The sequence below is a fragment of the Cucumis sativus genome, chromosome 2, assembly GCF_000004075.3.
Source record: "Cucumis sativus cultivar 9930 chromosome 2, Cucumber_9930_V3, whole genome shotgun sequence".
NCBI lineage: Eukaryota > Viridiplantae > Streptophyta > Magnoliopsida > Cucurbitales > Cucurbitaceae > Cucumis > Cucumis sativus.
The window spans coordinates 9,861,169-9,991,092 of NC_026656.2; the positions used below are offsets into that span (position 1 = coordinate 9,861,169).

Sequence of the window (129,924 nt, forward strand, 5' to 3'; positions counted from 1 at the left end):
TCAAAAAAATGAATGCGGATTTATGATCGAGAGGTCAAAGTTAGTCAAGTCGAACAAATGGTAAAAAGTCAAAGTTTGACTTTGACTAAAAGTGTGAAAAGACAATTTTTTCCTTTTAACTAAAGTAAGTGAAAAAGTTAACATTTTGTTTAATAATCTCACTAACTTGTAGTGAGATATGTGATTGCATGTAACGTGGACACCAAGCCCACTAAAGGTTAGTGAACTATTGGTTAGTGGACTATGAGGTGTTGATTTCAATGAATCAACTATATGCAAACTTGCATGTAATTTATTTGTGAAAAAGAGAAAATTTCAAAGTTATAAAAACTTTTGGCTTTTGACAATTTTCACTTTTCCAAAAAATATTCACTACTATTATTAATCCCAAACCTCGGATAATTCCTTCCATTTTCCTACATACCTCTCTCTCAAATCCTCACTTATTTGAATCACTTATCAGGTCCCACTACTCGATTCTTAGTTCGAAGAATAACAAGTCAACTCTAGTGGTAGTTCGATTCGAGATCATGAGAGATATTTTGCTGCATATGTCTACTGCTTTTCATCGGTTAAATGAAATAATTAAACTTACTTTCATCTAATAACTTAAACTTTTGACTAAAAAAACTGAACGATCTGAAATCAATTTAAAAATCAAGTTTTCTTTCACAATGCCCATTAAAAGCTTAAGTTGTTTTTTCTTTTCTTTTCCTTCCCAGTCCCACCCAACTCACCTTAAACAAGTAATATTGGCTCATCCACATAAATTACTATAAAGAAGTCAATAAATCTATCATATATTATATATCGCATCCTGTCCCCAAGCGGTATTATGTTGAGAGAAAAGTAACAGGGTATTTTGGGTTAAAAAGGAAAAAATTGCTGTGAAGATAACAAATTTATCAAGAAACTATCCTGGTTGGGTTCACTACCAAAATCTTCCCTCAAACAAAATCCAAACAATAATTACCCATCAAAATTCACTCATCTAATTTCTTAAAGATATCGTTGTTCAATGCCGTTCATACCGAGAATTTCATTTCCACTTTGCCATGAGACTCTGGTTTCTTGTTAACGAGTTCCTCTGAAGCAGACGAACTGCAGCAGCAGAGGAAGATGGGAACTTGCACAACTGAAGTATAAGATCATGAGGAAGACATTTTTATCTGAATTTGTCGGTGTACATGAACAAGAAACTCGATGTATGAAGGGCCAGTAGAACTTTTATCTTCTATCATATTCGAAAAGAATAGCATCCCTGGAGAGGTGAAGACCAAAAGAATAAAGTCACCTCAAACATCTAAATATACACAATGAATCCAAACAAAACTAGCACCATATACTTTTTAAGTTCGAAAAAAATTACGAAATAGCCATTCATAAAAAAAATGAAAAATAATTGGGTGTCTCCTAGGCTGCAATTATCTTTTTGCAGTCCACCATGTTGTCCAACCATAATTACCAACAAAAAAACCTTTTATTTTATTTTATTAAAAAAAAAAGGTTTCAGAGTTCTCCACTACATGGTTGACTAATTGGCATGGACTAAAACAAAATAGATGCAACTCAGAATGGACATGAGTATTGCTAAAAAGATATGCTCAGCTGGGGGCAGAGAATTGGGATAAAACAGTACCTGATTGGTCTCCTTTCTTGCACAACCTCAAGCTGCAAAAAGAAGGGGGTAAATGTTAATCAAAACTATAAAGAAGTAGATGAAAAAGGAAATTTAAGCACCTTAATAAATTAATTTGCTTCACTAAATAGGGGGCAGTTTTCGGAGCCCATGGAAGTATTGACCAACTCTTCCATCATGCACCAAACCAAAATAGTAATGGTGAGAGTAACATATTTTGGGAGGAAAGGAGAGAGTTTCCCTCATGTTTTTATTTCAATCCAAGCGGCCTTGTATGGGTCAAAGTTTATTCCTACCTTTTTTGGTAGAATATTCCTCTTGGACATTTTTCATTTATGTGAATCAATTGAATTACCCTTGGATCTGGCATCCTTGTTGAGTATCATTCAATACATTACTGTTTTTGTGTACAAGGACAAAAGAAATTTTATGCAAGTTATTTTTCGAGCATGTCTTTAGACAGATTTTTCCTGTTGGATTAGTGAATACTGTTAGCAACCAAAGCCACCTGAAGAGTTTCAACTCTTGCTAAGGGCCCATTGTGATTTTTATGCAAGTTTTTGAAGCCATAGATCCCGATTTGAAATATGGGTTTGTGAATTTCATCCGGGATTCAGGTGCCTAAAGGGTCCAACTCCTTATTTGAGTCCCAGATAAATTAACACATAGGGCTGCCTTCAGCGCTCAGAGCATATACCAATTCACATTTATATCCCTACTGTGGAAGCTCAATAGATGACTTTGGTCACCTATTCTTGCATTTTATAGTGTCTCAAACATATAGCCATTCATGTAGCTAGTAAAGAAACTTGTGACCTTGAGAGATTTACTAGAATATTTTTCTCTTGAGATATTAGTACAAGGCAAAAGGAAGGTTGGGACCAGCTTGCTTCAACATTGGCAATTTGCTGGGGTGCTTATGGAAAGAAAAATAGCTGGGTCTTTAGGGATAAAACTATTGGTGCAGACAATTGTTAGAGGGTCATTAAAGATGACCTACACGGTTAAAGATTTCTCTGCATCTTCATCGTTGTTTTCTTGTCCAGAGCTTTGTAACATTCCTCTCCTTTTGATTTTGAAAGATAGGACCTTCATTTGACCACCATTATCTATCATTATAGTAGGCTATACCCTACGTCCCCTCCTTTTGCATTCATTCATTTAGGCTAAATGTATATCTCCCCCAACAAACACAAAAAAATGGATCCAAAAGTTTAAAGAAGTAATAAATAATGATGAATTTATGATAAAATGCACAAGTATTATATGAGTCTTACCGTAGGTAGGAACATCTTTGACGTCGTATCTCATTCATCAAGTCATTGAGTTTCTTTGATAGAGGATTGTCGTACTGCTGCAGCACAGACTGAGCAAGTGGCAGATTTAAAAGACATTAGATTCCATCCAACATATGAATCCAATTAAGACATCACATGCATACACAATTTATTAAGTTCGCAGCAATTTTATATACCAAACCATGATAAGAAAAAAAAATAACAGCAGTTCTCTTTTCCCTCTATCATCATCTCCTTTCTAGAGTCAATGGCCAGATATTGTTTTCCTTCATCTATATATATACATATAGATAGGAAACAATAACTTCATTGATGCGATGAAAGAGCACCTATCCAATGGATTACAGAAAACCTCTCCAATTGGTCATAAGATTAGTTAAACTATAGTTACAAAAAGAGGAGATCAATTTAATTTTACACCAACTCAGATATAAGAAAGTTAAAGAAGTGAGAAATGTTATATTTTTTTGTAAAACCAAGTGAATTTGTGTTCTACATGATCTTTCCTGGCTACGTGATTTAAAATGAAAAACTCTGTGAGCAGTACTAACAATAATACCCATGCCTAGGTGCGCGCCCGAGTGTGCCTTTCCAAACACTGGGCTTACCTCCCCTTTTATAATCCCATTCAATCAATAAAATTGTTTCTCATCCCATAAATAAATAATATGCATATTTAACATGCTTGGCAAGTCTGCATAGTAGAGTAATACCTGAGCCGGAATTTCGTCAACTGAGGAAATACCAAATAACTGCTGCAGTATGTCTCTATCAACCAAGTTCCCAACATATACTAAACAATCTTCACCATTCTCAAGAAGATAAATTCCCTCTTCGCTCACATGCTCACTGGAAAGAGGAATTGGAGTACCGGGAGTTGAATCACCATCCTGTCAACAAAGAGGAATTAACACCAACCGAGAACAGTGCACCACTGAGAAAGAAAACAAACAAAATATATGAACAAAGTGAAAGTCATACCTCCGTATCAAGGTTATGTATAGCCAACATTCTAGGATAGACCAAGGGAACAGCCAGAGGAATTGGGAGGGAAGAAACATGGTTGACCCAAAAAGATCGATCATCAATTCTCCCTTCAGTTCTCAAACCTGTACTTTTTATTAACGCTGAAAGAATCCAATAGAATAATATCATTGATCCCCATCCATGTACCAAAATTTATCAGCACAAATATGCTTATACTTTATTCTTATGCTTATGAACAGATAACTGAATTCTCTCCATTCAACAAATTCAACTAAATATCTTAGTTAAATCCCATATTCTCCAATTTCCCAAGATGATCCAAAGATTATTAACTACCAAGTCTTTATCAAGATGCTCCTGTGTGTTCTCCAGATAGTATTATTTATTGGTGTACGAGTTCAGAATTAATGCACAAAAAAAATATAGTTTGTAAAACCTAATAAGGAGAAAATGGATTTTAAAGCAAAGAAACTTTCTGATATATGTGCAGAAAACCGTGGGTCAATTAGATACATTATTGTATGGATAAAATACACACCAATGGTATAAAGTGGCAGTAGCTTTAGAGCCTCTGGCAGGATGAGTTGTCCAGATGATGATACTGTTGCACAATACTTGCGGTATGAAAGCAAAACGTTGACACAAAGATTTGTAATACGTTCTCGAATTTGCAGGAGTGGAGATGAAGGAACTTCATTTGCCGCTACAAAAATTAGACAAAAAAGTAAAAACATAACGCTGATGCAACTAGAGAACTCATATTGAAACAAATATTAAAGGTTGCATATAGCATTGAAAGGGCAAAGTATGAAATCGATTCCAGTGACATTAAAGTTTGTTCATGCGAAGATTATATGTCATCTGACGACAATCAATCAACTATGAGGAAGTGTAGATGTGAGACCTTTTCTTTTTTTGAAAAGGAAGGAAACAAGAACTTCTATTGAAAATAAATGTAAATGTGAGACCAATGATAATGGCAGCAAGTAGCAACAGTTTCTTATTCCCAAAAGAAAAGAAGAAAAAGAAGAAAACTTTTTTTTAGAAGGAAATGAGAGAAAAAAAAGATAATTACAGCAACAAACTGCAAAAGAGATTTATTAAAACAAAATTGAAAAAAAAAAAAAAACCCAAGAAAGTGAAGATACCTTGCTTCAGAAAACATGCGAACTGAGTGTCCAAGTCAGCTGATCGGAAGAGATTATTCAGCATACTGGTGCAAGGTAGAGATAAAGTGGAGACACGAATTCTCCTCTGACCAAATACTGTAGTGTAGAGTAGCGCACACTACAATAGTAAAATAATATAAATGAAATGTGTAATAAATCATTCAATCTTAACCAGAAGTTTCAATTTAATGATAGAATAATAGTGCAAAAATATCATTGCAATGTATATGTTCCCTAAAAAAGACAATAATAATAGTGCAAAAATATGGTTAAAACAAGACAGCCACTATCTCAACTACAATTGCTGTCTTAGGCATGAGTACAGATTAGATATGTCTCTTCCAATTCTTTAATAGCATCATCATGAAATCCAATCCCTTGGAGCAGCACATGTTCTTCCACTAAAGAGAAGTGGAATGAGAAAGTACAGACAATAAATTTCTAAGATGACATGCATTAAACACATGACAGAGTGGATTGGGATTTTTAGAAAAAGTAATGAAAAAGAACTTCGACGCAGGATATTGTGTTATATTGGCCAGCCTTTACAGCCTCCCCACTTTGAAGTCCTTGATCATCAGGACTTCCGGATCAGCCCTCTGCTTCAAACAGCTTTTTGCTCAATCAATCAAGGCTTATTCTTCTTTGTTCTCAGCCTTCTGCCTTTGATTTATGATTTTTCTTTGGACAGATTCTTTTTATCATTTTGTTTGGCTTTGTATTTGTGGCTTTATCTTGTTTTGTCGCTTTTTGGATGTGTTGAGGGTGCTAAGGGGGTGTCAACCTAGTTGAAATGTCCGGACGTGCCTGCTAATCCTCCCTCCCTCCTATTGCTCTTTGTATAACCCTCACGTACATTGAGTTTTGTCTCTTTATTTATATTAATAATAGTGAGGATCGTATCCTTTTAAAAAAAAGAAACAAGATAGACCAAGAAGACCCATTTTTTGTGTATTGGTTCAATCCATTTTTTTCTTAAGACCTTCTGACGTCATGGGCAGTTGGAACACTATATTCATAATTCTTTTACGTATCAACACCTATAACATTGAAGGACAGGTCTTTTGATGGGGGTTGGGGGGAGAAGGAAAAAAAAAGGAGAGACAAAAACACACCTGGAATGCACATTCCGAGCCATCCTGTAACTTGTCATCATGTTTTAAAGTTACCATTATAGTCTTGTCACAATCAATCTGTAACAAAGAGGATCATGGACCATGTTAAGACAACCACCATAAACAACAAATCAGCACATAGTTTAATAGCAACAAAGAAATAATAGCATCATGCTGATACTCAACAACTATGGGAGAGAGTTAGCGAACATACAAAAACTAATACTAACAAAACCAGCTTAGTCTACCCCCCTCTGAATATACTACTTTGATGTTTCTTATCAAAGAAAAACAACCAGTTCAATGAAAGTGAAAAGGTACAAGTCCTAAATAAATAAAAGAATGAAAAGTTGATCCTACCTTGTAAGAAACAAAGAAATGAAAATTTGCAAAATAGAGGGGAAGCATTGAAGTACATAATTGTAGCACATGCTAGACTTCTTTAAACCTTACTTCACACAGGATGACATCAAGGACAAGTTGGCTCTATCGAAAACAAGACTGGTATAGATCGCTGACTATTCTAAAGACTTATTTCTTATTTTATACAAGTAACATTTAGAAACTAGCATACCCCAGGTAAGTCAACATCGGTAGGGATGCGTTTGCAAAAATTTCCATGGTACTCTTGTACTTGAATTCCCTGAAAAAGGATAAAATTACTACACATTCAAAAAATAAAGAAAATAAAAGCCAGGCAATCTTTCTTGACAAAAATGAAAGTCAACCAAAAATAATACCTGGCTGCATCTAACACGCATCACAGCCTCAAAACCTTGAGGCCTTGTGATATTCCATCTAAGATCGTTATAGAGCTTGGCTGGATCAGAAAGAACTGAGAAGGGGTAATAATAATATACCTGTCACACAGTAGATAACCAATTAGGTAGGGGAATGGTTAAAAAGAAAGTTCCGCCTTGCTTTAGGAGGTTTAAAGGAACAGTTAACAAGAAAAGATTCAAAAATCAATAATCAAACGCATTATTTGATCCTGTTTAAAACTGAAGTTACAAGAACTCAACCAGAAATATGATACTATATAGATTAATGACTCAAAGAGGTCGTGTAATAGAATGCAAAGGACATGAAGTATGAAGAATAAAGGGGGACTTGAGAAAATTCTGTTTTAACATTTTTTTACTTGTTAACTGAAAGTAAGAAAGAGACTAACAGCCAGATGTGTAAAGACCAACCTCCAAACCATCCCGAGATAACATGAGAATCCCCATCAACAGAAAATGCAGGATTATATTTTAAGGCTACCTAAAATATATATCTCTAGAGTTACCAAAAACGAACACTCATACCTGGCCCCCAGTGGTCCTTGCAATGACAGAAATAGAAGCAATATCAATGTAATTCTGGGTAGTGAGGAACACGTCAACACAGACCTAGAACAATAGTGGAAGAAAAGAATGGAACGTAAAGCTCTGACCTTTGCCAGCAGATAAATCCTTCCATATATCAATGACAACATGTAATAAAATATCACAATAACCTGATACTCGGCCAATTCAATTGCCATTGTCTTGTAAGACATGTCAGCTGGTTGTAGTAATTTGTGAGCCTCCTGAAGAAATAAAAATGTTTTATGAAAATGAAGGATTTCAATTTTCAATTAATCATAAAATGTACTTTAAACTTCTACACTGAACAGTGGTATACTAATGCGTGAAACAAAGAACGATGAAGTAAAACAAAACAAACTGACCAATATATGGTGAAAAGTAACACAAGGGGTAGGATTAATCCTTGATTGCAACCTTTATGTTTCTTTTTCTTTTTTGGAAAAGCAAACGAGACCTTTCATACACACAACCTTTATGCAGTTGTAAATAACGCTGAACAACACAGTAATGATTAAGCAAAAACTGATTCCACTGGCAACCACAACCAGAAAGCTTTAATTCATACTTAGAAAACCATAAATTTTATATGTTGCTGGTTATCTTATATGTCATTTCCTGGGTGAAGAACCTTTACACTCTAAAGCAAACTGGTAGTAGTAACATTGTTCCAAGAAATAAAGTTTATCTATTTTTTTTTTAAGGGAAACAAGTCTCTTTTATTAAAAATAAATGAGACAAAAGCACACAGTACAAGAGGATTATACAATGAGCGAAAGAAAAATTAGGATCAATAGACGCACCCGGACATCTCAACTAGGTTGACACTCCCTTAGCATTCTCACCATATCCAAACAAAACTAAGAAAAGACCTGTTGACTGAGGCTACCATACTATTTCAACCACATGGTAAACTGTGAAGGATCCACACACCCAGACCAGATCCCAATAGAACATTTGTACAACCGGTGACTTTCCTTCAAACTGATAATATTATGCTCCTAGTGTCAAAGTTCAGAAGAATACCTTGTCCCCAGAAGAAATATTTGTTCTCCCTTCAGCCTCCCTGGCAGAAAGAGCTCCAATACCAATTGATGGCAAGACTGTATTTCACAAAAAGTAACTAAATTAGGAAGAAAGCAAAACAACTAGGTGGTGCTAAACAAGAAAAGATGTAGTCATAACAAAAGCTCAGCTGCTTACTACTGATTAATTGGATTCAAACAACAGCATCATAAATAGGTTAACTTATGTACCACTTTCTCATCAGTATTATAGAAAAGGTTCTCTAATAAAACTGACCTGTTTCTTTTCTCCCCCAAAAAAATGCAGGAAGGAAAGTAGCATAAAGTCAATTGTTGATGGGATATTCGCATTACACCCATAAAAAAAAACTAACTTGTGAAGATAAAGATTTAGGAGAACGATAGGACTTAGATACTAGTGAGCAAAGAAATGAGAAAGAACAAGCTATTTTCATATCGCCAATTTCTGTACCACATTCTGAAAAATATATTAAACTAGATGCACAAATCATGCCAAAATCCCAATACAAGAACTCCAGTCACACAAATGAAAATTTGAAATATTATGCAGCTCAGCTAAATGAAATTGGTAATAGGCATGGATACGTAGTGCCAAGAAAAAATGAAGCCCTTCTCTCATATGTGACTAAATTTTGCACATCATTCAAGTGCCCATGCCTAACTTGCTCACGACACTCTTATCCAAGGTAACATCTCCAGTGCATGAATAGTAGTAAGAATTTTTATGTTGTATTCATGCTAAAGAAAACAAAGAAAAAAAAGAACAAAATAAGAGGCAAGCAGCAATATGTTCTCGATAAAAGAATATGTAATATGAACTTGCCTGACTGGAATACCAAAATCTTGCCTCCAGTATTTTTCATGGCCATGAAAGCTGCCTAAAAATAGGTAGAGAAAATTATTATCAGAATATAAAGTAGAGTTTTATTTTCAAGAGATGCTTTCTATTTATTAACCTAGAAAGCAAAATTCTGAGCTGCATGGAAAAAAAGTATTACGAGTAAAAGCAAAATCTAACTTTTGCTACTGAATCAACTGTTGCAAGAGTCTAGCCTATACGATAAGTGAAACCCAGCCAATACTTTTTGAAAAACCTGAAGAATATTGAGCAATCAGCACCACACATCTACTCGTCCACTACACTGTCACGTAGCAATAAAATAAACGCCAAGTTCTCTTTCATCTTATGGAATTGGTTCTATCATTGATCTCAGCATATCCTTTGAACACAGTGACATATCAATGCAAGGTACATGGGATGGGATACTTTCTAGGCGATGTTTTTTAGATTCTTAAGCTAAGCACATTCTAAAGCCTTGTTTATCTTTGTTGAGTTCCAAAATCTTTCTTCATTTTATTACTAACAAGTGGAGGGTCTACCAGTCAACCTTTTGTATAGGTGGTTTAGGGGACTTTTAGGCTGGCTTTTTTCTCTCTACTATAATTTTGCAACTGCCCTTTCTTTATCCGGAGACATTTTTGTTCAGAGAATGAAAAAAAAAAACAATTGCAGAGTAGTCAATGATCATAGAGCAATGGATAACATACTTTGATTGCAGCACCAAAGGCTGACTCGGTGGTTCTATTACTCTGAAACATTGTTGGAATATTATCAAGCAACAAGTCCAAATGTTGGCGGCACTATTCCCACAAACAAGAAGTGACATTAATAAAAAAAATGGAAGGTAAAAAAATAAATCTAATGATTGACATTATCAAAATCAAATATTTTGGAGAAAGCTAACCTCTGAAAGTTGAACAATGACATCAGATTCCAGAGGAGTATAAACATCTTGTACATCAGGGACTATGAGCATCAAAGGCTGAAAGAAAGAAATAAAATGGACATCAATAAATAAATAAATAATCAGAGACTATTAGTAAGCGTTCCTAATAAGAACCATATACTCTCAAAGAAGCAACTCCCCAAAGATTCCATCAAGGTCAAGAGCAGGGATTGTCAAATGGTCCTAGGATCGAATATCTACTTTACTGGATGACACTTACATTAAATTTTGTACAATTAGTTATAGCTCTTCATAATGTTACTGGAACTACGATTACCTACTTTGACCTGGAAGTAGTAGTATAGTGTCAGTCAACTGTCAAATTAGTATTGACCAGATCAGGATTGCTGGGTTTCAGAATTTAGTTTTAGCTGTGTATTTTAGGAGGAGGGGGGGGGGAACCTGTATGGACAGAAGACCAGGTGAAAATTTGATCATTTTTGCCTTTCTGGGATTTTCTCTTTTACAAGCATCGGACCAGATAGAAGCTTAACCACTCAAAAATGGGCACATGCAGTAGTGCTCATGGCTAATCGCACCTCAGGGGTTTCGCCTATCCAAGGCTAGGTTTCAAAGAACAATGTTGATTTAAATGTTCCAAAAATAATTTAATTACAAGGAGCCAGAAGCGCAACAAATGTCACTAAATTGACTATACTACTTTTCCATCTATTTTTTGATATGATTAGTTTCTTTTCCACTAATCTTCCAGATAACAGTTATTACATCCACCAACAAGATGCCTTCCTGGTACATCAAAAGAAATGCCTAAAATGGAGATAGATAACAATGAATGAAATGTGACCTGTTGTAATGCACGTTTAAGATTGTAAAAGTGAATTGTTGTATCAAATGTAGCAATCCCGACAAATGTACGAGGACCTTCCTGGAACATCACAGTGTCATCAGTCATCTAGGATACTAAAATAAAGCTCATAAAAGCTGAAGCTGAATGAAACAGGGGAAAATCAAATTTTTGCCAAGATCATCAACGCACATTGTATTTGTAAACACCAGTTTAAGCCAAATCCAACATCCACACACACTAATACAGAAAGGGAAAAGGCCAGAAAACAATGATAAATAACACTCTAAAGGAGGGAAAAGCAAATTATTCAGAAAATATAAACAATCAAAACAAATAGAAAACCTTCAACCTCAAAGTCCGTGCTTAATTTTCACATGGGACCCAATTTATCAAGGGGCGGTTGATAGCAGAAACATTTAGAGTAAAAGATTGTTGGATTGCATAAAAAGTTTACTAAATTTCTCACAGCATTTAGATTATTGTAATAAGTCCAATTAACAAAAATGGCAATCCATGATGGAAAATACAATGTATTCACTTAAAGGAGACAAGATAAACCCCAAGAGAACAATATAACAATTAAGCATAGGTTGGATTGATAACTGCATCAGAAGATGAGACAGGCAACCTTTGCAACGGTCCAAAGTTTAATTGCATAAACCAAATGTTAAACTTAAGAAACAAAAAAACAAAAATCTAGTGCTCACAAACTGATACAACAGTTCACAACACCTAGGAATTAAAAGTTTAAACAGTACAAAATTGATAGTAAAAAAGAGACGCAAAGTCAAGTTCTTTTCTTCTTTTTTTTTTATGTTCTTTTTTTAGTGAGAAACAAATTTCATTAATAAATGAGCTTTTTAATTGAAACAACTTTCATTGAGAAAAAATGAAAGAATACAAGAGCATACAAAAATGTCAACCCAACAAAACACCCCAACTACAAGAAGGGGGTCCCACTAAGTAAAATGTTACCAATGGAATAGTTACAAAAGGTCTTTGAAATCGAAGCCCAAGGGAAAACTTGAAATCTAACCAAAACTAGACCTCACTAAGATCCCTTTCCCTACCATGAAACACCCTATTGTTCCTTTCCCCCCAAACATCCCAAATAACAGCACACACCCCAGCCAACCACAAAAATTCATGCCCCAGTTGATAAATGAGCTTAAAAGGCTCCCATCAGCTCAAGGTGAGTAACAATAGTTCATACACCAATTGGACATATCAAAGATGATTATTATATTACAGCAGTTTCAGTTTATGGAAGACAAGCGGACTTGCAAGAAATTGCTCTTTCACAATATAACCAACACAATACTATTATTTCAGATTAGTTCAAGTAGTTATATGGTTTTGTTTAACAAAAAGAGAACTTTTCATTGATGCAACAAAAAGAGAATAAAACTCAAACTAAAATGATACAAAATAGTTAATTTAAATAGATGCGCCTGTGAGCATGGGTGTGGGGTGGGGTGGGGTGGGGTGGGGTGGGGTAAAGGGTAACGTGATACCGATGATTTATGGTCATGCATCACACATATACTGCAAGAAAGAAAAAGTTCATAAATCCTTGTAAAAACAAGTACCAATACCACAGAATACCATTGACAGCTATTTGTTATACAGAAATTCAGGCATAAATAATGTACCCAATCGAATGTAGAACTTACTGGAAGATCAGCAATAACTTGACTAATTGCACTGCACGCTGCAGCAGTTGCACCAGTTTGTATAGCATTCATGGATACATCGATGAGGAAAAAATAAACAGCTGGCATTGGATCACGCACCTGAAGTAAAAGATGCAAAGGAAACAGTAGACATAAATATTTATATGCATGTATAGACACAAGTGCTTGGAGTTAAGAGACCAAAAGAGCAGGAAAAAAATATCCTGCTTAGCTCTCAAGCTCAGTTCCTTTTATCTTTTTCTTTATCAATAAAATAGAAACTCATAGATCAATAGAATAAGCTAGAGAAGAGTGAAAGTCCAACCCCGGAAGGCAAGAGTTATTAGGACACCTTCCAAAAAGCCAAAGATATCAAACCATTTAGAGAATAATTACAAAAATCTTTGTGAACACAAAGAGGGGCCAGAGAGGGCATAGTTTGACTTTGGTCCATAAAGGAGAAGGTGTAAATGGAAGGGGAAAAAACCCCTCAATCTACCTTACAATAGGTGTGATTTTTCTCAAACCATGCGCACAACACAAAAAGGATAGGAAAAATCTGGTCTCTGGGAAGAGCAGCTTTTTCACAAAAGGTGGAAAACTCAATCTTATCAGATCAGTGTTGAATGGCATCCAAAACTACTTTCTCCCATTCAGAGTACCTTGTTCAGTTTTTAAGAGTAACGAGAAGCTCATGAGTGGCTTTTTGTGGCAAGGTTGATGGAGGGACCCACCTTGTGAGCTGAGAGGTAACTGGAAAACCTGTGAAATTAGGAGGTCTAAAACTAGGGAGTTACAAGATTCGTTACAAACCCTTGTTGGAAAAATAGCTTTGACATTTCCCCTTGAGCCTAATACCCTCTAGTGGAGGATCATTGAAAGTAAGTATGAATCTTATGGAGTACCTACTTCAGTTTGTAAGAGTATCGAAAAGCTCATGAGGGGCTTTCTATGGAAAGGGGTTGATGGAGGGGGGACCCACCTTGTGAGCTGAGGTGTAATTGGAAAACCTGTGAACTTAGGAGGTCCAAAACTAGGGAATTAAAAGATACGTTACAAACCCTTGTGGCCAAATAGCTCTGACATTTTCCCTGAGCCTAATACCTTCTAGTGGAGGATCATTGCAAGTAAGTATGAATCTTACCGCTTTGAGTGGTTATCCGGTGGGATTAAGGCACATACATAGGAATTTGTGGAAGGATATCACCCTCGAGTTCCCCTCTTTTTTTCCCATTTAGTCCATTTTGTTTGTGGGGGAGGGAAAGGAAAGTTTTTTTTTGGGAGAAGCATTCCACTCTGGTAAGCACAAATCATGTCACTCATATTATAAATTTGTCTACATCTAAGCCAGTTGATAATCTTTGGAGTACATAAAGTATAATACTTGATGGTGTACCAATCACAACAAATTCTTTTGTAATTATAGCCTCCTAAAGATTTTGAATGATTGGAAAGCTTAAATTGCTTAGTTTCTGTTGGCAAGGGTTTCCTTATCCACTGGCCTTTAGACTAGTTCTCTCATCTTTTAGCTGTTTGTTTCTTACCAATAAAAAGAAAAGAGTAAATTGGTCTACGTGATTAAAAAAACAATAACTAAACAGCCAGGATAAGAAACAAAATCCACGCTAACAGAGTATCATAAACCAACTACCATACCATGTATTCCTTAGAAGCAACAAATTCTACTGTTCCCCTACACAGTTCAGGCCTTTCATCAGCATCTCTTCTTCTACCATCAGGACCAAGATTACAGTGGTATTCACGAGGAGTCTCATCAGTAAAACCTGAAAAAGGAATGACATAGAGCGTTTAAGTCACCACCTACAGAAGAAATGACAAACAGAATTCCACATATGCAAGACATCATTTGATATCCGATAAAAATCAGTATCGTGTATTTTATAAAAGCTAAATAAGGAGGTGACAGGAAGAAAAAAATCCAGAAAATTACCAAGGGTGATATCACAAATCCAGAAAATAAACAAAGATGGTAATTAAACCTAGTTTCAGATATTATGAATCATAGTCCCATGTCAATCAAGCAATAAATGTCCAAGAATTAAGAAAATGAAAATATCCCACTAGCAAAAGTAGAAACATTTTTACTGACCACACAAATTACAGATGAATCGCCTTCCCTGATCGATGAACTTCATAAAAGGATTTATATAGCCTTTGCAGCGAGAACATCGGACGGGCCCACTTTCCCCAAAATCCACAACCTATAATATAAAATCCACTGAATAAAAACCCAAAAGATAGCAACAATATTCTCCAAGAAAATATAATAAGTTATAGAGCCAGTAAGAATGTATTGAAAAATTAAAAAATTGTTGCATAACAAATAAATTCATCAGAAGTTTGTCATTTTGCTGGATTATAATAGTTCATGGATTTGATAGTTGCTATACTGTTTAATTTGAGGTCCCAATTTCAAACCTTCGACTGAGCTTAATGTAACACTTGATGTCTGTCGCATTAGGGGCCTTAGGAAGGGTGGGTATGCCCCAAGTTTAGGAGAGTCAACTCCCCAGTATTTAAAAATAAAAAAAGAACAGAAAAAGGAAAACACAACTAAATTTACACTATTGTGCTGTTTTTTACAAGAAACAACACTCATTGATATAATGAAAAAGGAAAATGTTTAAAGGATATACTCTAAGTGTTATTATTACATTTTGGGTTTATAAAGTCAAACTCAAACGAATGCATTACATACTTGGATGGGCTCCTCAGAAGGATGGAGGAGAGCAAATGGTTGGACTAGCAAAGCTAATTGCATGGCTGATGTACTCAAAAGGTCAGCAGTGCATGGGATCTGAAAGATTGTGAAAAGTCAATGAACGTATGATATCAAGATACAGAGATTTCGCAAGGCAGCCATGAACTAGAATATTAAAGAAAGATAAAAAAGAGAAAATGATGAAATGAATACAAGTCATTCACCTGACCAATGGTGCACCTCATAAAACGTGGACTGCAATTCCCAGTGTCTCTCACAATAAACTCACTTGATGCAGGCTTCACAAAGTGTAAATAATGAAAATTGTAAAAATTAAAGCTTGAAAGAACCAAACACCAGCCGAAGTAAATGAATTTGAAATTCATGGTCATGCAACAACACTGACAGTAAAAAAAATCAATTGGACAAGAAATCAAAGAATGGAAAATTGAAAGGAGAACATGATTAACACCATCTATATCCAGATAGTACCGGGGGCAGATTGGCCTGGTTGTTTTGACGAGTGTCAAATAGGATGACTGATGAATTTGGGACCGGCCTTGGTATTTGATTTGGATCAATTTTTGATTGTGTGGCTGCAGGAGATCCGGTTTGACCAATAGCAGGTGAGATGGTAGTCATCGATTGATTAGGTGGAGGTGGTGGCATCCCAAACATTCTAGGTGGCTGCAATTGACCCGAAATAGGTGGAGGAGCTGGTGCCTTGTGTTCAAATAAGACAAACAATCAAGTTTTTTTTCCATATGAGAAACCCCGCTGTCGTGAAGAAAAATGAAATAACAAAAATATGGGCAAGACAGAAAGGAAGTAATACAGAATAGAAACATGCGGCTGTAAAAAAAAAACTGAAAGAAGTACATGACACAATGGACAACTTCTACCTCCTTCTTGCCCAGTGTTTTCTGTTTTTAAATAAATCAGTTGACAAATTATTGACTTTCAGCAGTTCAGGATAAATCCAATAACTCTCCTCACGTCTAAAGATAAGAGTTATATAGAACAGTAGGGGGTACCATATGAATATAGCTTGTAAAGTCTCTCTAATTCAATCCCCAAAAAAAACAAACATTGGTTTGTGACTTCAACTAACTAATACACATTACACAAACTCAACAACCTCTTTTTCCTTTCTTTTCTTGTTCTAGAACAAAAAAACAGAGAGCGATAAGCCTTAAATTATTGGGGATAAATTCCGTTTCATTGTGAACAAACTCAACAAGCTCTGTTTCATGATTTTCATTGGTGTAAATGTAAACGTCATTTTAATGTCTAGTCAACAGATTTGTTATAATGTACTTTTAGTGATTGGGAGTTTTGAGGCTCCCTGTAATCCATTCATCAATGAAATTTATTTTTCTAAAAAAATACAGTAAGGAAAAACAAGGCTCTCAAAAATTTGAACTTTTTTCAGAAAAAGAAACTGCATTCATACTTCTTCATAAGATAACGCGGTTATTTTACTTTTCAATAAATGAGCCCTTAAAAGTCAGATATCTATTTGAGAAGTAAATTTACAATCATCGTGCTAACTTACATCTACCCATTAAACTCAAATGAGTTTTAATTAGTATAATTTACTCAAACAATTGGATAATCTACCTATCAATTTCTAGAAAATGTAACTTGAACTTCCTAGAGAGACAGCAACAATACTTCAACTGACAAAATGCACATTACACAATTAAAGTTGATCATCACAGGATGCCTTTATCAGAATAATACAAAATGATTAATGCACGATAGTAACAAGTTAAGAATTCATGGTACCTGACCAGGTTGCATCGGCCATGATGGTGGTCCAAATGGGGAACCTGATGGTGGGGATACTCCTTGAGATGTTGGCTGAAATGGTGATGCCGGTTGTCCGGTAGGACCTGGTGGAGCAGAAAATTCAGAGCCACCTGGAACAGAATGCATAAATGGAGGCCGGACAGATGCTGTCATTGGTGGTGGACCTACAAATGGTGGAGGGCCTTGTGGTGCATTGACTGCTGGAGGAAAACGTGGCCCACCGGGGAAGTTGCCCTGTACAAATGCTGGAGGGCCATTACTTAACGTACCACTCTGAGCACTTGGGGGAGGTATGCTTGGGCTACTAACAGAAGGGGGGAAGGCTGCATTTGGACGTGCACCAAGTGGAGGAGCACCAAGTGGAGGCGTAACTGAACTACTGGAAAAACCAGAGGAAGGAACAGTGCCAGAAGGTGGCCTAAAAGCAGGTTGGCCTGGACCCCCAACGCCTGGTGGAGGTGGCCTAGATACTAAAGGAGACGGCTGTCCAACAGGCGGTCCACTGGGTCTCATTGGAGCCATGTTTGGAGGTAATGCAGATGGTGGAGGCACTGACGATGGAACATTAGGTCCAGTAATTGAAGCTGGGGGTGGACCTGGCCGTGAAAATTGAGGTGGCGCACCAGGCATCCCAGCTGGTTGGGGTGCTGAGGAAGGAAAAGGAGGCGATTGACCAAATGGAGGTCTGGGGAATGAATTGGGCATTGAAGGAGGTCGATTGAGATTCATATTATTAAAATTATCAGCTAAAGAACCAGGATTTGTCTGAGAATTGGGATAGTAATTAGGCGGTGGTGGAGGACCTTGATTGCTGTTGCTTTCATTGGGCCGAGGTGCCCCTGGAGGCACAAGAGCTGCCATTGATCAACCAGATTCTCAGAAACCAAACTTTCCTACGCCAATTCAATAGAATTTTTCTATACAAATACGCTCAACAGATTCAACAACCCAGATCAGCTCTGCAAGAACACACCAAATCAAAAATAAGAAAAAAGAATTCCCAAATCCTTGAACTCCCACAGAAATCTAACACAAACAAGATTCAATTCCCATATTCATTACACCCATTTCGCCTCCGTAAAAACCCAGAAGCCAATGACGAAATCGATGCGTATTCTCTCAATCGACCATCAAACAGATTAACAATAACGTTGAATCCGAAATTTCAGATTTCCAAGACGAAATTCAATGGAATTAAACGAACTTAACATTTACAAGATGAAATGAGGGAGAAGAATCAAAGATCCACGACATAAAACGAGAATCGTAGAGATGAAAACAAACCTGGTGGGTTGTTGATGCAGCGGCTAGTGGTAAGAACAAAAGACCCGGCGGCACCGGTAGACGAGGCCCGAAGTGAAAAGCGAAACGAAAACGTATGATGAGGCACATGCAACTATGAAAAGCCCGTGTGTACTGTATTGACAGCGTGTTTTCCTAACTATTTAATCAAATTACTTATATTACTATTGCATTAAATTGCCATTTACCATTTCAAGTCTTTGTGTGTTTTTGTTTGAGTTTGATTAAATTGCAAGTTTAGTCCTTTTATTATTTTCTTTTTTATTTCCAACTTTTAATAATATCTATTTCCTTTTATTTCCAACTTTTAAGAATCTCTAGCGTCTGGCTATTTTTGAAATGTTGTCTAATTGATTTTTCTTTTATATATAAATTTAAAGTTCTAACAGTTACTCATATATTAGTTATAAATTTGAAATTTATGTTTAATGAAAATGTAAACCTTAAATCGTTTATCTATTAAATTTATGAATTTTAAAAAATATTAAGTAATTTTGTAAATATGAAAAATTAAAGCACACTATTAGAATCCATAATAGGGTGTACATTGGTTTTGGTGTCGATTTTTGAAGAAAAACCACAACAAAAATCAACTATAAAAATGTTGAAATTTTTTACTATCAACAAGTTAGTTTCGTGATTTGTTTTATCAAACCTAAGATCAATGAAAATTTAAAAGATTAGGTGTTGAAGGGTTAGTATTAGGTTAACATAATTTGCAACCTTTGAAATTTAAATAAAAGCTTTATAAGTCCACAATATGCTTTGGTTTGGGTTGATGGGAGAAGGGTTAGTGTTATTGATAATATGTGTTTAAGGAAAAGATTATGTAAGTAATGTTATGATGAGATGTGTTTGGAGGAAATATTATATATGTAGTACTATGGTTTTTTTAATATATATATAATGTAAATCCAATACACAAATTTTATAATATTTTTTATTAAATAATCTTACCTTTTTTTAAAATCATTTATCTTAGTTTTCTTAATTACGACGTTGTAAATTTGGTGCTCAGTTAATTCGAGAGGAACGTATCTTTTTTATTTATATACATATTCATTCAGTTAGTCCATACATTTCAAAATGTTATTATTATTGAAATTGAAATTTGTATTTATTTTAATTTAATCTCTAATTCACATTTTTAATATATTCTCATTAAATTTAATTTTGTCACACATGAAAAATAGTGAAATTGTTATTATAGTTGTTTTAAAGTGACTTTTAAGTAAAAGAAAAATAAAAGTTATCTTATAATCAAATACCAAAATCAAACGAAACTCAAATAGTTTTTAAATTAAAATTGTAACATTTTAATCAATTGAAACCAAACTCCAAAATTAGAACTAATCCTATAACATTTTAATATATAAGAACCAAATTGAAACTAAAACTAAATCTAATGGGTAGCCCATAAATTTTGCCCTTAATTCTACTAATAAGGTGGATTATACTTGTGTGAAATTATCGAATTTGTTTCTTATTAATGGTGTATGATCTGTTTCTTATTTATGGTGTATGACCTCTTTTTCTAAGGATATAATCGAACCTGACAAGATACATGAGAAACAAACATATTTTCATTAGGAACTAGCCCAATTAACAAATATAATTTTATTTCAACACACATAATTCAAGTAAATACAAATTGTTATGCTTCCTCTAAAAATTCTTATCAAAACACAACACAAGAATACAATTTCATTTAAAATGTACAAGGAGAGAAATGTAGTGTAGACTAAAAGTTCAAAAATCCACATGTCCACGCATCCTTAATAACAGTATGAAATTCATCTTGCAAATCCACATGCCCTAAATCCTAATAACAGAATGAAATTCATCTTGCAATTTACTTTCATCCAATGTTGTGCCCCATTGTTCTGGCAGACTCCAATAATTTCTCGGACTCTAATAATTTCTCCCCTGTTTGTTAAATGAACATAAAACGTTCACACAATCAGCTAATAAACTAAAATGTAAACATGCCACTCTAATATGGCGATCACCATTTTTCCTACAATCTCAACCAAGAAAAACATATTTCATGCCCCCAGGGAACCCTTTTGTTCGTTTCTTTCAATTTGTAGACAAGAAAACTAACAAAAAAAAAAAAAAATACAAGACAAAAAAAAAAACGGGTGCTTGTACAACACGCACGTCTCCCAACTTTCTCCAATCTACCGTTTGTGTGAGGAAGCTGGCTGCTCGTGATCCATTCGGTTGTTGCAATTGAATGGACTAAATCACATCTGTTCAACGTGGATTTCTTGCTGGAGAAGAGGTTGGATGAGATCTGAATATAATTGACGTCTCTCCAAGGTGGTCTACGGTTTGTTATGTGGAAGATCCAAACCCTAAAGTCGACTCCGAAAAAGATAGGATATTAACGATCCATTATTGATTAATAACTGAAATCGATTGATATACGTTTAAGGTTAGCTTGTTGGTACTCTGATCTTTTTTCGACAGGTTGAGATGATTGCGAATAGGGTTTCTTAATAGAACTTACAGATCTTGGGGTTTATCGTGGATGTTATCTTGGTAAATTCATACTCGCCCATTTTATTTACTAAGTGCTATGAAATTGGAGGATTTTCGACGAAGCAAAACGTGTGTGGATTAAGGTTTACAGATAGTTAAGTTTGGTTGATGTTCATTATTGGCGACTGTTTTTTTTTTTTTTTTTTTTGCTTTCAGATCGTGAGGGTTTCTATATTTCAATTACCGTCGTGAATCAAGTGGAAGGTTGAATTATGTTAGGATGAAACACCATTCCAGTGAAGCTGATGAGGTGAAGAAACGAGCATTGACGGGTCTTCAACGTCTGCATGATATGGTGGCCATTGAACGTAGGGCTACAACGAGGGATGACCTAATTGTGAGGAAGAAGTGGTCTGAAGTAAGCGATGTTGAACCGACCATCGTGAACCAAGGATTAGGTGAGAAGCGTTCCGTTGATCGTGGTCCAAAACAAGTAACCAATGGGCTGGATCGAAAGAAGGCCGAGAAGGGTTTAATTGGGCCGCTAGTGGATGGGCCTGAATTGGAGATTGACCCAAAAAACTCAAAGATTGGGCCAACTCTTGAATTGAAGAATGGACTGGATAAAGAGGATGGGCTGAATGATGGGCCGAATAAAAGCAATATAATTGAGTCGGTTGTAGTTGTTGAAGATTGTGGGCCGACTGTAGCTACTGAAATGATTGAAAAGAAAAACAGTGGTGAAGCCCAGTCTAAAGGAGAGCCGAGAGCATTTGGTAAATCTTCATGGGCTTCATTATTTGGGTCTTCAAGTAGGAATCCTTTGATATATACTCCTCCTTCTACCGTAGGGGAGAAAATTGTGGTGATCCCTACTAAAGAAGTCATTGAATAAGGAGTTAGGGTGTGGGAGAACTCCCTAGTAGGGCAATTAAATGACGTAAAATTGTCGTATCAAGTTATTTATCGACTAATAGAGAAGATTTGGGGAAGAGTTGAAATGCCTACAATCACTCTTATGGAGAATGGCCTCATTTTTTCCAATTTAAAAGTCTGAAATCGATAGACTGTATCTTGTCCCGTGGTCTGTGGCACCTTAGAGGAAAACTGATGCTCCTTCGAAAATGGATGCCAGGTATTGTCCCTGAAACTTTTGTTTTTGATATTGTTCCTGTTTGGATTAAATTAGGGCAAATCCCAGTGGAGTTATGGACGGATGTCGGTTTGGTTATTGTCGCGAGTGCAATAGTAAAACCTCTATCCTTAGACCTTGCTACCAAAGAAAGGCGTCAGCTTTCTTATGCCCGTATTTGTGTGGAAATGAATGTAAACAACCATATGTCTGCCGATATAATGGTTAATCTTAGAGGAGAGGAGTTCATAGTGAATGGTATGTATGAGTGGAAGTCGAGAAAATGCAACTTGTGTAGATCCTTTTGACACTCTAATGATACCTGCCCTAAGAGCGTAGAAAAAGAAGCCATAAAAAGAAAGTTGCAAGGAAGGTGGATCTTGTTAAAGAGGTGGTTCCTATTAAAGAGGTGGTTCCGATATGTGAGGATTATGGATATGTTGTGTTGGAGTCCTTCAATCAGTTGGAGGAAGGGGAGATCAATATCCTTCACCTGAGAATTGAGAAGCAAAAGGAGTTTGTAAACCGTGATGACTTTACTCTTGTTGATAGAAAGAATAGGGAGATGATCTATGTTCGGGATAACGGAAAAAGAGCGGAAGTGTCTATAACTAATTCTTTTTGCAGCCTCATGGAGGTGGACGAAGGCGATAAATGGGTGTTATCTATAGTAAATGGCTCTCCGGCACCACTACAAGTGGATGATACCACCTTGGTGCGTAGGAGTTGGCTAATTGATGGTCATCCTATGGGAGCAAAAGCTCCTATAAAAATTTAATGATCAGTTGGTGTTCATGGAATGTGTGGGGTCTTAGCCCTGTAAGTGTAGAGCGGTGATGAATTTTTTAGTAGTGTCTATGGTGGGTTTTTGTTGTATCCTGGAAACTAAAGTCCGGGAAGAGAATTTTAATTCTATCTCTGGAAGGTTTGGTGATTCGTGGGGTTTCATGAGTAATTACAGTAATAGTGGTATAGGTCGTATGTGGTTATGTGGAAAAGTGACAGATTCATGTTCACCCTAGTGAGATTGCTGACCAGTTATATTTGGGTTGGTAACAGATTTGATATCAGGGGTTAGCATAGGGGTTCTTTGTGTGTATGCCTCTAATAATAATATTGAGAGACGTTTGTTGTGGCAGCGTATAACTGAGATTTCTGCTGGTTGGATGGGGCAGGGTACGGTCATTAGAGACTTTAATACCATTAGAATTCATTATGAAGCCTTTGGTGGAGCTCCAAATATTGGAGTTATGGAGGAATTTGACTTGGCTATTCGCAAGTCTGACCTTGTTGAACCTTCAGTTCAGGGTAATTGGTTTACCTGAACTAGTAAGGTTCATGGTTCTGGTTTGATGAGAAGACTTGATCGTATTCTGGTTAATGATGAGGGGCACAATGCTTGGCCTAACATGAGAGTTGACATCCTTCCTTGGGGTATTTCTGATCACTCTCCTATCCTTGTTTACCCCAGCTATCAGCAGAGATAACATGTGGTTTCTTTCCATTTCTTTAACCATTGGGTTGAGGAAGATTCTTTTTTTAATGTTGTCTCTTCGGTTTGGGCCAAAGATACTGGGGTATCGTCGATTGAGAATTTTGTGAAAAATTTAAGAAATCTCAAGTCCGTTCTCTATATCCATTTTGGTAAGCACATTTGAAACATTAGTGAGGATGTTCGTCTTGCTAAAGTTACCATGGACATAGCTTAGAGAGAGGTGGAGATTATTCCTCTGTCTGAGGAGCTGAGTAATCAAGCGAGCTTAGCCACAGTAAATTTTTGGAGAACGGCTAGAGTGGAGGAAGCTGTAATGCGCCAAAAGTTCAGAATACGGTGGCTGAAATTAGGTGACCAGAATACTGCCGTCTTTCATATGACTGTTAGGTCTCGCCTTCACAGTAATACTTTGCGATCTGTGGTTCATCCGGATGGTACTCGGTTGACTAACCATGAAGAGGTGACTCAAGAGAGCTCTCTACTTGTGTTGAGAATATAGTTCATTTAGATGGTCTGAGAGTGTTGTCAGGTCTTACATGCACCAATTGGAAGGGAGGAGGTGAGAAGAGTTCTTTTTTCCATGGACAGTGGAAAGGCTCCAGGACCTGATGGGTATTCAGTGGGTTTCTTCAAAGGAGCTTGGACTGTGGTTGAGGAGGATTTCTGTGATGTCGTCTTACACTTCTTTGAGACTAGTTATTTCCCTCAAGGGGTGAATACAACTATCATTACTCTTATCCCTAAAAGGAACGGTGTTGACCGTATGGAAGATTTCAGGCCTATATCTTGTTCTAACGTTATCTGCAAGTGTATCTAAAAAATATTGGTCGATAGGCTTCCTTCATTTATCAGTGGCAATCAATCGACTTTCATCCCAGTGAGGAGTATTGTTGATAATATTCTTCTTTGTTAGGAGCTTGTTGGGGGATACTATAAAAACACCGAAAAACCTCGGTGTACTATGAAGGTTGATCTCCAAAAAGCATATGATTCTATCAATTGAGATTTCCTCTTTGGTTTGTTGATAGCTAATGGTACTCCTTTGAGATTTGTGAGTTTGATTAGAGCTTGTGTCACTTCTCTGATGTTTTCTATTATGATTAATGGTTCATTGGAAGGTTTTTTTTATAGGAGGAAAGGACTAAGACATGATGATCCATTATCTCTGTCCTATTTGTGATGGCCATGGAGGTTATATCTCGCATGTTGAACCGTCCACCTTAGAATTTTTAGTTCCACCAATTTTGTGAGAAGGTTAGTTTAACTCATCTTACTTTTGCGGATGATCTTATGATTTTTTGTGCTGCTGATGAATTTTCTATGAGCTTCATAAAAGAGACTATTCAGAGGTTTGGTGAGTTATCAGGAATTTTTGCTAATCGTGGAAAAAACTCTATTTTTCTTGTGGGGGTTAATAGTGCGGAAGCTTCTCATCTAGCTGCTAGTATGGGTTTTACCATTAGTCATCTCTCTATTCATTATCTTGGGCTTCCTTTACTCTCACGAAGGTTACGGAGTTTTGATTGTGATCCTCTTATTCAGCGGATAACCAGTCATATTCGGTCTTGGTCTGCTAGAGTGTTATCTTTTGCAGATAGACTTCAGCTTGTTCGCTCTATTCTTCGTAGTCTACTGGTATATTGGGCTAGTGTGTTCGTGCTACCTGCGAAAGTCCACATAAATGTTGATAAGATTCTGCATTCTTATCTTTGGAGATGCAAGGCGGAGGGTAGAGGTGGTGCTAAGGTTGCTTGGGATAAGGTTTGTCTTCCTTTTGATGAGGGCGGTCTTTGCTATTCGCGACGGGTCTTCTTGGAATATAACGAGCATGGTGAAGATCTTGTGGTTGTTGCTCGTTAAATCTGGCTCTTTGTGGGTTGCTTGGGTGGAAGCTTATATACTTAAAGGGAGATTGTTGTGCAAGATTGATGTTGGGGTTGGTCAATCTTGGTGTTTTAAAGCCATCTTGCATAAGCAGGATTTCCTAAAAGATCATGTTGAGATGGAGGTAGGATATGGCAGAGGGTACAGAGTGTTGTTGGATTCGTGTTACATGGTGGTTCGATCATTCAACAATTTGGGGAGAGAGTGATTTATGATGTGGGTAGTTGGATGGTGAATGGAGGTGGTCATGTGTTTCTATGGAATTGATGGACATTTGGGATAGGATTCAAAAAGTTAGGTTGTGTCTTAGTGTTGAGGATAGGTGGGTCTGGATGTCGGGTAGTCATGATGGGTTTTTGATTGCTAGTGTGTGGGATACTATTCGTCCTCATAGTATCAGGGTTGGTTGGTCGAGTTTAATGTGGGGTGGGGAAAATATTCGTTGTGGGGGAACTATGGGTCTCATGATCATTTGTTTTTTTGTGTCCTTGTGGGTGGAAAATTTGGTCTAGGATCCTTACGTTCATGTCCTCCTCTCATAGGATGGGTATTGGAGGTTAAGTTGTCTTGGATTTGCCATCAGGGCATAGGAAAGAAGGTGAGGAAAAAGTTGCGGCGTCTTCTCTGGTGTGCTACGATTTACTTCATTTGGCATGAGCGTAATCATCGTCTTCATGGAGGTCAAGTTCGTGAGGCTATGATTATTTTCCAGCTCATTCGATTGTGCATTCGGGCTCGTGCTGCTTCTTGATCGGAAGATGTTCATGGTTTTATTTAGTGTGCTTTTATTTTCTGCTTGTCCCCGAGCTGTGGGGTTTTATTTGTCATTGTTATTTCTTTGGTTTAGCTTATTTTTCTTCTCTTATTCCGTTTGATCTGGATAGTGTCGTTTTCTAGACTTCTAATTTTTATTTTGTCTGCGATGATATTTCATATTCTTAATTGGTTTTTTGTTTTTGTGCTTGTCCCCGGGCCGTGGGATTTTATCGTTATCTTTAGGATGTCGTTTGGTTTTTACTTATCTTCTCAGTGTGAGCATTTTCCGCTTTTGTGCCTTGACCTCAGACTATGAGGTCCTCCTTGTGGTTCTATAATATTATCATTACCTTTTCAAAAAAAAAAAAAAAAAAAAACTAACGAAAAGAACCAAGCAATTGAAATAGAAAAGTAGGAAATGAAATATTGCAAGCATATAAAGCACATATCAATAACAGAATACCGAACGAGCGACTGTCGATCAGGTTGAATTTGTGTGTCATGTAACTCATTCGACTAAAGGTCATTCTTCAACACCTTCCTTTTTCGATCATGTTTTGGACTTGTATTATACATCTTGAGTTGCCACACCATGGCGACACTACGCCCATTCTTACTTTTCTCATTGTTTCGGTTGACATCCAAATAATGTTTTAGTTTTCAGACACATTTACCTTCTTTTTCTTTTTCTTCGCCATCTTCAATTTAAATTAATGTTAGCTCATTTAAATGAAATAAACTCAAAAAGAAAAAAAATCAACAAGAATAAAGATGAATTTGGACGAGTGGACAAGTAACTTTAGCTTTAAGCATCAAAATACCAACCTCTTTTCAGAAAGTAAATATGTGCTTTTTTCTTTCTTTTTATTCATTGTTTTTCTACATTTTGATAGAATAATCGAACATTTGTTAGAGAAGAAATCAAGAAATAAGACGTTACGTTTCTTCTCTTTCTAATGCGTACGTGAAGTGAACAAACCAACCAAAACAAAATAAAACAATCGACACCTGATTTGGAAATTAAGCGAGACTACCACAGCTAAAAAGGGTTATGAGTCAACAACGAAGGAAAGTGTGGAACTTCGAGTAGACTACAAGTCATAATCTATCTGGGGTTTCGAAAAGGGGTTTTAGAAGAAGATGATTGAATATTTGCGAGGAACAAGGGTCGTTTCAATTTGGACGAAGAAATTCTAAGGTTGGGAGAAAAAAGATTTTTGCATCGAAGATAGTGTCAAATTTGGAGTTTAAATAGAAAGTAATAACAAGTTAGGGTGAACTTCACGTGCGTCCTCTGCCACCGGTGAAACGAACTCGCCAGTACTACTGGCGTTTGTCTCTCTAAATAACTCGACACAGTTCACTAGGCTATTGCGTGTTATTGTGAGCTCAACTTGTCGTTGAAGGAACGACTTAGAATCGATCTTGTGGTTGTAAAGCCGTTTCGCTCTAGCAGCCTTAAAAGCACTTGATTGCTCCTTCAATCAGACAAAGTGTAATTAAAATGTTATATCCAAACAAAAATTAAATGAATTACCGTTAATTGATTTTTAAGGTAGATGTGATATAAATCACCTGAAACTGTCGAGTCATATAGTGGTCACAAAGAAAGTGCTAATTTGGCACTCGATTGACCAATATGGGCGGTGGGTCTATAAAATTCATTTTCTAAAAAACATACATTACACATAGATTATATAATATCAAGATACAATCTCAAATTTACACATCCAATCTCAAACTTACATATAAAAATTCATACATTTTTATATAAAAACATACATAATATATTACACATGCATACATCTATTGCATGGATTACACGTACAAAATTACATAATAGATTACAAAAAATACAATGAAATTCAAACTACACATGCATACATTTCAAACTATACATATTAAAACATACATAATATATTGCACATTCTTACATTTCAAACTATATAAGTTTCAAAACAAAAAAATAGACAAAATTTTATACCAAGCAAATCAACAATGGAGGACGAGGGTGGAGCATGGAGCGGTGGGTGATGGACGAGCGACGGCGAACAATAGCGACGGACGAGCGGTGACTCTTCTTCTTCTCCCCTCTCTTTCTCTTCTTCTTTTCTTTTCTCTTTCGCAGTCTCTGTGTTATGTGTTTACATAACAAATAGGGAAAGGAAAGACCGACACAACATGAAAACGTCGACATTTCCAGTCTTTCTCTGACATTTCACTAATGGTCGTAGTAATTAATGTGTAGACCTTTGTCGTCGTGGTCAATGCTGACATGGGCAAAGGTTTAATTATAAAATTCAATTTTAACATTTGCCAACGTACGGATAAATCCTCCAGACTCCGGACGGATTCAAACCTTTGCCGACGTGGTGTGTAAGAACGTCGGCAAAAGTCCAACCATAAAACTTACTTTATAACTTTCTCCGATGTCCTCTGTGTCTGCGTCGAGGAGAGTGAAATAAAAAATTCAATTTTTATTTATCCCTAACGTGGTTTACGTTTGCGTTGGCCTTGTCACCTTATTCCAACGTGTATTTCACGACGTTGACGTTTCCTCTCATTGTCGGCATTGTTTACGACATCAAAATAATCCATTTTATTGTAGTGATTTCTTAGTTTTCTATGGATCAATTATTTTTTCATAAATAATCTTTTTTTTGGTTTCTATGGTAAAAATGATGGGTTGGAAGGCATGAATTGTCACATTTATATTTATTTTATCATTAACATTTAAGTTTAATCACTAACCACATCACAACATAAAAATAAATATAAATGTGATAAATTCATAATTCTTCCTAAACAAGATTAAAAAACAATTTAGTTACGACTTATATTTATTACTATTAATCTATCCATGAAATTGGATTACCATGACACCAATTTTGCTAATTTCAATGCTTTAGGATTTAATGATGGTGCAAGTTGGGCATTTGACTCATTATTTGTCCCAAAAGTTTCTTGCAAGGCTTTAACCCTTAAACCCACAATTTCTCCCTCGCGACACCTACTCCACGCTGCGACCTCTTGAACGCGACTCCTTCTGCACGCCAGTGACCAGCTCGCAACAAACAGACAGCGGCGCACCATCGGAGCGGGTTCTGTTCTGTAAAAAGTCCTCTTCTCTCCCGTTACCAGCTACTGCAGACCTCCCCGCCGCACGCTTCCCTCTCAGCTGCCACAGTCTCTGCCACCCACGAACTCACCGCCGCTCCCTCCATCAGGCACTTATTTCGGTCGTGTTGTTAGCTTACTCCGAAACAGAAACTGTGGTTCAGCTCCTAACGCCCGGCGTTCGTGGTCGCGCCGCTGCTCATTCTTAGAAGAAAATCACATAACCAATTCGTTTGAACTGATTTTATATCCTCCCAAATTTAAGGGTTCGAAACAGGGGATAGTCTGTCCATGGCCGCAGAATCAACGCAGTCTACGTCTTCTCAAAAGAGAAGGCTAAAGAGGAAGAAAACCCAGAAAGACCCAGAATTCGAACGTCTCGATTCACTCCCGTGGAACTCATCAATCCCTATCGACGACACTTTATCTGCATTTATTGGTTCCAATGATCTCGAAGGAGGTTTGTACTTGTTTGTTCGTTCTTCTGTATGCTTTGCTTTAGAGGTTTTCGTTATATTTGTGTGCATTCTAAACCAATACTGTTGTGTCTGTGACCATTACTTTCTGCAGTCTTCAAATGTATGTATCTACATCGTTTGTTTATTGTTACATGACCTGAACAGGTTTCTTCATCTTGTCAAGTTATTATTCAGTTTATAGTTTTATGCATTTTTTTTTATCGGCAGTGCTGAAAAATAATTGGGATGGGCATTGAATATATATATATTTTTATTGGCTTGACACATATTATTGATGCTGAACGAGAATTTATGTTTGTGGGGTTTTGGGGTTTTACTGTTCAATCAAATCCTTTAGTAATCAGTACAAATATTGCAATATACTATAGGATTTCTTTCCCTTGAGGAGATTGACGAAGCTGAGTATGGCATGGTGATTCCTGAACCTGACACAAGGAAACACAAATTGATACCAAAAGCCAGTGGAAATACAAGGAAAGAGGAGCAAAACAATGCTGATTACTGTGAGGATGCATCAAGAGGTAGCAATGATAGTATTGATAAGGAAGCCGCGGGGCACAATGTTAATACGAAAACTAGCAAAAAAGGGAAAAAGGAGAAGAAGAAAAAGAAGAAAAAAAAGGTCATTCATGAAGTCCCAACGGCAGAGAAAGATGTGGCTATAGATATTGGTGGCAATGATAATGATGGGATTGAGACAGAGATTGGAGATGAAATGGACGATGATGATCATTTGGAGACGGAGAAGAAGCAACAAAAGAAAGAAAAAGAAACAAAGGACCATGGAATTGGTTGGTATTATTATCATATATAATTTTGTGGAGCATCATATTCTTTGTTTTTTGTACAGCATTTGATCATTAAATATTGTTATTATTATTTATTCATTGAAATTTGTTATGTATTATTCAGGGAGAAAATATATTTATTTGATATTTGTGATTTTGAGGTTATAATTTGATCATTTGACCTCTTTTTGGAAGAGTGACTTCAATGAGAACATTTTTTCTTTTGGAGGTGGGAACTACTAATGAGGTTTCATTGTTGGAAGAAATGTACAAAAACGATAGTGAACTACCAAACTACCATAGGTAGATTACAAAAAGACCTAAACAAAAACCAAGTGACTAAGGTAGAAAGTCTCTAAAGGAGGGGTGTACTTACATCAGTAGATAGACAAAGCCCAAATTCCACAACCTTTCAAGAAAAGGTAAGCTTATCAATGTTGAAAATCCAGTTGTTCCTTTATCCCCAAAGGTTCCAAAGAAAAATTCTATTCTTATAAAGCCATATAGTAACTTTTGTTTATTAGAAAGGATGTGCCATAGAATTAGTGCTAGAAAGTTCATGATATTGTTAGCCAATGGTATTTAGCATTTCATTCCAGTATGCCACAAATAGACAGTGATAACAAAGGTGGCATTGAGTTTCTGAATTATCCCTCGCATTATTCACGAGCTTGGAGATTAGGCTGTGTACGACATTCATTTTTGCATTTCATCAAGAGTACTAACATGGCTAAGTTCCCAAGTTAATGCTTTGATTTTTGGAGTATAATCCCTTCCATATTGCCGCACATCCTTAGAAAAGATGGGGAATTTAATAGGGTGGATGATTTGGAGGTAGACTTGTTTTCTCCCAAGTTTGGGGAAGTTAGCAATGAGGTTAAGTTGGCAGTTTGCAAGTTTGTTGTCGACGTAGTCAATAAATTAAGGTTTATAGGAGGTTCGTCAAGTATGTTTAAGCCTCGTGACACTGGAGGGGGAGTGGGTTTGTCGGCTTGAATAGGGTGTAAGAGAATGGGTGTGGTATGTCTATGGACTAAATACATAATTGTCTCTATTAGAGCCTAGATGAAGATGGTGATGATTGGGTTGGTTAGATGAGGAGCTATTGAAGCCCAAGTTTAAGGAGAATTGCCCCAATGTTTCATCGATTTGGCAAGGAGTTTAAACTAGTGTTAGGGTTTTGAGGGAGCAGTTTTCTAAAAAGCCTATGGAGCGTGTGCCTAGGCTCAAGGCCTAGGTTTGGCACCTAGCCTTTAACAAAATAAGGCATGCCTTTTGTGAAGCTCCTTGCACTTTGGGGATTTTTCATTTTTTTTTTAAAACATAATATTTTGGAGGTTTAACTAAAAAAATCAAATTTACAAAGTCTTAATGCAAAATTACTAACCATCATGGATTGGCCTAGTGGTAAAAAATCTATCCCTTGGTAATCGTCAATCCCTTAAAACCACCACATATATTCCATTCTTGGTTAAACCCCTGAACTCCCATGGCTACATCATTTAGTTCCCTTCTAGCTTATAACTATGAGATTCCATGCATCTTGCTATTTGATCCCACTTTTCACTTACCAACCCATACTTTAACTTTGAAGATGAATGGGATTCTTGTCAATATTGGTTCCTCTCTTAACAATTCTATTAGGATTCTTTTCTTGAAAATCAGTAAATCCCTACAATAAATGGAGGAACGTGGACAATACTCTGAGATAATATATTGAATGTAAATCAACAAGAATTCACAAGGAAATTAACAATACAAGATATTGCAAGATAAAACAGAAAAGGAAACAATAACAAGCTAACAAAGGAAACACATGTTACTCCAACTCCTTTGAGAAGGCTGGCCTTTTCTTCCAAAAGCTTTTAGCAGCTTTTCACGCAATTATGACCTTTTTCGGCAATCCCCAAACCATCCTCTTATATCCCCTCCCAGGTGGGTCCCTTAACTGGTTCTTACCTCTCCACTAACCGCCCCAAAAGTTGTCTTTTGTGTAATACCCATATTACCTCTACCAACCTTGCTCTTACGCTTATACGTGTGAATGATTGGAGGTCTAACATTACCGCTCGACTCGAAATGCACCTTGTCTCTTGTTGGAATGTAGGAAACTGTTTATTCATCAGATAAACTGATTCCCTTGTAGCTTCACTGTTGGATAGTCCCTTCCAATTTACCAACCATTCATTTGCCTCTAATTCACTATTCCACCATACCCGTAACATAGTTTCAAGCAACAGTTGCAGTTTGAATTCCTCCATCAATGCTAGTGGTATGTGCTGCACTTGTTGAGTTTGTCCTAACTTAAGTTTTATTTGAGATATATGGAAAACATTATGAATAACTACCTCAGGAGGTAAATCCAACCGATAAGCCACTTCCCCAATGGTGTAGATCACCTTGTAAGGTCCCTAAAATTAAGGGGCCAACTTCTCACTTTGTTTCTGTGCTAATGATCTTTGGCAGTAGGGTTCTAGTTTGAAGTAGACTTCATCCCCAACATTAAATTTCAACTCTCTTCGGTGTAAGTCAATCTGCTTCTTCATTCTATCTTGTGCTAGCACCAAATTTTCTTTCAAGGCATTGATAACCGAGTCTCTATCTTCCAACAACTGTTTCACATTGCTATTCATAGGTTCCCTATCTCCATATGAAATCAATGGAGGCGACAATCTACTAAACACAATCTGCAATGGGGTAGTCTTTGAAGATGGATGAAATGTTGTGTTGTACTGGAGTTTCGCCCAAGGTATACATTTATTCCATTTGGTTGGCTGTTCATTGCAAACACATCGGAGATACGTTTCTAGACATTGATTGTCCCTCTCGGCTTGGCCATCGCTGTGCGGATGGAAGGCAATGCTCTTTTTGAGGATTGTTCCCATGGTCGAAAACAATTCCTTCCAAAAATTACTCAGGAATATCTTGTCATGATCTGCTATTGGTAATTTTGGAATTCCATGTTTGCTCACTACTCTCTCAATAAAGATCTTTGCTACTTGCTTGGCTGTGAATGGATGTCTGAGAGTGATGAAATGCGCAAACTTGCGAAGTTTTTCCACAATAGCAATGATAGAATTAAACACACCCGCTTTTGGCAAACCTTTTATAAAATCCATTGTCCAATCTTCAAGGATTAAGTTTAGAAGTGGCAGCGGCTATAAGAGGTCGATTGGTGACAGTGAGTTTGTTTTATTCCTCTGACAAATCTCACATTGCTCCACATACTTCTTTACGCCATTTTTCATACCTATCAAATGCAATTCCCTATTCATTCTTTTGTATGTTCGAAGAAAGCTGGAATGACCTCCCAATGTGAAACCATGAAACATGTGCAACAGGGATGGTGTTAAAGATGACGACTTTGATAAAACTAACCTCCCTTTGTATAATAACCGATTATTGACCCATTGATTGATTAAGTTTCCCCTTCGGATTTTCCTTTAATATGTTGACTATTCGTTGCAATTCCTTTTCCTTCTTGACTTTGTTTAAGACTACCACCATATCCACTATTCATGGTCGACAATATTGATATTTCCACCGGATGATTCACCCTTGACAGGGCATCTACGACTTTGTTTTGAAGCCTGAGCTGGTATAGGATTTCAAGATCATAACCCAACAACTTTGTCAACCATCTTTGGAATTGAGGTTGTACTTCCCTTTGCTCAATGAGGAACTTCAATGGATCACTGTAAACTTCCTTCCTAATAAGTAATAGCACCATTTTGGCACTAGTCGTTACCATGACCATTAACTCTCTCACATATATTGATCTTACTTGCACTTGTGGGGATAATTTTTTACTATATTACGCAATAGGCTTAGCACTTGCTCTAATCCAACTCTTGAAGTATCGATCTCTATTATGGAAGGCAATGAAAAATTCAGAAGAGCTAAGACATGAACAAACATCATGACTTGTTTCAGTTGTTTGAATGCCCTTGGTCGCTTCCTCATTCCACTTGAACGCATTTTTCTATAAGAGTTTGGTAAGTGGTGCTGCAATATCCCCATATCTCTTTACAAAATGCGTTTAGTATCAGTTAAACCCAAACATCCACGAACTTTGTAACATCTTTTGGTTGGGGCCAGTTCACCATTGCTTTAACCTTTTTCCCCTTTGCTTCCACGCCTTTGCTCGAAATCCAATGGCCCAAGTATTGAATCCTCGAGTGCCCAATTACACACTTCTTTCTATTAGTGAACAATTGGTTGTCCTTAAGAATGCTGAAAACAACCACACAATGCTTTTCATGCTTTGTGATGTATGTGTTGTACACCATGATTTCATAAAAAGACAACAATACAAAGCGTCTCAAGAATGGTCGAAAAACCTGGTTCATTAAAGATCGGAAGGTGGCATGAGCGTTTGTCAACCAAATGGCATAACTAGGAACTTGTAATGTCCCTCATGTGTGGGGAAAGCAGTCTTCTCAATGTCGCCCTTTTCATTCTGATGTGATGATAACCAGAATGTAGGTCTAAGTCTAATTTTGAAACCACAACCACCCCATGTGTAATTCATCAAGTAGTTCTTCGATCACATGTATCAGAAATTACTGTCACTTGATTCAATTTACGGTAATCAACACAAAACCTCATACAATCAACTTCGGGAAGGACTGTTTAGCCGATTGTTTACTAATTAGGCTTCCTTCATACATTCTTCTGACGTCTTCGGATGACGGCTCACCATGTTGATAGACCACCAATTATACACCAGTACAGTTGAAAGAAGAAGAAGCAAGGAATAACCGCACGTGCCCAAGGAAAATAGTTTTTAATATTGTTAGTAGATATTTTCATAATAGGGGGAGTATAAATAGGAGGTTGTTAAGGAGAGAGAGAGTTAGTTAGAAAGTATCATTTGGCTTCAGGCTATTCCTTGAAAGATAGGAAAGCAGAAGAGAGTTTTATATTTCCGAATTAAGGAGCTCTCAATTCGTTTCCCTTGTATTTTCCTTATTATTTCTGCAATATTACTAAAGTACTAAAATAAATCTTACTTGATCGAAGAGGAGTTTCATCATTTGGTATCAAAGCACGTCGGTTCTGGGCAGGGGAAGAACAATGGTTCACACGTGATCGGAAGAGAGAATGGAAGCTCACAATCAGGAAATGCTGTTGATAAAAAAAAAAAGTAAAATTCCGGTGATCGAAGAAAGTTTAACGACGATTAGTATACAAATGGAAAAGACGCATCAAATGTTGATGATGCTCATGGACTAGATTGCGAAGGAACGAACTACAACCAGTGAGAAAATGGCCGAATACAGTGCACAAGAAATCGGATTCAAAAAAAATAATGAAGGAGAGAGTTCGACAAACAGAAGAGGCGAGAACGAAGTTAAGGAAAAGAAGAATGAGGAAGGAGCGAATGAAAGAAACAAATTCTTGGCTCTTCCGTGCCGATCGGTATTTCCAAATTCACAAACTGAACGATGCTGATAAAGTGTTGGTTGCGACCATCAGTTTTGAAGGCCCAACGCTAAACTGGTACAGGGCACAGGGCACAGGAGGAACGTGATAAGTTTACGGGATGGAAAAATCTAAAAGAGAGATTGCTTGTGCGATTTCGATCGTCAAGAGAAGGATCCATCTGCGGGCAATTTCAAAGAATTAAGCAACAAACCACGGTGGAGGAATATCGTAATGAGTTCGATAGATTAATGGTACCACTTGCTGATTTGCAAGATCGAGTGGTAGAGGAGACATTTATGAACGGTTTGTTTCCGTGGATCAAAGCGGAGGTGGTTTTTTGTAAACCGGTCGGTTTAGCCAAGATGATGCACGCGGCTCAACTCGTGGAAAACTGGGAGATTATTCGTAGTGAGGTAAATCTAAATGGTTATGCCAAAGGTAAATATCCTCCTTCAAACTCTTTAAATACTAAGAGTAGTGCAGTGGTGAACAACAGTGATAACAAAGGAAATACCATATTTTCGATGAGGGCAGTCACCTTAAGAACTACGACTGGAGAAGTTAAGAAAGAAGGACCGAAGAAGAGACTATCTAATGTAGAATTTCAGGCCCGAAAAGAGAAGGGGCTCTGTTTTCGCTGTAATGAGAAGTATCATGATCATAGATGTAAAGGAAGGGAGCAAAGGGAATTGAGAATGTATGTTGTGAAAGAAGACGAAGAATATGAAACCGTGGAGGAAGTTGAGGACGAGGATAAAGAGTTGAACTGCGTTGAGATAGACCAAGAAGATCAGGCCATCGTTGAACTTTCAATAAACTCAGTGGTGGGATTGACGAATCTGGTAACAATGAAGGTGAGGGGAAGGATTAAGGATAGAGAGGTGATTATTTTAATCGACTGTGGAGCGACTCATAATTTCATCTCAGACAAGGTGGTGTAGGAATTGAGATTACCCACGAAAGCCACTTCCCATTATGGGATCATTTTGGGCTCAGGTGCTGCTGTGAAGGGTAAAGGAGTGTGAAGATATAGAACTTGAACTGGAGGGATGGAAGGTGATAGCGAAATTCTTACCACTTGAGTTGGGAGGAGTAGATGGGGTGTTAGGAATGCAATGGTTGTATTCACTGGGAATGACAGAAGTGGACTGGAAAATCTTATCTATGACGTTTTTTTGTCAGACTATTGATTTAGTGGCCTCTCCTATTTTGTGTTGCCTTAGTTCGAGTTCATCCACCTCTTTTTGGAAGTATCCTTTGCTTAATTGTGGTGTCCTCGTGATGGTGTTCCCTAGGTTGTTTCATACGGCTCATTATCCTTATATTAAGGTGGCTGATGTATGGAATGGTGATGCAGAAGCTGGGATTTATGTCTTCGTCCAAATCGTAATGAGCTTGAAATTTTAGCGTGGGTTCCTCTGTCTCACCTGTTGTTCTCTGTCAGACTTCGTGCTTCTCTTGGTTCATGGAGGTGGTCTATCGATCCATCCTCATATTTTTCTGTGAAATCTTTTGGATGACTTGATGGCCACTGTGGATCCTCTTGCAAAGGATCTTTATTCTGTTATTTGGACGGAATTGGGATCATTATCCTATGAAAATAAAAAATTTCTTATGGGAGTTTAGCTCGAGTGCTATCAATACTACTGATCGTCTATGTTGCATACCTTATCTCTCTCCATCCTGGTGTGTTATGGGTTGGAGTCATTTCGAGTCCTTTGCTTTTTTGTTTATGCATTTTTTTGCCTCTTGCTTCTAGCATATTAGTTTGGTTGCTTTTGATTGGTCACTAGCCAACTCTCCAACTCTAATAGTACTGTTGACATCTTTGCGTTTCTTTTGGTGGGTCATTTGTTTAGTACAAAGAAGACTGTTTTCATAAAAAAAAAGGTACTAAGAATACTGTTTTGTTGGCCATATTACGTGCTTTTTTCTAGACATTTTAGGGCAAGCCTAATAAGCATCTCTTTAGAGATTTCGCTACTTGTTTAATAGTTTCATGGATTTTGTTCTATCTACAGAGTTGTATTGGTGCAAAATGAAGCCCCTTCGAATTTTTATCTTTTTTTTTTAGTTTCCAATGGGAAATCCTTTTTGTAATCACCTATTGGTGCTTGTGATCTTCTGTTGTATCATTTTTTCAACAAAATGTTTCTTCTCTTAAAAAAATCTCCTTCATTTAGGATTAATCCATACCTGTCTGAGTTGCCTCAAAACTATGGACAAGCTTCAAAAAAGATGTCTATGGATCAATCTCCCAAACGTTTCTTGGACGAATGAGAGATCTGGGATGAAATTTTGGTATTTGGGGTTTCCTTAAATGTTTATTGATTAAAGAAGTGTTTGATTTACAACCTTACTTGGATCTGTCCTTTGAGTTGTACAATTGTGTCCTTGAGTTCTAAAACAATATAGTTTGATTTGCATATATTGATATATTTAATATGATATTATTTGACGAATTGCACATGACATAATTTTGATTTGCATTTAGATAAAGAAATCAGGGATGAAGTTGAAAAGGATGCAGTTGATGAAACGGAATATTATGCATGGAATGAGTTGAGACTGCATCCTTTGCTTATGAAATCGATCTACAAACTTGGGTTTAAGGAACCTACAGCAATCCAGAAAGCGTGTATTCCAGCTGCTGCTTACCAGGGGAAGGTTGGTTTGTCTGTTTTCTTTGTTACCCTTACGACTTGCTTGACCCTACAACATTTAGGTGTCAAGGAAACTAGTAAAAAATTAATTACTAGATCTTTGGCCATCATGGATTGAACCTGTGACCTTTTAGTTAGTTATTGAGACGATGTCTCTTTTTTTACCATGCCAACCCATGATGGTTGTTAGTTTGTCTTTCTTTTGTTGCAAGGGTGGAAAAAGGATCATATTTTGCCTGCCATTGAGTTTTGCTTATGTGACAGGATGTTGTGGGTGCTGCTGAGACAGGATCTGGAAAAACACTAGCTTTTGGATTGCCAATTCTACAACGATTCTTGGATGAACGAGAGAAATCTGGAAAGATGTCTGAAGAAAAAGGAGTAGATGCAAAAAAATATGCTCCCAAAAGTCTTCTACGGGCTTTAATTATTACTCCTACTAGAGAACTTGCTCTTCAGGTGATTTCTTTATGCCCACTCATGGCTAGAGGCCTAAACAAGTATGTTTGCAGTGGCTACAGGAGATAAAACGTGCCAGGATCAACGATCTTAGGATAAGAAATATTAGCGTTGGTAGTTAGATTTTAAGAAAACTTCCTACCTTAAAATAATATTCAAGGTCTCAAAATGACATTCTCATTTCTTGTTTGTTTCTTATTAATACTTGCAATGATATTTGGATTAATTGGGATGGGTTCATATCCCTTCCTTGGCCTGTTTCGTATTTGTATTCTCCTTTCACTTATGTTTCATTCCATTTATTCATCACTAATAACTGATAAGTTTGTTTCTTATTAGAAAGAAAAAAACGACCTACTTAAGTTCCTTTTATGTCAAGATGTAATTCTATTTTATTCTTGTTTTTTAAGCATAAATTTTAAGTCCACAGATCCATAATGACAAAACACAAGCAAATTATTAACTGAACTTATTTTATTTGGATTTTTGTATGTGTTGAATTTGGGGTTTAACTTCCTCTCCTTGATCTTTTACTATCAGGTTACTGATCATCTCAAGGCAGTCGCAGTAGGTATAGATATCAGGGTGGTTCCAATTGTTGGTGGAATGTCCACTGAAAAGCAGGAAAGGCTTTTAAGGACGAGGCCCGAGGTTGTAGTTGGAACACCAGGACGGTTGTGGGAACTTATGTCAGGAGGAGAAAAACATCTTGTAGAGGTGAGCACTTCATGTATTGATTAAACTTGTCCATGTCTTCATCCTCCAGTCATAAAAATTAAAAAGTCCGATTTTCGATTCCTCCTAACCTTTTTTGACTCCAGTCTCCACCATGTATTATCTAAGCTCATCGATCAGGATACTTATTTTGCAAACACCCTTCATCAATACGTGCCTTTACCTCCATAATGTTGTGGTTTATGTTTTCCGTATTTTGTTTTCCTGTGAAATTATCTCATTTATTCCCTCTTCTAATTAGCCTTTAATATGATCAGCATGGAACTTTTCTTAAGCACTTCTGAGATGTACCTTGTAAAGTAGGGAGTAGTAGTTGTAAAAGTGCTAAGTTGCCAGATTTTATTCTTGGTGATATTTAAATATCAACTTCATTCTTTTCCTGTAATAAATAGGATGGTAATGTTGACGCTCTTCAACTTTTCTGTTTCAGTTGGAGGCATTGTCTTTCTTTGTGTTGGATGAGGCTGATAGGATGATAGAAAATGGACACTTTCGTGAGTTGCAGTCCATTATAGATATGCTTCCTGTGACCAATGGTTCTGCAGAAAATTTACAAAATGCAGAGAACTCTTTGACCACTCCAATTTCTCAAAGAAAGAAAAGGCAAACACTTGTGTTTTCTGCTACATTGTCACTATCTTCTGATTTCCGTAAGAAACTAAAGCGTGTATCATCCAAACCTAACCAATCGGGAATGGATGGTTTGAATTCTATAGAAGCTCTATCTGAGAGAGCTGGAATAAGACCTAATGTTGCTGTTATAAATCTGACAAACACATCAGTTTTGGCAAATAATCTTGAAGAATCATTTATAGAGTATGCACCTTTTCATCTTATATCTAACATTTTGTATTTCTTTTGTTTATTATTGTTGTTGTTATTGTTATTAAACAATGGGGAGAGAGAAAAAAAAATTCAAAACAGCAAATACATCGAAAATGTAACTCTTTTGTTATTTCTATTGGATGTTTAATTTATATCATATAATTGCACAAGGAATATTCAATATGTTTGCCAACTGAGTATATGTTTTTGTATGGACTCTGTAAATGATGTATTGTGATTGAGGAAGGCCAATCCCATTTACATCTTTTTGTAGTAGGGCAGCTCAAAATTTTACATCATTTCTAAGCTTTTTAACAACATTGATTTCCAGTCGAAGTACCTGTACATGTCCGTACACCTTATTAGATTATGGTCTACATGACTTGGTTTTTTATCTTTTAGCTAGTATTGCATAATGTATGGTACAGCTTTCCTAGTAATCGACATCCATCTCTTATCTCCTTTTTGTCCACAAGCTACAATCAGCTGCATGGGTAGTTGGCGTCCATGCTTCCTAATTTTGTTAACAGATTATAATATGATTAATTGGACCTTTTTTGTGCTAACAGATATTATGCGTTTGGTATGACATACCATCAACTATGCTTGTGCCTGTCTTTTTGTGTTTTCTTTGCATGAGTAATCTTTCTCCAGTGTGTTCGAATCATTACTAAATCATGACCTACTTGCAGATGCAGGGAAGAAGACAAAGATGCTTATTTGTATTACATTCTGTCTGTTTATGGACAAGGCCGCACTATTGTGTTTTGTACATCCATAGCTGCATTACGGCATATTGCTGCTTTATTATCCATTGTTGGCGTTAACGTCTTGACTCTTCATGCTCAAAGGCAGCAGCGAGCACGCTTGAAGGTTAGCTTACTATTTAGACAGCTCGTATCTGTCATACAGTCCTTTCATATGTGGGGGTGCTGAGTTGGGCAAGAACTCATGCTATCTTTTCTTTGAAAAGGATACGAGACTCATTATTATTAATATTGAGAAATAAAGAGAACCCTTAATGTACATGAGAGTTATATAAAGAGCAATGGGGGAGGGAGGATCAGCAGTCGCACTTGGACATCTCAACTAGGTTGACACCCCCTTAGCGCCCTCATCACATCCAAAAAGTGACAATACAAGATCAAACAAAAAACCACAAAAACAAAGCCAAACAAAATGGTAAAATAATCTGGCCAAAGCAAAATCATAAATCATAGGCAGCAAGCCTAGAACAAAGAAGAATAAGCCTTGATTGATTGATCAAAAAACTGTTTGAAGCAGAGGGCTGATCCGGAAGTCCTGATGATCAAGGACTTAAGGTGGGGAGATTATAAAAGCTGGCCAATTTAACGCAGCATCCTGCAAAGAGTAATCCTGAAAATCTTTGGATAGAGAACACCATGAAGATGCATTCAAGAGACTAAAATGAGTTTGTAGCTCTGATGAAGCACCATGAAGATGCTTTTGTTTATTTCAACCAATACATTATAGTGTGTAGCTCTAATAGCATTAGATCAAATTACCTTAGTTTTCCTATTTAAGAAAAATTGTACTTGTGCAAAATAAAAGAAGAAATTTGATACAACACTGGTGCTTCATTAGAACTACAAACTCAGAGACTTCCTATTTTTTTTCACCCCAGGCAATTGATCGTTTCCGTGGAAGTCAAAATGGGATACTGATTGCCACTGATGTTGCGGCTAGAGGCCTCGATATTCCCGGTGTTCGAACTGTTGTCCACTATCAACTACCACATTCAGCTGAGGTTAGTAAGATACAGTTTGCCTTGTTTGAACCTTTTCTGTGCAACTGTTACTAAATGTCTAATTTGAAAGTAGGTTTATGTTCATAGAAGTGGAAGAACAGCCAGAGCTTCTGCCGATGGTTGCAGTATCGCGTTGGTCTCAGCCAATGAAACTTCCAAATTTGCATCTCTGTGCAAATCATTCTCTAAGGTAGCAAATCTATAATCATGTAAAAAGCGGTAGCAGATCTAGAAAGATTATTTATTGTTCCTACCATGTGGATTCGCCATACTATTGTTTTTGTTTTCTTTTCTCTATCTGACTTGTGTTTTAAAGAAATAGTAGCTGCCAATATGAGGCTCTTTAACTTGTATAGTCTTTTTGGATATATCAGCAATAGCTGCGATGTCTTTTGAGCAATCTTCCTTATACATGCTTCATTTGTTTCTGTTCCGATAGGAAAGCTTCCAGCGATTTCCTGTTGATAATTCATACATGCCAGAGGTTCTAAAACGTTTGTCTCTTGCACGCCAGATTGACAAGATTGTGCGGAAGGAGTCCCAGGTAAACATAGGCATAATTCCATGCCTATATATTGCTTACACATGGAAATTTGTGTCCTGGAACGGCACTTCCTAGTTCCTTTTTGTGCTCCTGCTAATTGGTGTAATTGGCTGTGATTTGTTTCTGCTTATTACCATAGTTCTAATCCTAGAGTTACACATGTTCATTTGGTTTTTTGGTTGTTATGAGTTTAAAGCTATGTTGCTGATTTCTAGGAGAAGGCAAGTAAAACTTGGTTTGAGCGGAATGCAGAGTTAGTGGAATTAGTTGTGGACAACGATGACAGTGAAGAGGAGAGAGCAAACAATTATAAGCAGAAGAAAGTTGGCTGCATCCAGTTAAAGAAACTGCAGCAGGTACTAGCCGCAATGGCTAATTTTTGAAAAAAATTAGGTGATATGGTGGCTATGTTAAATTCCACTGGTATTATCTTCCTTCCTTTTATAACTTATTACTAATTGCAGGAGCTCGACAAGCTGCTTTCCCACCCTCTGCAACCAAAATCATTTTCACACCGATATTTGGCTGGTGTAAGTACTACTATTAATTGTTAGATGTTCCGTTCATAAGTTTTCCCCATTGCTTCTCATAAATTTTCTGGATTAAGGATTATCTTTTTGTGAAATGTTGTAATATGATAAAATATTTTGCATCAAGAGAAAAAGTTCCTCTATGTAAAGAAAGGAAGTGGGAGAAAGAAAATAACCGCTGTCTTTGCTATTCAAACAACAGCTTATCATCAAATATTTTGATCATGATTTACCCTGCTTTTGTTGGTTTTCTTGAAATATCCTTTTCTTTTTACCCGTGCTAATGTACCTGTTTCCCCAGTCAATGGGTGCATGGGTTTGAATAATCTCTGGTTTTCAGCTATTGGTTATTCATAGTAAATTACTAATTACACAATGACTGTATTCCCTCCTTGCTTGTCAGGCTGGGGTTTCACCTCTTCTGCAACATCAATTTGAAGAACTGGCCAAGCAGAACACTTCTGTTCAGACTATGGGAGATAACAAAAGGAGGAAGTTGGCTGCTTTTGGTCAAGATCTTACAGAACCACTTCAAGCACTTCGAACTGGTGGTCAACAGGTATCAAGCACTTTCTACTTTCATTGAAAATCAGTTTTCTTGTCTAAATGGTTTGTAGGGTAATTGAATGATGAATCATCCATTTAGTCAAAATTTCAACTATTTATCTGTAAGACCCCTAGTTAGGAAAGAATAGGATTATTAGTATGGTTACTAGAATGGGCATATTAGTAGTTTGATAGTACGTTGGTTATAAATAGTAGGAGGGGTGGTGGGGAAAAGTATGAAGAATTCTGTAGTGGAATTTCCTTGAGTGGGATTTTTTTTTTTTTTTTTTTGATAAGAAACAAGTGTATTCATATAACAAAAAAGAACAACCTAAGGGCAAGGGACAAGAGGGCCCTTCCCGGAAGAAACTAAGAAACTAAGAAATGATAGCCTTTCAATTGTTGAAAATCATTGAAAGGCTATAATTACAAAAGTGTTTGGTGTAATTCGTACTCCACCAAGAAGCTGTGTATTGCAACACAGTCCAAAAAGAATCAAAAGAATTATAGCTATCTTCAAAGATTCTACTATTCCTTTCTTTTCAAATACACCACAAAAGGGACCGAGTCGCACATTTCCATAAGATGTTTCTTTTTGGGCTATAACCTCTAATGTTGAGTCCTTCAATCATTCAGCCATCAATCTTACTAGGGAGACAAAGCTCCAATTCAAAAATCCTAAACAAAGTGTTCCAAGCTTTTTTAGTAAAGAGACAAGTGTAGAAATAGATGGTCCAAAGTTTCCTCTTCTTTGAAGCAGAGACAACACATCAAGGGACTAAGCAAGGTGTTCTGAACTTTTTTTTTTGTAGCTTCTCATGAGTGTTAAGGCTTCTGTAAGCGAGCGACCATAAGAAAAACTTCACCTTCTTTGGAATTTTATTCTTCCAAATATGACGAATCAAAGGAACAACAATGGAGGGGATCTCTTGGTTAAGTTGAGAAAGGTGGACTTTGTAGTAAAGTTGCCATTAACGTTAGGAGTTTATTTAAGACTATCATTCCCTTCGGTGGGGGCCCAAGAATGAAGAATTTCTAAAACTGAGGCCACATTGGTAATCTCGTTATCGAGCATATTTCTTCTAAGGCCCAAATTCCACGAATGAGTAGCAGTACACCAACATTCAGCCGCGTAAATATCCTTATTCAACGACACAGAGAATAAGTTGGGAATTTTTTTGCAAGTGGGTTCCGCCAGAGGACCAGCAAGCAAAAACCCAGCCAGACGACCAGCAGAAAACCAAAAACAATAGTCCAACAGAGAGGAAACCCAACAAGCAAAAAAACAATATCTAGAAGAGACCAATCCAGGATCCAATTCAGAACAGCCCAAACAAAACACAGGTGCAGAAGCAGAAAAAATATCCATGCAGAACACAAGCTAGCAACCAACAACCAACCAAAAATATAAAGTTGAACAAATCAAGAAATCACTACACCCAACCAGCCATTCTAAAACCAGCACCAACCAACATTGAGGTGGAGACGGAAAGACGGCGAGACGGATGATAGACATCCGGGAAAACATCAAAGGTTAGAAAGATAAGAAGAATCATTATAGAGAGCATCGTTTGAGGAAAGAAAAAGTGGAGACTCTGTTCAACAGTGGTGGATGGCTAGATTCACCAATGGAAGTTGACAGATGGGATTGCCGAGGAAGGATAAAATGGATGGCAATGAGGAAAATGGAACTGGAAAACGTAAAGGGCGGTGTACAGATGGAGATGGAGACGGTGCTGGCAGCTTATGGCTCGGAATGGCAAAGAGGTCAGCAGACGGAGAAAAGACGGTTGAGATTTGCAAAGGGAGTTGGCATACAGAGTACGGAGAAGATGATTTGCAAAAGAGAAAAAATTGCGTGAGGAGGGAGAGATAAGGGCTGCCCACGTGAAATAGGGGGGTATTAATTCAATTTGGGCTTCGGCCTGAAATCACTAAAAAGGGTTGAAACCCATTATTTTGTGCAGATGCAAACTGAAGGGGTGGGTTGCAACACGTGAAAATGGGAAGGATTGGAAGGAAGAAAAAGGAGGCTGGAGGTGGGATTATGGTATGGAAAATGTAGCAGCATGATTCTGGGCTTGATTGTGGGCTGGAATTGTTTAAAGCTCATTGCTACTTTCAAAGAAGATAAAGGAGTATGGGCCCAAAAGATTGACTTGATTTTGGAGCAACCAATGGATTATAGGCCTAGCCCATTTGGGTAGAATAGCCAATTTGAAGAACACTTCCAGTGTGGTGGAGATAGGCTCGTGGAAATATTGTGGAGTCCTTGGGTGCTTATTGGGCTGAATCCAAGTGAACTGATTGAAGCTCAAGTGTTCCCAAAGCTGAAGAGGGTGACACTGTGTCATTGTGTTTTGTAATCATACCTTGAGGACAAGGTGTCTTCACGGAGTATCGTAAGGCCCCTAGTTATGTTAGAATAAGATTATTAGTATGGTTATTAGAATGGGCATATTAGTAATTTGATAGTAAGTTGGTTAGGGCTTTTTAGTAATAAATAGTAGGAGCGGGGTTGGGGAAAGGTATGAAGAATTTTGTACCGGAATTTTCTTGAGTGGGAATTCAGGAGAGTCTGGCCATCTTGAAAGGCTAGGGGTTACTCATTCTTATGATATTATAGCTTATATTTCAATATATTTTTCATATTTGATTGTTCTTGAGTTGTGTGTTCTTGAGTATCTCTTGTTAGGTTAGGATCCTAACAGTATCCTTCTTTGACAGGTACATATGAATGCAAAAGAGATGGCTGAAAAACGGAGGAAAATGGAGAACGTCAAGAAAAAGAAAAAAGAGGAGAAAAAACGTAAGCTACTAAAATCTTTATTGAATGGGACTCTTTTTTCAAAATTCTTCCTCTCAACTATCATAAAATATTAAGTAATGTCAAGAAATGAGTGGTCAATTAGAAACCAAAAATACCAAAACATTCTAGATATCATATGCAAGCAGCCTCGTCAAAAAGTACATTCTTTTAAAAGCAAAACGAGATGGAAAATATAAAGATAACAGAAACGCTGAGACATAAATAATGTGATTATCTTACTAAAACATAAAATATAACCCATATTTATATTGAATGGGACTCTTTGGTGGTTTTCGAATTGTCATCTTTATAATTTCCAGTTCTAAAGAACTGTAGAACGTTGGAAATCTGCTCTCAGGTTCCTCATTTCACAATTATTTTCTTGCAGGCTTGCGCGATCAGCGGAGAAATAAACGGAAACAAATGAAAGGCAAGATTTAGAAAATTGATCATTCTGGTAAATTGCATTAAAGTTTGTAGAACAAATGAATAACCGATACAGTGCTCTTGTGTTTAATTTTAGTTTTTAGGTCTGATTTTTTTTGGGTAAATTATGAACAGAAAAGAATGCTGATTTTGGTGATGTATGGGGGGACATCAAAATTTTGAGCAGAGGGTTAGATTGGCTATAATTTTATGGCAATTTTGTGTAGATGGAGAACTGTTGGAATGTTAAAGGCATATTTTTTAGGTGACGTTTGAGGCACAGATGATCCTGCCTCAGATGGGTTTGGTTATTGCTTCCTTAACAATTGTTTTCTTAGTAAATAACACTTTCTCAATACCAATGCTAATATTGGCAAATGAAGTCTTCTAAAGCATCATAAGGATGGAGAATGAAAGTTTTCCCGTGCATCTGTTTAGGTCAAATTTGCATTGTCGGTAGAAATTGAAAAGTTTGATTGTGAGTACATTTTTAGTCGATATCCTTTTGTTTTTATTTTGGGAAAGATGATTTCTCCCATACTTGAATAAGAATATGAGATTGATACCCCTTTTAAAATGGAGTTTTAGAAAATGCATGTTTGTCAGTGTCAAATCTCCTATATTATTTGATGAAAAAGTGGAAGTTGGGAATTTTACTCATTTATTTATTTATATTTTAAAATTATAATAATTCTTAATAAATAAATTTCATTATGGTATGAAATTCACAAAAGAAGGGCAATAGCATAAGTCAACAGAGTTACAAGAGACTTATCGGTATAAACAAATTGGCCAAATGTGGAATAGATAGAAAAAAGGAAAAGACAATCAATACAAAAATGAAATCACGAGACTATGCAGAATCTATCACTTTCTTATCTTAACCTATGGTTATCTTACTAAAATATAAATATAAAACAAGACACCATTTGTTTGTGCTGAGGATAAGGAATAGAATGACAAACGGCAATAACATAAACTAATACTAAGTGGGTGTAAAAGTACCATTATATCTGTTTCCATTGAAGACATGACTTTTATGTATCCTTGAGTTGCCAGACAAATTGGGACTAGTTTTTAGATTAGGCATATGAAAAGAATAAAATTGTTTCTTTGAGTCAATCCTGATCAAACTAGAGATACTGTTAGGACCAAATCGAGATTTAGTTCTTTAGTTTTCTCTACTTTTTGTATGTTCAGCTAAATGCATATGGATGGTGTCATAGCTACAGTAAATTGTATTATATTCACCCTCTCCCATTGATCCTTCTTGATTGGAAGGTTTTTTGTTAGTAGTTTCCTTGGGAGAGGGCTTGCTCTCCCCTGGCCTTTGGGTGGTTACTCGTATACGCACACACACACAAGGTTTCTCATTAAAAAAGAGAAAGAAAAAAAATGGTCTCTCTACTCATTACATCGTTAAAAAAATAAAAAGAAAGAACATTTGAAAAATAATGTCTGAAATGAACTTTTGGACGATAATAAATCTTTCCCCCTATTCATTAGATTAAAAAAAATGCCCCCCTATTTATTACCCAAAAGCATACATCATAACTAAGCTTATCGTGTATTTGCATATAAAAGTTCACAAAACAGAGTTTTAAGGTGAGATCTGGACTACTTTCCAGGATTTTTACAGTTAAGACTCCACGAAGTTAACATAATTATCTTTTTAAAAATATTTAACAAAAGGGTGTGACTAGATTGTGCACATTAGCTTTGCCAAATGCAGAATTTGGTGTGAGATTGGTGTGAAAATCCTCAAAATTCCACAGCAATCCATCCCATAATTGATGGTCTTCCATCGAAATTGCCTCGGGCAGAGACAACAAGAGGCTTCCTGGCTGGTCATGATCTATTTGGGGATTGAAGTTACTGATTATGCCAGTACAAGATTCTTGCCTTATTTGAGGCTGAGAATTGTTTATAGGTTCAGCTTTCATAGCAGGTTGTCGGTTCAGTTGCTGCTGCTGTCTTAGGAGTTCTCGATGTTGTTGTTGTCGTAAGAGTTCCCAGTACTGTTGTTGTTGCTGCTGCTGCTGTTGATGATATTGATGCTTTCTTAGAAACCGAGCATTAGGCTTTTCATTGCGGCTGGAAGTTACTTTTGCTTTTTTCTTAAAATGGGTTCTCCAATAGTTCTTGATTTCGTTATCAGTTCTTCCTGGCAAACTTCTAGCAATGGTAGACCACCTGTAGTATTTACAAATAACATGTTTAGTTCTTTTTAGCTGTTTCATAATTTACAAAATCTATAGGTGATAAATGTTCAGTGAGGCCTCTTCATATCTTCAACAATCGTACTGTACCCAGATATTATTGTTTTATTGTTTTTTGTTCTCAGGACCCACCAAATTTTTGTTGTTAAACTTAGGAAAAAGAAGGGAGGATTACCTGTTACCCCATCTCGCATGAAGCTCTAGAATTATGCTCTCTTCATGTGGGGTTATCTGCCCTCTCTTTAGGTCTGGCCTCAGGTAGTTTACCCATCGCAGCCTACAACTCTTCCCATTCCTTCTCAATCCTGAATGCACCAAAAGAACTTATAAGAGAGGCATTTTGGATTACAAGCTTAAGACAATGAATGAAAAGAAGACTAAAAATCAAGGAAAATGCCAAAGGAAGACGTAGGAAGGGCAGGGGGGAATGGATACTCCAGAGTAGAATGAAATAATGTTCCAAATCAAGGAAAATTTCCGAAGAAGAAAATTGTAGTAAGAGAGGAGAACAGATACTCAATTTAAAGCGAGTAAACAAAATTCCCATACTCGAACAGAGCCAACTTTGGGAGGAATGTATGTTAATGTATTTGATATTTGATAAGTCGGTCCAATTTTCCGGTACTGAAAGTCTAAGACAAAGGGGTTGTTTTACCTGCAAGGTGAGCCACAGAATTCCACCTTCCTTCACCATGAACTCTCACATATTCCATAAGCAGCCTATCTTCTTCAGCAGTCCAAGGCCCTTTTCTCCATCCTTCTGCTGCTACTTTGCCCCAACCAAAATGCTCATCCATCATCATCATCATCATCCAGCTCTGCCTTTCAAATTTATGCTTCTGAATATTATGCAAAGAATCTTTGATGTTCTCTCTCTCTTACAGATTTCTATGGCATATTGGGTTAATGTTTGTTCCATATTTATATAGTCACTCATCATTTGAGAGTTTTTCTGATCCTTTTTACTGTTCAAGTTATTGTGATCATCATCATCTTTGAAACAAGATTATAAAATGGCATGTATGTCCTCACCAATATTTTATTATGTATTGCTCTTTTCCCTTTTTTTGGAACTCCTTTTTGGGACTGTCTAATCTTATTCTTCATATTAAAAAAATGACCCATTTGATTATTTTAACTAGTTTTCCATCTTGCTTTTAGAAAAATATTATAAAGTGATGAGCTTGTAGTTGTCTAGATTATATGTAGATTCTCTCCAAATTTTAAACTAGAAATGAGTTCTTTGGCCTTTTAAATAGACTGAGATTGCATATCTTTATCAAATCACAGTATGATTTTTCAAGATGAGAAAATGGTTCAGTGCAGGTTGTTGTTTCCAGATCAACCTTTGGCTTGACATGATTCTATAAGAGCGTTTTTCTTTTTATCATATGCAAATGGGAGAATTTAACGTACACCAATCGTATAACTTAATGTCAATTAAATTAAGAGTTGTTCGAGTGTTACAAAATATAATGCTATTACTAATATATTTACACGGTGTTTAGCCCAACGACATCATAGTTGGTGATAGATAATTTAGCTACTTCAAATAATGTTTATTATTGAAGTTTGCACGTTTATCAGAGAATTTTGTCTCCCTTTTTCTTATTCTCCCTCAAATATTTTCTAATACTTGATTAAACAATTCTACACGTGGAACGTATACTTTTTACTTCCAAACTTTAGAAGGAACTCAATTCAATGTTTAAAACAACTATAAAACATTTTGCTACAAAAATAATTTTATTTTATGATGCGTTGAAAGTATTGTTCACATATTTACGATGACAAAGAAAAATAGTTTAATTTGGTCAAGACTCATCACAGCTTTCGTTAGCTTAGATGCTAACTTAGGTTATACCAACATTATATGCTTCAAATTCTAGACATTTTTCTTTTTATTAGTATCTCGTTTTTGTATTCTACTCTTGTATTTACGTGACATAAGCTATTTCATGTCATTTCTCATTCTTAAACATCAAGATATTTATTTGTTCCAAAAAAACCACATCCAAAATACCATATGAAGAATTGATGACAGTAATACACATGAAGGAGATGACAAACCTTGGTGATGCCAAAGTATTAGGTGACATGAAAACTCCAATAATAATTCTTATAGTAATCAAAATGAAAAGAAACTATTTTTAATAAAAAAGGGGAAAAACATTCTTAGGGCCACGTAAACCCCTCTCCTTAATAAAAATAAAATTTGAGTAACTAAAAAAGAATTGTGGGAGTGGATTAACTTTCTTATATGAAAATTACTGGATGTCCAATGGGATTTTGCCACCTGTTTGCTTAAGAAGAGATGACATGTACAATGCCTATTATGTCTTCTTTTAAATACAATATTTTTATGCCATTTTGAGACTTTAAAATGAAGTCATTTGGACACTTGCCTCTCTCTTATTTCACTATGTGACAGAATGTCTTGCATGCACTTTTCCCATTAACATTATATTTATTTTTCAAAATAGAATTATCACCACTATTCTATCAACCTCTAATACTGTCTATTATTATCTATTTGTGATGGTCACTTTAAACACTAATGTTTTGTTATATTTATAAAAGCATATAAACAACTTCGTTATTCTTTTATTTCATAAAATTATATCGACAAGGATAATCAAAAGTGAGAATACTCGCATTCACTCTACATAACTCTACTTCATTTGTTAATTATTAGACTAGGTTTCTAGAGATTCTAGTGTACCATACGTCTCAAAATATCTCACACCAAAATCAAAATCCTAATCTTCAAGGGGTCTCTTAGCTTTGAATAAAAAAAAAAAGGGTTATTTCTTCACTAAAAAAAGTAATGGAAAGAAATAAATAAAATAGTATTCCAAGTGATTTCACCTTTGGAGTTTGCTTAAAAATCGTCTTCTAGCAAACGTGTTATGCACAAAATCATTACTATATGGAATTTCACCAACCATATCTATTTTAATATTTATATGCCCTAGATTTCCTCCATTAACATAAATGTTTGATTAATTAAATTAGACACTATATTTAAGAAAACCTTGTTTGATTATGTTATGATCTGCAAACACTTTATGAACACCAATACTCAAAAAGGGTATATGGAGAAACTAAAAACAAAAATAATTACATATTTTGTTTTGGATTTTAAAGGTTGCTATACTAAGTCAACAAAAGAAAATATAAATATGAGATCACGTGTGTTAAATAAAATTTTCTAAAGATTAAAATGATGGTAGTCAAATAATCATAACTCAAATGGTATTAATTAAAGATGGAAATATCACAATATATCGGTCCTATGTTGTATTTAATCTTCATTTTGTATGATATAAACTTTATTTATGAAAGATTTAGTCCACAATCATTTTTATTGTCTTCACGAGATCATATTTGAATTTTAATTATTAATTTATATCTTCACTTTATTATTTAAACAAATTTGTTCTAAAATTTCACTATATTTTTATAAATTTCCATGATATTCATGATTTTTCTTGAAAAATCCATCGATGTATTGATAGCGTTGAGTTATCAATATTTACACCAATAACGAAATTTCAACTCTTGGTATTAATAAAGCATGTATGGTCAATTTATCTACTAAGCTACCATTGTTTTGAAAGAACTAGTATTTACTAAGTTAGTTTTCAAATATTCTTTTGCAAATTGCAATAACTGACGAACAAAAATTTAGAAAAAAAAGTAATTCATAGCATTTTTTTTTTTTTTATATATATTGCAAACATGATAAATAATTAGATATATCAAATGGTTGTCTTAAGAGAACTATCCACTTTTAAATTTTATACTTTTGCAAATTAGAAAATGTAGTGACATGTACGTTATTATTATAAATTTTTTGCTACTTTTGCAAACACCGTTCTTTTTCGTTTCTAAAATACAATTGAGATACGTAGTTTGAACCATAAACATTATGATTACTAGCACATTCCAACTGTGTTATGGTCGTTTTGGTAAGTTGTTCAAGTTTAGTTGTTATATGTTTTTTTAAAGCACAACTAGGACTTGGAGGATTCAAACCACATACTTTATACCACAAAGACACTTGTATGTCAACTGAGCTTTGTTTTGGAAAGTTATTATTTGTTAGAGAAATTGAGAATACCCTACTCATTCCTTGTAGGGAGAACGACGTGATATATGCTTTCAATATCAAAGTACCCGATAAATTATGTTCATATGTGTGTGTATATATATATATATGTTTGAGTAACTGATTGTGATTGTGATTGTGAGGGTAGAGATAAACCCTTTAACATAGCAATTAATTGAAAATTAAACTACAAAACAACTTTTGTGTTGACAGCTATGTTCATATGTTTTTAAGTATATTTGTAATTTAGCAAACTCATCCAAAGATATGGAATATAATAAACACATAGTTGAACAAATTGACCATTTCATCATCTCTTTTTAGAAAATTACAAAATATAAATTTATAAATATTATATTTGCATAGAAGGATTATTATGATTGATCATACTTTTAGTACGGACAAGGGAAGAACAAAGGGATCTGCTCTAATAAAAGAATATAAAAGAACTTAGCATAAAACTTGAAGTTGATTAACAGCTAAGCATTGGCTTTATGCATAATTAATTAAAAAGAAGATGTCCTACAATTCTTTTCACCATATTTTATTAACATATAATAATTAACTTTTGTATTAATTAAATTGTGTACTCCTTCTAGATCAATTCTGATTAGGATTGAAATTATGAGATATTGTGGGTTTAAATCAACCTTAAATTTTAGTATATAAAATAACAATCATAAAAAGATTCTCTTTTGATTTTGTTGCTTTGATCTCCTTCAAATGGATATGGTGTTCATTTGGATTTAACTTAATGAGTTTCTATCAACAATCATATACTACAAAGATTTAATTCTTCAATTTTAAAGTAATTTTAGTTTCAGTTTAGTTTATTATTATTAGTTAGGTAGAATCTGACTAATCATATATATATATTTTGTTGTTTATATATATTCATTATGTGACCCTGATGAGTTAGTGTATTTTCTATTTGATTCTCTTTGTTATAGTATTTTCAGAAGAAGTAAATTAAAAGAAAAAATAAGAAAGTGGAGAAAAATTTAAACCAAACTAAAATTAAATCCAAACGTGTAAATACTTATCAGACTAAATTAAAGCTTTTAAAACTATTAAATTCAAATTAAGACGATGAAAGCTTTGTAAACACTCATGACAATCCATTTATGGATAAGAAACAATAACTTATTCATTACAAAGACAAAGAAAAAATCAATGTGATATGAAATAACATATTTTTTAAAAAAAAAGAATTGAACGTTTAAAAATGTGCTCCAAATACACATATAATATTTGCTAGGATTTTTAGGATGAATTAATTTTTATTTTATTCCAAATTAAATGAAATGAAAATAGCTAAAAATCACTAATTAGAAATATCCTACTTTAATATACTTATACAAATTTTGATATTTACAGTTTTAAAATTTTAATTGATATAACCCTACAAACTTCAAAGTGTAAATTGATTTCATTTGAGCTTCAATCCACAAGAAGATTAATACACACACTTGTTTGATATTGAAATAAGGCATATATATATATATATGTTACAATCAAAGCACTTTTGATTAATTAAGGACCAAATAATGTGTATAAATATAATTAATATTTAAAGTTAGGCTTATAACATAAATCACATGGGGTGGCCCAATTGGAGATTATTGGAAGACTTTTCTAATGGAGTTGACCATTGCTTTCAAGGAGGGTTAAAAGTTATGAAAAATATCATCATAAAACATTGCATCTAGTTATCTTTCATATATATATTAAACTAAGATGATTTGTTGTAAAAGAAAAAAAAATACCCTAAAGATGATTTCTCTCTATGTCCTTTTAGGGCAAGCACCCTTTTGTTTTAGTTATAATTAGTATTTCATAGGTTGAGCTTGTTTTGTGTCATTTTTGCAAAATAAATTTGGACTCCGAGCCTAACCTTTTAAACTTATTTTGTTAAATGTACGAATTTGAACAACGAATTTGAACCTTCCACTTCAAAAATATTTATACGTTTTAATTAATCACTTGAATCATATACTTGGTTACGTCGGTGTATATGATTATTTGTCGATCATTGTTAAGCTAAAGTCACTTTGCTCACTTGATTGAACAATCTTATAAACTTTTAGCATTATTATAATTTTGTGTTCGATTAAAAATTAAATGCCTTTTAGGCAAAGGAAAAAGAAGGTTTATAAACTTCTAGATTTTTAGTCAATTTTTAATAATCATTTAGATTAGGGTTTATCCTAATGCTGAAAAACACACGCTTTAGGGGTAGGCAGAGTACATATATGATATCATGATATTTCCTTCTCTATCTATACATAATCAAATCATCTTTTTTCCTTATTATTTAATTTTAATATCATGTCATCACCCACTTGTTATTCAAAACATTTTACCCCTAAGTTTTTATTTTTGGGTTAAATATCATCATTTTCTACAATTTGTAGATCAATATTTTCAAAGTTTTAAATTTGTTTTTTTAAAGCATTAATATATTATTAAAAGTGATTTTTTTTAATTTAGTAAAACATTTGAGTTATACTCACGTTGCAAAATAATTAACTTTTCTTTTTTTTTTTTAATTTTTTTATCTTGAGAATAAATATTAAAGAATTTTGCTAAATTCGAGTAATTGAAAGTTGTAATTTTGCTAAAAGAAAGTGATTTGATGCAATTTAAAAATAAATTAGCCAAACCACACTTAGGTTTACTCCTTTGACCTCTCCAAGGGACATTCTTCTATTTATTCTTTTATTTTCTCTTTTTCTCAATTAACTTATTCTATTGATTTGTACGGATAAGATTTTAAATTAATTTGGGCGGTTTCCTTTCAATATTAATTTTGAAGATGGGGTTTCTTAAAATATATATATATAAAAAAAAAAATTGAGAAACTATTAGTATTTATATTTAACAAAATTTGGGTAAATATTTTATCAAACCTTTTATTTTTGCCAATTATTATAGAAAAATTTCGTAAGACCTAATTTAACAAAGAATTGTTCTAAGTTAAGCATGCTTAACTTTGTTGTTTCTATGATTAAGTTACCAAAAAATCTACACTTTGTTGGTGTATAGATAGTAACTTTCAATTTTTTAAAACATTTTTTAACCTTACTTTCACATCCTCACGTTCATTTCATTCAAATATGATATCAATTTATTCATGTCCTACTTCTAAACTTGAACCATTACATAAATCATTCTCAATTCTATATATAATGAAGTTTTAAAATAAAAAGGTGTTAAATAAGTGTTTGAAGCTTTATTTTTGTCTCAATTTGACATTTTATAAAATTTATAGGTGTAATTGACACAAAATTGAAAGAATATGTTCAAAAGATTAAAATATATGTGTGCATTATGGAAAATTTTATTTTTGTGTAGTTTACCCAACTATATGACAAATTTTTAATTCATTTTTGGAAAGATCTTTATTCATTTTCCTATATTTAAAAATAATTGTATGTATAATTCTTTTTTGTGTAACGCATTCACATCTTGGGATGCATCAAAAGATTACTTAATAAAAAAATTTAAAACTTCTTAGTTATTTCTAAATATTAATACCCAATTTAAGTGAGTATAAAACATCATCCTAAAATACTCTTAGAAGTAAAGTTGAACTTTCATTTCAAATATGAAAATTGTGGTGTGACACTTACGTTACAACTTAGATGACATAAGTTAAAGAATATCATAAGATCATGCATAATGTACTTTTAGTCCCTTAAGTTTTGGTTTGTATTTGTGGTTTCAAAAAAAATATTTTAGTGCTCAAGTTTCTAAAATGATTCTTGATGGTCTTTCATTCAACTTGGAATGATGAGTATATATATCGTTATATTTTGACGGAGATGGTTTAACATATTATTTATTTGATGACGTGGAGAATAAACTCAAAATGTAAAGCTTTTGTGAGATTTGATATATTGAAATCTTTTCTTCTTCTTCTCCCATCATTTCTTTCTGCTGCTCATTATTCGACCTGCAACTTTGAGTGTAGTTGCTTGGTTGTCGAATTGCTACTAGTCAAAGTCACTCTCTCATCTTCTTCTTATCACTCTCAATTTCCTTGACAGTCACTAATCTTGACACCAAATTCAAACTAAATTGAGCAATCTAACTTTATTTGATTAATTTTCCATCCATCGGAGGCTTCTATAACCTAATCACCCTCTTTTCTTTCAAAAATTAAAATTTCATACACCACATATCCCAAAACTTTCACATTCCTCACAAAATAAGAACTTCAAAACCATTCATCAAAATAAAATATATTTACACATTGGTTATCATCAACCTCAATCCATAAATTTTATATAGGGGACACCGAACACTATATAATAAACATACTAAAAAGTGTTTAAAAAATATTTCGACGTTTTGCCAATACTTTAATAACATTAACTACATTTGTTACAATAAAGAAAATACCATCAATTTTTACATGATTTTTTGTTATGTAAATGCAAAATTTAAGATTTAAACTCTTAACTCGATGGTTATGGTGTAGTTGCACTACACCTAAACTACACCTAAACCAAACTTTGTTTAAAATAAAATATTATTTAATAATATTATAATCGGGCTCTTCAAAATTAATATTAAAATAAGAAATATGATAGTGTGAGGGTACGTGTTCCGTTGACCTCTTAATAAATCCACTCCTTGCTGTCATATTAAATATTGGATTAATTGTACAAAAAACAAATTTAGTCTAGCATGGATTGATACAACCTACCATTTTAAAAGTGAAAGTTCAAATTGTCCGTAGTCCGAAAAAGAATATCGAGTTAATTTTTGTAGAACAATTTAAAAGTTGAGAAAGAGGATGTAAGTTTCTTAATTTAAGAAATAGAAGTGAAAGATCCATGAAAGCTTTGTAAAGTCTAACATTTGACTGTTTAGTCTAATTAATAAAATAGATATTTGAAAATATATATATATATATATATATATATATATATATATATATATATATATATATATATATATATATATATATATATATATGACTTTTATGTGATCGTCGAGAAAAGTGGACACGTGTTTTAGGTGAGTCAGCGGTCAACCAGTCTAGGTTGATTATCAACACGGAATTTTAGTCCAAAGATAGAGTAATTTTAGAATCTTAGGTTAAGAAAATTCGTACGCACACAACTTATTCACTTTATTTTATACACTTTATTTATTTATTTATTTATATATTTTTTTTTTGTAACATCAAAAAGTTAAAATTTTAATTAATTTTCTTAGACGTAAAAAATCCAAAACACTTTACCATTTGTGTAACAAAACAAAAAAAGAAAAAGAAAAAACCCATGAAAGTATTCTTGTAAATTTTGATATGTACCCTTCAATATTGGGACACGATTCAACATTTCTATTTCTTTTTCTTCTTGTTGCGATTTCTTCATCATCTCTTCAAAATGTTCTTTCTTCTATTTAAATTTTATATTTCAACTTTATCACTTTTCACAAGATGCTTTGAAGCTATTTCACGATTATTTCAATACTCTTCTTCATATTCGAGAATATCAAGATTATTTAAACATCATTTTAAATTATCAATACGATTGTTTACCATGGTCAGTACAATCATTAGATTTGAAGATTTTTACAATCACTTACATTGGATTACGTGATCTCTTACTATAACTAACACGATCGCTTACCACAATCAACATGATCGTTCACTATAATCAATACGATCGTTTGCCATGATAAACATGATCGTTAACTATGGTCAACACAGTCGTTTAAAATATCTTATTTCATTACACCATCATCTATCCTTGTAAGGTATCTTAAATGATCGTGTAGTTATGGTAAACGATCATGTATATGGATCTGACGATCGTTTACCAATATCAAAACGATCTTGGTACAAGATCGTGTACCAAGAGATCATTAAGATTTTGTATAAGATCGTGTACCAAGATTGTTTAGATTTAGTACAAGATCATATACTAAGATCGTTTACCAAGATCTGGACGTGAATCGTGTATCAATATTTGAACAATCATATACCAAGCTTTTTGCGCACGTGTGTGACCGATTAATTGTGAGGTATTTTTGTTATTTCACGTTGTGGGCTGATTTTTTTCTATTTTCAAAATTGTTTTATACGGTTTGAATATTTTGACATTTTGTTCTAGTTTTTGCAAAACCCCAGTTATTTAAGGTTTAAGATTAAATTAGGATAAAATATTAATTAATTTGAATTTGGAAGTTCAAGGGAGAAGTGAGATTCGATCGAAATTGAGTTGTATATATCTAATGTAAAAAAATGTGGAAAATTGATGGAAAAAGTAATGATATATATACAAGTAAAAAATTTATAATAATAAGATATATGTCACTACACTTTTTAAATTGCAAAAGTAACAAATTTAAAAGTTGATAACCTGCTGAGAGCCCTCTCATAACCATTTGATAGTTATCTAATAGTCGCCTGATATCACTAATTATCTGTCATATTTTTCATATTCGCAATATGCAAAATAAATATGTCATGGGTTATTTTTTTCTAAATGTTTTTGTCATCGGTTGCAATTTTTCTATAATTAATAGTGAAAAAAATTGTATTTAATGAGGAGAGAGAAAGTTAAATATATAATGTTTATATATTTATTTATGTAGAAAATAAGAACATTTAACAAAATATTTACACTCCATAAAAAAATTAATTATAATAGATTTTATCTTTTAGTAATTTTGTTCTACAAAGTGTAAATAGTTTGTCTTTTTTTTTTTTTGAAAAATACTCCCTTTTATTTTGGAAAAGAGAAATTATTATTTGAAAGATGATTATTAGGGTTTTGAGGTATTAAATAGCCCTCATTTTATGTCTATGTTAGCTTAAAAAACAAAAAAAAAAAATTAATTGGCACTTGCAAAAATAACAAAAAAATATTATATGATAAATAAGACTCATGTCATTACGTTTTCTAAATTGCAAAACTAACAAATTTAAAAGTCGATAGCCCTCTAATAGGTCTCTGATAATCATTCGATGGTCATCTAATAGTCGTCTGATATCACTAATTACTTGTCATATTTTTCATATTCGCAATATGCAAAAAAGATGTTTCATATGCTGTTTTTGTCTAAATATTTTTGTCATCTAATGCAATTTTTCAAATTAATTTTGAAATTTCAATCTTCTTTTTCCTTCTTTCTTCTTCTCAAGTCTTGCCTCCCTTTGGTAATTTTATGTCGACTAATGCTCCTCTTCACCGGTGTCATCCGCCAACTTTGCCATTGACCTGAGTAAGAATGAATATGAATTGAGATAGTTTAAAATGCATTGACTCAATGATTGTTACAGATTATGTTTTATTATGGAAAATTCATGAAGCATGATGGTGTTGGGATTTATGTCATAAAACTCGTAGATTGTAAATATAATATATCCGTTATTAATAAAATGTTATTATTGTAATAGTTGTTATTGATTATATTATTAGTTTTGTCTTAAAAACTCAAATACAATAAACTAACATTCTAAGCTGTTTAATGAGTCTTGAATAGTATGTAGAGACATACATGAATCAATATTCGAGATCAACTTAAAGGGTCTATAGTACAGGGATAAGGTTGGGTACCTTATCCTAGTAACATTATGGATAGTAGAATTGATGAAACTTGCTAAAATGCGTTGAAATTACTTCACATAGCTATAATTTGGCTCAAGAGTGTGGTAAATGTTTGAGCTGAGGAAAATGTACAAATATGTAATTAAATAAGTAGAAGGATTGTGTGAGATGATCATGTGTATACGAGATGCATACATGCAATATGAATTGCACTAAAAGAATTGAAATGCAATGTATTCCATGAGAGTTATGATAAATGATTTAGAAAGGAAAGCCTTCGTATGATTTATGATACTGAATGATGAATTGAAATAATTTGGATTTAAAATCAATCTCTTGATGACAGTAAATGCTATTTACACTGCTTGATTTGGGTAATTTTGACGAGTAAAAGGTGACGGAAACACTAGACATTTTCATCTAACATTTCAGTATTTTGTTTTATAATAATTTTAGTGTTATGATAGTATGTGTTTGAAGGAAGAGTTATTATTGGTATTGTTATGATAATATGTATTTGGGGGAAATGTTATGATTGTAGTATTATTATAACATGTGTTTGAGGGAAGAGTTGTGAGCGTAGTATTATGATAATATAGGTTTGAGGAAAGGATTATCTTAATGGATTTGTGATATTTTTTTGCTAAAATAAACAATATTAATATATGTATTTATAGTAAATCATATAATTTTTTTAAATAAACAATATTAATATATGTAATTATAATAAACCATATTATGAAATGAACTTGTGATATTTTTTTGCTAAAATAAACAATATTAATATATGTATTTATAGTAAATCATATAATTTTTTTAAATAAACAATATTAATATATGTAATTATAATAAACCATATTATGAAATGAACGCATATTAGTGTCATTAGTAGTAACTAAGTAGAGATTCAAATTCGTGTTCGTCCATTAGAAATTCTAGATTGACACCTTGTTAGAAAGGAAAATACTTATGAAAGCGTTAAAAACGAAATTGGTTAACCTAATCACATACTTTGAATTTTGGTTTATGGGTCTTGAAAATTTATTCAAATCATAATTTTCCTATGTAAATTTTCCGAAGCCTTCTTGCAAAAAAGATCGTAATAAAAATACAATATTGTTAGGTGGGTCATTTATGGTTCCCTATAATTCCTTATGATACGAGAAGTTTGTAAAACTAATTGTCTATGTGAGAACTTGTGAAAGTATTTTCTTATACGTCATACTATTGAACTTGTTACACATTTCTATAACCTATATCACACTAATGTATGTGTAATATAATTTTTTTTCTTATAAAGTTTTTGTATTGCACCAACCTATTGTATGTTTAAGTCTCTTAAACCTATATTGACGTTTTATATTTTTATTGATTAAAAACCCTTACTTTTTTTTTTTAAAAAATTATGATTGTACATTAAATTCGTGACGAAATCGAAAAATTGTTCGGATTTTTCAAATATGACATTTACAAAAAATTGAAGAGTTGAGTTTAGAGACAATATATGGTATGAAAACATTGCTATTTTGTGAAATACATTTTTAGAATTTTTCGCACAAGTAAAGTTGCTTATGAAATTGAAATACGAAAATAATAAAATTGGCAATTTGTATCTAGTAGTAATTTACCTCATACTTATGCGATGTAAAAAAAAAAACATTCGACCATAAAAAATGAAAAATATTCATTATAGTACTAAACGATAATTAGAAAAACAAAAAAAAACCTTTAAAATCGTGGCTGAATTGTTAGGAACATATTACAACAATGAATAAAAAGAAAAAGTATATGTGCACAACTTTATGAAATTACACTTTTAAAACCGTAGTACCTTGTGAATGGTTGTTTAACTGGTGCAACCTAAAAATATTAATGACATAAATTAGAAAGGATTCTAGGAACACGATATATGCCCTTAAAAATTCATAAGATTAAATATAAGCATAGAAAAGTAATGTAAGGGAAAAGAAGTAGTGTCAGAGTAAAGAAATTCGTGCAAAAGCATTTACAAAGAATCAGTGTTGCACTCAAATTTTGTAGTCGAACCAATGTCATCAAAATTAAAGGCAGAACAAGCAAATACACTATCGTGTGCATGGAAAATTTCTTCATCATACACATGATTTAAAAGAATAACAAAATGTTGAAGCATAAGCATATAAACTAAATAGGGATAGAAGTGTATGGAAACAATATTCTACCAATTCATAAAACGGACAATGAACATGAAACTATGGACCTAAGATGAGGTGTGTGAAAAAATAAGAAATCAGAACAAAGAGAGGGAGTACGAGGAAAAATAATAAATCAAAACAAAAAGAGGCTATTTAAAAGAACATGTCATTTTTTTGTATTTTTCATTGTGGGCTTGTAAGCTTTTTTCTTTTTCAAAATTGTTTTATACCATGTAAATATTTTGTCGCTTTGTAATATTCTTTTAAAAACCCCTAAAAATAACCCATATTTATTCATATGCTTTTTAAAAGAAATTACAACTTAACATTTATAATATATTATTGATGATTTGAATAGAAACTTCTCAACAGATTTCAAAAAGAAATAAAATTTCTCTAGAAAGAATTTTTAATTATTTGATTTGTCTTAGCTTGCAAATGAAACATAAAGCAAATAAAGTTGCATCAATTTATATATAAATGGACTAGTTATATCATTCAACTTTTCTAGGGTGGTTCATTTCACTTGGTCATGTAAAAAAAATTATATCATCTGGTGTCAAAAGGATAACGAAGAACTTAAGGTCTTAAAGAACCATAATTTTGAGAAATAAGCAGTTGTATCTTTGCTAGTTAATATAGATTACCTCTTGCCGTATCTTTAGTAATTTTGTTACATAAAAATAATATTTCTCCAAAGATATTGAATGAGAATTAAACTCAATTATATTTAATTTGAGAATTAGCTCACGATAATTTATTTTATTCTAATAGATCTAGTTAATTATGAAGATGCATGTTATTTTATCTAAACCATATGAGTTATATCTTACCCAAGCTACTTAGTACATATAGAAGATTTTTTACATGGTTGACAACTTATGAAGTAGATCAAAACGACTATTTTAAATCATGCTAAAATATTGATGATGTACAAGACTAACCATTAGTGTTCTTATATGAAGACAAGGCAAACAAAATTGTTTAGAAGACAACTTTATTTGCTAACTTCAATTATTTTCTTGTTTTTTCTTTAAATTTTTGTTTCATCATTTTTAACATTTAGGTGTGGAGAATAAATTAATTAACTATAACTACAATTAATTGGCTGAATTTTGTTGTCTCTAACGTCTTAGCTTTCTTGCCAGCTTCCATTACAGTAATAAACTCTATCTTCTTTTTTGTTAACTAATGATTATTAACGAATGAATAGGAAATGTTTAGTGTCATTGGAAGTGATGAAAAAAGTGATTGTAACCCACCAAAAATGGAGAAGGGTTACAACCATGAAAACAAGTCTGATTATCCATGTCATGCTCTTGCCCTAACAAAGTGACTTGGCTCCATTCAAACTAGCAGCATAAGAATGGATAGTAACATTGTAGTTTAGTTAATTAATTAGTTATAGTTAGTTCAATCAATCAATTAATTATAATAGACTAAAACAAATATAATTATAATTAGTTTTTGGTCAACTAATTGTAGTCTAGTACTCGATGAATTAAATTTTCTATTTCAGTTAATTCAATATATTATGGTAACCACATCCCACTTTTAGTCTACAATTATAAAAGTTTCTACTTTATATTTGAATTAGTCATGGGTGAACAATAAATTTTGGTCAATTAAATTTTATTGCGTCATCACGACAAAATTGCGACGATTATAATTTGATTGAATTTGGGTACTCAAGTTTTCTCATATCTAATTCAATTCAAGCTCAGGATGAAAAATTGAGCCAAAACAAGGATAATGAGTCGAAATCCAACCATTAAATGGACTCAAGCCCACAAGTAAATGGATCCAAGTCCAAGTTCAACAATTAGATAAGTCCAAACTCAACAAGAAAATGGGTCCAAGTCCAAGCCCATGAAATTTCTCTATAAATAGAGACATTTGTCATTCATTCGAGGGATCTTTTAGTTGAAAGAAGAACTGAAGTTCTGAAGTACTGAAGCTTGGGAGTTTTTATCAACCTCAAGATCAACAGCTTCCATCCTGAAGACCAAAGATCGCTTCCATCCTGAAGACCAAAGATCAAAAAGTTCTAAGTTTACCTCAAGATCAACAGCTTCCAGCTTCCATCCTGAAGACCAAGGATCAAAAAGTTCTAAGTTTTTTTTAACTTGTATTCGAGAGAAAGCATCAAATAAATAAATACTAGAGATTGTATTTACAATATTCATTAATATACATAGTTTAATTCTACGAATTATATTTCTTTCGAAATTTCGTGTGTATAATTATCTCATTAATTAATCATTTTAACTCTTATATTATTAAAAATTAAGTAATCAAACTAACGTAAGCAAAATAAATTCAAAACAATAATATGAAACATGCTACGAAAAAAAATACATAGATAATATACATTATATGTAGAAGGTAAAGTATTACCCTGATTCAAAAGTCAAGTTAAGAAAAGTAGTGAAAAAAGAGGTAAGAATTACATAATAAATGGTACATGCATGGAGAATATACATTATATATACAATGTATCCATTGTACTTGTAACAATCCAAAGGAGACCTATACGTTCAAGTATAAGAACTTGAGTTTGATCAAGTTGATCATCATGTGGAAGAAGTGTCTCTGTGACAGTCACAAAATGAAGTTAGCTATGTTTGTCCAATGATGGTGATGTCAACCTTTGGTACGAGCTATTACAGTTCAGGAGTTGATCAATCATCACACTTCAAATAAAAATATCACACTTTAGAGGCCGGTCTATAATTGCCAAACTTTGGAACAAAGTATTATGATTTAGAGACCAATCATCTTCATATATGAATCGACATAGGCGCAGTCTAGAGAGCATAACGAGTATCAATACTATGATGCGCCTGTAGAAATACTTGAACAACTCTGATCACAACAACCAAAGAATCATGAGGGACTAGAGCATCATAAACTTTCGAGTTGGCAACAACAGCCAACTCAAAATCGATGACGTTTGGATTGTGAGACACATTAGTTTTTGAATGAATGAAAATTATTTACATTATCATAATGATATAAACATTCTAATTTACATTTAATTATTTTTCTAAGTATAAATAACTACTATAAAGTAAAAACGTAAAATTGCATAAGAAATTAATCAAATATAAACTAGATAAATTACCACGGTAAATTTTCATTTCATATTAATATAAATGAAATCAACTATACAATTAAATTTTCACCTAAACGGATAGTTAATTGTAAATTTAAAAACGGATTACAAAATTCCCATAGTAATTTAGAACTAAATTGAAAAAGAAAAGAAATTAAGAACTTCCATATTAATATGAAGAAATTATAATATTGATTTTTTCAAAAATCAATAAATTGAGTACTAATTTTTTTTTTTAAAAAAAAAACTAATATGAAACGATTTTAAAAAAAGAAAAAATGGGACGAGTGTTCTTAATATAAAAATTTAAAAAACAATATTTGAGTAATTAGTTTAATGAACAACAATATTTAACCAAATTTTCGGGTTTGGGTTTTGGGTAACGAAATATTTCGTACTTTTAGCAATTTACCCATCCTCTTTTTAATTTTCTGCCCTAATTTTCGTGCTGTGGAGTTGGGTTGTTTCCATCAAAGTCCAAAACGAGGTTGAAGATGACTGCGCCGGATACTGAACCGGTAGTCCCTTCTTCTTCCCAAGTGAAGGTATAATCTACTCTTCCTTTCTCTTTAATGGCATAAAGCCGCCTTCTCAACTCTTTCGGTCTTGTCGAATTTATTGGCGCCTTGTTATATTCCTACGATACAAGTAGTTTAATTCAGTAGTGTTAAGGCGTTTGATTTATTTGAATTTTGGTATCTCTCAGATTGCAGTTCATAATCATTGGAAAGACATACAATGCTCAATTTCTTACTCAGTTTAAGAAATGTTGTTGTTTGGTATACGTCTTAAATAGATTGTGATTCTTCTATAATTCAATAAATCTTGATTTTTTTTCTTTTCACACGGCTGCGGGAGTAACTGGCAATAGCCCGTTGAAGATATTAATTTTGTGCGTATTTCGGATTCATTCTTACTCTAGCTTGAAGTTGGGGTGCTCATTTTAGTTTCTAGTGTTTCTATGGTGAGGAAGTGGTAAATTGCTTGCTCAAATGAGACATTGTTGCTCTCATCTACTGAGACCTTTCCTCGAACTCGATCTTAGTGAGTTACATAAGCAACCCAAAGTAAGTTAGCATCTTTTCTTCAAAATGGCAAAGTGCCTGTGCTTTTCCAATACAAGTTAGCATCTTTTATTCAAAATGGCAAACTGCCTGTACTTTCCCCTTCCTCTCTCCCGTAGACCAACGATCAGCTCTCTCTCGAAGTTGTTGAAGAAGTATTAGAGAAGCTCATGTATTTCATTTCACACCTCGCCTGATCGTTTCCACTTTCCATTCAGCTGTTCGTCTTTTATTTCAACTTGGGATCATAAGACTGGTTGAGTTTTGCTAGTTTCTGTTCGTGATTTAAACACCTATCGTTAATGACACCCTACAATGGGGCCTCCCAAGGGGCGGTGGTTTTGACAGAAGAAACAATAGACATAGTAGGTCAGCAGGCAAGCATCTTCTCTTGATCGGAGCACTTTGGTTCTCTCCATCACTTCTTCCGTTTTTCTTTTCTAGATCATCAGTTCAGTATCAAAACTAAACCCAAACCAAAGGGATTACTCCCTTGTCTAGAACCAGGATGGAAAGTCTCTCTTTTTGGAATAGATAAATTCATTAAGTGCTTGTTGATTAATCGCAAAAGCTTGGAACTTCATGGATTTGGAGGAATGTGCAGAATCTTCTGTTCGAAGATTGTGATTTGTGAGTAATGAGTATGTTTTCTATAAGAAAAAGAAAAGCGAGTGGAAATCAACTTTGTTTTAACTTTTGTTCTCAAGAAAAGAAAAAATTGCATTTCTCTAGTTGTGTTTTTATACAAATGAAGGGATATGAAAGTGAATTATAATTGTTTTTAGATACTCTTTGTTTTTCTTTTTATTTATCGTTTCCTGCTTTCTTATTTATTAAATTGTCTCAGGTGAAGAAGAAAAAGCAGAAGACCGCTGCAGTCTCTAATTCAGGCGTAGATCTGAAATCCATTATCCATAACCATGCGTTGTTCTTTGATAAGTTAGTGGAGCTTATCCCGGTAAGGTTCTATTTATCTAGTGATGAAAAAGGAAAACCTTGGTTTCAGGGCCTTAGCAAGAAAGAAAAGGCAATGGCTAAGAAGGAATCAAAGGAAAACCTTAAGAAAGCACGAAGAGATCGTATGGATCCAGAAAAGTCTTCTAAATCAACTGTTCATTTGCTTAAAGAAAGCTTGGAAAATGAAAAGTTGAAAAGTAAAAATGACGATGATGGAGATGATGTTAAGCCAGTGGCAACTGGGTGGGACAGTGATGACCAGTCAGTGACATATGAAGAACTGAGACAACGCCTTCATCGAAAAATTGAGGAGTTCCGGGTGAATAGAAATACAGGATGTTCAAATAGGGAAAAGAAGAGAAATGAAAGAAACGAGAGAAGGGAAGCTATCCAGAAGAAACGCAAGAGAGAAAATGACTCTGACGAGAAGAAATCAGTCACCATGCCCTCAGAAATTGAAATGGAGAGGAATGTAGTTGAGGCCTCCAAAGAACTTGCGTTTGGTCATGTTAAACTGGGAACTGAAGAAGAGCAAGGTAAGAATAAGAAAAAAAAACTCTCCAAGTTGAAGGAACTTGAAAAGGCAAAAAAGTTGGAAGAAGCAAAGAAAGACCCCGGAAAGGGCGAGATAGTATTGAAGAAGCATTCTTGGCAAGCAGCAACAAGTAGAGCTGCTGGGTTTAAAGTTCATGATGATCCACAGCGTCTGATGAAGAGTTTACGGAAGGAAAAGAAACAACAGCTGAAGAGTGTCGAGAAATGGAAAGGTAGAATTGAAACCACCCAGAAGATGAAAGCAGAAAGACAACAAAAGAGATCTGAAAACATAGCTCAGAAAATCCATGACAAGAAGATGAAACGGATTGAAAAGAGGGAGAAAAAGTTAATGCGCCCTGGCTTCGAAGGTCGCAAGGATGGTTTCATTAATGGAAGCAGCGCATGAAGTGGAAAGAAGTGAGTGTAACCTTCGCAGTTTCTCCCCCAGTTTTGAGGTTTGAATTTAAATTGGTTAATCTATTCACACCCTTCATAACTTCATCTCATGTATGTTTAGGGAAGTTGTTTTAACATCAAAGTATGGATTCAAATTCAACAGTCAAATCAGTTTTCTACCCTTGTTTGTTTTGACTATAGTAAGCAATTCAGCAGTTGCCCGACGAGAAGAATTTAGTCCATAAACTAATCAGATTCATAACGTGATACAAACGTTGAGATCAAATTAATGCAATCTGTTCAAGTTATTCTTTACAAATCAAATGCTTCATGTTGGTTGTCACCCATGGTCTGATGCATTTAGCTCCAGATGTTAATTGTGTTTAATGGCGATTTGTATTTTATTAATTACCATGGCTTCTCTTCTCATTTAAAGTATTCAGTACATTTGTCTTTTTGTTATGACAATAGCAGTTGGTTCATTACATTACTAGTTGTTTTCATATGTTTTGTTTAGTGGATCGGCCCTTTTCACATCTAAACACAATGAATTTGTCTAAGCATAACAAAAATATGAAACCGCACATCCTTGTTTCTATGTGAAAGTTCCCAATGGCTTATTAAACATTCCTACATTGATGGTTTTGAAAGAGATCGACAGAACCACAAACTATGTTATACATAAAAACAAAACAAGAAAAAAACAAACCCAACTGATATCATACACAACCATCCTTACTAAACCACCCTAGTTCCGGTTGTTCCTTTGGGAGGCTCGCCGGGAGCTGCTGTTCCTCCGCCCATGCCATAGTCGGTGTCCCAATAACCAGGGCCATAGCGGCGGCTGAAGATTCCAGCATGGAGCAAAAGCAGATACAGAAGCTGAGTGAAAGTCAAGATAATTATAAAAGCTTCCACCACTCTCAGCCTCCACCCTCTGTGGCCTCCTATGTTGATTTGCTTACAGGCCAACCTGTGGAGAGGGAAGAGTAACAAACCAATGATATTGTTGTTGAAGGCTATCACAGTCTAAAGAGGAGAATATTTTATGGAGTCGATTGAAAATTACCCAAAAGCTAGAACAGTTACAGCCCAAGTGAGCAAGGAAGTTGATCCTGCACCGGCGAGGCTGTCGCTCCTCCATGCTCTGATATGGTAGAGTCCGGCCAGTTTTGATGCTATTCCAAGAACAGCCGTCAGCATTGCAAATGTCAGGAAAAACGGCGTCGCTCCGTTGCCTCCCATACCTTGTGCAGTCCAAAACAAAACACCATCAACATCTCTTCTTTTAGTTTCAAGATCGATATATAATCAAGTAAAGACACAATCTCAAAGGTTCAGTCCGATTCTTCACTGTCGAACTCAAAGATAAAATATTTAGGACCAGTTTGGGAAACTGAGCAATATTTTTTTCCTCCTCAAAATCACACAATTACAGAACTGATAATATATGATTTAGTTATTTAATCAATTTTCTTTCCTTCGTCTAATTTAAACTGTCATATAAAATTTTCAAATAATAGGTTCAAAAGATCATTGAAAATTTGGCTCATAGTTTTGTTAAATATTTTTCAAATTATAATAAGTTCAATAGATCCTTGAAAATTTTGCTCATAGTTCTGTTAAGGAAACATGGTTTTTAGGAAATTATTCTAAATATTTAGAATGTAATATAAAGGAAAATTATCTTTTAAAAATATTTAAGAATATAGCAAAACATTACAAAATAGATACCATCATGATATTTGTGAATTTTGGTATATTTGAAAATAGTAAAAGATTAAAAACACAAAAAGTACATTATTTTACGGAAGCATTTGCATTTAAAGTAAAAGCAAAAAAGAATGAAAGCATTTGCATTTAAAGTAAAGGCAAAAAAAGAATGGAAAGAAAAGTTACTTGGATGGTAGGTAGTGCCATTGATGAATCTATTAAGACACCAACTAGCAAAACCCAAGAGAATCAAATACATAATCAAGTTAAGAAACAACAATGGAGCTGCCATGTTCCTTCCCATTGTTTGAGCCATCTTTTCTCTCTAACCACAACAAAAAACACTTTCAAAGATGAAGATGGATAGATATTATCACAAATCCACAACAAAGAAAAGCAGATAAGGCAAACCAAAGCGCTTTTAATACATTCCCTGTAACAACCAAAGTTTGTATTTAAATACACATATATAGTAGAACCAAGCTTAGTCCCTTACATACACGTGTGAACAAAATGTCTTGCATGCTTTCTCATAGGTACACGTGTTGGGACACTTGTCAATAACCTTCTCTTATGTTGATCAAACGGTGCAGGTTTCTGATCCAGTAAGGTCTCAATCAAAAAGTGCTTTTGTTTTGTGTTTCTTTGATATGGCCAACAGAAGAATGAATGAAGGAATGTGAGAATTATGTCTGTTTCTAGCTGCTGCTTGTTTTAATGGGAATAAGTATTATGCATTACTGTGGGAGCTGAGTTATTTTTTTCTTTTTACCCAACAACAGAACTACTTGTAAGGTTTATGATTAGAATTATTTTTATGTTGGGAAAGTGTAATAAAAATATTCATTCTACAACTACTATCCTTTTTTTGTCATGAAGGTTTTTTAAGGATTAGAAACAAAATGCTCAATTTATGATTGGTCCTCAGTATTTAACACTTTCCAATTTCAACCAATGTGCTAACCGTGATGATATTGGATATTACAAAATGGTATTAGTGGATAATTTATTTAGTTGGTAACAAATATATCCTCTTTAGTTCTTGCACTCAGATTCATTGTTCTAGAAAACAATTTATTTGATCCTACAATACTGAATTTGAGAATTCAATTCATTCTCTAAAATTAAGATTTTTATTAAATAGTAAACCAATTCATTATAGTTTGAATATCCATCCCTAATTCAATGTCTCTAACATGATTGATCCCTCTTTAGATTTTAAAAGTTTGATATTTTTGTAATATTTGTGATACCGTTTGAAGTATAGTAATAATGTGACAGGTAAAACATTATAGATATTGTCATTGGTTGTCCATAAACATTTTGTTGTATTAGTTTAATATATATATAGAATAATCTTTGAGCTTCTGAATCACTCAAACTCTGTTTCTGTAAAAGAGCAGTCAGATATAAAAAGAAGAGGTATGATGCTTTTGACTTTAGAATCAACATAGACAAGTTTGTCTTACAAGGCACAAGGAAAGTTCATACAGATTTAGAAGTTGTGTTTTCGAAGCTGAGAAGGAGAATTCAGTGTCCCGTTTTTCTCTATTTCACGCAGCCTTGCTCTTTCCATCTTCCTTTTGCGCCATTCCTCCAGAGCTTTGTCACAAACCATTCACACTTATATTAGATGAGATACAAGATGGTGGTTCCGGCTAAACAAGTCGATTCAACTTGCTTTTTTTTTGTTAGAATCAGCATCAAACTAATAATTGGCCTTAAGGGAAAATATAACCAAAGTTGAAATGTTTATAGGTTTTAACCTTTCACTTTTGAGTCTAGTACCAATTTTGAAAATTCTTTAAAAACTAATTGGTACTTGATATAAATCTCAAATGTGTATCTAGTAGATCCACAAAATTTTTAAAATCCGAAAAATTAGAGAGATTTAACTTGAAAATTCAAGTTTCGGAATCAAGTTGGCAAAAATCTCAAAGTCTAGGAACCTGAAGACAAACCAAAAGAATTCAGTTGTTTTGATTTACGGCTGGCATAAAGGAGGATGGGCTGGGAGGGAGAAGGTCTCAGAGCAGAAATATTGTACCTTTTAAACTAGAAGCATCATTGAGAGAACGGAAGTCTTTCAATCTTTTAGAAAGATCCATTGCAGCATTCTGCTTGGAGTCTTTGTCTTGTACAGCTTCTGTTTCATAATATGCTTCCTCCTGAATTTCCCTTACCTGAAGAATTATGAAGATTTAAACTCCAATGCAAAAGAAAATTCCAAATGTGCATTGGCACCAGGGTGCAAACTAAAAAGGAGGGATAAACATAGTTCGAGTAAATTCAAGTAACTAAGTCTAAATAGTCTAGTCTTCAGTCGTTTGTTGTTTCTTTCTCCTTCCTTTTACTCAAGAGGTCAAACCATGAGTAACTCTATGGTAATTGGCATTTGCATAGAACTTTTTCCTACAAATTAGAGGTTCGATCTCTCTCCCCACTGTTGTTTGTACTCAAATAAAATAAAATAAAATAAATGAATAAAAAGTCTTGAACTCGAGAGGCTTCGTTTTCATTTTCTTGGAATTATCTTGTTGAATTGACAATTTACTCATGAAACCTAAGTCTTATGTTTTGATGGGTTATAGGGTATGCTTGATGAAGTGCTTACCCTTTTAATCAGCTCCAAAGGTTGCATAGAAAGTCGAATCTCTTGAGCTTCCTTGATATATTTGAGTTGATCTGCAGTGCCAATTTTCAGACGTTATCTAATTTAGCAATCTAATTGAGTTACACAACCACCAGAAACAGGAAAATTAACAGCAAAAATTAGAGAGCATAATCAAAGTAGAACAGAACACCAAATTCAGACCACAATTTGTTCACACAGCAAAGTTCAGATAATAAGTCAGATTAGACAAAAAGTATTCCCTTTACGCTTAGTAATGTTTCAAATATCAAAATATTAAACTAGATAATGTCTGAAGCACTATATAAATTCATTACTAGCTCAAGGGTGATAACAAACAATCAGGGCAAAAAACTATGCTCGTTCTTTCCTTCAAGCTCTACTGGGAAGGAACAGGCAGGGCTGCAGAATTGCTTAAACTAAAATGATTTTTCTTTTATGAAATTGTTGTCTTGCATTACCAGGTCAAGAGTGATAATAACAATCGGGGCAAAATATACAGAGGACAAAGCAACACATAGAACTGTGTTATCGAAATGGGCTGAACGTTGCAGGATCATTATTTATCCAACGTATTAGCAAGCTCTAATAGAAACACTTCCTAAAGAACATATCGATCCAAATTATATGCTAAGAGAATTACCCAACATTTGAGCAAGTTTACTGACTACAGCCAGCTTTTAGATTCTCCAAGAATATGTGACGAATGAAAATTGATCCAATTATACAGATAACAATGTCGCTATGGCATCACATCACATAATGCCAAGTTATAAAGTTTGATGTGAAATGTCAAAACATAACAATGACAAGCAAAGTTTGAAAGCAAGCTTTCGCACATGGCAAGATAATGGTCGACCATGAGCCTAAACTTGTCCCTTTTAAGAACCTCAATTGATTGCTTAAAGCATGAAAGAGGTAATCCTATTTCAGTTCCAAACTTCTGTTTTGAAGGGGGGTCAAAGTTTTAGATCATTGTCTCCCTCTCACCTTTGAGTAAGGTTTTAATCAGTTTGGAAGCTTACAAGTATCGGACTTACTATGTTCCCCACTTTCAATCTCTCTTCTTTTGTGAAGGGAGATATTAGGCGCTACCACAATCTTCTGAAGTTTCCACCCGTTATCTCAACTCAAGTAATGAAAGGTCATACAATAATAGGACTCTCGAAATTTGGAGAACACATAGATATAATGTTCCATTCCAATAACAGCCGATTTTATAACAGAAGAAACGGAAGTAAAAACTGAAAATTTGATGTTACAATTGTGCTTTCCCAAATTAGATCACCTTCACTCAACTCCTACACGAAATCTCTGCCAGAAAATTTAATCCAAAAATGCAAGATTTAAGAATAAAAAATTATAGGTACAAATGACACCTGACAGAGTAGGGATTTCCAGGAAAGCCAAACATGCAAATAACAGAGGATGCAAACAAGTCTTGGACACCAAAGTTCTTTTTTCTTTCTTTTCATTCCCTTGGGAGTTTGTTCCATAAACACTTCCTTTTCATTTTATCAAGGAAAGTTGTTTCTTGTTCCCAAATAACAGAGGTTGCCAGCAAATCTTATAACCCAATTCTGGACTAATATAATCAAAACAACAATTGCTGTTGCTAGCAGAAAATTTCAGGTGCTTATGATATTTGAGAGAGTCTGAACTTCCAGGATATCCAAAATTACAATAATGAGATATCCATTCCATCTCAGCTACAGATTTTTACCGATTTACAATGACAACTAGGGGAGATCAAACTTCACAGTGCTAATTTGATCACAACAGAAGAATGTAAATGTTGGGAACTTAAAAGAAGACAAGTTTCATTATCTTGTTCAAGTCTACAACTGCCTTAGATTCTGACTAACTGGATTGAAGGATTACATTTCAAGTCCTCAAAGATGCAATTTCTTGTTTCCTGGTGGTACATATATAACACCTTAATCCTCAACTTATCAATCGCCGACAAGCAATATCCAATTCAAACAACTACGTTATCATCTCATGGAATCAAAACTCAAAGCCAAGGAAAAATCTCACCTAACTTCATCAAATCCCCAACAAATATTTCGATTACTGCACATGGAATTTATAAAAGAAATTGGGAAAAGTAAAGAGGAGGAGATAAGACAAACCCAGTTTGTGATTTGTCGACAAGGGTCTGTTCCGTGAAGAAGCAACAGATAAAAAACCCTGAAGCAGAAGAAAAGCAGCCACTAGGTTCAACAAGCACAAAGCTATGGTGGCATTCCTAAACGAGAACCTCAATCTCCATGACTGTTGGACCTCCATTTTTTCTATAGGTACTATCAATGGGTATTCCCTTTACTTTCTCAAATACCATTCAACTGTTTACATCGAAGCCGCAGAAATTAGAAGCAACACCAGAGAAATCTGCAGGTGATGATTTTGAAGAAATGAAGGAAATCAGTTTGGGGGTAATTGAGAAAAATGGGAAGAGATTCGTATAAAAACTCTCTCTCTCTGAAATTGGTAGTGAAAACGAGAGAAATTCTTCAATTCAGTTCAACTGCTTCTCCTCTCTGTTCTTCCCTTCATCTTTGGTTCCTTCCTATTCTTTTTATGTATTAAATAATGTCTTAATTACTTTGATTAAACATTGATGAAAAGTGACAGCTACTTTGATTTTACCATGGCAACTACAACTACTCTCGGATGGGGTCAGGTGATTTGGGTTACTATAGTCTATGTTAATAATAGTTCGTCAATTAGTACTTTATTATGCTATGTATTATTATAAGTGAGGTTTGGATGTCGATTATTATATTTTGAGTTATTATAATCCGTGCTTGGAGGTGCATACTATAATTTAGGTTCATTTTTCTATTTTTTAAATATTTTTTTTGTACATATTAGAGGTGTTCGTGGTTCGGCTTAAAGCTAAAACCACAAAATGAAAAAAAAAAAATCTCATTTGAAAGCAAACTGAACCGCTCATCTATGTCAAACCGAATGAAAACCGAACCACTTGTACATAAATAAAACTGAATCAAAACCGAACCACTTGTACATAAATAAAACTGAATCAAAACCAAATGGGTGCCAAATAATAAACCAGCAATCAAAATAGCCAAATGAATGTCAAATAATTAACTCAAGATGCCAAAAATTAATTAATTAATAGGTCAAATGGAAAATAGGTATTGCCAAATAGAGGATGATAGTTAATTAATCATGGATAATTATTGAGACAGAAAATGGGTGTAAGTAATTTACACAGAATGAATGTGAGATGGTTGCTAAATAATTAAAAGGATACAAATAATTAAACTATGTCAAAGCCAAATGATTGTCAAATGGGTGCCAAATGATTAACCTAACAACTAATTAATTAGTGATTTAAATGAATAATTAAGACATCACCCAAATGGGTGCCAAATAATTAATCCACTATCATCAATCATGAACAAAAAAAGAACTTACCAACACGTCTGCCTTTAAATGCAAAAGGTTTTTTCTTGATCCTCTTCACCTCTTCCCAAATCACAGATAAAAAAAAAAATGTTTTACGTGTCCTCCTCTATCAAATCCTCCGAAAAAATCTTCTCCCCCCAATTGAATTTCTTTTTTCTCTATAGGGCTAGGTCTTATTTTTTTTTATAGTGAAATGAAGTAGTTTTAGATAGTGGAGTGGAGTGTAGCAGAGAAAGGGGAAAAAGGTGGGAGAGTGGGAGAGTGGGAGCGTGGAAAACAGAGCGTGGTGACGAAGAAAAACGAAAATAGTGGAATGGTTGAGAAAAATAGAGAGGAGAAGAACTTTTATTTTTAATTTTAATTTTAAATATGTTTTTTGTTTTTATTTTTGTTTTAAAACATAAATTTAAAATTTAAGAATTAATAATTAAGATTTAAAATTTAAAATTTAAATTCAAACTCAATTTTTTTAAAAAAAATAATAAAAATAATAAAAAATACATGACAAAATATGGTATCTACCGTTTGCCCCCATTGTCCATCATGAAAATATTTAAATGTGGACAAAGGAAATAGATAAGGTATTTGGGCCAATTTTTTTTATCTTTTGAGAGAAAAGAAAAATATCAACCTTAGCTCTATGACTAGGTTTGATAAATGAGAGAAAGGACCTGATGGACAGGTTTCAACCTCAACTTCAGATATGGACTCGATTTAACCAAATCTGATAGACATGCTTCGACCTCAGCCAAAATTTCATAAATGAGAAATATTTGGCTCCTGACCATAAGCTAATTGTACTGGGGAGTACTTATGATAAGATGTCGGTCTTATGCATATAAGTGATGCTGCATGCAGAATAACATGACCCCATACAGATAATGGAAGCTTTGCTCTTATAAATAATGGTATGACAATCAATTGTAAACGCTTGATAAATGATTGTGTCAAACCATTTTGTGTCTGAACATGCATGAGTTACAGGATGTTTCAATATTTATCCCAATTGACATGCAATAATTATTAAATGCTTGGGATGTAAACTCACCAGCATTATAAATCGAATGTTTTTATTGTATAATAAAAAAATTGTGCTCTTAATTTGATTATTTGAGCAAGTAATCTTGCAAACGCAAGGTTTCGACTTGATAATAAACACATATGTGACAATCTACTGGATGCGTCAATTAAAACCATGAAGTATCTAAATGGTCCACTTGGTGGATTAATGGGTCCACATATGTTACCATGAATTCATTCTAAAAATGTAGGTGACTCAACTCCCACTTGGTTGGTGATGACCTAATAATCAATTTTCCTTGAGAGCAAGCAACACACGATAATTCATTACATTAAAGAATCTTCTAGTTCTTCAATAGATGCCCATGAGAATTTTCAATAATTCTTCTCGTCATTATTGATCCCGGATGACACAATCGATCATGCCAAACAGTAAACATATCTAAATTTATGAACTTCGGGCTCATGGTTGCATATGTTTAATTACTCGTATATGAGTATAATATAATCCAGAAAAAAAGCCGGCAGTGTTTCCAATATACGTTTTTTCTGTGAAACAATAAATGTAATATAAATATATTTTATATTATTTTTATTGTTAGTTTCAACATGATAACCATTTTTACGTATATCTTTGAAACTCAATAAGTTTCTTTTTTACTTACTAGAGAACAAAGCATTATTAATTGTGAATTTTGTTCCTCTAGGCAAAATAAGGTTTGCTTTACCAAAACCTTCAATCGAATTTGTAGAATCTGATATTGTATTGACATTTGCTTCAAGAATTGTCAATGTAGAAAAATACTTTTTATTTTTAAGTATTGTGTGCATAGTTGCACTATATGCCAAACATAAGTCTTCATTATTCAAATTTGAGTCAGCCAAAATATGAGAAATGTCCATAACGCTTCATAAAAAAGAAATTATAATAAGTCTCATGGTAAAAAAAAAAATCTAACGTTGAAATATAAATAATTTATATAAATTGAAAAATGTTGAATAGAGAAAACACCAAAATATAATGTAAATATCAATTTTGGACATTATCATAATTAAAGGAAGTATTTTCCACTCCTTCATTAACATCAGTTTTCTGTTCAGGAGACTAAAAAAACCAGCAACATCGAAATGTGTCATATTCGAAGGGTCATAGACATCATCTTGATAGGCAAAGTTTACTTCCACGTTCTTCCATTTTTCCTTTAATGAAGCTTAATAGAGGTCGACTAAGTGCTTGGACGTACGACAAGTACGAGTCCAATGACCATTCATACCACAACGAAAGCATTGATTTTCACCACTTTTTAATTTCTTATTTTGTGGAGTTTTTCCTCTATGAACATCATTTGTGGTTTTCTTGAAATCTAAATAATTATTACCACGGAAAGTATAATTACTTCTTCCTTTACCACGGTCACGACCTTGACCTCAACCACGACCTCGACTATTATTGTTTGAAGATACAACATTCCCTTCAGGGAATGATGTTGTTCCAATTGGTCGAGAGTCATGGTTTTTCATTAATAACTCATTATTTTGTTCAGCCACAAGAAGACATGATATGAGTTCAGAATATTTTTTAAACCTTCTTTCTCGATATTGTTGTTGTAGGAGCATATTCGAGACATGAAATATGGAAAATATTGTCTCTAACATATCTTCATCAGAAATTTTTTCTCCTTGTAACAATAATTTTGAACAAATCTTAAATAATGCGGAATTATAATCACTTATTGATTTAAAATCTGCAACCTTAAGTGCATCCAATCATATTGAGCTTTAGAAATAATCACACTTTTTTTTTATGATCATACATTTCTTTTAAACTTTGCCATAATTTATTGGGATCTTTTACTGTAAGATATTCAATTTTTAGTCCCTCATGAAAATGATGTTGAAGGAAAATCATGACTTTTGTCTTTTCTTGACTTGAAGTCGTGTTTCCTTCTTTAATTGTTTCTCCAAGATTCATGGCATCCAAATGAATTTCAGCATCAAGCACCCATGAGAAATAATTATACCATTGATATCAAGAGCTAGAAATTCTAATTTGGTAAAACTATAACAAATAAATTTATTTATATTAGAAATTTAATAAACATGTTAAACATGCATTATAAAACAACTTAGATAAATATCATATTATGGAAAATTGTGACAACATACTTATACATAATATATTAAAACAACATGGTAAATTGATAAAAACATTTAGATAATAAAAATACTTACAAAACTTATACTAATTGAAAGTAGATATTTAAACTATAGACACAAACCATTAAGAACCCATAAACTATACATAGATCTTAAAATAATTGAAATAAGAATCAAACATAAACAATCACATAAATCATAAATAAATAAGATGAATCAATCAACAATCTTATTATGAACTAACAATATTTTAACAAACAATAATTTTGTAAACATAATATGTAAAATTACAACATGCAATAGGTTCAAAAGATTACCTTCTCAAACATTTAAACTATGCATAAAGTTTATATGAAATAGTTCATGCAATGTTCACAAGTACAAAACAAGAAAACAAACTAATACTTTATAGCCTACCTTTTGCAAATGATAAAATTGTAGAGACTCGTGCTGATAATGTGTTATAAAACAAGAACAAAGAAGCTAAATAAGGATAATGAAGCAACCAAAGAGAATAAGTAGGGAATGGAGGAAGTAGAAAACAATTGTACTCAAGTGTGGTGTGTCTTACAAAGGAACCACATACCTCTATTTATAGGACATGTCATGGTATGGGTTACACTATGAAATTCAATGGGATGAAAGTTACATGAAATAAAGTGAGAGTTATAGGAATATTGGTAACTCTTTATTGAATCTGTTATAGCAAACAAGGGCTAGTGGGTTTGTTTCCTCTTCCTCGGCCACGTCCACGACTATTGAAGTTGTTTCCATCTCCACGTCCATTTGGGTTCATACGACTATTGAAGTTGTTTCCATCTCCACGTCCATTTGGGTTCGAATGATTTCCACCATATTGATACGAGGAATGATTTCCACCATATTGATAGGAGTTCTTATTCTGCCGATTGTCACCCCCTCTATTGCGAATTCCACCATATTGATAGGAGTTCTTATTCTGCCGATTGTCACCCCCTCTATTGCGAATTCCACCATATTGATAGGAGTTCTTATTCTGCCGATTGTCACCCCCTCTATTGCGAACCATATTAACAGCATGATTAGAAATATCTTTCGTTGAGAGTTATGATGTTCAAGGCGCTCTGATTGCATATCCAACCAAGATAATATATGTGACTGGATTATATATCTCATCTAGCCCCAATAACACCGGGCTCCTTCCCACTAGGTTGATAGTCTTTTGGGATGCCGAGCCGAAAGATTCATTGATTGTTTTGAAATGAGTCATTGATTCAAGGGAGAGTTGCTAAAATTTGGAATTGTTGATGATTGACTATTTTCTCTTTGCTCTGATACTAAGATAAATTTGATAGTATGGGGTTCCATCTCAAAACCAATTGGCAATGTGAGGAGTAGTCCGTCTATCCTATATGGAGTATGAGTCCCCTTGGTTTTTTCCAATGTAGGACTCTTAATATCTCCAATACGCAAAATTTGTTATTTACGAACCTTGACTAACGAATTATTACTCCTGAGCAACCTGAAATGATCATGAAAAAAAGAAAGATTAGCCACCAACTTCTAAAATAAAAGAGAACAATGACATTAGAAAGTAGAAGGAGGGAAGACATACCAATATTGTTTAGTCGGAAGTCTACTCGTACATTACAAGAAAAGTAAGATAACATTAAATAGAAGGTTAAAAGGAAAAACAAAACAAAAAAGCCCACCCCTAAAGGTTTGAAATCGAATGTCGTTTGTTATAGTGTAGTATATAACAAAAAGATCAAATTAATTATAAAAAGATAGAAAAAAAAAGATGATAAGTAAATCTCTCGATGCAAAACAATTGGAATGCCAAAGATAAACAATGAATAAAGAAACATACCAAGAAATGTTTTTTTAACTAATTTAATTTTTCATCGCATTTTAATTAATTATTATTTTAAAATTTAATATTAATTTATTTTTATCCCTCCAACTAAAAAATGGACTCTCACATTTTAACTTAATTTATTTTTCTTCTCCTATCGACTTCTTGTATTGAATGACCCACTTTGTATGTATTGACTCCGTCACTTCATATGTGTCACTTTTAATAACAAAACATTTAACCATAAAATGTAGCATTATTTGTCTTTACAAATCATTCCCTTACATAATTCTATGTTGTCACTCACCATTAGGACTATAAATGGATAGTGTTCTCGAACGCTATCTAGTGTATTCATGATTAACTCACTGAGTATATTTGAAGAAAATTCATGTTCATGACCTTCGGAGTCCATCTCTTCGAATTTATCATCGGTCTCTATTTTAAAGTCTTTATATTTATTGTTAGCTATAATTTCTTTATTATCGCACACTGATTGTGCATTTAAGTTTATACCCAAATTATCTATTTAAGTTTCCACATAGAGGTTGGTCACAATCAACCTCATCGACACCATTTATAATATGATCAATTATAAACAACATAAATGACACATTTGTTTGTCATTTTCTGATTGGTTTTAATTTTTGGGTTGAATGTTTTTGCATCTTTTTTCATATTAGTACTTCTACTTCTTACATATTCTTATGCGTGATTTTTTATCTCCTCTTTCATAATTCTTTGTCATTTCTCATCTTCGACGTCACCAACTTATTCTTTTTTCATTATCATGTATTATGTCCTTCTTTTTTCATTATAAATCTAAAGGATCGTTTGGATCGTTTAACAATATCATTTAGATTTGGTATCCTCACATTACATCAATAGTGTCTAAGAAATTTATTTTGATCCTACCAAAGTTATGATATAAATTTTCTAATATCTAGTAGGTTAGGATCAAATTTGATATTTTCTTCGCTTTTTTGATCTTTTTTGCTCGAAAAACAATATTAATATCAATAATTATTCTAAAATATTTAAATTCATGTTTTTTAAACAAATTGTTTTAAACATACATATATAATAATTAAAAAATAAATTTAATAAATAATTAATGAAAAGGATAGAAAAGATAAATATAAATATTTAAATAAGTTTTTATTTATTTATTTAAAAAGAAGTTTTCAGAACAGCTTTATTTTGATATTTAATCCGACCTCCCAAGTAAGAACAGAAAAGCATTAAATGGATGAAAATGGTGGATGTGGAAGGTCATAAGAAGTGAGAGAAAAAGATAGTTTGATAGAAGAAGAAGCGAATAACAGTAAAGGGAGAAGAGAACGAAAAAGACTGATGGGGTCACCAACTACGTAATTTTACCCAGCAGGCCAAAGATCGTGGGTCTTCAAAATTTAGGCCGAATATCATTTGCATCCCTCAAAGTAAGGCATCCGGACAAAAAGCCCATGGATTAGCATTGGGTAAAATGAGATTTTCTTCAAACCCACCTAGTCTGTATTTCCCTTTTATCTGAAAGAACGGATAACTGGGTACCTCCCTTTGAATTTTGGTAAGCCGCTAGATAATAGAGTGCCCGGTGTTTCTTTAAGCAAACCACCTCGTCCAAACTCCGAACGGGTCACGCCGGCGGCAGGTTTTTATTTGGGTTAGTCTAAAAATTTCAGCACGTAATCGTTTTGATTTCTTTAGTCACCCCTTTTGTTCGATGGGTGCTTCTTAATTTGATTTCAATTGCCTTAAAACTTTGAAATTGTTCATGGGTTTCTTCATTTTACCTCTTTTATTAAGTTGCTTTCAGTTCTCAATGTCTTTTTTTTTTTTTTTCTCTCATTTCCAATCCATTTTTTCAATGTTTTGCAGCTGTGTTTTTTTAAACTGTTGATGCTGGAAGAATATTAGGGACTACAAGAATGGCATTTGTAGGATTGAGATGCATTCGAACTCTACCATTGTTGTTTCACCCTGCTGCTTTGTTTTCAAGAAGGAAGAAAGTTTTGTATTTCTCTGTGAAAGCCTCACAGTCCCAAACAGCTACTCAAGAAAAGCAAAGACCTATGGCCATTTCACCACATTTTGATAAACAGATTATTGATAAAATATCTAAGGATTATGAAGCAGTTATTGGTATTGAAACCCATGTCCAGCTCTCCACTCTCACCAAAGCCTTCTGTAGCTGCCCTTACAATTATGGTTCTTCACCAAACACTAATATCTGCCCTATTTGCATGGGGCTTCCTGGTGCCTTACCTGTTTTGAACTCAAAAGTGATTGAGTCTGCAGTGAAGTTGGGCCTTGCACTAAACTGCAGTTTATCTTTCAACTCAAAATTTGATAGGAAACAATACTTTTACCCTGACCTTCCTAAGGGATATCAAATATCTCAGTTTGATGTCCCAATTGCAAGTGGTGGTTACATTGATCTCGATCTTCCTATTGAGTATGGTGGGGGGCATAGGCGATTCGGTATCACCAGGGTTCACATGGAAGAGGATGCCGGGAAGCTGCTTCACTCTGAAAGTGGAAGCTACTCTCAGGAAATGACTTTGTATCCCTAATCTCATAGTTATATGATCTTAATTCCCAACAAATATTTTAGCCTATGGTCTTAGCACACCTTCATTTTGATCAAGTTTATGACCAGTTTCAATATGTGAATTTTATTAATGTTGATTTTTTTTGTCCTTGGCTGGAAGTTCGACTGTTTTAAGTTATTTTTTTCAGGTTGACTTGAACAGAGCCGGAGTGCCATTGCTTGAGATTGTTTCTGAACCTGACATGAGAACTGGGATTGAAGCTGCAGAGTATGCTGCAGAATTACAGAGGTTGGTTAGATATTTGGGTGTAAGTAATGGAAACATGCAAGAAGGTTCTCTACGGTGTGATGTGAATGTCTCTGTCCGTCCTATTGGGCAGTCACAATTTGGAACAAAGGTAGCTTAGTTCTCTTACAAATATTGTTTCTCTGCAGTAATTGGTAATTGGAAGACACGTAGGGACTGTTTGGTCCACTGAGTGGATTTAATATGTTGGTTAGGAAGTTTGTGTTTGTGGTGTGGAGTTTTAAGATGGATTTTCTCGATAAATGTGAAAAGTAGACAAAGATGGAAAGATGAAGTTACTCAATAAATGTGCGTTTACCATTGAAGTTGAGTTGATTAACACAAACTTAAGAAGTTGGTCATCCAAACGGTCCCTTAAGTGTTTTATGATTTGGTATGCAGTTCCCATTAGCGTAACTTTGCAAGAATGTAGTTGAATCCTTACAAATTTTAAAAGCATGTTTATGTTGTATGTCCTTGAAGGGACTCAACCAACATCTTTGTCTCTTTCAAAATTTTAGATGAATGGGTGGTTGATGATCAATTGTTCTTAGCTTCTTTATAAATACCATTATCAACAACTAATGATTAGGTACTTTGATTCAATTATTAGAGCACCCACTAGCTGAACTTATGTTTGTGAAATTATGTATGCTTCTTTTCATTGATATGTTGATCAAAAAGTCTTAAATTGATAGTAATTTGTTGAAGTTTGCTAGGAGGTGAGAAGTTGTAGGGAAGGAGGGTATGTTTGTAAAGAGGTAGACAAAATGTGAGGGTAAGAAGAATTTTCTGGAGAGTAGGAGAAATATAAATGCAGGATCTTTGAGTTTTCTATCAAGTCTATGTTCTTTCTTTTGACTAAGAACTGGTTAATGGCATTGTGTGGTCTCGTTAAGTATTTAGTCGCACTCATTGATTCTCAGGTGGAGATAAAAAACTTGAACTCATTTTCATCGGTGAGCAGAGCAATTGATTTTGAAATTTCAAGACAAGTGCTTCTCCATAGTCAAGGCCAAAGTGATCAAATTGTACAGGAAACCAGACTCTGGGAAGAAGGCGCCCAGGTTTTTCTTAGGTTTATGTATGCTATCCATTTATCATCAGGCATAACTTATGATGGTTCTTTCTATTCTTGTCCACTCATGTGCTCACCTGTGTATTATTGATTAGAAAACAATTACAATGAGGAAAAAGGAAGGACTTTCTGATTATCGATATTTTCCAGAGCCTGATCTCCCAGAAGTCATCCTAACAAAAGAATATGTTGAAAATATTCATGATTCTTTGCCCGAACTTCCAGAAATGAAGCGTAGAAGATATGAGAGTATGGGCCTGAGCATGCAGGATGTACTTTTCCTGGCAAATGACATCAGTGTGAGTTACTAGAGAATTTCTACACACTAAATAAGTTGGTTTTGGGTATTGCAATGTAACTATGTTGTAAAAGGGAATTGAAGGTAAGGATAAATATAAAGTTTTTACAACACCAACCATTTTATTAAAACTTGTTACATCTTGTAGAAATAAGGCAGGAGCAGAACAATACCTAACATAAGTAAAGATCTCTGGCTTCAAAAGGAATCTCCTGAAAAGGGAGCAAACTTCCGCAGCAAATAGAGACAAATAAAAGCTTTTTAGTTTAATTAGAAGGAATGCCCCTACAATTTATCTTTTCTATTCGTGGTACTTTTGTGTTCTTAAGTTCTAAAAAATCATAAAGAAAACAAGCTAAAGTTCAAAGCACAATTTTTCTAAGCTATGTGACATTGTAGGTGGCTGAGTTTTTTGATGCAACTATTGCAAGAGGGGCCGAAGTGAAGCTGGCTGCTAATTGGATAATGGGTGATATTGCTGCGTACATGAAAAATGAGAAGTTGACTATAAACGACATAAAGCTCACTCCTCAAGAGCTTGCTGAATTGATCGCTTCAATAAAAGGTGGTACTATTAGTGGAAAGATTGGGAAAGAGGCAAGTTTTTCTTCTTGCATACGAGATTCTTCAAAATGTTTTTCATAGTGTTACTGGCATTCTAAATTTGATGATTGATTCTAATCTAAATGTTAACATCTTTTCCTTCTAATTAGATGACAGATTTTCATCTGCTGTCTTATTGATGCATTTTCTTTTCATATGCTGTATAGATTCTTTTTGAGTTGCTAGCTAAAGGTGGAACTGTGAAGGGGCTGATTAAAGATAAGGATTTGGTTCAGGCAAGTTGTTTATTATCAAAAGTTGATTGTCAATTGTTTTCCCTTGACTCAAATTATCTTTCATATTAAATGTTGAGTGGCTGAATTGATTGCTTATTGAGTGGCTAAATTGATTGCTTTCTGGACTTAACTGTGTCTGGCTAGAGAAATAGTTTAAACACTTCCACTCAAGAATAATTTGTATTGTGTAGTATTGCTTAATGGACTATTTCAGCTCAGTTTACCTCAAATAATATACTTCCATAGAACTTCAGCAAGGGTTATTATATGTATAGTTCAATGAACAAGAACCCCAAAGAATTTTACTCTGATGCAAGTTGGAGCGTTTTTACTGGCAGATCTATTCATTCTAGATATTGTAGTGGAGTTGGGGGAAGCTAGAATAGCTTAGACTAATTGTTAAAAGGAATGAAGCCAATGGATAGCTGTTTTATATTTTACTTAATAATGACAATAGGACACAAATAACTGACTGCAAAGATCTTCGATTCTGGCTGTTTTGTAATGGCAGATTGCAGATCCTGCTGAGATAGAAAAAATGGTGGAAAAAGTATTGGCAGAGAATCCGAAGCAGCTTGAGCAATATCGTGGGGGCAAAACCAAGTTGCAAGGCTTTTTTGCAGGCCAGGTGAAGTCTAAGTCTAGTCAATATCACCATCGCAAATCCACCCTTGCCGATTCTCGTTTTTCCTGTCATGTTTGTCAAAACAATAATCTATTTTTGCAGGTAATGAAAGCATCCAAAGGTAAAGCAAATCCAGGGCTTCTAAACAAGATCCTCTTGGAGAAATTGAATGCGCAAAGCTGATGATTTTGTTCAATGGGTACGTATAATTTGTTGAGATTTGGGTTGCTTGAGACAATGGTGACTAAAATATTGGAGCAGATTTCAGTCATGGTCTCCCCTTCAAGCTCCCCTGCACAAAAATGATGAGGAATAGGTAGAGCTGCAGAATTTCTTTAAAGTATTATGATTTTTTGCTGAAATCGTTGTATTGCCATTATTTGGTGACACTTTCACCCTCTATTTTCACTCTCATCTACTTGGCTAAGGTAAGTTAGAGCAGGTAAAAGTATAGTTGTAGGAGAAAATATATTTTTTATCCTTACTATGGAATTGGTTTCTAATAAGTGCCTATCGTTTGTACAATGTGCTGAAATGATCTCTTCAGTCACATGAGAGATTGATATCGTTAACATGGTCTTTCTCTCTTTATCAATCTTTTAATGAATACCAATATTATTTTGTAAAAAAAACATTTCACATGTTATTTTGTATCGAATTTTTAATCCAAAACTTTCACTTGGTATAAAAACCAACCTTAAATAGCGTTGCAATTTCAACTTTTTAAGGGAGAGTTTAGGACAAGTAGCAGAGTTGTTTTTCTTTTCTTTTGAATATTTCACACCTTCAACCTCTAAAAAGAAAGAGCTTAGCAATGGAGTTAAAATATTGAAGTTTGTGATAAGTAGATGGTGATCACGATAGATTAGGGTCAAGTTTTGAAAGTTTTAAATCGAGAATATTCAAAAAGTGTTTTAAAGTGTCAAACCAATCTGACCAATGATCCTTACTCATCAATATCAAGGTTGGTTTGAACATTTACAAAACCAACTGTGATCGATTCGAAGTCGGTTTTAACTCCAACCGACCAATAACCACCCCTAGTGATAAATGTATGGTTAACACATTATCCTTTCTCATCCATCATAGTCTTCATCTTCACCACTTTCCTCCTCCATTTTCATAAGAAATATTGAGGATCTTTACATGATTTTCCTCCATTTTTTTTTATAGAGGTTTGGTGTATGTCAACATCTCCTTCACACAGAAGTAAATAAAAGTTGTGTACATTTTTTTAATAACTTTCTTTAGATTGTTATTTTAATAATTTGCAATTAAGTAGATAGTATTTTTCTTTGATGTTTTGCTTAGAGAACAGCATAAACAGTTTAAGAACTTTGATATTTTAATCAAATATGAAAATAAAATTTAATACTCCAATTGTAGGTTATTGATTGATAAAGTAGAGTGAACTTTATTTTCTATATAAAAAAGATTATTTAATTAATGTCTCTCCATTATGGACTTGGTTGCAATTTTTGTGACCCTATAAATTTCATTGGAAAAGTTTCCAACATTTTGGATCCAATTTCCAATGACATTATTTTTTGTCACATTTAAAGTGGCCATTCATAATCTTTTATTTTGATTAAATGATTAATTTACATATATATACATGGAACCTAACAATAAATAAATAAATAATTTTCGGACCGTGTAACAAAACAATGAAACTCAAAAACCACGATTATTTTTACATAAATTCCAGATTTGTCCATGTTGGTTTTGAATATTGTGGGACGATTCTTTACTTCTATTTATTTCTCTTATTTGTGATTTTATTCATTTTCTCTCCATATTATTAATTTTTTTCACATTATTACTTCTCCTTATTCCAATTTCATCTTGATGGTGATTTCTTCATTTTCTCTTCAAAAATTTCTTCCTTCTTCATCATTCTATCCTTTTTTTTATACTACATAATCATGTATCAAAATCTGAACGATTAGCCGTCTATCCCGGATAAATAGAGATAGATTACTATCTAACTAAGATATCGAGACTTGATTTAAACGATCATGTACCAATATCTAAACAATCTTGGTACACAATCGTTTAGATTTGATACAAAATCATTTTACCAAGATTTGAACGATATGTATCAAGCTTTTCACGCGCTTGTGTGACCCGTTAATCACAAAATATTTTTGTTATTTCACGTTGTGAGCTTTTAAGCTTTTTTCGTTTTTAAAATTATTGTGTAAATATTTTGATGTTTTGTCATATTTTTTTTTAAAAAAACCTCGGATCTTTTTAAAGCCTTTTGAAAAAAAAATGTAGGCTATCAATAGAATTTAAAATATTTTCGACGACAATGGCAACATTTAGAAACTACTTTCTTGAATTTTCTATATAAAAAAAAAAAAGGAAAATTTGGATTATTCTAAACCAATAATGATTAAATTTTTCTGGTAAAATCTCTTTTGAAAAGATTGGTGGAATGATAGATGAACATGTATAAGAGGAATCAATTACATAAAGTGTTTTTTTCTTATGATACACGATAGCATACTATTGAAAAAATACGTCATGGTTGTCCCAAGAGAAGAGTTCATGAGAGAGTAATGCTTGAAAGTATGTATCCAATTGACTGATAAAACAGAGGAGCAAGCACACTAGGCCCCGTTTCTCTTATAAGGCAGTGAACCCCTTGGGGTTAGTCCTGAATCGATAGTAGTTGTATGAATGAAAATCATTTTTTTCCTATTGCAAGAGTGCCTGCTACGACGCTTGCTTAGATGAGAGTGGAGTTCCTTCACCTCCAACAGCTCCCTCTTGTAACTCGAGCTGCTTCTAACCTCTTAACTAATGATCAGAGCTGCTAAGAAGAGAATGAAAGAGAAAGAAACGATCATGAAAGATTTTGCTCGGTTTTTCAGACTCTTTAAAGTAAAGACGGTTAAGCATATTATCTTTATTGTTTTTTAAGTTTGGTTAAATTTCAAAATCTTAAAGTTTTTCCTGTGTGCAATTATTCACTTTTGTTCAATTGATGATGAGGTAATTACAAACATAAATAATTACATATCAATGAGAAAAACCAACCAAAAAATAACTTGAAAGCCACAAACTTCTCATTTTTCTAGCAAATTGCAACAAACTCAACTCCATTGATATCAAATCAAAGTGTTTTCCCTTTATGTACAGTATGAGAAAGCATCCACCCAAAGTATACACTTTTGTATGGTAACCACTCTATAATAAGAGATTTTAAGGGCTAAAATCATATGGCCTATAAAACCCAAAAGTAAAAAAGAAAGAAAAAAACTAAGGCCAGCAAGAACAGAACCAGCTGCTTTGAAACACTTCAAAATCCCAAAAGACCAAAAAAAAAAAAGCCAACAAAAAAGCAAAAAAGTAGATGTAAATGTAAATCTTTCAACAGCAACCCATTTCTCATTGTCTTCTCTACTTCTGTTCTGTAGTCAAACTGTGCATTGTATTTCAGGTTTGGGTAGATCTAGGATGTACTCAAGACAGACAGTAGCGTTTTTCAGATAGGTTTGCTCCTTTGTTTCATTTTGTTGTCTTGAGATCTTGGTGCTGCAATGAAGCTAGCTAAGTTAAGGAAATATGTGAACTGAGGAGAAAATAGGAAGCTGAGTACAAGAAGAACATCAACTACCTAGTCCGTTGGCTTCAGATGTCCTCATGATACGAAGTCTTCGAACAGAGTTTACGAACATCCTAATCCATGAAAAACATGAACTTAATGTAAGAAATGACATATAAGAGCACAGGTTAATTAAAAGTACGGTTCAAATGATTAGCTTCAACCCATCCGTCGATCTCCCTTCGGTTGATGGAATTGGAGATGATCTAAACCTTTTTTTTTTATTAATTTGAAGACATAGCAAGACTTAAGAAATGAGAGCCAATAGTGCATTGATCTAGTCAAACAAGATCAGATATGTATATAGATCCTCTCAAATCTCAAACACTTTTGTAACTCGTCTTTGCATCTCATGAATCACAATGGAATTTAATATGCCAAGTGGCCCAAATATTTTTCATCAAACTAGTTTAGCTTTTGCTTCTTTATTAAAAAAGTTTGCAAGATTTTAGAACTGAGAGTCGAGATTCGACACCAAGCATAATCAGACAACTAGATGCGGAATCTATCTTCTTTTGTCCACAAAATTCAATCATCTATATCTGGTCTTCTATAATACTAAAGCATAGAGATTAGATCTAAACTAACAAGTAAAGCAACATACCCCCAAGGGACATCCCCAACCAACATCCAATCTCCCTCTCTATCTTCATATGTGAGTACAAACTCAGAGGATCCATCCAAAAGCTTAGACTGCTTCTTTGCTTGTTCTTTGTCTCCACTTTTCCCTGAGAAACACCACAACAACAAAAGTAAATCAAAAGGGAAAAAATGAAGATTTTTTGTCCCACGTTTGTTAATGAACTGTTGAGGCTGAATTTCCAAACTAAGAATAAAACTAACCATTGGTAATGGAGGCTCCAGCAGACCTGAAAAACATGTCCTCCAGCATCAGGGCCAAGGTTTCATAGCAAGAATGGGCATTGAGATCCACTTTCCTCCCTATCACAACCCCATCCACATTCACTTTGACAAATCCCAAGTGCCCTTTTCCATCAACATCGCATGTTTTGTTCTTCAAAGTGTCCTTGGACTGATCTTTCTTCTCCTCACAGCCAGCATCCTCTTCCTCAGCTCTGGCTGTCTTAGCTTGGTTGACCAAGCTATTCATCCTATATGTTCTAATAGGTGGCCACCCCACAACCTGACTGCTTCACATATTTACAACAAAGTCATCAGAAAACTCCAATAAATGAAAAAACACATAACAAATCCATTCTGAAGTTTTACAAGAAAATGCAAAATAACGTATAACTATATATATAAAAAAAAGACAAACATAAGGGGGTAATCAGAACTAACTTAAGAGCAGTTGGAGATCCTCCTTCATTAGGAGCAGAGTCAGCAGCTCGTTTAGTCCCAGAAACAGAAACAGAGCAAGTAACCTCTCTTCCATGAAAACGAGAAGAGGAGGAAGAAGAAGAAGAAGTAGAAGAAGAGCCACAATGAACAGGGAAATCCTGAGCAGTCAAAATCCGACCACGCTCACCCCAAGTAACACCGGTAACCTTGCCACCACCGCCGCCAAGGGCTAAACCAAGGCCCAATTCGAGGTCAGAGGAGGCAGGAGAGGGAGATGAGAGGATTGGAATGTTACCCACAAAATCTTTCTGAAGAATGTCCATTGTGGAGGCATTAGAGTCGGTAATGGCGGACCCAGAAACAGACCCACCCAGGGGAGAAGGGCGGAAAAGGCCCAAAGTAGATTCCATGGAGGAAAATGGGGATTAGAAAAGAAGGGAAGGTTTAGAGAATGGGAAATGGGAGTGGAAGAGAAGGGGATTAAGAGGGTATTGAAGAAGTAAGGGAAGTGTTTACGCCATGGATTGAAGCAGAGAGAGAGAGAGAGAAGAGAAATGGGGTCAGGATGTCTGGTGGTGCGCATACCACTCATACCAGTAATCCATGCTTCCTCTTTTTTCCCGACAACAATCATATTCCTCTAATCTAATAAACAAACATATTAATTGATTTATGCAAAAAATAATTAAACTTTTTGTTTATATTATAATCATTTTAATTTCAGTTTTTTTTCTTCTACTTTCATTTTGTAATGTGTAAATTAATAATGCTGATATCTATTCTTCTCAAACATAAATAAATTATCTGATATAATTATATTTTATTTCAATATATAGTTATATAAATATTGCCTAAATTTTCCTATTTTTTACATTAACATTATTTTAATGAACTATTAATTTATGCAGACTTCTACCAAATTTACTTTTTCATATATATATATGCATACAGCATACATATATATCAAAAGAATTTCTCACGGTTGTGAACTTTTAAAAAAACTCTCTTTAAAACTTACACAAGTAAGAAAAGTTTGTAAAGAAATGTTGATAAACGAAAGCAGGAATAAGGAAGAAGTTTCAAAGCAAAAAGAAGGACATATATTTGATATATAAAACATATTATCAAACATATATTTGAATTTTCCAAAAATAAATATATTTGTTAGTGCATGAACCAGACAATTTATTTATATATTGTTATATATATATACTAATATTTACATTTCCAATATATATTTGTAAACATGCCAAAAAATTAAATCATGGTATGATCTATATTTTGTTGTCATTATATAATTGTTAGTATATCTTCAACATATGCTCTGGATCTCAATGGAAAAGTGGTTGGTTTGAGGGAGGAATATGAAAAATAAAAATGAAATCTCTTACAAATGTATTAAAATATTAATTTAAAATCACATGCAAAAGGGATATTTTTAAAATTAATAAAATAAATTAAAATATTTACAAAATATATCAAAAGTTTGGATTCTATTACGACTACTAGGAGGAAAAATATCAATATCTACTATTGATATAATCTAAAATTTTTGCTATATACTGTAAATATTTTGCCAAATACTTAAATATTTTTAAAAATTTTAAATAAAGTTAAAAATGGTAAACTAGGGTGTAAAAACGTAATTTCATGTAAAAATCTCAGCGAACTCTAACCTTGTTTCCTTGTTTAAGGGACATAATAGGTCTGAAGAGATAAATCTTAGGAATCTATGGAGAGACATATACATGCAAATACCTAACAAAAGTGATTTCTCCCATATATATGAAGCTTAGATGGATTGTTCTACCCAAGATTGTCACAGCTAAAGAACGATCAAGATATAGTATTTTTTTTAAACATCATATCTCAGATAAAGAACTAGGGTCTATTAATAGGCACCACACCTATTTAGCCACTATGCTTGACTAAAAAGTTTTCAAACTCCTTAAACCCAACCAACCTAAAAATTATCTTAATAATACCCGTTAAATTTTAGAGTTAGTATGAGATGATCTTCCACCAGAATTTTGCCACACACACCTTCAAATATCCTTACATAATCATTAAGATGCCCCTCTTGCACGGTAGTTTTACAAAACAATAGACTACCACCTGCAAGTACGTATGAGAGTATATATATAAGTTATTGGACATTGCTTTCTTGATTGCACCGGAGAAACCTCCCCTTGACAGGAGCCTTCAACGCAAAACAAAAATAGATATGGAGAAAAATAATCCCTTTAGCTCAAACCAGACTTTAGTTGCAACATTTTCCTCGGTTGTTCATTACAAAATTAGTTGTCACCGATGAATCATGATACACGGTCGATGATTAAGCTCGCCCACTTTTTGTCATACCCCTACCTCATGCATAATGCCTCTAAAAAAGGATCATGCAACCCTATCATATATTTTATGCTCATATCCAACTTTAGTATTGTAGTACTCTCCCTCCCTACCTATGAGCCATAATATGATGAATACACTCATATCCTACCAAAATATTATTCGAAATCAATCTATCAGGAACAAATTAAAAATACTTGAACTTTATCTATTGACAAAAGACTTGGTGATGACTTTGTAAGACACGTTGCATAGACTAATTGACTTATAATCGAATACTTCCATTAGATGTGTGAGCTTTGGTATAAAAACAATAATATATATGTGTGAGTGACTGATTAAACTAATGCATCAATGCCCCTTGACCAAGGCACGAGAAGGCAAGCTATGTTCCAACATTTTGCCCTTCAAAATGTTATAATTTTGTTGATAAAAACAACATATAGGAAAGTCATCCAACCATCTGCCATTGATTGGAAACATTTGGAGTAATATCTCCTTAACAAAACTATTCATTTCCTCATTTCAATCACTTTCTCTATACACCTTTCTTTCCGATACATTTCTCCAAATTTCAAACTCTTATCCACACTCTTTTTAGTTCTTTTAAAAATATTTTCCGAGTACAACTTAGTGCTCGTGATATTTATTGAATGACAATTAATATTTTAAAAGTTTAAAAAGACTAAAATTAATTTCTATTTTTTAAAAAAATGTCAAAAGTAAAATAAACACTTAAAATTGAGTTACGACCAAACATAAACACCAAAATAAGATTAATGTTTTTTATATATATATGAATTCAATTGTACCGTCCAAAGATAGATCGAGGTTAACCAGTGCTAAAAGAAAAACATTTAATTTAGAAAAAAAAAAACAATGTTGTAATGCAAATTCTTGAAACAAGAAGGGCTCAAATTTTGGAAAAAGTGGAACATGGTAATAAAATTATCGTCCTTTGATGTAATAATTAAGTTTTGTGTATTATTAGGTGTAATTGGAATTAATTTGTCTTCTTTGTTATGGGTTCTTGGACTTAATTAGTATGATGGTAAATCATTTCATTTATAACCTTTTTCATAACCTATAATAATCTCCATAATCTAATTATATCTCTTTAATTAAACGATAAAACAAAACTCTTTTCTTTTCATTTCTTCTTTTAAATTAATATTATTTTAAACATGATCATTCATCACATCATTATAGATATATGAATACTACAAAACATCGTAAGATATTAAATTCGAATGAAAACTTCACATTGTCTCTATCTATTTTACTCTTTAGGAGAAAATAAATTATATATATTTGGTGATTTTTTTTTAAAAAAAAAAAAGAGAACTATTTTTTATACTTTTATTTATCTTTAATTTTGAAAAAGAAAAATTATATTATATTTCACTCAAATTTTAAGATGCTTGTCTTCAAAATTTATTGCAAATTTTGAGACACTTTCATTAGGTAGTTTTTTATGAAAAAATATATGTTTATTTATTAATAATTTTTTTAAAAGTACATTACCAAACCAGGAATTTTAAAAAAATATTTTAATATTAAAACTACTCATAAAATATATCAAATCCATTAAACTTTTTATTTTTACTATATTTTATAAATTGAGAAGAAAAAATTGACTTCTTTTAAAATTTAATTGAAATTTCAAAATTAATTTTAAAAAAATTAAAGAAAAAAATGGAATATAAACTAACTTCATTTATGAATAAAAGAAACCATAATATAACTAAAATCTTAATTGTTAACAAATCTATTGAAAATATTTATAAGCGGAGCAAAATTTACTTAATGGACCTAAATAAGCATTTATTCGTACCTACTATAGATTTCTATTTGAGTATATCACAAATAGAAACTAAATATTATGTTGTATATATTTATAAATAAGTTAGATCGTTCTACTATATTTGAAAATATCTCTAACTTTAATACAAATAGTTATAGAATGCAACATCCACGTAATATAAATTATAAAGATATGTGTATACTTTTACAGACACACATCCATATTCTAATTAATTAATGTTAATCTTAGTAATAATCTAGCATTATTACAAAGGCTTTTAAAAAAAAGGTATTGGTCCTTAATTAATATACATAATAATTAAAAAGATGTAATCTTTTTAAGAGTAGAAAGCATATTTTAATTCTTCATACTTTATTCATATTTGCTTTATACCTTTATGCTGCCTACTATTTTCAAGACAAAAGTGTTCAAAACCCATATTTTAATAATTATAATCAATATTAAAGTTTTATTATATTAATTAATACTCTTTTACTTTTACAAGAAAATAAAAGAAAAAAAAATTACAAAACAATTTCCTACTTTTCGTTTTCAAAACTATTTTTTAATCGGACAGCTGTTGTTTATGGTAAATTAGAATCGTTAATTAATTAAAATATTGTCATTTAATAAAGAAAAGAATTATCCATAAAGTTAATCAAAATGTTATATTAAGCTATTAATAATGTTTACTCTTACTTTTTACCCCCACCCCACCATGACATGTCAAATAAGTTACCACTAAAGTAAATAATTAGAAAATATATATATTTAAAATAACGAACATATTTCAAACTATATGATGTTTGTACTAATAACAGTAATAACAAATGAATGCGATGTTGGTACCATTAACCTCGAATGTAAAAGTTTGATTCTCTTACTTCAAATACTAATTTGATACCTTTAAAAAAATGATGGAAAAAAATGTAACTCGACAACTAATACTCTATAAGGCGTTTGAGACAAAAGATTATTTAAGACTATAATAATCATTTCTTGCTACATGCATGCAGTAAATATATGTACTTTCTAATTAGCTACTGTTAACTTTATTTTTAAAAATCTCGTATTTGATACGGTTGTTACTATTTCACATTCGTTATCTTTTATCGGTTCAGTGATTACTATTTTTTATCAAACTAAAATAATTTATATCTCAAAGACACAAAAACAAACTATTATAGCAATTAACTATAATAATCTAACACACATCTTGTTCCATGTTCTTCCTTAGTAAATTTTTGAAAACAAATGAGCACAAGATAGTTTAAGTTTATAGAAGAAATTATGTTTGTGTTAAAGTTGTAAACATATAAATTATTGTTTGAAGAATTGATTAAGTGTGTTTGATTGAGATTGTAAAGTGTTTAATTTTGCCAAAAAAAATTGTAGTGTTTGACACGTTATTTCAACACACAAACACAAACTACGTTTTTCTCTTTCATTTCTCACTTTTACTAAAAAAAACTTTTTTTTCTCCTTTCTTTTTCATTTTCTTTCTAACAAATTATTAAATATTAATATATAATTTTTTTATAACAAAATACTAAAATATTTACGGTACATTGATAAAATCAAAAAAACTATAAAAGATATTTAAGAATTTATTTGACAAAAATTAAGAATTTAAAAGAATACACCAAACATTTTATAAAATTTAGATAGTAATAAAAAAACATCTTTAAAAATGATAGACTAAACTTTGTATAGTTAGGATAAGTTTTATGTGTCAAAAAAAAAAAAACTATTTATGAAATGTAACATTAGAATGAAGAGAGTTGGATGAATTTGGTGATATTATATTTATTGTTTTTGAAAATATAGGTTTTAGTTAAACTAAAAGTAAGTTGGGAAGGTATACAAATATGAATTTTAGAATTGATATTATATTTATAAGAAGTAATTAATAAGTAGGTTTTAGTTTTAGAAAAATGATGAAAATGGAAAAATGAAGTATCAAATTTTGAGATAAGAATGAAAGTAATTTGTAATTAAAGAATGGGTAGACCGACAAAGCATGGATGTGAGCAAAGTAAAGTTTGGAGTATTTTTCACTTTCATTATTACAAATATTTTGAGAGACAATAATCAGACAACTTTAATGTAATGGAAATCAAAGTAGAAATTTACCTTTTTACCCTCTCTCTCTCTCTCTCTATATATATATATATATCCTACTCATTATCAACATAAGCATGCAATGTTAATTTCAACTTAAAAACAAATATTATTACTTTTTTTTTACCTTTATATATATATATACTTCACATAATTTGTTCTATACTTTTTTCATTAATTGAAACTCAAAATAACTTAATAAGTGAATTATATCAATTTTGAACTCAAAACTTAATATGTGGGGTTCTACATTCTTAATGAAAGATTCCTCACTTTTTCTCCTTTTGTTTTTGCTAGATTGTTCATCAATCTTTTTTCTTCTTTTTAAGTTTAAACTTATTTTTATACTCTAGGTTTATTTGCTACGATTTCTAAAAACAAAAAAAAAAAAAAAGACGAAGTTTATTTACTAGGGTTTGCATCACTTGAATGTTAAGTTTTGTGAGATGTACATGTGTAGGTCGTTTTGAGGTTTTTTGAGATGTTGAGAACACTAGATTGAAACAACTAAAGAAACTCACAATTTTTATAAGATAGATGAGCTACTTTTCTCACTGCCAATTAGTTTTGAGATAAAATCTTATATTATCAAATACTGGAGAGCATTTACTTTGTATAACATATTTGATATAGAATGAAATTAAAATAGTGTAAATATTAATGTAAACTAACACGTGGAGTTTAATATGTTGTGATTGAGTTTTATAAAATTTAAAACAAAAGATTAAATATAGTTGATTAAATTATGAAAAAATATAATAAAAAAAATTAAAATATAGCAAAATTTGAGATTGTATAGGATTGTAAATAAAATATTCTCAACCTGATTTTCAATAATTTTCTCGAGGAAAACCCTACTTTCTATTCTCTTTCTATGTAACTAATTATAAGGAAATTTATTTATTAAAAATGGACTAAGAAATGATATTTATTTTGTGTGTGTTGTCCATTGTTTAGGGGTTAACATTTTGCAATAATATTATATCATAATTTGAAAATATATTTATTAAATTAAAAACAGCATACATATATATATATATATATATGTAATTCATGAAAGAGCGTATCAAACTTGTCCCAATTTGATGTATCAAACTAGGTGAGTGGTTCAATCAAATACTTAGTGCAATATAATGTACAAATCACTCTATGCAACATAATGAAAATGACATATTATATGTAAATAATATTTCCAAAATATTTATTAAAATTAAAAACAACATATCATATAAATATGCCATTAAAATCTTTGGAGGCTATTATCGTAGGTACGAAAGGGAGTTTAGCTAATTGACATATTTTTCTTTCTTAGGATTGAATGTTCGACCTCCATCTTTTATTTATTATTAAAAAAGAATTGATCGTTTGAACATAAATATTTAACACGTTATATTGTAAGATGGATGTGCAAAACAAAATCCGACGAGACAACTAAATAAATAAAAAAAATTGCATTAGATGACAAAAAAAATTTAGAAAAAAGTTGTCCAAAACATTATTTTTTTTTATATTGCAAATATGACAAATGATTAAATATATCATATGACTATCGAAAGATTACTCGCTTTTAAATTTACTATTTTATAATTTTAAAAAATGGAGTGAAGTCCAAGGTCCAAACGTTGTATATAAATATGACATCCTCCTTTCTCTTGTTCACCTAAATTAATTGTTTTGTAGGGCTCAAGTATATATATAATAATATTTGTACGTACTTAAATATTATTTTTATTTTCATTTCATTTTAGTTTAGTTTCTATCAATTTTTTAATACATAATATTATTTGAATGAATAATGACAAAAATAGTGAAAAAGAAAAAAAATGAAGAAAAAAGAGGTATAGATGGACGTGCCACTTTTTAATGTTATCAATTATGCTTCAAAGAAGTTTTTGGCTTCGTGGTTTTTTTTATCAATGCATTCAATTCCTTGCGATTCTTTTTTATTGTAATTCAACGTTTTTTCTACTTTGCAACTTATCATTTTTTTAAAACTAAATTTGTATGAATTTTTTTTAAATAATATAATTTTAGAATGATTAAAAATAGGTTTGGACCAAAACTATTGAGTTTAGACAAGTGAGGTGGTCGTGTGGGTCTCACACCTTTCTTTTTTCATTCATTATTTATATATAATACACATTATGTGTGGATTCCACACTTTATTCCTTTTCATTATTTTATATATATACTAATTCATATATCTCTCCATTCTAAAAACATTTCTACTTATCAAAATTAATATTAACTTTTAAATTTTAATTTATTCTTATCTTTTTATTTTTTTTAATCTTTTTTTATATATTAAATATCTCAATATTCAATTTTTCTTATTAAATTCACCTTTCATATTTTAATTTGATTATTTCTTAATCAAAATTATACATAATTTTTTTTTCAATTTCTTTTTAAAAACATATATATTAATAAAAAAATATATTAAACAAATTAAAATAGTAATAATAATAATTGAGAGAAGGTGAAGATTACTCTAAAAATAATAACAATAATAATAACAATTAAAAATATATATACTAATTTTCCTAATAATCTCAATTCCAAAAAAATATATGTCGATTGTTATGATTATTATTGTTGTTATTATTTTTTTTTAGTATGCTTTTAACTTCCCTCAATTATTATTATTAGTATTTTAATTTATTTATTATATTTTTAAATAACATATTTTTGTTAATATATGTTTTTTTAAAAAAATTAAAATATATAATTTTGATTAAGAAATAATCTAATTAAATTAGAAAATATGAATTTAATAAGAAAATTTGAATATTGGGATATTTAATGTATAAAAAAATTAAAAGAAATAAAATTGAAAAGTTGATGCTAATTTTAATAAGTAAAAATATTTTTAAAATTGAGGGTACGAGAATTTGTATATATAAAATAATAAGTGTTTTTTAAAAAGAAATTGAAAAATATATATATTGTGGGGCTCACACGGTAACATCACTCGCCCGTCCACGACTTTGTTCAAACTCATCTATTTTTGTCCATTGTTTTTACCCAAACCTATTTTTCATGGTACTTTCTAAAATCACTTTATTTTACAAAAATGTTTCCTTTTAGTTTTAACTCTAAAATATTAAATATTTTAAAATAATTTTAAATTTTAAATATGACTACACATAATAAAAATAATTATTTATCAAATTATTACTTTGTTTAAGAAAACTACATGAGTTACAAAAAAAAATTGAGAAAGAAAATTAACATTTCGGAAGTAGACCCAACATGTAAGTAGTGCATTCTACGAATTTAAATGGTCGGATCAAGTTTCATAAAACTTAAATGTTAAATATCAAAATTCAAACTATCTATTACAAACTTCATAAAAAATACTTATGAGTTATAATATATATTTTTAATAATGTTAGAAATTCAAGTTTGGTTGGATCACTTCAATTTTAAAAAATGTAACTCGAGACCAACTCAATCCAAAAAAAACATAAAAAAATTCAACTCAATCCTTACAATTTGGATTGGATAATCTGAATTGTTCGAGTTGGATAATCTTTTAAATGAATGTAATTTGGTTATTAAAAAAATATTTTAATTTTGCATTTCATTTTTATCAATTACGGGTCAATATTAAAAAACGATTCAAAAATAATTTTTAATAATAAAAAATATAATTATAAATTTTCACAAAATTAGTGATATTAAAAGAAAGAGAACCTGAAAATTTAAATTTTAAAAAAAAAAAAAAAAAAAACTATGTCTAACGTTCAACCCAAGACATAAAGAAAGAGAAAAACTACAATATTTATATAAATATTTTAACATCTACAACATTACCTTAAGATTATAAGGTGCATAATCAATATATTAAAGATAGAATATAGTAAATATGCATATCATTTAAGATATTTTGTAATTTGACACTTCAAAATTAATATTAAAATACAAAAACAAAAAATATGAAAGGTACATGTGCCCTCTGACCTTTTAATAGATCCGTCCATGTCCATCCCAATACATTTGTTAAGTTGTTTTGTAGCTCAATCAACAAACATAATCTAGATAATTTATGTGAAATTTTGTAATTTTCAATGGTTGATTTTACTTGTTGTGCAAGAAATTTGTATGATGTCTTAATCTATCTAATTCTTATGATGAAATTTAAATAATAAGAACAAAATTGAAAGAATATATCCTAACATTTAATTTACTTGAATGAATTTCTTAGCACTATTGATATATTGGTTAGAAGGTATTTTATATTACTTCTAAATACAACATTACAATAAATTAAAAAATTAATGACTAGGATCTAAAAAACTTCCAAATGAAATTTAGGTGCACCCATAGGAAAGTAAGTAAATTAATTATTTTTATCATTGTAGAATAACAAAGTTTGAATACACAAATAAACCACACCAATATAACATATAGAATAATAATAATTGAGGAGATAATGAGAGACATGAACAAATGAGGGTTCTATTAAGAAGAAACAAAAGAATATTTGACAGATCAATCCAATTACATTTATAGAAAATGAAGTGAGAATTTCCTTTCCCTTTTGTTTCAGATTTAAAGTTTTTTTTTTTTTAATATATATATATAAAGAATTATTAGAAATTTAAGGATTAAAAAAAAAAAAAAGGAAAAATCCAAAACAAATGAAGGAGAAAGAATGAGAAATGGTAGATTGAGATGACTGACATTGGGTGGCTGTTTCTCTAAATTGTGCTTCCTCTTATCCTGTTAGGGGTCAAACGTCTCTTTTAAGATATCAAAACGGTTTGGTTTGGTTTAACTCAGTTCGGTTCCGTTCTGTGGGTCCAACCCGACCTGAAACTATTTGCTTTCTTCACGCTTTTACAGGAAACTCACTTGGTCGACAGACGGGCTCCGAACCAGACGACCGCTCGCGGATTTCTTCGTTGCCTTTGGCGATCCACCGCACACAATGGAGCATTCGCACCCGCAAATGTTGCTGAAACAGGAAAATAAACCGCCTCCGTCACTGTGACGGCGGTTGTGTTCTCGGGTTTCACTAGATGGAAAGCTAGATAACTCGCCGCGATCATAAACTGGCGGGAGCTCTGTTCGCCACCGCTCCAGCTTTGACTGTAAACCTTCCACGCTATCGTTCAGACTCAACCCACCCACAATCGAGCTTTCATTTCCATCCTCGGTTTTTTGTCTTGCCATTTGTGCTGCTACCTCCGACGGCGACGGACCGAGCTCCGATTCGGTCAAAAACGCGCCACCCAGAAACGATTTCCTTGGTGTTGTATAAGTGAATTCGTTGTGTTTCGTGTAAGATGATTTTCCATTCAATGGCGTAGATCTTCTCGGTGTCGCAAATTTATCGTGCATGGGAGTTGCTCTAGCAGTACCGCTGCCGGCTAGCCTCTGTGGAGTTCTGAGTGGCGTAGCGTAAGGCATTTTATCAAACCTGGAATTGGGTGTTTCTTGACCCGGTTTTCCTCTCGGAGAATCGACCACCTCAACTTTCGAATTGGGTATTTCATTAGGAGGCTTTTTCCATGACTGAGAATTGAAGGATTCTTCACTGGAATTGAGTTTTTGTACTGGTTTTTCCTTTTTGTTCGACAGTTGCTCAACTGGGTAAACTTCAGAGCCGCTTAAAATGCTGGATTGATCAACTTTATCCTTCTTCCCAACAATTCCAGGGTTAGATTTTCCGTTCTTTCCATTTTTAACAGCATAACCTTCTTCAATCCCCGACCCACTAATCATCGAACTCGCCTTCCTCGATTTTCCTTTCCTTTTAATCACAACCGACCCACTAATCATCGAACTAGCTTTGGATCTTCCCTTTTTCTTTTGCTTCGAAACCTCCGACCCATTCACCATAGAACTCGCTTTCGATTTCATTCCTTTTCCCATCATTTCCGACCCTCGAAGCTCTGATCCTATCATAGAACTCGTATCACTCTTCGAACGCCGCATCTCTGGGCGAGTAAGAACAGTGGGAGTTCCATGGCTTTGATTATTGGTATTACTATGATGATTAGCAAACGGGTCCTCCTCCCCCATGAGATTCCGGTACCCAATGGCTGAAGTACTCAACTGGGAATACAACGGCATACTCCTCATGGAGCTATGAAGCAGCGCAACCCCAATATTCAAAATCCCCTGCGGTCTACCCGACGGCCGCCGTACCTGTAAAGCCACAAATCGCATCCCGACTTGTGGTTGTTGACTAAATTGATGAAGGCGGGGCGGAGTAGGGATGAGATTCCCAACAAGAATCCTAACCGTCCCAACATGAATGTCTTTAAACCAATGGAGAGCATAGATCTCAATCATGACCGCGGAGGTATCGGAATGCAAGAATTCATCATCAACACGAAACACAAACTTGTCATTCCAAGTAGGGTTGTTATGGCCATGAGTATCAACACGAGTAGAGAGTTTCCGATCAGGATGGACCCAAGCAACGGCGTAAGTTCTCATAGAACGAGAGACCGGAGCTAAATCCTGAGCAGAGATAACATTAAGCTCTAAAAGCTGAAAAGGGTTCAAAATAGTCATGGTATAATTATTAGAAAAATGGGTGAAGAGGAGAAGTGATTAGAAGGGGTGGGACCGGCGTAAGAAAGCCGGCGAGGGTAGGAGGGATGGAGGGAAGGCATTTAAGGGAGAAGGAAAAAGAGAGGCATTTCGAATATCTGTGAATTGGGTTTTTTTGATTGTTGGGGAAATTTTTAGGGTAAGAAAGAAAAAAAAGGAAGGAGAGGCGAAAGGAATGGAGGATTTGGTTTGTTTGATCGGTTAAGAGACAGAGTTCTTAAGAATTTTTCTCAATGGTGGTTTTTCCTCCAAACAGAGAATTAACTATATTTAATTATGGGGTTGTTTCTATACTCTTACCTGGCGTCTTCTCATTGGTTTTGGGGTTGTATTTCTCTTTTTAAATATATATTTACAGCACACACTCACACTCAACCTCTCTATCTTCTTTTACCTTCTACACTTGTGCCTTTTCTTTTTCAATCATTTGTATTTTTTTTAGTTAACTACGGTGGATCTATAGATAAAAGTAAAAGGAAGTTTGTAACCTCAAGCTCGTATTTGTTTCCCTCCCATATAAGCATGATTGGTAACTTAATCCTTCACAGGTTGTTTGTAACCTCGACTGAATCAAAATTTGATTATACCCTCGATACCACATCTTACTCCTTAAGTCCCATTGGTCCACTATTGAACAATTAGTTTAAGATCCAACCTATAAACTAAATCCCTCTTGCCACTACAAATTTTTTCACTTTTATTGATGAAAAAACGTCGGCCAAAGTCCAAAAAACGTCAACCCAAGTTATGCCAACGCATTTTTTCTATGTCGGCAAGAACGTCGTCGTATCCATGTCGGAAGAAGTTCTTGTTGACGAAATTCAATTTCGTTGACATAAGTATCTTTTTCCCGACGTATATCGTTGCTTAACGTACAAGTTTTGCCGATGAAATACATTTCGTCGGCGTACACATTTTGCCAATGCAACGCAATTTCATCGGCATAATGCATGTTTAGCGACAGAAAATGTTGTGTTGGCATATAAGTTGTCTCAACGAAAATACATGCTTTGTTGGCATAGCCATTCTTCAAATGCAGTAAAAAAATTTATGTTTATCGACGTCGTTTTCGTCGACACTACAGTTTTATATATGAATTGTAATTGCTAAATAAGCCTTTTTTTTTTTCAATAATACCCGGTTATGCACTTACAATAATTAATTGACAATTAAATCAAATGATGAACAAATATAACAAAAATAAGCTTCTATATTAAAAATAAAACTAATATTCAATTCAACAATGTAGCATTAGTAGTAGATATACATTTGAGCCAAAATTTTTCATTCTAACTTTTCACAAGTCTCTTATACTAAAAAAAATTAATTCACCGAACCAAAATATACTCTAACAAAAAATAGATGAGATATGTTACACCAAGATAACTAGTCAACTCAAAATCTCCTTTCAATCTCCAAAAAAAATTGATGTTTTGAGATCACACCTATAACTTGAAATAGGAAACAAAATACAAGTGGCAAAGTAACATATTAGCAACAAAAATGACAAAGTGGAAACATAAAGTGACAAAATAACACAAACTTGCGTAAATATCCATTTTTCATTCAATCCACTACTAGAAATCAAATAGATTAAAACAAAATACATTATGATATTTCCCGATCAAAAGATCACAAGTGCAGAATGATCGAAGAACTGCAAAAATAAAGCATTGGTCATGTGCATCAAAAGGGCAAAGAAAAGTAAACAAATTATAACTAAATATTTGCACAAATAAAATGCCAATAATAAACAAAGCACTAACACAATAGAATAACAAAAAGTTTTGCACTAAAGCTCGAAGTAATGAACTCGTCATTTATTTTTGGCTTCCTCCATGAGAGATAATAAAAAAAAAACATAAAAACTTTCTCTTCCAATGTAAAACTTATTTATTATGCTTTCATAGCCATACTTACTAAAGTTACTCTTTTCAGTGAACGTAGCAAGAAGTAGCTAAATTGGATTTCCTTGCAGTCATGCAGAAAACAGTTATTATTCCCCTCACCATTTGTTACCATCCACCACAACCCCATTTTTCGATCATTATCTATCACATATATTCATACTTTGTAGATAAAGTAGAAGGATATATAGTGCACAAACGAAACCAAAAACAGAAACCGTTCACCAATTAAAAAACAAAACAAAACAAATTGAATCAACAATTGAACTACTACTATTTGTAAAGTATAATACTTAAAATTTCCCCACCCTTTGTGCTCGTTTAATGAAACATATGTATTAAACTATTTAAAATAAAGGAATATATATATATATACACACTTTATCCCTCATAAAAAGAAAAAACAACCAAATGAATAATCCAAAAAATTTAAAATTAAAGTATTTAGTAACAATTAAAATCAAGCCTTAAAATAAAAAACTAATAACTATCACAATTGAAACCAACCCACTAAACGCCAAAATCAATAAGTAAATCTACATAAGTTATCAAACGCCCCAACCTAAACATCAAACAAACAGTAATTCTCAGTACATCATCACACATGAAAAAAAAAAACAAAGAAAATAAAAGGGTCATATAAAGAAAAATTATTGTTGAACGCCAATGAAAAAAGACGGAGGGACTTCCTCGCCAAAAGAGATAAACGAGAGAGTGATAAATCGTGGGGGGAGGGGGAGAAAGGAATAAATCGTGGGGGAATTAAGAAAGTGAAGGGAGGGAGGGAAATGGGAGGAGGCTTATGTATAAATATTTTATCGACATAAATATGTTCTTTAATCATCCTCTAAATGAGATTTTGTTCTTTCTAGGTTTGGAAGAATCCATTTGAAGCATTGAAGCCAATTTGGAGCAATTGATTTATATAACAACTTTTGTATGGTTGGTAGCCAACTCTTGCTTCCAATGTATTGAGTTTAACCTTCTTGCTTCCATTGTTAATGTATATTTTTTTTCTATGAAAACTACATTTGAACTAAACAAATGGTTATTAGTCAGTGGGTGTATGAATACTTCAAAGTGTATCTTTATAAAGTGTTGACTTATTATTTTCGTATGGGTGTGATGTATTATTGTTATTGTTATTGAAGTTGGTAGTGTAATGGTTCAGCGGCAAGAAAAACAGAAATTGAGGAATACACAACAAGGAAAAATATCATTATATACAAATTTGTAACATTTATTTTCTATCGTCAATATCAAAACCATGACAATTAAATTTTATAAAAAACTGTCACGATTTATCTATCCATGACAGTAAAAAAATGTCGTAATATACTAATTTGTGACATTTTCATAACTGTCATCAAAATCAAATCAATAACAATTAAATTTTATAAAAAACTGTCACGATTAACATATTCTTGACAGAAAAAATGTCACAATATAAGAATTCGTGACATTTTTGTAACTGTCGTAATGTGTAAATTGTGACAATTATTTGTTGTCACGAAAAATAATATATGACAGTTATTGTTGTCATAAAATACTAATTTATGATATTTATTTTTTGTCATGAAAACACACATTGTGACATTTTTTTGGAACTGTCAGGACTTTTCATGACAAGCAATACTATGACTGTAAATAACTGTCACATATTTTTTCACGACAAAAAATAGCTGTCGTTGTATACCATTTTTCTTGTAGTGAGAGTTTTTCGTACACGATCATTTAGATTTGACACATGATAGTTTACGTTTGGCACAATTAGGGTAGCCAAATCCCAACAACATTAGAAATATAAAGAAAAAAATTACAAAGATAATAAGACGCGATAGGAAGGAAAAGAAAATTGGAGAAGAAGGAATATGAAAAAGAATGCCAAATGAAAAAATTTTTAAAAAAATTGCAGAAGAAGATAAAAAGATAATGAATAGAAAAAATATCTTAGAAAAAAAAAGATCACGTCATAGAAGAAAAAAAAGGTGATGATAATGAAGGACAAACCTAAAATTTTATTTAGAAAATGGTAACTTACTTAGGTTTTTTCAATTTATGACACGAACTGTAAATATTTCGTACGTTTGTTACGAGGAAGTTAACCCTTAGTTAAGTTATGTTAAATTTATAAATATTTATGGTGATGACGAAAGAAAATTTCACTTATTAAACCATTTGTGTATTCACCAAATAATTATAATAAGTAAATAAATAAATAAAATGGTAATGGGCCTTGAAATTGGGCTTCTTCGGATGCTCTTTGATTTCAAGGTCCAAATGACCCAAAAACTAAGAAATATTCCCCAAATTTTCAGATATCCCAAACCCTAAATTTCATTTTCTAAAAATCTTTTACATTTCAATTTTTCAGCTCTCTCTTTTGAGAAAGAAACCCATTAGATCCCTTTGATTCTTCATATCAATCCTTCAAATTTCACTTCTATATCCTTCCATGGCGTCTCGTGGTAATAAGCGGCCTTCTATCACTAATGGTGACGATAATTTAGGCATCCTCTCTAGGGTTTCCCGTTCCGTCTCCGATTCTCAAATCGTCCGGCGAGCAAAGAGCACAGCTTCCGACGCTGCCTTCGTTTCCAAAAAACTCCTCCGTAGCACCGGTAAAGCTGCATGGATTGCTGGCACAACTTTTCTCATTTTGGTGGTGCCACTCATTATTGAGATGGATCGTGAACAGCAGTTCAATGAGCTCGAGATGCAGCAGGCGAGTCTACTTGGTACTCCAGCCACCGCTGGTTCTAAATGATTTCCTTGATGATGGGTTCAGGTTAAGGCTACTCGATGATGTTGTTGCTGTTTAGGGTTTTTATGGATTTCGGATAGAATTTGATTTTGGAATGTCGATGGCGTACAATGCCGTATCTCTGTTCCTTTGTTTGTGACTACCGATTAAATCAAATGCGATGTTGCTTTGGTTTAGAAACTGAGCCTTTAGAGAGTTAGAGTTATGTTGCGAAGTTATATGAACTGATTCAGAGTCAATTGAAATTTTCTTCTTCTCAGATGACTCTTGATTGCTGTTGTAAACTTTTATTTTTTATTTGTTTCCTTTTTGTGAAATCGTTGGACCCCCAGAAATCAGTAGAAAATTAAAATTGTTAAATTTTCAAGCTCTACAAATTGATATTTTTGCTTTGTTTATAGTCTATCGTGAGCTACAGATAGATTGTGCTGTTCTATAATGTTTCATACGCCTAATGAACTGCAGTTATGAGGGCAATTACCTATTTTGCTGATTTCTCAGTTAATGCTACGATTTTCACGATTGAATGAGTCATGGCCAACAAAACAATGTTCATTTGGCTGGTTGAATCTGGATTTAACAGCCTTTTGATTTGTCTCCTATCTGGGTTTTCTGCAACCAATAGTTCCTATTTGTTTCTTTCATTCTTAGTCTTGATTGTCACTTGCATTGCTTGATATGCTTATCCGTTCACACTGATGGAAACGTTGGAAGCTACTTTCTATATACAATATTGCTGTTTTATCTGGAAACTTTTTAAATTGAAACTCAAATTCAAACAACATTGACTTTCTGAAATTATGGCATCTCTGAATTGGTCTGAATATGAGATGGGACCCTATTTCTTAGTTCAACTCTGACAATCCATAAATGAGTACTGCCTCGCTGACTGAACAATGAACAGTAAAACCATTTTGCTCTAGCAGAATTATGTTGTTGGGCTTTTTTTCCCCTTTCTTCCTACTTTATGCAATTTCTAGTCTCCTTTATTTTGGTAATCTAGTTTATCTGCAACCCTCTATTCTATTGCCTCTGCTTTGAAGATTGTGCAGAAATGGAGAACTTTGGTAAAGTCAAACGCAATGAGCCTTGGAGTTTGAGGTAGCATGCACTTTTGAGGTGGCTGCATTCTGGATTGGGTTTTATTTGGTTTCATGTGTTTTAATGCTGTGAAGATATTTGTTTCTTCTAAGAATATCTGTGATTTCTCATAGAGATTATAAGACCTTTTCTTTTAGTTTCAACTTTGAATTTATGAGTGTGTTTGAAAATGTCTTTGAAATAGTGCTTTTAGCAGAATATCCGTAGCAGTATTGAGGAATGTCCAATGTATTATGAAGTTACCGAAGCATAAGAAAAAATTATACGTGCATTAGAACCAAACAGGAGAGATCCTCAATGTTCTAATATAATTGAAATAGGTCACATAAGAATTTAAATAGCATCTCCTGGAGTGGTGTGGAGATTAGTTTTCTTTTTATTTATATCTATAAACAGTATCCTACATCGAGTAGCCATGTCTGAAAGGGAGTGAACTTCTCACCTCTCAGGACAGTAGTTATACTAATACTGCTGCTCATTTAACTTACTGACGATTCTAAACCATTTATTTTCACTTGAAATACTTTTAAAGTGGTTCATTGTACTAGTTGAAAAACATTAATATTGTGGTCAATCTACTTGATTTTCATTGATAATTTTTCTTTTTCATTATGTGGTATGTTTTTCCTTTGGTGGTGGATGTAGTCAGCTGGTTAAAATACTTATCAAACTTTTGAGAGTAAACCTTCCATCAGTTTTAGAACAATATAGGTCAAATTTAAAATTCAGTTCATCTAAAATAATATTTAAATAAACAGAAAGCCCTGGTTAATTTGACTGAAACCATATGTTGATACGTTCCAATAAAGAAATTGTTTCAAAGTTTTCACAAAAATTTAAAATTAAAATAGCAATAGGAAAAGAAAACTAAAATGGTGGGATTTTGTAATCTTCAAGAATGCAGCTTTTTAGAAAAGCAGATATAAAGATCTGGGGGTTATGAGGAGGAACCAGAGTCTGGAGATGAGAGAAAAGAGACAAACACCCACATGGCTTAAGAGAAAGCCATAAATAATAATATATCTTTTTTTATAGTTTTAAAAAAATAATAATAAGATAACAAAATCAAAGGATCATTTGCTTCATTTTACGCCAAGACAAAAAAGAAAAAAGAAAAACCAATCATCCCCACATTCTTCTCTTCTCCTTCAGTTTTGATTTTTCTTTTTTCCTTTTTCTATTTTGTATCTTTCACTTTTGTGAAGAAAAATACCTTCCCCTTCCTTCCATGCACTCATCCCTTCTCTTCTTCTCATAAAAAATGTCTGACCCCATTGCTAAGAACAGTCTTTGTCAACCCAAAAAAATCCCACACCCCACATGAACCCATCCTTTTTATAAAACAAAGTAAAAGGAGACTATTTTGTTTTTTACCTCAACAGAAGAACATTCAGTCTTCCCCTGTATCAATAATCTGCAGATAGAAGATGAACTCAATTAACCAATGTAAGTTTTGGAAATAAAAAATGGCAGAAAGTTGAACCAAACTCATGTCTTAATTCATACCATCATGTTTCTTCTTCAAATTTCTAATGAAAAGCAAGCAAATGACAAGAAATCCCACTCCTGCTGCCCCTCCTAATATCACAGCCACTGTCTTTCCTGTGTTTTGCCCCATCCCTAACACCAAAAATGTAACCTTTCATATTAAAATACATTTGCTAAAAATCAACCACACAAGTTTAGTTGACATTCAAAGAAAAACAAAATCCCTTCTTTTATCAGTAACGAGGATGAACTTCTTCAGGTAATGTTTCATTAACTTGTGTTTGGTTTTGAGGTTTATAGAAGTAGACGTGTTGTTTCAATGATATTGCGTATCAAATCAGTGGAATAGCATATTCATAATCAAGATTCACATCCCGATTTCTAAATGTATTTGGTTTTTGTGTGTGTGTTTGTTGTTTGGGGGGGTGTTCATGGGAGTTTCTGGGTTTTACCTGATGGTGATGAAGAGTATGATGAAGAAGAAGTAGAAGGAGAGGAAGATCTCTTTGGAACCCCATTTGGGTAATAACTATAACTGATGAAGCATTTATGCAAATAAACTTGCCCTGAAATTGAGCTTCCGCATTCAACCTGAGCTTTCTGCACAGCATGTTTCACACACTCACCACAATCTGAATCCCCTAAATCTCCTTCACATTGTGCCAATACATATAGAGATTGATAGTTAGTAGTGTAGAATCCATGGCCACTCACTACTCCATTCTCCAACACAGACAAACCCGTATCCCTCCTCTCCTCAAACCCACTTCCAGCAATGTTCGTAGCACCACAAGTTTTATACAACATCTCAAACCCTGAAATCTGAACAAACCCAGGAAACTCGTACAGCAAATAACACCCTGAGAGCTTAACTCTAGCGGCAATAGTTCTGCCACAAAGACTATCAGCCAATTGAGGAAGCTTACTTACACAGTTATAGCAATCGGAGTTGCTGAGATCCCCTCGGCATTGGAAGAGACCGGTGATGGCGGTCTGGGTGGTGCCGGAGGTGGTTTTGAAGAACTTTGAGCCTTTGGCAGATTGTGAAACTAAAGAACCAAACAGAGCAGCCAAAGCTTGTGAGTAAACGCCATTTGGATCTGAGAATCCTTGTTTAGCACAGCCCTTGTAGACCAATGTAGTGTAATCAGAACCAGATTCAACCAAACAAGCGACAAAGAGGAAGAAAGAGAAGAAGAAGAAGAAGAAGAAGAAGAAGAAGGGTTTGGAGTAAAAACCCATCTGGGGTCTCGTCTTTAATGCATCATTGGACGATTGGGTTGGACTCGAAAAATGGGTTTTGGTTTAATCTGAAGAAAACTGGAAATGGGGTAGTTTAAAATGGAGGTTTTAGTTCATTTTTCATTCCAAAGCTTAATGTGGAGATGGAGAGAGGGGGGAATCTTTCTTTTGCTGTTCAGTCCCCACTTAAGGGAGGGAGAGAGAGAGAGAGAGAGAGAGAGCAGTGAGAAACTGAAACTTGGGGAGAAGGGAAAAAGTGGGGGGAAATGCCATTTTTATTGAGATGGTGAAACAGTGAAACCAAAGAGGATTAAAGTAATGAAGTTTTGAAGGAGTCCATGGAGAATGAGAACAAAATGTGGAATTAAAAATACAGAATTTTGGGTGTTTGAGATTAAGAGAGAGCTGTGGTTTTTGGAGGGTAATAAATGGCAAAGGGAATCTGATTGTGGAAAGAGAAAGACAAGAGTGTTTCCTTCCTTAGTTTGACTACTAGTCTACACCACATCCATCTTCATTGCTTCCTCTTTTGTTTAAAGAAAAAGTGCTTTTGTTCCTTTTTTTAGTATAATTGAAAAGCAAATACTTCAACACTTCACAATCACTTTGTTTTCTGCTTTCAAAAATTGTGCATTTAAACTTTTATTTTATCCCTAAATTTATTGTTTCATCTTTTCAAATTACAAGTCATACTTTTTTAAAATTCTATCTTTATTTCTTAACATTCAATTTACCTATTACTTACTTTTCAAAAATCAACAAATTATTAAATGAAACTTAAACTCAAAATCTATTAAAATAGCATCGATTGTTTCCAATTTGAACCCGTAAGATATTCATTCTCCTCGCATGATTTAGTTAAGTTTTATGTGCAACTATACTTAACTTTTAGAAGCATGAACAAAACATGATGCTAGTTGTTGATGATAAGCTTAAATTTCATCAACCAAATGGTTGGAGTTTGTTGTTAAGTTGGTTTTTTCTGCTAGAGAGCAAACATCTACCTCTAAAGTCGTTGCAATTTCGACCAAAATAGAAATTGATTCACCAATTTTTATCAATCTTGACAATCTTTTATACACTAAATTCTGCTAAGGCATAAAGATAGAAATGTATTTGAATTAACCTCTAAAAGGTCACAATCAAAGACCGCAATCTGTAACTCTTAGATCATATTTAAGGTTATGCATGAAGATCAACGTAGCTCATGCGGTTAGGTCTTAGTTGTTTATGAGATGTGTTGAGAAGAAGAAATGTCTTAGCATCAATGAATTCAAAAGCTCACAAGGATCATAGCAATTTAATACATCTTTAAACACAACTTAGGCATTTTGATAATTCAAAGTTGTACAAAAGCCAAGAACAAAAGTTTGTCGTTTCAACTAGTCTGGATCCTAAATAGTTGTCCTTTCATTATTTTAAGTATTATTTGTGAATGTTATGCCAAATTCCATGTGATTAAATAAATTTGATAGGGTTTGTTTGTTGTATTTTAATGTATATTGAAACCTAAATGATATTATTATATTGTTTTGCATGTGTATTGAAGATCAATGGCTACTTTTAACCCTTATTCCCTTGGTTTTTAAATGCTCACACAAAGGGTTGCAACGTTTTTGGAAATTTTCTTCCTCTTCAAACTAAACTAAAGTTTACTTGAGGAACAAATTTTTTTGTTTGTAACTACATCTTGAAATTGAATGAATAATAGTTCTATATTCCTACCATATTAAAAAAGGGCAATATATATATATATATATTATATAGTGTCTTTAATTGACTCATCACATCTCATAACAACTATTAAATCATCGTAACAATATAGCGTCCCTTGAATCCTATATATCTCACACCTGATGATTTTTTTAACGGTATTGTTAAGTTAAATCCAATGATATCTTTCTCAGGTCTAAAGGAACAAAAAGAATTAAGGAGTTTTAATTGATATAGGCTCAATTACATAAGAATTTTAAAATTATCATTTTTTTTTATAAAAGACACGTTGAACTTCAAATTTACGCAAAAGTAAGGCTCAAATGACAACATTAGCCATCACTATGATTAATATTATTAGAAAATGAAAGAAATTCGTAATGACACAAATATGGAAGAAAAAATGATAAACTCATGCCAAATGCCCAACAATACATGTTTTGACGCATGCACCGACCCAAAGTAACATTTTAAGCCTAAGATATAGTCCAAGGAAGATGTTTGCTCGAGGTTAACCCTAGCAACACCTTTTTTTGACCTAGTCGAAGATGATCTAATTATCTTAAATTGGAAATTATGTATAAGATGTCGTTATAATGGTGAAAATTAAATGTTTCTCTCTTGTAACCCCCTCTAATTAGATTGTGGTAGTAAGTAAGACGAGTTCTTTATAAAAGCGATCGGTTTGTTGATTATATTATTGATTGATCCAAAAAAAATATAACAAATTGAATGACTTTCACCTCTAATCTAATATGAAAATTGTAAGAATTTCTTCCAAACTAAACTTGTTTTAAGATAACATAGAGTCATGCATACCACATAAAATAACATATACGTAAAAGGAAAAAATAGGGAAACAGCAGATGAGTCCACACCCAAAAGTAAATTTGAAACCTTGGGTAGCAGTAGCAGCTGCAGCAACTCATCCATCACCAACTTTGCTTTTCATCACTTCTTGTTCTTGGTTGCAACTCAGTGGAGAAAAACAAGAAAAATTTAGAAGTTAAACACCATGGATTTGCTGAAGAAGGAAAAGTATATTTATTTATATAGAAACAAGGAAGTTGAACAATGATTGAGAATAATGGAAAGAGAAAATAATTATTTTAGGCAGTTTTTATAGTAATCACAATTTTTTCGTTATTAATTATGAATACAAAAATTGGAAGACTTCTTTTAATGAAATTGTTAAAGCATTAAATTAATTTGATTACACAAATTCAATCGAAACGTAAAAGTGTACAATTTTTTGTTATTAAATGAAATGGTTTTCTAAACCATTAATTTCTCACCAAATCGTGAAATTATTGTGCCCAAACTTTAACAATAATTAATAGTTGGACAAAACTACCATCAAAGTAATACTAAGAAGAGTTAAAATGAAGGGGCAAAATGGGGAGAAAATGCTTCTCCTCATAGTCCATTTTATTTTATTCCACCCAGTAACACGTGCATTACGCGTGAAATTTATCATTTTATTTTAGTATGATTTGTCATTTTTGTTTTAGGATCGGTATAAATAGCATAATATGAATATTGTATAAATAAAAAAAATTACCTAAAAGAAAAAAAGGAAAAATGTGAGAAGCATAAGATTTTTAGTATTTGAAACCTAAGATATTCAAATTTAATAAGCTATGTAAAACAAAATATTTAAGAAAAGATGAGTTGTAATTTAAAGGAAATGAAAAACATAAAAACATATTTGGAGTTATCAAATAATTAAGTCTACACAGCGTGATTATCTTTTTTTAGTAAAAAAAAGAGAATAAAGTCACTAATGAAATTGTCATAAAAACATTCATATATATAGATATAGTCTCAAAGACTCAAGAATGATCTTCTAGCCAAATTCATTCCACAAATATTTTCTAGCATGAGTGGAAATAGCTACATAATTATTAAAAGCTCTTGGAGTACAAAAAATGAATTTTGAGAAAAATTGAATTGTGTGCAAAAGAAGCCAAGAGAAGACAAGTTTTAGAAAATGAAGTGAAGAAGACTCGTTTTATAGTAACAAGAATGATATCGCAAAACTACTAAAATTTCAAAAGTTTTGAAGCCAATACAATTATAGTTAAAGGTAAAATAAAAAATTCTATTGGGATTTTCTTCTTAGAAATAAATAGATAAAGTCGGTTCATATTCTACCCTTTTAATTCCCAATTGACTACATTTAGTAATTAGAAATTATTTTTATTAATTAGCAATATTTCAAATGATTTAAAAAATGACAAAACTATCATCAAATCAATTTTAAAAAAGAAACGGATAAACTAGAAAGCAAAAGTTTCTCGAGCTTTTATATATAGTATAGACATAACTATATAGAACATATATTATGTAGGGTGAGTGCAACTAATAGAATAATGGATAGTATTTTTAGTGTTAATAATTAAGTGTGTAGTAACATTTTGAAAAAATTACAAATATAACAAAGGCTATCGATAATCGACTAGTTGATAAACTTTTATTAACGATAATGACGTGGTTAGTTGAATAAGTAAGTTTGATGGGTTGATATTTGATATACTATAACTCTAATTACTAAACTCCAACATGATGAATTTTTTTTTGAAGAAAAAACATGGTGAAAGAAGACAAATAACACTACCTCTCAATCAATATTATTTATAAATATATAATGAATAATAAATTCAAGACAAAAGAAAAACGATGATTGGAAATAATAAATGATTTTAACTAATTGAAAGTATTTTTTTTTAATAATATTGTTTTAAAAATTAATGTAAAAAATAGATCATATTGGTTTAACATCTAATAATAATAATATCACATTTTTTTAATAATTATTTGTTAATAAAATATATTTTTAGAATTGAAATTTGAAGATGGAAAAATTTAATATATAGAGAGAAAGAAAAGGAATAAAGAAGTGTGAGGTGGGTGACAACTCATCATATAAAAAGTTCGAATTAGAAAGCATGAACAAAAGAAAACTACTTTTGGGCTCTTATTCCATTGATTGAAAATGCTGTAAGTGGCAGCCCAGAAGCAGGCCCAAAGCAGCCCCAAATTTAAGTGGGCCCTGATGGCCCATAAAAAAACTAAAAAAGATTGGCCTTCTTCATATAACTTGGGGAATTATGGAATGATGATTATATTACAACAACCCATTACATTTAAAATAATTAAATATATACTAATCTAAAGTTGTAAATATAATAAAATCTATTAAAATTATACGGATTATAGAAGTTTATTACGGATAGACCATTTGCTATACATTATAACTACTCTAATATATAATTCTACTCCTTTTCAATCTCTTATTTGGATTATTATAATTGGTACCAATTTTAGGAATAATAATTAAGTATGTAACAATATTTTAAAAAATTACACATATAGCAAATTCAATCAATGATAGACTCTTATGGTCTATCGATGATAAACTTTGATCGATTTTGCTATATTTGCAATTTTTTAAATATATTGTTATATATTTAATTATTCTGAATCTAATTGATATATTTGCAACTATTCAATTTTCTTTCTACCATTTATTTTCTTACAAAAGAAAAATTGTTATGAATGCATAAAATTTGAATCTTGTTAATTAAAAGTCAAAACTAATAACAATAATTTCAATTTAAGTCTCTAGGTCGATGAAGTTTAGGGGTGAGCATGGTAGGCCAAAAAACCAAAACGATCGATCGACCCAAATTTGGTCGATAAGAGGAAGGGACAATGTCAATTGGTTTCAGTTTTGTTGTATAAAAAGTTGACTAAATGTCGGTCAATTTGGGTCGGAAGAGCGAGACTGGACTAATCAATCAAACCCCTTTTTTATGTTTATATATATATATGTAATTTTTTTTAGGGTGAAGTGAATTTATTAAAACTTTTATTTATTTATCTTTTGAAAATTTTAAATTTATTAAACTTGCTAAATTCATTTGATAGGTTAAAAAAATCTGGCACATATTATTTATTTACTACTAAAATTTAATGAGAATGGTTTTATTTTGGTAGTATATATTTACCGTCTAAATTTTATGTTTTTATTAACTACCAAAAAGTGGGAGAGAAAAGAAAAAAGAAAAAAGAAAAAAGAAAATCGACCGATCGACAGAAAACTCAGTTGGTCAGTTTTGTTGGAAATGACGATCAAGATTGATTTGGCCATTCTCATACGGACTTGTAGTCGATTGAAGCTGGTTTGGCCGAAAAATCGACTCCAACCAACTGTTGATCACTCCTAATCAAATTTGACCATCCATTAAATTTTGGTTTAACATTAATTAATGGACAACTATCAGACACTTACAAAGTTATTTAAATGTGCGTAAGCTATTAACACAACATAATAGAAAAATAAGATAGCCAGACACTACAATTTAAATGCACGTTGTGAGACCTGTGTTTGAAATAGATGGGTCAAAGTTTTTGACTAAGTAATAATTAGGCATTTTGAGAAGAAACTTGCATTTTGAAGTCTACGTTAAGATGAGGTGAGACAAGAAGGCGCTAGGTGTTTAAGGATGTTTAGGCATTTTTAAAGTTCATGCAAAATAAAATTAGATTTGACAAGGGTTAATGTGTAAGAATAAGGAATAAACATGATTAAGTAAAATGTTAAGCTTACATGTGTAAAGTTATAAGTAGGAGCTAGCAATTTAAGAGGAGTTCAAGGATGACTAATCTGGTTTCATATTAGTATAAATATGACTTAAGGATTAAAAAGGCAGTGGGTTTTTTGAGGTTTTTCCAAGTGTTGAAGCAGTGAAGGGAAAGTTTAGACGAGAATAAGAGCTAAAGCTAGGCGTTTGAGCTAAAGAAGGATCAAGTCTTAGTGAGTGACTTTAAATGTGTTTTGTACTTTAAAGTTTTCTTTTAAATTTCATGTTGATTTATAATGGTGTTTTATACTTGAATATCTCAAAGGAAAGCTTATATTTAAATAAGAGCTTTTATATTGTTTAAATAAATGTGAGATTGTATTCGAATCGTTAGTCTTAATCCCATAAATGAGTTAACTATTACATGCATATAAGAGTATAGGTAGTCATGTAGAAAATGACTGCATGGTGAAGTGAAGTCAGTCAATGCATAAAAGATGTGTATTGTGTTTGACGTCCTGAGCAATGGGGAGTGAGCCAAGAGATTCTCAAATAGTAGTATAAACACAAGACGATGAGTCTTGGTGTTGGAAATGGTTCATGTTCTCGGCATCAAAGGGATGCAAGATTAATATGTACGTGTTATGTGATCATGTTATTATGAAAGAAGGTGATGAGCCTGTTTGATCTTGAACAATCTTGTTTATGAGTTGTGTTTTCAAAAGATTTATTTAAAACCCCACTGAGTCTTTGAATTATATTTTAAGTTTTTCCTCCCCAAGTCACAAGGCATTAAGAGAGGTAAAAAGAGACGATGCGGGTGTTAGGTGAGGAAGCTTGACAAGGCGTTTAGTATAAGTTGTTATATTTTTGTATCAAGGAATTATGAAATTTACATGATGTGTTAAGGTTAAGGTTAAGGTTAATAATGATGTTTGTTATCACGTAATGGTTATATTATTTTTAAATGTCAAGTGGTTAAAAGGATTATTCTACATCAAGTAGCTTTGTGCATTACACGTTTTTAAAAAAATTGTATGCGGATGGGTGCATTGCTCACAATCTTTACAAGAGAAGGAGGGGGAGGTTTTTGGTACCCATCTATGCATGGTGATGATGGATTTAAAGTTGTAACTTTTGTATCCAATCTTTAGTCGACGAAAACTCTTTATTAGAGGAGTTTTACAGAAGTGTGCTAATTTTGTGGACAATTTTGCAAGAAAACAATATTTCAACCAAAAATGAATTTGTAAAATTAGGATCCTAAAATGGAATATGCGAAAGCGAAATGGGAAGGAAGTTTCAAAATCAGCGCCAAAGGGCGAGTGGGAAAATCTTTGACAGAGAAGCTCAAATCTCCACCTTTCTCTTTTTCTTTTTTCGTAATTTCGTAATTTTCCTTCTGGATTTTGATTGTCATTCATCGCCACACGCCACATACCACCGCCTTCCCTTTCCTTTTCTTTGATTTCTTCAATCATGGGGAACCCATTTCCAAAGCTTGAAGCTTTCACAAACCCCACTTTCAAACATTGATTCTTTTTTTTTTTTTTTCTTTTGTTTTTCGACCCAACCAAATGCAGGCTATGAAGGAGAAAGTCTCTGAGAGGTTCTCCGGCCTCTTCTCTAATTCCACCAGTTCCGAATCCTCCAAACCACCTCCCCCTGATCCTCGTACTCAGGTTCTTGTTTTTGTCTTCTGTTTGTTCGGTTGTTATGTATATGATGTTTTTCGCTTCAATTATATGCTGGAATGGTTGTGTGATTCCTTGGCATTGTGCTTTTTTTGTGGGTATTGGATATGGGATTAATGGTTTCGTCTAGGGCTTTGAAGAAGGGATGCCACAGACCAAAATAATGTTTGGGTATGACTCGGGATGAATTACTGTTTGAGGTATATAAGGCCTGAGTTAGGTTTCATACACGTTCTTGGTATTTGATTCACATGTGCTTACATTTTTTTGTACTTGTAGTTTTTTGGTTTTGTTTTCTAACCGTTAAAAATTGCAATAGCTCGAGTGTTTGAAAAGGTAATAGGCCTGAGGCTGAGATTACCAGAAGTAGAAGGTCTGTTTTGTAATTGTAACTTGCAACTTGGAAGTATATGGCGTAGGCTTAGTTTCTCGAGTTCATCTAATATTGGGTTTTAGAACTCCTTGATTGATATGCAAAACTAGTGTACGAGAAAGTTTCATTTTTATGCTTTATCTCTTTTCTTCCACGGATTCATTTGTCAATTTCATTGCATGTTGGGTTGTGACATGGTTTCAATTATGTAGGCCAGGCCAAAATCGAAAGGAAGAAAATCTCTGTCTTCATATTTATCCTTAATAATCCCTTCCATACATGGGTCTAAACCTTCTGCTTCTCGTCAAGACACTGATGCAGTTCAATCTCCCTCAGTTCGATATTGTGATGCAAACAATGATTTCCAGGAGGAAGGCTCAGATACTTCTTTAGGATGTAGTATACCATTCAAGACGGAAGAAATACCTAGACATCAGGGTGAAAATAAGGATTGTGGTTCAGCATATGATGAGGGAAAACTGAATAAACTAGGAGTTGAGTATGACTCGGCATGTAGAAAGAGCACTTGTAGTTCAGATGGGTTTGAAGAAGCTATGGAGCGACCCACTCCAAGAAACCCTTTATCAGACCTCATGTATGAGTCAGCTTTTATCACTTCACACTTGTATGAATTCCTTGGGTGTTGTCTTCCCAACATTGTGAAAGGGTGCAAATGGGTCTTACTGTACAGGTAGTTCAGCTGAAATATTATAGGTTTAACCCATGGTGAATTAACTTTTTTAATTTTGCATTTGATCTGTGATCCAATTCATTACATTTCAAATGAAGGGCAGTACGATGAAGCATGGTATATCTCTTCAAACTCTTATTCGCAACAGCCACAATCTTCCTGGCCCTTGTTTACTGGTATGCTGTCCGATGGATGTATGTGTTTCACTGACGATTGAGTTTTTAAATACTAAAACTTCCATTATTTTGATCTAGATTGTTGGAGATACTCGAGGTGCTATATTTGGTGGTCTTCTAGAATGCCCGTTGAAGGCTACAGCCAAAAGAAAATATCAAGTTGGTACCTTTTTCTTGTAACTCTATTCCCTGATTCCCCTCTAAACGGTAGCACTTCGATAGCATTTTTTATCCTGGGGGAAGGGAGGCAATTGCCTTTTAGAAGTTCTTTTAGCTGCTTCATTTTAATTATTTAGTTCTCTCCAGTTTCAACTTGACTTTTGTTAGGTTAAAATTAACTATTAAACTTGTGTTGTCTTTGGCCATAGTAAGAAACCAAATACCAAGCTATATTCTTAAGAATTTTTTGTGAATATGGCTTTGTATCACAGTAGTTTGTGGCTCCTGAATAAATGTAAGTTAATCTGTAAGTTAAGATTGTTATGAACTACGTAGGCCTATATTTCTTTATCCTTTATATTGCAACTACAATCTAAACTTTGATGGTTGTGTATTTGATAGGGAACTCACCAGACATTTGTTTTTACAACGAAATATGGTGACCCAAGGCTTTTTCGAGCAACTGGTGAATATTCTGTTTTTGCTTATCACGCATGTGTTCATGTGTTTGTTATTGCCTTATCGGAGGATTCAAAAGATATCAGTCCTATATTATCTGTTGCGTCTTCAGTTTATGAAAGTTTTCTTCTGTGGATAATAGATTTTGATAGATCAGATAGCTTATAATCAAATTATGTCATTTCTGTCTGGGTATATATAAATATATGAATGTTGAGGAAATTCATGGACTCCATTTTCCCCTTTCCCTTGTTTTTATTACATTTCTTCCACAAAAGCGGCATACATTTCTTCTAGTATCCCTATGTTGGAGGGCTTCTTTCTTGTATGTTCATCTGAGGTGAGACTTTCCTGACAAGGAGGCCGTTGATATGTCCTTGCTTGATCCTTTACAAGGAGTCTGCCTTCTATTGGGATATAGTGATAGACTGATAGTCCTATTTGTCTCTATTGAAGTTTCTAGGGTTTTTCTCTTGTAGATTTGAAGTCTTTTGTATGGCTTCTCGTGAGGGCATTTTCATCAACTTTGTCCATGGTATTGGGCGTCAATGGTGGATTCTCAAGTAACAAATGTGAATTGGTTTGAATCATATATTCATATTCTATGGATATGTTACTTTGCTTGAAAATCTATGACATACGTTTGGAGACTTTTAGAGTTCGTTGGGGTCCAAGTGGATATTGTCATGTGCGGATGAGTAGTTGATTTTTCTTTCCTGATCTGTGAGAGGAAGAGTTTCTTCTGTGAAGTACCCCCCCACTTTAACCATTTAGTCTGAGAGAAACATTAATGGTGTAGCGTGGAGGGGTATGGAATTTTACACATTGCATGCTCACCTTTGGGTCTCCTGACAATGTTTTTTGTAATTACCAATCTCCAATTTTCTTGGTGCAATTTTTTCTTGGCTTTTGATTTTATACCTTCGTTATTTGTTTTTCATTGAACAAAGAAACTGGACTTTATTATCTCTTCTCAGGCAATCTTTCCCAAGAGGCTATAATTATGTTATTTTTGTCCATGGCATTGATGCAGGAGCCAACCACTATTATTATATTTGTTTGAAAGATTTACTGGCACTTGGAGGCGGTGGTAGCTTTGCCTTATGTTTGGATGGTGACTTGTGAGTTGGTTTTCCCTTGGAACTTTTGTCCACCACTCTTGTTATACGGTAGAATTTACTAGATTGTTTTCTTTCTTGTAACAAGATTAAGTGGAACTAGTGGACCGTGTGACACATTTGGTAGCTTATGCTTGGCGCATGACCCAGAGTTTGAGCTAAAAAATGTTGAGGTAAAATTAAAATACCAAACATGCATAGCTTGAATATCCCTCAATTGAATGGATGGTAGATTCATCATTTTAAAATATCATAAAATTCGATGGGAGGTACTCAAATAAGTCACCTTTATTATATCATGTGCTTTATGTGACGTAGTACGGTATTCTATTGCCCACTGCTATGCACGTCTGTTATTCCTCTATACCTTTAAGTAATATAAAGTGAAAGTGCTGGCTTTTACATTAGCTTTTGTGGTTCTTGCAGTTGTGGGGTTTCACACATGCATCAAGATACTTCACCTGAAGATTTGTTATAGTTCTTTTCAGAGTTTGTGCTCATATTTAAGTTTGTGATTATATTATTTATTTTTTGTTTTGTTCTTTTAACAGTTTTAATGATTATTCAATTAAAACGATCTACCATAAAAAGAAGCCTTTACCTTTTTTTTGGGTGTAACTTCATCTATTTATCAGATTAACAATTCTTTTGTATTGTTAGTTCCAAGTGTAGACCAAATGTCAAGAATTAGTGAATTTGAATGACATTTCATGCTTCTTATTGATATTGATTGAAGCATAGTATTGACGTTTCTAGTTTCCCCTTGATGAACATTGACAGACGACCGACATCCATTTCACTCAGATTCTCATTAACAATGCAGCCAGTAATGAAAAAAAGAGAAATTTAGAATGCTCAGGAATTAACTTCTCGTGATCGAATTATATAAATATGTATTAAATCAAACTGTGATGTTTGCATCTCTTTAGAAAACTACTCATAGGTTTAGCGAGCCCGTAATCCTCAGTTTTAGGTGGCAGGTTACTTTGTTACCTTAGACCTTTGATTGGTCCTTTTATTTTAGTATATATTGGTTAAACTGACTTCAAAATCATCATCTCTGGTGATAAGCTGCTGCACCTATGAAGAAAGAAAATACTCTAAAGGAGTTTTCTTCCGAGGAGGAAACTCCATCTTGCTTCTTGGAGGAGAGAATGGGAGAGATCTCTTCTTGTAAGGATTGGGTTCTTGTTTCTCCTTTTAGAAGGAAAAAGACCTATGAGGGTGATCCCTCCTGTGAAGTTGGATCCCTCTAATTTGAAGATTCCTTCCTTATGAACGAGTGAGAGAGAGCTTTGAGAGAGAGCTTTGAGTATTTTTCATTTATCGTAACAATTATTTTCTGGATTCTTAGAGTGATGTGTGTTAATTTAAGGCTTGGGTTGCTTTACCTAGATGCTTAGACATGGAATTGGCTTTTTCTCGTGAGATTTTGGTTAAGTTACACTCATAGATCAACATGTTTTTTGAGTTTTGATTCCCTGGATTGTTGATAGATTCTCAGTAGCTTGAAAGGCGCTACAGTTCAAATTCTATCTCGTTATCATTCTACATATCATAAATTAAATTGTTTATGTGCAGTTTATTACTTACACCACTTGCCAATAGCAGATGGACGGGTAAGAACTCTCTCCTCTCTTGATCATATTGAACTAATATCGGCTGTCTTTTATTAATTGATCCTCTTGTATTGTATGCATGCTAATAGAAATCCTGAACACAAATTAAGAAGAATGGACCCCCGTCCCCCCCAATCAGGAAAAAGAGAGAGAAACATGGGAGACAGTTGGATATGACAAGCTTGCAGTTATGGGAAAAGTAGCTGCAAGTTTGTCTGAGTAATATCAGTGAAGAGAGCCAAAAAACAAAGAAAAGGGCCAAGGGCCATAAACATAAAAGAGTTGAATATATTCACTTCACAATGATTCACTAGTATACTTGATAAGGTGCCTTTCAAAATGGGATTCTCTCATTAGTTTGAAAGCCTTATCCTCCAATTAAGGTCATTTGATATGATTTGGGGATGCCTTGAATTATCTTTTGCCAAAGTACCCCATGTCATAATATGGAAGGGGAGAGGGGGAGGGGGAGGGGGAGGGGTGGCAATTGAACAAGAATATATAGAACTTGTTAAACCAAATCCTGACATGATAGGGGCATTTATAAAATTTAGACAGCCTTTGTAGGTGTCCTGTGATTTGGTTGTAAACACCTTTGTTTCAATCAAACATTTTTACTGACAAAGTTGCATTGCATTATGGTTTTATTTATTCCCTTCAGCTAGGGCCTCCCTCTTATTTCCCTTATAAATGACACATTTCATGTGCTTTTTTCTGCCTTGGCATTCGTAAGCATCATCTTTCTCTTAAGAATTTGTTTACCCTGAAAACAAAACCAACCAAAATGTTATAGCAGGAAAATGAATACGGGACCCATGAATTTGGGTTTATAAATCTATGGAGCAAAAGGATGAATTCTCAATAGGTACACAAAATACTGTAGAAATTGCATCCTTCCATCGCCTCAATGCTTGGAATATGTTTCATCTTTAGTAAAGGCAAAAAGTGTCCATAAGATCTATGGATTGGAACAATATCTATGAACTGCGAAACAGCATAAGGTTCATAACATGGAGGAAATTGAGTTAGGCAACTGAACCACTTCCAAACATCACCTTCTCTCTCTCTCTCTAGCTCTTTATTATATGTCTATGTTTTACTTAGATTAGAAACGATTGGTCGCTCCTTTAGAGGGAATTTTGTTGCCAAATGTGGCAAATGCTTGAAGATCTACTCATTAATAACAATATTGGAGCTTATGAAGTAAACTGGTTTGGAGTTTGATTAGAACCTTGGTTTGTGTAGAATGTTATGTTTAAATTACATCGTTGGATTTTTAATTAAGAAGTCAATAATGGTATAATCTATTGCACGTACAATTTGTAAATAAGGAATAATATTTAAATTACATAAATTAAATTTCTCTTGGTTTTGGTAATCATTTGATTTTTTTTTTTTTTTTTGAAAATTAAGGCGAGCCCAAATTAGGGGAATTTTTTAAAAACTAGTTAAGAATTTTCATATTTGTATGGGAAATAAGACCAAAACCCAACATGAAATGGTTTGCCCAACTTCTCCTATTTGAACTCAATAGTAAAATTGTTACAAAATATTTATTCTATCGGTGTCCATCAATGATTGGAAGGTGATAGTAGTTCATCAGTGATTCTTGTAAATATTTTGGTTTATTTTATTATAAAATTTGTTACAAATATAACGGTTAGATTCAAAGTGCTAATAGAGTTTGCTATGTTGGTAATGACCTAAGTTATTGACATTCACTTATTATTATAATATGTATTATAATCCCTAAATTTGTTATTAATTATAACTCTATCCTTTAGTTTTTCATCTTTGATGTGTTAGCACATCATATTTATAAATATCTTTGAACTATACATTATGGTATGGTTTTATTTCTCATATATTTCAAATACAACTATAAACTTACTTTTTCTTTTGTTGTAAAATTGGTAACATATGTGGTGTGATAGCCATTTTTCTTTCTTCAAATACTAGGAAATATGAGATGAGAGGTTCGATCTAAGTGATCGACTAAATCCAAGTGCTTGGATTACATCGATCTATTTTCCGTTGATGGTCAATAATTTATATATATATTTTTTATATTTTTTTTTCAGTTCATGTGTATTTAAAATATTTATAATATTGAAGAAATGAATATGTATGAACTATATTCTTTTCCTTCCAAAATAAGGTACTAGACACAGAAAAAAAAATCTCTCAATTATATATATATATATATATATATATATATATATCAAAGTAGAGACACATAAGATGTTATTTCCTTTTTAACTCTAACATCAAAATCCCTCTCACACCATGCAGTTTTTATATTTACACATTATGTAGTTAATGAAATGTTATATATGACATTAAAAGAAAGATTTAGTTCCATCAAATTATAGCATGGTTAAATTGATTTCAAGTATGTATTATGAACTTTGAGATCAATGGGTTCAATCCAACTTCCATTTCATATATATCTTACAGAAGTAACGTATTCTATTAAATTTATGATTAAATTAATGAAAGAGATTCATGAAATTACAAACCTATTCGTTTCCACATTTATAAAAAATAGTTTATACAAAAGTTTAAGTGATATCGAAAATCACCAACATTGTATAAAATAAAAATTCAATATTAGCATAACATAACTATATTTGTAAAGATAATTATAATAGGTAGTAATTTTAGAGATAATAATAAAGTATATAGCAATATTTTAAAACAAATATCAATTACAGATGCTATATGTATTCAATAAATTTTCTTATATTTACAAATTTTAACAATATTGTTATATATGTTAATATTTTGAATTTAAACGTTATATTAAATCAATATTTGTAGAGACTTGAACATATAAAATTTAATATAGTTTTGTTGATGATTTTTTAATTGTGTTAATTGAAATTTATTTGATTAGAA

General features: G+C 33.2%; 12 protein-coding genes across 20 annotated transcripts; 5 read left to right on the plus strand and 7 right to left on the minus strand.

The window, feature by feature from the left end:
- Positions 1 to 770: 770 nt before the first annotated feature.
- On the minus strand, positions 771 to 18,847 carry LOC101216021 (protein transport protein Sec24-like At4g32640). The gene is made up of 25 exons (XM_004147145.3): positions 18,687 to 18,847; positions 17,379 to 18,361; positions 16,083 to 16,313; positions 15,815 to 15,889; positions 15,588 to 15,686; positions 14,979 to 15,090; positions 14,525 to 14,652; positions 12,869 to 12,988; positions 11,193 to 11,273; positions 10,346 to 10,423; positions 10,149 to 10,241; positions 9,424 to 9,478; positions 8,581 to 8,657; positions 7,707 to 7,778; positions 7,516 to 7,599; positions 6,949 to 7,068; positions 6,783 to 6,851; positions 6,209 to 6,286; positions 5,073 to 5,211; positions 4,463 to 4,627; positions 3,919 to 4,064; positions 3,651 to 3,827; positions 2,917 to 3,005; positions 1,640 to 1,671; positions 771 to 1,261 (listed from the first exon to the last, which is right to left on the minus strand). The coding sequence occupies exons 2-25, from the start codon at positions 18,261 to 18,263 to the stop codon at positions 1,149 to 1,151; spliced, it is 3,318 nt and encodes a 1,105-aa protein (XP_004147193.1). The 5' UTR covers positions 18,264 to 18,361; positions 18,687 to 18,847; the 3' UTR covers positions 771 to 1,148.
- A 3,224-nt stretch (positions 18,848 to 22,071) lies between these two features.
- Positions 22,072 to 47,949, plus strand: LOC101209958 (DEAD-box ATP-dependent RNA helicase 13). Of its 2 annotated transcripts, none has more exons than XM_031881399.1 (15): positions 22,072 to 22,323; positions 30,420 to 30,842; positions 38,761 to 38,933; positions 39,194 to 39,388; positions 39,929 to 40,105; positions 40,554 to 40,939; positions 41,641 to 41,821; positions 42,594 to 42,716; positions 42,790 to 42,906; positions 43,156 to 43,260; positions 43,476 to 43,616; positions 43,725 to 43,790; positions 44,194 to 44,349; positions 47,064 to 47,145; positions 47,534 to 47,949. In XM_031881399.1, exons 1-15 carry the CDS (start codon positions 22,299 to 22,301, stop codon positions 47,584 to 47,586), a joined length of 2,403 nt encoding a protein of 800 aa, XP_031737259.1. In that variant the 5' UTR covers positions 22,072 to 22,298; the 3' UTR covers positions 47,587 to 47,949. The 2 variants fall into 2 exon arrangements, with proteins under 2 accessions (XP_031737259.1, XP_004147170.1); XM_004147122.3 differs by lacking the exon at positions 22,072 to 22,323 and adding an exon at positions 29,401 to 30,032.
- A 1,009-nt stretch (positions 47,950 to 48,958) lies between these two features.
- LOC101215779 (transcription factor MYB24) lies at positions 48,959 to 50,744 on the minus strand. The gene is made up of 3 exons (XM_004147144.3): positions 50,446 to 50,744; positions 49,966 to 50,095; positions 48,959 to 49,764 (listed from the first exon to the last, which is right to left on the minus strand). The coding sequence occupies exons 1-3, from the start codon at positions 50,600 to 50,602 to the stop codon at positions 49,254 to 49,256; spliced, it is 798 nt and encodes a 265-aa protein (XP_004147192.1). The 5' UTR covers positions 50,603 to 50,744; the 3' UTR covers positions 48,959 to 49,253.
- Positions 50,745 to 67,117: 16,373 nt separating this feature from the next.
- LOC101209715 (surfeit locus protein 6) lies at positions 67,118 to 72,279 on the plus strand. Of its 2 annotated transcripts, XM_031880976.1 has the most exons (3): positions 67,118 to 67,303; positions 68,670 to 69,733; positions 72,019 to 72,279. In XM_031880976.1, exons 1-2 carry the CDS (start codon positions 67,253 to 67,255, stop codon positions 69,720 to 69,722), a joined length of 1,104 nt encoding a protein of 367 aa, XP_031736836.1. In that variant the 5' UTR covers positions 67,118 to 67,252; the 3' UTR covers positions 69,723 to 69,733; positions 72,019 to 72,279. The 2 variants fall into 2 exon arrangements, with proteins under 2 accessions (XP_031736836.1, XP_004147169.1); XM_004147121.3 differs by lacking the exon at positions 72,019 to 72,279 and having other exon boundaries at positions 68,670 to 70,036.
- Positions 70,285 to 72,023, minus strand: LOC101215543 (membrane protein PM19L). The gene is made up of 3 exons (XM_004147143.3): positions 71,612 to 72,023; positions 70,782 to 70,959; positions 70,285 to 70,685 (listed from the first exon to the last, which is right to left on the minus strand). Exons 1-3 carry the CDS (start codon positions 71,739 to 71,741, stop codon positions 70,451 to 70,453), a joined length of 543 nt encoding a protein of 180 aa, XP_004147191.1. The 5' UTR covers positions 71,742 to 72,023; the 3' UTR covers positions 70,285 to 70,450.
- A 530-nt stretch (positions 72,280 to 72,809) lies between the features above and the next one.
- On the minus strand, positions 72,810 to 76,635 carry LOC101209470. The gene is made up of 4 exons (XM_004147120.3): positions 76,190 to 76,635; positions 74,040 to 74,110; positions 73,473 to 73,608; positions 72,810 to 73,027 (listed from the first exon to the last, which is right to left on the minus strand). The coding sequence occupies exons 1-4, from the start codon at positions 76,344 to 76,346 to the stop codon at positions 72,921 to 72,923; spliced, it is 471 nt and encodes a 156-aa protein (XP_004147168.1). The 5' UTR covers positions 76,347 to 76,635; the 3' UTR covers positions 72,810 to 72,920.
- A 7,139-nt stretch (positions 76,636 to 83,774) lies between these two features.
- LOC101209226 (glutamyl-tRNA(Gln) amidotransferase subunit B, chloroplastic/mitochondrial) lies at positions 83,775 to 88,812 on the plus strand. 2 transcript variants are annotated; one of them, XM_031881281.1, is made up of 10 exons: positions 83,775 to 84,166; positions 84,382 to 85,055; positions 85,243 to 85,452; positions 86,267 to 86,407; positions 86,514 to 86,717; positions 87,116 to 87,313; positions 87,487 to 87,555; positions 88,067 to 88,183; positions 88,283 to 88,379; positions 88,442 to 88,812. In XM_031881281.1, the coding sequence occupies exons 2-9, from the start codon at positions 84,432 to 84,434 to the stop codon at positions 88,361 to 88,363; spliced, it is 1,644 nt and encodes a 547-aa protein (XP_031737141.1). In that variant the 5' UTR covers positions 83,775 to 84,166; positions 84,382 to 84,431; the 3' UTR covers positions 88,364 to 88,379; positions 88,442 to 88,812. The 2 variants fall into 2 exon arrangements, with proteins under 2 accessions (XP_031737141.1, XP_011649124.1); XM_011650822.2 differs by having other exon boundaries at positions 83,776 to 84,166; positions 88,283 to 88,812.
- Positions 88,813 to 91,232: 2,420 nt separating this feature from the next.
- LOC101215306 (auxin-responsive protein IAA13) lies at positions 91,233 to 93,704 on the minus strand. Of its 2 annotated transcripts, none has more exons than XM_011650823.2 (5): positions 93,096 to 93,704; positions 92,637 to 92,944; positions 92,398 to 92,521; positions 91,806 to 91,867; positions 91,233 to 91,723 (listed from the first exon to the last, which is right to left on the minus strand). In XM_011650823.2, exons 1-5 carry the CDS (start codon positions 93,503 to 93,505, stop codon positions 91,674 to 91,676), a joined length of 954 nt encoding a protein of 317 aa, XP_011649125.1. In that variant the 5' UTR covers positions 93,506 to 93,704; the 3' UTR covers positions 91,233 to 91,673. The 2 variants fall into 2 exon arrangements, with proteins under 2 accessions (XP_011649125.1, XP_011649126.1); XM_011650824.2 differs by having other exon boundaries at positions 92,637 to 92,941; positions 93,096 to 93,699.
- Positions 93,705 to 103,805: 10,101 nt separating this feature from the next.
- LOC101215059 lies at positions 103,806 to 106,144 on the minus strand. Its single transcript, XM_004147141.3, has one exon. It carries the CDS (start codon positions 105,895 to 105,897, stop codon positions 104,212 to 104,214), a length of 1,686 nt encoding a protein of 561 aa, XP_004147189.1. The 5' UTR covers positions 105,898 to 106,144; the 3' UTR covers positions 103,806 to 104,211.
- Positions 106,145 to 110,164: 4,020 nt separating this feature from the next.
- Positions 110,165 to 110,974, plus strand: LOC105434589 (mitochondrial import receptor subunit TOM9-2). Its single transcript, XM_011650825.2, has one exon. The coding sequence runs from the start codon at positions 110,299 to 110,301 to the stop codon at positions 110,608 to 110,610; it is 312 nt and encodes a 103-aa protein (XP_011649127.1). The 5' UTR covers positions 110,165 to 110,298; the 3' UTR covers positions 110,611 to 110,974.
- A 1,714-nt stretch (positions 110,975 to 112,688) lies between these two features.
- Positions 112,689 to 114,885, minus strand: LOC101214821 (plasmodesmata-located protein 2). Its single transcript, XM_011650826.2, has 3 exons — positions 113,649 to 114,885; positions 113,215 to 113,328; positions 112,689 to 113,122 (listed from the first exon to the last, which is right to left on the minus strand). Exons 1-3 carry the CDS (start codon positions 114,436 to 114,438, stop codon positions 113,115 to 113,117), a joined length of 912 nt encoding a protein of 303 aa, XP_011649128.1. The 5' UTR covers positions 114,439 to 114,885; the 3' UTR covers positions 112,689 to 113,114.
- Positions 114,886 to 121,886: 7,001 nt separating this feature from the next.
- LOC101214575 (oxidation resistance protein 1) lies at positions 121,887 to 126,154 on the plus strand. Of its 5 annotated transcripts, none has more exons than XM_011650827.2 (9): positions 121,890 to 122,419; positions 122,562 to 122,631; positions 123,017 to 123,495; positions 123,599 to 123,671; positions 123,750 to 123,830; positions 124,233 to 124,296; positions 125,323 to 125,410; positions 125,496 to 125,580; positions 125,834 to 126,154. In XM_011650827.2, exons 2-9 carry the CDS (start codon positions 122,605 to 122,607, stop codon positions 125,870 to 125,872), a joined length of 936 nt encoding a protein of 311 aa, XP_011649129.1. In that variant the 5' UTR covers positions 121,890 to 122,419; positions 122,562 to 122,604; the 3' UTR covers positions 125,873 to 126,154. The 5 variants fall into 5 exon arrangements, with proteins under 5 accessions (XP_031737326.1, XP_011649129.1, XP_031737328.1 ...); XM_031881468.1 differs by having other exon boundaries at positions 123,022 to 123,495; XM_004147139.3 differs by lacking the exon at positions 122,562 to 122,631 and having other exon boundaries at positions 121,893 to 122,419.
- The last annotated feature ends 3,770 nt before the right edge of the window (positions 126,155 to 129,924 follow it).

Bases quoted from the DNA above. Each gene is read 5' to 3' on its own strand.
- LOC101216021 (XM_004147145.3), bottom strand. From the start codon at position 18,263: ATGGCAGCTCTTGTGCCTCCAGGGGCACCTCGGCCCAATGAAAGCAAC. The intron at 15,890-16,082 runs GTACTATCTGGA...CACTTTGTGAAG, and splicing joins ACCAGGCCAATCTGCCCCCG to CCTGCATCAAGTGAGTTTAT. The intron at 10,242-10,345 runs GTTAGCTTTCTC...TTGTGGGAATAG, and splicing joins TCATTGTTCAACTTTCAGAG to TGCCGCCAACATTTGGACTT.
- LOC101209958 (XM_004147122.3), top strand. From the start codon at position 29,864: ATGGCCGCAGAATCAACGCAGTCTACGTCTTCTCAAAAGAGAAGGCTA. The intron at 39,389-39,928 runs GTGATTTCTTTA...TTTTACTATCAG, and splicing joins CTAGAGAACTTGCTCTTCAG to GTTACTGATCATCTCAAGGC. The intron at 42,907-43,155 runs GTAGCAAATCTA...CTGTTCCGATAG, and splicing joins TGTGCAAATCATTCTCTAAG to GAAAGCTTCCAGCGATTTCC.
- LOC101215779 (XM_004147144.3), bottom strand. From the start codon at position 50,602: ATGATGATGATGATGATGGATGAGCATTTTGGTTGGGGCAAAGTAGCA. The intron at 50,096-50,445 runs GTAAAACAACCC...TGGTGCATTCAG, and splicing joins TTCTGTGGCTCACCTTGCAG to GATTGAGAAGGAATGGGAAG. The intron at 49,765-49,965 runs GTAATCCTCCCT...TAAATACTACAG, and splicing joins CATGCGAGATGGGGTAACAG to GTGGTCTACCATTGCTAGAA.
- LOC101209715 (XM_031880976.1), top strand. From the start codon at position 67,253: ATGACTGCGCCGGATACTGAACCGGTAGTCCCTTCTTCTTCCCAAGTG. The intron at 67,304-68,669 runs GTATAATCTACT...AAATTGTCTCAG, and splicing joins CTTCTTCTTCCCAAGTGAAG to GTGAAGAAGAAAAAGCAGAA.
- LOC101215543 (XM_004147143.3), bottom strand. From the start codon at position 71,741: ATGGCTCAAACAATGGGAAGGAACATGGCAGCTCCATTGTTGTTTCTT. The intron at 70,960-71,611 runs GTAACTTTTCTT...GGACTGCACAAG, and splicing joins TGGCACTACCTACCATCCAA to GTATGGGAGGCAACGGAGCG. The intron at 70,686-70,781 runs GTAATTTTCAAT...CCCTCTCCACAG, and splicing joins GTAACTGTTCTAGCTTTTGG to GTTGGCCTGTAAGCAAATCA.
- LOC101209470 (XM_004147120.3), bottom strand. From the start codon at position 76,346: ATGGAGGTCCAACAGTCATGGAGATTGAGGTTCTCGTTTAGGAATGCC. The intron at 74,111-76,189 runs GTTTGTCTTATC...TTGGCACTGCAG, and splicing joins GTCGACAAATCACAAACTGG to ATCAACTCAAATATATCAAG. The intron at 73,028-73,472 runs GTACAATATTTC...TTTGTGACAAAG, and splicing joins TGATGCTTCTAGTTTAAAAG to CTCTGGAGGAATGGCGCAAA.
- LOC101209226 (XM_031881281.1), top strand. From the start codon at position 84,432: ATGGCATTTGTAGGATTGAGATGCATTCGAACTCTACCATTGTTGTTT. The intron at 87,314-87,486 runs GCAAGTTTTTCT...TATGCTGTATAG, and splicing joins GTGGAAAGATTGGGAAAGAG to ATTCTTTTTGAGTTGCTAGC. The intron at 88,184-88,282 runs GTGAAGTCTAAG...CTATTTTTGCAG, and splicing joins AAGGCTTTTTTGCAGGCCAG to GTAATGAAAGCATCCAAAGG.
- LOC101215306 (XM_011650823.2), bottom strand. From the start codon at position 93,505: ATGGAATCTACTTTGGGCCTTTTCCGCCCTTCTCCCCTGGGTGGGTCT. The intron at 92,945-93,095 runs GTTAGTTCTGAT...AAATATGTGAAG, and splicing joins GGATCTCCAACTGCTCTTAA to CAGTCAGGTTGTGGGGTGGC. The intron at 91,724-91,805 runs GTAGTTGATGTT...GCTTCATTGCAG, and splicing joins ATCTGAAGCCAACGGACTAG to CACCAAGATCTCAAGACAAC.
- LOC101215059 (XM_004147141.3), bottom strand. From the start codon at position 105,897: ATGACTATTTTGAACCCTTTTCAGCTTTTAGAGCTTAATGTTATCTCT.
- LOC105434589 (XM_011650825.2), top strand. From the start codon at position 110,299: ATGGCGTCTCGTGGTAATAAGCGGCCTTCTATCACTAATGGTGACGAT.
- LOC101214821 (XM_011650826.2), bottom strand. From the start codon at position 114,438: ATGGGTTTTTACTCCAAACCCTTCTTCTTCTTCTTCTTCTTCTTCTTC. The intron at 113,329-113,648 runs GTAAAACCCAGA...TTTTGGTGTTAG, and splicing joins ATACTCTTCATCACCATCAG to GGATGGGGCAAAACACAGGA.
- LOC101214575 (XM_004147139.3), top strand. From the start codon at position 122,315: ATGCAGGCTATGAAGGAGAAAGTCTCTGAGAGGTTCTCCGGCCTCTTC. The intron at 123,672-123,749 runs GTATGCTGTCCG...ATTTTGATCTAG, and splicing joins TTCCTGGCCCTTGTTTACTG to ATTGTTGGAGATACTCGAGG. The intron at 125,411-125,495 runs GTGAGTTGGTTT...TCTTGTAACAAG, and splicing joins TTATGTTTGGATGGTGACTT to ATTAAGTGGAACTAGTGGAC.